The sequence below is a fragment of the Peromyscus leucopus genome, chromosome 3, assembly GCF_004664715.2.
Source record: "Peromyscus leucopus breed LL Stock chromosome 3, UCI_PerLeu_2.1, whole genome shotgun sequence".
Classification (NCBI taxonomy): Eukaryota; Metazoa; Chordata; class Mammalia; order Rodentia; family Cricetidae; genus Peromyscus; species Peromyscus leucopus.
This window is the reverse complement of record NC_051065.1, coordinates 51,362,042-51,506,220: the sequence shown is the minus strand read 5'-3', so window position 1 is coordinate 51,506,220 and position 144,179 is coordinate 51,362,042. Positions and strand designations below refer to the sequence as shown.

Sequence of the window (144,179 nt, the reverse complement as noted above, 5' to 3'; positions counted from 1 at the left end):
GAGGAGGAGGAGGAAAACAAAAAAGGAGGAGAAGATGTAGTTGGAAGGTTTCTCCAATCCTGCCTGGCCCCTGCAGAACTGAGAACAGGTACTAAGCAACATGGCTAAACATAAATAAGAATTATGGGTTAATTTAAATGTAAGAGTTAGTCAGTAATAAGCCTGAGCTAATGGCCAAGCAGTTATAATTAATATTAAGCCTCTGAATGATTATTTTATAAACGGGCCATGGGACTGTGGGGACCTGGCAGGACAGAGGAACCTTCCAACTACAAGAAGGAGGGGGGGAGGAGGAGGAAGAAGAGGAGGAGAAGGAGGAGGAGGAGGAGGAGGAGGAGGAGAACAAGAACAAGAACAAGAAGAACAAGAAGAATCATTCTGGGTATATCACCTTAAAAGGCAAAGAGAAACATGCTTCATAAATGAAATACATTTCTAGCATCCTAACAGTACAAATCAGCAACCTTTGCAAATTAAAAGGAATATGATCCAGTGAAATCAGAGCAAAAAATTGAAAATTAATAAACACAAAAAAACCATCAGCTCGGTTAAGAAGAGCAATGCTGTTCACACATTAACCAGTTCACTTCCAAAGCTCAATGTGAAGCAGGTGAAGACACTGTAGTTTGGATCGCCAATGTACCATAAGGGCTGGCTTGGTTCCCAGTCTGGAAAAGGGAAAGAGATGTTATTGAAATTATAATTGAAAAAAAATGGAAAACAGAATAAGGAAAATGAAATGGGAAGGAAAACATTACGAAGAAGGAAGTGTGGCTACTGAAAAAGGGGACAACAGAGATTGTGGTTTTATTGATAGGTACAGAGCTAGCAAAAAAGGGAAAACAGCGTAATAAGTGGAGAGGTCCTTAAAATAAAAGAAATCCTACCCTATCGATGAAAGGACCCTTGAAGCACTGGGAAAATGCCAACTGAGACCCTTGGAAGAGTCTCTGAAGCAATGCTGGTTTCCTAAAAGGAAGAAACTAGCAGGTCTCCTGGGAAACTGATAACTCACTGTGAGGAAGGGAGACGATTGGAGCAGCGCCCTCTGGGGGTCCACACAGACAGTACAAGCGTCCCATCCCTAGCCAAGCAAGCATGACAGGATGGGAGCAGCAGAGAGACAACTTTGAAAATTCACATACTCAGGTAATGTAACATCTATAAGTAGTTAGAAAACATAGTGGAAAATATTTAAAATTAAATTCCTGCTTACTACAAGATAAATCCATAAATTGGGTGGAAATCAGAGAGGAATGCTGAGCATATTTAAACATAAAACCAAGTATGACAATGTAGGAACATTTGTTACAGGAACAAAATGTCAACATAGATGATGACAATACATAAAAATGAAGAGAAGATTATTGTTAGCATGATTAGGAATTGTTAGATTTGTAATTAAAATTTTAATATATGTTTCCTCTCATCTTTGAGATTGCAATAGAATTGCATCATTTTCCCCTTTTATTTCCATATACCCTCAACCTCTTCACATGCCCTGCCCCTCTTTTCTTCTCTCTTTTGAATTCATGGCCTCTTTTCTGGCTGTTATACACACATATGGGTATATATAATAGACATATATATTCTTAAATACAACTGGTAAAGTCTGTATAATGTCACTCATAAGCATGTTTTCAGGACTGACCATCTGGTGTTGGGTAATCAATTGATGTGCTCTTCTCAAGGGAAGACTGTTTCTCTCTCTTAGTATTCCTCAGTTGCCTGTGTTTCTTTGTGTAATTTGAAGCCTCAGGGGCTTTTCCCCATCCACTTTACTATGTCCATTGGTGTCTTCCTTGTTCAGTTCATGTTTAGGCAATTGTGTTGCTGATATTTTACGGGTGTTGCTTCTGACATTATTAGGAGACACAATCTCACTGCAAACTCCCTGGTTCTCTGGCTCTTACCATCTTTCCAGACCCTCTCCCTCAATAATGCCTGAGCCTTAGATGTGAATTACCCAGTGCTAGTTAAGCCATGCATCTAGGAGGAGAACTTGTAATCACCATTTTACTAAACCAGCATAAGCCCTAACAACGTTCTAAACATTTGTCCTTATATCACAGATAAGTACAATCCTCAAGGAAACTTCTATTTGTAACAGAACAAAGACCATTGCAAAAAAAAACACAACCAATCAAAAGGCAGAATTATGAAGCCCAGTCTCAAAAGAGACAGGTACAGAACATAGTTCACTTTTTAAATTGTTTTTAATTTTTATTTTTTGGTTTTTCAAGACAGGATTTCTCTGTGTAGTTTTAGTGCCTCTCCTGGATCTCACTCTGTAGACTAGGCTGGACTGGAACTCACAGAGCCTGACTCTGCCTCCTCCCTCCCCCAGTGCTGGGATTAAAGGCATAAAGGCATGCACCACCATGCCCTGCTGCAGATCACTTTTAAGAGCATAGCTGAACTGTTTTAAGAAATGCATTGTACCACCATTTCTGGCCTGATTTAGGATGGTTTAGGTACACACCCGCAGGGGAATCTCTCGAGTTTGAGGCCACAGCTCCAGAAAAGCCAGGGCTATATAGAGAAACCCTTTCTCATAAGTAAATGAATGAATGAATGAATGAATGAATGAATGAATGAATAAACAGTCTTAAATCTTACAAAAATGAAGCGTACAGTTTAGTTTGGGTGCAGAAGTGAGTAAACGTTGTATAGTTTTAAGCACTGTGTCTTTGAGAAGTGGTTTACACTATGCTGTGAAAACCTGATGTTCCTGGTGGTCTTGAAACAGTCTGATTGTCTGTAAGTCTGTCTGGGAAAGGTAAACGATATGCTGAGTCATGGAAGCTGCAAAAGCTGGTACACAAACGCTGGTGAAATTACTTCCTTAAGGATATAATGTCCAATGAAAAGACCTGGGCTTTAGAATAAATAAATTTGTAACCTTAAAAAAAAAGAAATGCATTGTACATACTTTTGCTGTTCTTCATCTCTCTATCTTTTGTCTTTTGTTTATAATGACAAATATTCCCGGGTGACTATACTTGGTGTTATGAATTCAGGAACTGTCAGACTACCATTTTTTACTAATGGTGTGTCCTCCAGCCTGTGTTTATAATACGAGTGCCTTCCCAAGTACTTGGTCCATGATTAATTTTTAATTTGATGGTTCTCTTGGATATCCAGACTCTAATTTTGATATATATTCTCAACCCTATTTCTCTCTCTCTCTCTCTCTCTTCCCCTCACTATTAACATTTTGCACACCATCTTTTACTAAATCTAAGGCCAAACCCAGTAGTTTCTAACCTACTCTGAAATCTTATAGCAAAACTTTCACTTCAGATATTGAAATTACAATTTTAAGATCTACAGCCTTTGTTTTTGTTTTTATGGGGTATCAATTTTATTGTTGACATTTGTAATTTTATTCACTAATAACTTTTTCAGTTTTAAGTCTTCAGATGTTTATATTGTACTAAGATCTTCGTTTTCTCATCTAACATGTATGTGTGTTTTTACTTTTGCCTACTATCAACAGTGATTTCTTTGTTTTTCTTCTATTTAGTCATTTAGTATCTTTCTTGACTAGTGAATACAACATACAGATACTGAAATTTTGCTGAGTGTTGGGTGTTTGAGTTCTGGCAGCTGTTTTTTGATTGTTGTTGAAGAGTGTTGACTTTGGTTCTATGCACAGTATAATAATTATTGTTAGCACTTTATATGTGATGCAGTTTTATGTATGTTGGAATGAGCATTAGGAACTTCTTTATATTATTCATCTTTAAATAAGCAGTTGTTAGGATGATAAGGTGGGCTCAAAGGAATATGGTAAATAGGAAATACATATACACATATATCTACATATATAATAGGTAGGTGCATATACACATTTATAATTTATATACTTACTGAAAGAAAATTTTTCATGTTTTAGGGATGAGATTTCTAAGCTAAGTTCTAGCTGGCTCATTTATGAGAAGACTACCTTTATCTCTGTGCTTTTCTTCTTTGTGAAAAAAATGATTTTCATTTAATTAGTTTCCTGAAAATTAACATCTAATTTTAAAGAGCTGTGAAATGGCTGCTGTTGATCTATGGTAAATAAAGCAAAAGCTTGTGTCCCTAGAGTGAATGAGTTCTTAATTGAGCTGATTAGCATAGCATGGCAATCAAGGTCATACTTTCTTCCCTTTAACTTATTTCTAAGTTTATGGTAATTTTTCTTAAAAGCCTGTGGTCTTTGTAATAAAAGTAATCTCTAAATAGTATTTGATTTACATAAACGGTACTAAAATATGAATCGCTGAATCCATTTATTCTCATCCCATATTGTCTTTCTGCATTAGAAAGTTAAACAGATATATAGATAGATCTCACTGGTATTGTTGTATTGTATTTTACCGGATGCTCTCACCAGGTGCAGAGTCATAATCAGGGAACAGTAGAGCTCAGGAAAGGGTCAGAAGATCATGGAGATGAGGGTAATGAGGTCAACAAGGGATATATTGTAAGGGCTACCTATATAAGATGACACAATACCTCTTTGTGGTTGATGTGCTTCTGAGTTAATGGACAATGGATAGGAAATGAAAGAACATGAAATGTTGAAAACTATTCCTAGAGAAATCATTACATAGAAATGTTCACTCTCCTGTTACACACAACAGGGAAAATTTGCAAAACTAAGCTAATGTTAAATATTAGCTGATGATCAGGCAAATAACAGTACACCAAGCATTGGCTCATTATTCATTACAAACTACATTACAAAGAGCTGTAACAATGTATCAGTTACACATAGAACACACTCATCATTGGAAAATAGTCTAAAAGGTTATTTTTTTAAGAATGCTAATAAAATGGAAATATACAAAACTGCCTAGAGCATACATAATGGTCAAATCAAGTGTTGAAAAGATAAAAAATAAATGGCTTCTTTTCCTGTTTATGATAATATAATTATATATAGAAATATAACTAAATTAATCTGTAGTTCCATGGTGAACAGAATGAGCTAACTTAAAATTTTAAGTGCAAATGTTATTGGAAATTCATCATGATTGAACTGGATAGTATGTATGTATATATGTATGTATGTATGTATGTATGTATGTATGTATTTGTTAGTTTTTTGAGACAGCATTTCTCTGTGTAGAACAACCTGGCCTCAAACTCAGAAATCCCCCTACCTCTGCCTCCCAAGTGCTTGGATTAAAAGCATGTGCCACTGATAGCCACATTTAATTAGATATTTAAACATGAGTTTTTGCTTTACAAAAAATTGGAGTTAGATACATTATCCTCCCTGATACATTTTACCCATAATCTTTAGAGGTGATCCCAGAGTAGTTTTTGTGTCCAAAGAGAATGAATATGATTAATTAGACCCCTGGGTAGTAGTAGTAGTAGCAGAGAATGGCAACCCCACCAGAGTATTCCTATAGTAAGAATTCTTCATGTTCAGCTCCTCTTCTACGCATTATTCTACACTATTCATTAAAACCAATATGTGAAGAGAAGTCTCTTATTCTGATCACACAATAGTTCTATTTTAACTCTGCTGATTAGACCATTGAGGTTCAAATGAAACTGTTTCAGTCATTACCACATGTAACTGACCAGTGCAGCTCTATCAGCTCATGACAGTTTTCTTGCATTTTTGTAATAATATTATTAATAAAAATCAAGTTGACTAACCATAGTACTATTAGATTAATATCATCTTAGAGTTATAGAACTCTGAAAAACCACAAGTTGGACAATTATCATGATCATCCATTTTCACTTACTCTAGATTTTATTTTTGAAGAAACTAACTTTCCTGCTCAAGGAAGTGATATCCAAAGTCACCATATCAGTACTCAAGTGCATAGATTTCCAATTTTGTGATATTTCCACCCCAGAAATATCTCAATGACTTTTTTATAAGGTAAGCCAAAATTACTTTCCACATACAAATTATGTCATTTTGCAATTTCCTTTTGTAAAAAAAAAAATGTCATGAAATACTAAATTAAAAATAAGAACACATGATAAAAATCACCTCTTGAGTTTGGGTTGTGACATCATCATACCACTTGCAATACATGCTGTTTCTTCTCCCTTCCATTCCTTTTCAGGATCTAAATTTGTATTCTAGCTAATGTAGAAGTTCTTACTAACTTGAACCAGAATGACTATTCAGTAAAGAGAGTGCAACAAATTCAGCATATCTGTTTTGTAAAATGTTTGATTTCCAATACTCACAGGAATTAAGCAAAAAAATAAGCAAAAGACATAGAACATTCTTTTGTGAGAAAAGGGAGATCTGGCAACAAGAGTCAGTCACATACTGCTGTCTTCAGAATTCCCAGGCTTCGGCACAGGCAAAACCAAAAAAAAAAAAAAAAAATCCTAGCTGGCTTGTGATTTCAACAGGAAGAATAAAGAAGAAAAGCTGCAAAGAGAGAACACTGTTTCTAACAGCCCTCTGAATTTTTCACCAAGTATCAGCCAGCACATGCATGAAGGGAAGCAGTAAGCATCATAAAACACTGAAGAGGCTAAGAGGTGAGAGTGTTCATGCTCACACAATGCAGAGAACAATACCTGCCCCCACTATCCAGACTGTAAATTCTGTTGACTCAAGAGCTATCATGTAGAATTCAGCAAGTTCCTTGCTAGGTCATAAAGAAAAATAAAAATTGAGCATCATGTTGATCTCACCTGAAAAATCTCAAAAACTATTCTTTTTTCCCCTTTTATTTTATTTTACAATACCATTCAGTTCTACATATCAGCCACGGATTCCCTTGTTCTCCCCCCTATTCTAATATAATTGTATCCCAGAAAAAAAAACTTAAATATTCATTAAAAAAAGCCAATGCATGGGATGAATGGGTGGGGAAATAAACTAAATTGTTGTACCCAGCTAAACTATCTTTCCAAATTTGAGATTAAATAAGGACATTTTAATACCTAACATATACAAAAAGCATAACATTAAAAAAAAATCATACTTTCTGGGTTCACTCTGGTTTGGAGGGCAGAACTGCATGCAGGGCTGGGCTCTGAACCCTCTGGTGGTAACACCCTGTGGGGCTGTGCAGGCTGTGGGACTTATACTCCTGCAGCTCTGCAGAACTGTGTTCTCTACGGCTGCTGGATGGAATTGATATCCTCACTGCTTTTCATGTGACATGCCTCCTGAGCTTGTACAGGAAAAGGAGATTGGGGTTTGGTGAAGTGCCTGGGGTGGGGATTTCTGTGATACTAAAGCCCTTCCAGGATTAACGCTCACAGAAAAATCCCTGCTGTGGAATAATCCTCTTGTATACTGTAGAGATTTGTCACTTGGGCAGGCCAGCAGGCAAGACTTCTAAGGGCAAGCCTATCCACTAGCCCCCGCATTAGACCCTGTAACTGCAAGTCCTACACCATCCCCCAAGCCCACATATCCCCCAGACCTCAGTGGCTCCCTGAGACACAGACTGTGCCAGATCCAATTGGACCAAGGGGTGAGAGACTGTTCTCCCAGATGGCCAGCCCAGTCTCTAGGCCACAGGCCCAGGCATAACCCAAGCCTCCCCACCCCACCCATTGCGGCCCCAGTTGCAGGCCAGTAGGCAAGACTCCTGCAGGCAGGCCTTCCCACAATCAACCCCATCAGACCTTGTAATTTATAAGTTCTACTCTGTCCTCCCAACCCACTCACCCCCCAAGACTCCAGCAGCTCCCTGAGACACAGACATTGCTTGCACTGATTGGAGAAAGAGATAGGTAGATGCCAGTGCAAGAATACATTTAACAGCATAAAGAACAACATGGCACCACCAGAACCTAGCAGTTCTACAATAGCAAGGCATAAACATACCAATTTAGAAGAAGCAGAGGAAATGACCTTCAAAATAACTTTATGAAGACGATACAGGCCTTTAAAAAGGAAATGAAAAACTCACTTAAAGAAATTGAGAAAAAAAAATTAGAAGAAATCAATAAATCCCCTAAAGAAAGCCAAGAAAAAGCAATCAAACAGGTGAAGTTCAAGACTTGAAAAATTGAATAAAGGCAAAACAAAACAAAAAACCCACAAACCTAGGGAACGCTGGAAATGGAAAATCTGAGTAAATGAACAGGAACTACAGGTGCAAGCATAACCAACAGAATACAAGAAATGGAAGACAGAATCTCTGGAGTTGAAGATATAATAGAGCAAACAGATTCATCAGTCAAAGAAAACATTAAAGCTAACAAAGTCAAAACACAAAATGTCCAGGAAATCTAGGATACCATGATCAAACCTAAGAATAATGGGGATAGAAGAAGGAGAATACCAGATCAAATGCATAGAAAATGTACTCAACAAAACCATAGAAGGAAACTTTCCCAACCTAAAGCAGGAAATGCCTATGAAGATACAAGAAGCTTACAGAACAACAAATAGACTGGACCCCTAAAAAAAGTCCCCTTGCCACATAATAAGCAAACTACTGAACATACAGAATAAATAAAGAATATTAAGAGCTGCAAAGGGAAAATGCCAAGTAACTTATAAAGGCAGACCCCTCAGAATAACAACAGACTTCTGAAAGCCAACGTCTTGGACAGATGTAATGCAGACACTAAGAGAACACAGATGCCAGCCCAGACTACTATACCCAGCAAAATTTTCAACCACCATATAATAGACAGAGTAAATAAGACATTCCATGACAGAACAAAATTTAAACAATACATACCCACAAATCCAGTCCTACAGAAAGCACTAGAAGGAAAAATCCAACCTAAGGAAGTTAGATGCACCCACAAAAACACAGGCAATAGATAACCCCACAGCAGCAAATCCCAAAAAAGGGAAACACACACACTACTGTTGTAGAATATTAAGGTGTGTTACTTTATGTTGTATTTCTTAAACTCTGTGAACCAGTGTTACTTTGTCTGTCTAAAATACTTGACTAGTCTAATAAAAAACTGAATGGCCAATAGCAGGGCAGGAGAGCAAGAGAAATAGACAGGGCTGGCAGGCAGAGAATTTATAGAGGCAGAAATCTGGAAGAGGAGAGATGGAGGAGTGGAAGGATCTAGGAGCCAGAGAAGGAGGAGGACTCCATGGGCCAGTCACCCAGCTACACAAAAAGCCACAGAGTAAGAGTAAGATTTACAGAAGTAAGAGAACAGAAAAAGCCCAGAGGCAAAAGGTAGACAGAATAAGTTAAGGAAAGCTGGCTAGAAACTAAGCCATGCTAAGACTGGCCATTCATAAGTAAGAATATGCCTCTGTGTGTGATTTGGGAACTGGGTGGCAGGCTCCTACAAAAGGGTGAAAATAACCAACAACTACTACCACCAAAAATAAGATGAATTAACAGTCACTGGTCATTAATATCCATGAATAACAATGGAAATTATTAGCCTATAAAAAGACACAGGCTAACAGAATAGATGCAAAAACAGTATCCATCCTACTGCTTCATACAAGAAACACACCTCAGCTTCAAAGACAGACACTACCTCAGAGTAAAGAGTTGGGAAAAGATTTTCCAATTAAATGGATTAAAGAAGCAAGATGGTGTAGCTACCCTAATATCTAACGAAATAGACTTCAAACTAAAATTAATCAAAAGAGATCAAGATGGATATGACATATTCATCACATGGAAAATCCATCAAGATGAAGTCTCAATTCTGAACATTTATGCCCCAGATAAAAGGGTACCCACATATGTAAATGAAACATTATTAAAGCTTAAATCACACATCAAACCCCATACACTAATGGTGGGAGATTTCAAAACCCCACTCTCAGCAATGAACAGGTCTGCCAGATAGAAACTTAACAGTTATATAAAGGAACTAACAGATGTTATGATTCAAATCTACAAAAACATTCCACCTGAACACAAAATAATATACCTTCCTTTCAGCACCCCATGAAACCTTCTCTAAAATTGACTACATACTCGGTCACAAAGCAAATCTCAACAGATATAAAAAAATTGTAATAACCCCCCTGTATTTTATTAGATCACCATGGCTTAAAGTTAGAATTCAACAACAACACAAACTGCAGAAAGCCTATAAACTATGAAAACTGAATAATGTTCAACTGAATCACCACTGGGTCAAAGAAGAGATAAAGAAAGAAACTGATGACTTCATAGAATTCAATGAAAATGAATATACAACATACCCAAACTTAAGGGACACTACGAAAGCACTGCTAAATGCTTTAAAAGGACTAAATGCCTATATAAAAAAATTGGAGAAATCTCACACTAGTGACTTAATAGCATACCCGAAAGCTCTAAAACAGAAAGCAAACTCACCCAGGAGGAACATATGCCAGGAAATAATAAAATTGAGGGCTGAAATCAATAAAATAGAAACAAAAAGAACAATACGAAGAATCAATGAAACAAAGAGTTTCTGTACTCTGTACTCTGCAAAATTGGAAAATATAAAAGAAATGAACAATTATCTAGATAGGTACCATATACCAAAATTAAATCAAGACCATAAAAACAATTTAAATAGACCCTAAGGAAATAGGAACAGACATTAAAATCTCCCAATTTAAAAAAAAAAAAAAAAACACCAAGGACCAAGGTTTCAGCACAGAATTCTATTAGATTTTCAAAGAAGATCTCATACTAATACTCTTCAAATTGTTCAACACAATAGAAGCAGAAGGAACATTGCCAAACTCTTTTTATGAGGCTACAGTTACCCAAACCACACAAAGATGCAACAAAGAAAGAGAATTACAGACCAATCTCTCTCATGAATATTGATGCAAAAATACTCAATAAAATACTGGCAAACCAAATCAAAGAACACATAAAAGAAATCATCCACTGTCAATGTAATCCACCACATAAACAAACTGAAAGAAAAAAACCACATGATCATGTCATTACATGCTGAAAATGCCTTCAACAAAATCTAATACCCTTCATAATAAAGATCTTGGAGAGATCAGGAATACAAGGATCATATCTAAACATGATAAGGGCAATTTCCAGTAAGCCAACAGCCAACATCAAATAAAATGGAGAGAAACTCAAAGCAATTTCACTAAAATCAGGAACAAGACAAGGCTGTCCACTCTTCCCATATTTATTCAATATAGTACTTGAAGTTCTAGCTAGAGCAATAAGACAACAAAAGGAAATCAAAGGGATACAAGTTGGAAAGGAAGAAGTCAAACTTTCATTTGCAGATGATATGATAATATACATAAGTGATCCAAAAAATTCTACCAGGGAACTCCTGAAACTGATAAACACTTTCAGTAATGGGGGAGGATACAAGATGAACTCAAAAAATTAGTAGCCATCCTATATACAAATAATAAATGGACCAAGAAAGAAATTAGAGAAACATCACCCTTTACAATTACCACAAATAATGTAAAATACCTTGGGGTAACTCTAACCAAGTAAGTGAAAGACCTGTATAACAAGAACTTTAAGTCTTGGAAGAAAGAAATTGAAAAAGATATCAGAAAATGGAAAGATCTCCCATGCTCATGGATAGGTAGAACCAACATAATAAAAATAGCAATCTTACTAAGAGCAATCTACAGATACAACAAAATCCTTATCAAAATTTCAATATAGTTCTTCACAGACCTCTAAAGAACAATACTCAACTCCATATGGAAAAACAAAAACCAAGGATAGCTAAAACAATCCTGTACAATAAAACAACTTCTGGAGTCATCACCATTCCTGACTTCAAGCTCTACTATAGAGTTATAGTAATGAAAAACAGCTTAGTATTAACATAAGAAACTGACATGTGGACCAATGGAATTGATTTGAAGACCCTGACATTAATCCACACACCTATAAACACCTGATTTTTGACAAAGAAGCCAAAACTGTACAATGGGAAAAAAGGAAGTATCTTCAACAAATGGTGTTGGCATAACTGGATGTCAACATGTAGAAGATGGTAATAGATCCATATCTATCACGATGCACAAAACGCAAGTCCAAGTGGATCAAAGACCTCAACATAAATCTAGTTACAGTGAATCTGATAGAAGAGAAAGTAGGAAATAACCTTGAATACATTGGCAAAGGAAACTACCTCCTAAATATAACACCAGTAGCACAGACACTGAGAACAACAATTAATAAATGGGACCTCCTGAAACTGAAAGGCTCCTGTAAGGCAAAGGACACAGTAAACAAGACAAAACAACAGAATGGGAAAAGATCTTCACCAACCAACCCCACATCTGACAGAGGGCTGATCTCCAAAATATATGAGGAACTCAAAAAAACTAGACATCAATATACCAATTAAAAATGGGCTAAAGATCTAAACAGAGAATTCTCAACAGAAGAATCTCAAATGGCTGAAAGACATTTAAGGAATTGCTCAACATTTTTAGTCATCAGGGAAATGCAAATCAAAATGACTCTGATACCATCTTATACCTGTCAGAGTGGCTAAGATCAAAAACACTGGACAGCGTTTTGTTGGAGAGGATGTGGAACAAGGGGAACACTTCTTCACTGTTGGTGGGAATGAAAACTTGTACAGCCACTTTGGAAATTAGTATGGTGACTTTTCAGAAAATTGGATATCAATCTACCTCAAGACACAGTGATACCATTCTTGGACATATACCCAAGGCATGCTCAAGCATACCACAAGGAACTTGCTCAGCTATGTTTGTAGGAGCATTATTCATAATAACCAGAACCTGGAAACAACCTAGATGTTCCTCAACTGAAGAACAAATAAAGAAAATGTGGTACATATACACAATGAGTACTTACTACTCAGTTGTTTAAAAACAATGACATCATGAAATTTGCAGGCAAATGGATGGAACTAGAAGACATCATCCTGAGTCAGGTAACCCAGACTCAGAAGGACAAACATGGTATGTACTTACTCATGAGTGGATACTAGATGTAAAGCAAAGGATAACCAGACTACAACCCAGAGCTCCAGAGAAGCTAGCTAACAAGGGGGCCTTTAAGAGGGACACATGGATCACCCTGGGAAGGGAAATAGATGAGATCTCCATGAGTAAACTGAGGGCATGGGGGGCAATAGAGGGTAGGGAATGGGGATTAGGTCATAAGGGAATAGGATGGTTGAGCTGGGGAAGGGACAAATTGGGAGAGCAATGAAAGAGATATCTTGATAGATGGAGACATTGTGGGTTTAGGGAGAAACCTGGTGCTAGGGAGATTCCAGGGAATCCACAAGGATGGCCCCAGCTTAGACTACTAGCAACAGTGGAGAGGGTGCCTGAACTGGCTTACCCCATTAATCAGATTGGGGAATACTTTAACTGTCATCATAGAGCCTTCATCCAGTTATAGATGGAAGCAAATGCAGAGAATCACAACCAGGCACCAGGCCAAACTCTGGGAGTCCAATCAGAGAAGGAAGAGGGATTGTAAGAGCAAGGGAAGTCAAGATCATGGTGTGGAAATCTACAGAGACAAATGAACCAAGCTCCTGGGAACTCATGAACTTTAGACCTACAGCTATGGAGCTTGCATGGGACCAGACTAGGCACTCTGCATATGGGAAACAGTTGTGTAGCTTGGTCTGTTTGAAGGGTTCCTGGCAGTGGGATCAGGACCTATCCCTGGTGCATGAGAGGACTTTTTGGAGCCCATTACCTATATGTGCTCAGTCTTGATGCAGTAGGAAGGGGCTTGATCCTGCCTCAACTGAATGTACCAGGCTTTGCTGACTCCCCGTGGAAGGCCTCACCTTTTTGGAGGAGGGGATAGGAGGTGGGTTGGAGGATGGGGGAAAGGCTGTGGGGGAACAAGAGGAAGGAAGAGAGGGAAATCTGTGGTTGGTATATAAAATGAATAAAAAAATTAAATTAAAAAATTCAAACTTTAGACAAGAATTTTAAAAGATTATTTTTCGGGCAAAATTATAAACACAATAGTAGAAGTATACATAAACTTGCATAAAATAATGAAGATTTAAGAAAAGACAGTTATCTGGTAAAAATATAAGATGATTTCTAAAAGCATTTTAAAATGTTACCTTTAAGACATAGCAGTATTTAAAGAGAAATGATGACAAGGTAGAGCTGGATTAATAGAATAGATGGCTATAAGAGCATAAAGAATAGTAGGTAGAAAGAGGAGTATTATGGCAACATCTTAACACAACATCAGTATCATTTGAAGGTATATTTGAGGAAATAACAGTTATAAACAATGAACACTTTAATAGCAATGAAAATTATAGCTAAGAAGCCAATTCAAGAAAGAAAATGCAGTAATAAAAATATTACTATAATCAAATCAAAGTCTGAAATATAGAAGAAAATGAGAATCAGATGGCATAAGTAAAACAAATAGTAATAATGCTGAAATCTGACTTTATAATCACTATAAGTTACATGTTTTGCTGCTGTGGGATGTTCTGTATGGCATATGTGTAGCTCTGATTGGTTTTATTTAAAACACTGATTGGCCCATGGCTAGGCAGGAAGTATAGGCAGGACTAACAGAGAGGAGAAAAGAGAGAACAGGAAGGCAGAAGGAGTCACTGCCAGCCGCCGCCAGGACAAGCACAATGTGAAGATGCCAGTAAGCCACGAGTCACATGGCAAGGTATAGATTTATGAAAATGGATTAATTTAAACTATAAGAACAGTTAGCAGGAAGCCTGCCACAGCCATACAATTTGTAAGCAATATAAGTATCTGTGTTTACTTGGTTGGGTCTGAGAGGCTGTGGGACTGGCAGGTGACAAAGATTTGTCCTGACTGTGGGCAAGGCAGGAAAACTCTAGCTACATTTTGCCATGTCAATTTTCTGTTAATCTTAGTTTAACAAGATACTGGCTATGTACTTTACAAGGAAGAGACTTTTATTTCAGAGTGGAGATTATCAGGGGCATGACATTAGCATTGTCTCAGCCCTGGTGAGGTTCATGTGGTAGATGGCATTATGGGTAAGAAAAAGAGATCACATGATGAGATGTGAATCCAGAGAAAAAATCACAAATCAGCCTCATTCTTTTTTTAGCAACCCCCTAAATAGAACCCTCCAGAGTCCAAGGAGGAGCATGTCAACACTGAGAGCAGTGCCTTCAATAATTTCCCACTAGTCCACATTTCTTAGGCCTCCCACATTTTAATATTATCTCATTGAGGACCTTTCAATAGGTGAAACCTTAAGGGACCAACATCACACCCTGAGCAAACCACAGTGAACACATTCCCTGCAGCATCAGAGTATACCTCTCCTTATAAGATCACATACAGAGTTTACAACCATGGATAGTCTTATGGATTGGATTCATGCTATGTTCTCTGATAACAAGGGAATGAAAAATCAATATCAAAGCAGGGCGGTGATGGTGCACGCCTTTAATCCCAGCACTCGGGAGGCAGAGGCAGGCAGATCTCTGTGAGTTCAAGGCCAGCCTGGTCTCCAAAGCGAGTTCCAGGAAAAGCACAAAGCAACACAGAGAAACCCTGTCTCAAAAAACCAATAAAATAAAAATTAAAAAAAAAGAAAAATCAATATCAGAAAGATATCTGGGAAATTCCAAAATTTTAGAAGCTGCATAATTCATTGTTAAAGGGAGAAATCAAATGAAAAAAATAGAAAATATTATAAATGAAATTAAAATTACTTACTTGAGTAGGACACACCAACATTTCTGAGGTAACCACTGAAACAGTACCTACTGGCAAAGGGAAGAGTGTGTGGCTGCACATCTGGACTATATTTTTAGAAAATATCAAGTCAGTGACCTCAGTTGCATGCTAAGACTCTTTTAAAAAGAGAGCAAATTAGACCCATGTAAGAGGCAGACAGGAAAAAAAAACAGGAGTAGCAATCAATAAAGCAGAAAGCACATAAATAAGAAAAATCAATAAATCCAAAGCTAGTTTTCAGAGTAATAAATTCAATAAACCACTATTCATACATACTTTTTAGGGAAAAAAATGTATCTAGGATGAGTTGGGGAAAGAGTGGGCAATGGATGTGATTAAAATAAACAAAATGCATGTATGAAATTCACAAATAATTAATAAATATAGTTTTAAGTGTGAGGAAACAGATAAATCATGAATGAAAGAAGTGACATCTCTGAAGAGTCTGTGAATATCATATGAGTGATAATACTTTTTAGAATTTTACCAACAAAACTCAATCCATTTTGATTAAGAGGATAAAATCCTTTAAAGACAAATTTTAAATGCTAATGTGCAAAGAAATAACATCTCAAAAATCTACTGTAGAAATTTAGTTTCTGCTAACAAAACAAAGGAACAAAACCTTTCTTTCAACCCAGATCTAGAAAATTTTAATGGAGAAGTCAACCAACACTTTGGGAAGACAAGGCACCCAGTCTGTACAAAGGCTTTGAGAAATCAAAATAGAATGAAACCTTGTGCATAGCTTGCTTTGGCTATGCTGCTAAATATAGCTTGGGTAGGGTGAACAGTGAATATTTATTTCCCACAGTTCTGAAGGGTGGGAATTTTGAATTCAGTGTCAGAAGGCACGTTTCATTCTGAAGTATCTCCTCTTGACTCACACACCACCACCACCACCACCACCACCACCACCACCACCACCACCACCACCACCACCCCCGTTTCCCTCTTCACATATTTAGAGAAAAGATCTATAAAATATCAACTTCTGGATACTGCATGGCTGCTGTAGTTACTAGTTAAAATTCCATCACCCCAACTTGGTGGAAGAGTTATTGGCAGCTGATGGCTATTGATGGAGGGAGAGTCACTCTCTGTGGGGGATGTGGCCACTGGTAGATTGCTCCTGTGCCTATGGATATCTACTTATCCATGTACAATAGGCAACACTAATCAGGCTCGGGAAGGTATTAATATAAACAAACAAGTAAATAAATAAATAAATAATAAACACACAAAGTTGAGAGTAAGAAATAGTGAGAGCATTAGGCAGATATAAATGTATGAATTTTTCAAAACATAATACTTCAAAAACTTTAATCTTAAAAGCCTACAACTATTTTATGGTGATGTTTTAAATTGTAACTTTTAAATTATAACAGAACTACCTTCTGTTGCGAAAATTTATGTAAATGCACCCTTAACATTTTGTTTTATATAAATTATGTCTAAATGAACACATGGAAACTTCAGGACAAATCTCCTAGTGGAGTGCTCTTTTACATTAAATTACATCATTTGGCTGTCTCTGAGTACATTTCATTGACAGAGATCATACACATACACATGAACAATTCATGAAATTAAATTAAATTAATCAATGAAATTAAAACACAAACACATATACATGAACAATTTCATTTTTAAACAACAGAGATCATAACAAATAATTCCTCCCATACAAAAGGCAGGTACCCATCTAAAACATCCAAATGCTTTTATCTTATTATTTTCAGTGAGATGTCTGGTCAAAAATCATCATGTTTGATTATTTCATAATTTTCTCGATTTCATAAGTTTCCATACATCAAAAGTATTATGATAACATAGATCTATACTTATTCCACATCTTTCTTCCTAATGGTTTCATCTCTTCCACGCAATAAATATCCCTGGTTGCTTACATTGATGATCGCCTGGATAGTTTCACACTCTCTGTTTTACTCTGCCTCACCACATTGACCAGCAAAAGTGTTCGTCACTATTACATGATTCTATTGCCAGGTAAACTAAAAGTCTTACTGCAATCTTCATCCAATTTGAGTGACACAATGGAGAGATATTAGCATAGAGAGTAGATTTGCTGTGCCTTTTAATGCAACACAAACTAAAAGAGCCAAAAATATCATCACAAAATATGTAAACAAGATTATAGAATGTGGTACAAAAGCCAGAAGAACACTAAAGTGACAGTTGAAGAGGATTAGGAACACAAACCAAGAACCAGGGGCTGAGAACAAGATCAACAAGATTAAGATTTTAGGATTAAAACATCAATTACTGAAATCCTCAGAATCATGCACAGAAATGGAGAAGATCCATTTATAGGGATGAATTTTGATAAAGTAGCCTATATTAAAGCAGTTTGTGGATAATTGCCCCCAAAGTACTGTGCCTGTCTGATTGAATACTTGTTCTTGCTTGCCTGAACCCACACAAGTCCTGCTATTCAGAACCTGGAAGTCCTCATGTGAACAGAGAACTGGGATGAAGGAGAAGGTGTCAAGACATTTGAATTATAAGTTTGAATATTTGAGTTAGCCAATCATCAATGTTGAAGTCAGATTTTTTTCCACTTGAGTCTTGATTTTCACCCTACACCATAGTTTTTCTCACATCCTTGAATTATTCTCAGTAGTTCTTTGTAAGCCCTGCTCTTCATTCTTATTTGCCTGTTTTTCTGATTCAGTTCTGTGCATATTTAAGAAGGTACTTGTAATGTTGCCTGTCTCTGGCCTCATACTCTGCCAAGATCCTATTTTACATCAGCAACAGAGGCAATCACATACTAGTGAGATGCCTTATTTGGAAGACTTTGAGAGAGAGTTTGATAAGTTTGTCTTATAAGTTTGTTGCTAATATTATTATACATGAAGCAGTGATGTTTACAACCTTTTCCAGGATCCACATGTGCACATTTTAGGGAACATGGTTGAGAGCCATTGTTGAACCTAGCTTAGACAGTCTCAGAATCAAGAGCTGCTCATGACCACTTCTCTTACTTTTAACAGACTTCTCACTTGAGTAAAATGAAATCTTGAGCAAAGTGGGATAACCTGAATTAAGACAGGGAGAGAAACTATGATTTGTGAGACTGCATAGAATCTACAAAAGACAAGGAAACATCTTTTTTCTGAGTTCATTGCACAAAGCCCAACCCACTCCACAACATAACTAAAAACAGCTTAAAATTCCCTCTCCTACCTTTCTGATAGCATTACAAGTTTAGTTATTTTGCCATCCTATGAACTATGTTTAGACCTCAACCTATTATAGAATCCATCAGCTATTAGGCTGGATCCCAGAAGGACACTCCTTTATGGGTGAGTTCTTGGTTGATGCCACCATTCTTAACTGAGTTTAAGCTGTCCTGCCCTATCATGAACTGTCCCTTGATCTTTGCACAAAAACAGACACACTTGACCTACTTACTTGATTGTAGTTCCCTCAGTAATTGCAGCCACTACATCTGAGAAATGTACCTTTTAATCACAGGAGAGATATTTGTATTAGGTAGAGTTACTATTGCTGTGATGAAACACCATGAACAAAGCAATTTGGAGAGGAAAGGTTTTACTCAGTTTATGCTTCCACATCACAGTTCATAATCAAAGGAAGTCAAGACAGGAACTCAAGCAGGCAGGAGTCTAGAGATGGGAGCTGATTCAGAGGCCACGGAGGGGTGCTGCTTATTGGCTTGCTCAGCCTGTTTTCTTATAGAACCCAGGGACACCAGCCCAGGGAGGACACCACCCACAATGGGCTGGGCCCTCCTCTATCAATGATTAGTTTAAAAAATGCTCTACAGCTGGATCCTATGGAAGCATTTTCTTAATTTAGGACCCCTCCTCTCAAATGACACTAACCTGTCTCAAGTTGGCATAAAACTACCTAGCATAGTACTGTTTCTTGTTCTTCTCCATACCCTTGAGCATGCTCAGTATTCCCAATGATTCTGTAGTATAAGATTTGGTATCACAGAGAGCACAGATACATCAAGACGTGGAGGTCATGGTCAATATCCAGTGTGATTTATGGAGTGTTAGTCACAAGAGGTCCTGCCTCCATTATAGTGGATTTGTATATAGTTTTATTGGATTATATAGATTTGTTTAATTGAGTGTATGTGTGTATGCTTGATGGGTATGGCACACTTGTGCCACTGCTGGTGTGGATGTCAGAGGGCAGCTTTGTGGAGTCATTTCTCCACTTCCACTTTTACCTGGGTTCTGGAGAATTGAACTCAGAGTTTTGTGTGGGGAGGACTAAGTTGTCTCAACAGTCTTTGTTTTATTCTTTAAAATAATAAGTATATGCAATGATATACTGAACTAGAAAATACACTTGAAAGAGTAAGTTTTTCTACATTTCATAGGGGGGAAAATGAAAGAAAAAGAAAATCCACCCAGGAAGCCATAAAATTGTTCCTACTTATTTTTTTTTTTTTTTAAGACCAGGCTGGCCTCGAACTCACAGCCTCCCAAGTGCTGGGATTAAAAGTGTGTGCCACCACTGCCTGGCTTGTTCCTACCTCTTAATCTTTCATATGAAATGATGCTGTCATGGAGTAACTCTGTTTTAAAGGAAGAGAATTGGGGAGACTCACGCAGAGAGAGGTATTTTACCTTCAAGAAGGTAAAGGAAAACACTGTTGAATCTAACATGATTTTTCTCATTTGTATCTACATTAAACATCTGCAGTCTGGTGTGGACAGACAAACAGAACAGAGACGGCTGTTGCAAAGCTCTCTGCTGCCATCTCCATTCCCCTGCTCTTTTTCTAGGAGCTATGGTGTTCTGATGTCACAGCACTCACAGATGGCCCCAGATGGAGCCTTGTGGAAGATAGCTGAGTCTAAGTCTTGCCTGCCTCCCCGCCCCGCCCCTCCCTGAGGATAACTGCAAAATGGAGCTTATGATTAGAGGATAGAATTCAAGATGATTATTCCAGCTTATGTTATTAATTAGGAGCACTTTACACACAAACAAGATGTGCAGAGGAGCCTGTTATTAACATAACAAAGACATCTTTTCAGTATCTGCCATTTTCACACACATTGGTTCCCAGTCATTCCCGGAAACAGTTAGCAAAATCCAATTGTTGAGTGCACATGGTCAGAGCTTTCTCATTTCCCGTCTTTGGTGTAGAGCATCCTGGAATGAGTTACTGAAGGGGAGTTTAAGAACAGGAGTATTGCTGGTTTGTACACTCGGGTGGAGTGCTTAACAGCTTGCAAAACACATGCATCCGTTGCCTCATTAATCTTCACAGCCATATGAGACATATTACTAATATTATTGCCACTTTGCAAACATGAGAAAAGAAACGTAGCAAGCTTAAGCAACTTGCCAAGACTTCATGCTTATTAAACAGTAGGGCAGGGAGTACACATGGCATTTTCGATTGTTTGAGGGATTGTCTACAGCAAACAAAAACACAGCCAGCAAATTCCAAAATAAAAAAAATACCAACCTATGATTAAGCACAGCCCTTTCAGAATATAGTGGTCTATCTTTGTTAAGTGCCATACATCCTTTGCAGGCCTGCAAGCAGTGAGTGTTGTTTATTAGATCACTGCTGCTCAGGTCTCATTCATCTACAGCTGTCATGTCATGTGTGTGACCAGTCTCCAGTAAGAAAAGAGACCAAATGGAGACTAAGAGTTTGGCAGAGTGACTTAGTTTCTGTTGAATATTTGTTTTAATGGGGACTTTTTTTTTTTTAAATGTCATTCTTAAAAGTTAATTGCCTTCTCATTTGGGTCTGTTGACTTTATAGTGAAACACACCACAACACATCAGGGCAGGGGATGGCCCTGTTCTTGGTTTGCATGGGAAGCCCTACTTGATGAGAAGCTTTCTCTGCCCCTTTCTCCAGGACATTCTCAGCAGCTTCTCCAGAACCCTCTCATGTTGTTTTAGCATAGCATATCTCTTGACGGCCTCTTTTGCATAGTTTTCTGAAGGAAATCTGGTTTGGATTAACATGCCCTTCAGAGTCTATAATGCCAACTTCTAAAGGGAGGTTCCCATTGCTACACACTCACAGAAAAGGGGCACCATTTTTCCCTCTTTTTCTCCTCCCCCCCCCCGTAGGATTTTCATGGCACAGAAGGCAGGCAATCTGTCATTCACTCACTCCCTGTTTACAATCTTCAGAGCTAAAGCTGTGTTTGAGATGCTTGTCCATGTTCTTCTTGGTTATTGGAAGAATTCAGCTTCTTGCATTATAGTACCAAAGCCCCTGGATTCTGTCCTGCAATGGATGCACTCAGTTTCTAGAGGCTGCTCTCAGGTGGGAGACATGCAGCCACCTCCCAGTGTGGTTGGCTGCATAGCCTGCTTTCTCCAAAACCAAAATAAGAGAGGAATTCTACAGTTTAATCTTCCTTTAAAGGCATAGTCTGATTAGATCGTTCCTCCTCCAGAGGGAACTCTTCTTTCAGATGGACTCAAAGTTGACTGATTCATAGCCTTGTCTCTGCCTTAATTTCTTGGCGTTTCCATCACTTCCAACTATATAAAAAAGATAGGGTGTACACTGGGGTCAGTATTTAGGCCATGTTTTAGAATTATGAGTAGCATCATGGTCAACACATGACCCAAGAATACAGAGAAAAAATGCATTGGTCTTGCTGTCCTCTTCGAAGAATTCCCTGGGAATATTATTAACTAAATCTATAAAGTGCTCTTATAAAGAACTGTACTGGCTCTGGGCACTTTGCTCTCAGTTCCACAGAAGGAAGAAACATTTGTCTTCAGAGGCATTCAGACATCTCTAAAGCCTTTCTGTAACAAATGCAGAACCCTGGATGTAGCCTAATGTGGCTCTGGTACACTGCTGGGATTGTATACATTGCAGACAGAGATTCTGAGTGTGAACCTGTGACTGGGACATGGGGACTGAGGTCCAAATCAGGACAATCAGGCTCTGCAGCTTACAGTGCAGACAGAGTACAGCGCATGGAAGCAACTGCTGCTGTCTCTTCAGGACAATTTCTCAGATATTTTCTTCTGAAATTAAGAAACAACAACCAGAATCCATACAAAAAATCTAAAATAAGGTGCCACTAGCTGGAATTTATCACAGTTTTGTCACCAGGTAATAAAAGCGACATAAACTTTTGAAATCTGAAAATGATGCTGAAGAAATTGAAAATCACAGTTAAACATTCTACTTGCTTTGTTAAAGAACAGGAAGCTTTAAACTGTTGCCTTAAAAACAAAACAACAAACAATAACAACAACAATAAAAACAATACTCATAGTGGGTGGTGATTATATCCACAATAGAAAAATAGATCATTGGAAGTTAATGACTTTTGTCTTAAGACCATTCAGTTCTGTTGAATAAAAGGCACTAATATTTACAAAGTGCTTTAAAAAATGTTTCATTATTTTATTGACATTCTTTTACTTTTCAAAACCTAATCTTAAAAGTCTCAACTTTCTCACTGTGGTTTGTTTCGTCAATTAGGTTGTCCTAATGGGGAAAAAGAGAGAATAGTGTTCATTGCAAGTGACGGAAACTCCAATGAAGAAAGAAGAGGCCATCTTCACAAATGTGGCAGAGGAAAGTGTATAAACCCCACTGAGATTTAAAATATATCAACAATTTGTTCAGTTCATTAACAAATAAGGCAAACAGTGAATGTTAGAACAGCTTCAAAGAGGATCTCAATGCATCACACATTTGTAGTCCTGTGGAGAGCGTTGAGATAAAATTACAAATGAACACAAAACCAATTAAATGGTTTTAAAAACTAGTGTTCCCAGACTCACCCTCAATTGTAAACATCAGAACGGTTTGTATTTTGTTGTTGCCATTGTTGTTGTTACTGTGTTGGGGATGGAATGCCACACAGCACTCTACCACTGACCCACATCCCATCCCCACAGTTTGCATGCATGTGGGCAGGAACAATTGGTATCACTCTTAATTTTCTACAAAACCCACTAGTGTAGAATTGTGAAATGGCAAAGTTTAAAACAAAGTTATGCATCCTTTCAGGAGCAAGCAATCCTTGGGGACATTATTATTTTGTTGACATAATCTCTAGCAATCCATGTGACCCATTTAAGATTCCTGCTTGAGTATTCAGAAAGCCTTCCTAAACACCAAGAAAGGAGTGCAAAAAGACTGCCCATTCCACAAGCCTGGAACATACAGCATGCATTATTAACCTCAGGAGAGCTTTTGTCTGCTCACTGGTTTACATGCTTGCTGAGAAAGAGTTGAATGGATACTGACTTTCTCTATCTCGAGTCTAAACAGTAGGCATTGGTGATGAGTCACTGACTACTTTGAAATCTAAATCTTTTATTTCAAAAGGACAGCAAGATTAAAGACATATCTCAGTTTCAAGTTAGAATAATGTAATCTACTTCCTAGGGTACAATAACTTTTAAACCTATTGAATAAATTCAATTTTTGAGCTGAATGACAAAACCTGAACTTCTCTGTGCTCTACTAACAAAAGTGTTACTAATTACTGAGAGGAATCCCTTAGCACTAATGTATATGATCACATGATCAAATTAGTCACAGCAATAGGCTAGGAGTATAAAGATGGGTTTATTTTTCCTAGGTTAGTGGTTTTACGTACAATGGATTGAAACTGTCTGCCTGCTTTTAGAATGGCAGTATTAGTCCAATTTAACTATTAGTCCAATTTAACCTGATTTTAGTATATCCTGCCCCAGATCACTGAATCTTGTAACTCAACCTTTCTTTTGCAAAGACAGCCTGCCTATTCCAGATTTGCTAACAGAAGGGACACTGTGGGAACATCTTGATAATTGAGACATCGTTAGTCTAATTACTTATATCACACCCCTGCTTCACCTTCGCCCTCCCCGATTTCTTGCAGAAGCATCTGCTAAATGTCAGTTGTTAAGATGTGTCAGACAGAATCCAGAGCTGCAAAGCTGAATTTACTGGGAGGCAGCCAGGAAAGAGAAGAGGAAGAAAAATATTTCCTATGAATTCCCTTTTCTGTTGTCCTGTTGGTTGCCCTACAAAGTGAGAAAAGAGCCCAACCAAAATATAAAGTCAGGATATTTATGAGAGAGAGAGAGAGAGAGAGAGAGAGAGAGAGAGAGAGAGAGAGAGAGAGAATAGGGGAGTGGGTGTGGGTGAGATTTACCAGCCAAGCTGGGTAAAAGTGTACACATGCGGGAAAAAGCATGACATCATTGACAAGATTCATGTGCCTGTTGATAAATTAATGACTCCCTGAATAGGGCAGAGAAGGAAGCACATAAAACTCAGCCCAGTACTTATGCCCTGATGGATCAGACCTTAAAACGTGGCTATTGAATGAAGCAGATGCCTGTTCTCTGTATGCCTGTTTGGGGATAATATTGATCACTGCCTGGTCACTGAAAAATTATAAATAGTGTGTAAATTCGGGGGAGAGAAAAGCAACTGTAGATCTTCCTTCCAATAAGTCTCTTATGGACCCCCATTATGTGTGGAATAGAGTTCTCACCAACAGTAACACAACAACCCTGTCCTCATTTCATCCTTCAAGGGGCTACTTAACAGGAGCAATTGCTGTATCAGGGTCCATGAAGGCTTAAATAATTCAGGGAATAAAGATGTATCTGCTCCAACACTGACACCTCACTTTGCAAAGAACTTTGCCATTTGCAATCTTTCATATGTATGTTCAGTGTCCTGGGTTACTCCTTCTCAAGGCAGACTTCCTGAGGCTGACTCAGATCTACTATGTTAGAACAGCCAAAGAAGACAGTTGAGTTTTTTGTTTGTTTGTTGTTTTTTGTTTTGTTTTGTTTAGGGGAATAGCTGACTCTCAAACCTACTTTAGGGAAGATTCATCCATCTCTGCAGCTGCCAAAACTATATGATCAGTCTTTCCTAGGGAATAGGAATTACACCTAGGAATGAGCACATAAAATAGGTAGGAAATCAGTAACAATTAAAATAAAAACAGCTTAATGACACTTCCTCATTATCATATAGAAAGACCAAGGAAGAACATAAACAACTAAGTCCTCCATTACCATCTACTGAAAGAATGCATTTAGCTTACCATGTGTCTTTCCTCCAGGATAGGCAGTGAGGGCAGACATTGCTGTGGTCTTCCAGTATTCTTTGAGCCTATGACAATCTGAGGCACTCAGTGTGGGCCTCAGTATTTGCTGCATGAGGAACTTAGAGTTTGTAACCTCTCTGACTTTGACATAATCCTTTGGGGTCTTCATATCACAGATTTCCCTCCGAATGCTGCACTGTTCTAATTAATGACTGCAGTACAAATGCCTTTGGGTTTCCTCCTTCCATCCCCGTCACAAAGGCCTCATAGGAGTTTGCTCTACTCCACAAAGCCCATTTCACTGTTTGAAAGTCCATTTTGCTTCTGTATTCTTTCAAGGGAGAAGCATTCCACAAATTAATAATTCTGTACTCCAAAATATGAATTTTGCTTTCAGGAGTCAATAATAAAATGAAATGGGGTAAAACTAAAATGGAAAAGTAAACTTGCTCTCTATTTCTCTCCCTTTGATATATCTTTTTATAAAACAAAACAAAAAACCTCTGAATATATATTAAGGTCATGGAATCATTCACTCTGCTTTTTCCACTGTAGCAGACATTAACCAAAACAGGAGTTTTTCTCACTGCTCTGGTTCCTGTAATTTACCATTTGGCTCAGGCTTTGGATGAACTGCTCTGAATTATTAAAGTGAACACCATGTTTTCCCTTCTCTGAAAACTTTACCACGTTTAATAAAAGAAGCGTACTTGTTCTCTTAATGATATTTATTGGACAACTGTCCCCAGGGACTGGGGTATCTAAGTTATACAAGACATGGTGTCTGGACACTTTGCCAAGGAGTGGATACAGATGTTGCACAAAAGCTACCAGTGGAAATATTGATACATTTCTGAGGGTGCAAAGAAAGGACCTCAACATTTGTTATTTGACTCGTGAAAGATTACTGTAAACTAAGTTCCAAGCGGAAATTTGCAAGGACGTGTGTGCTGGAGGTGACTGAGAAATGATAAAGCCAATCAGGTGAGAGCATCAAACACGAAAGTAAAACACAGGGAGACTGTGTGGAAACTCAAGTCTGACACAGCTAGAAAGCAAGTATAGAAAGGGGTTGAATGAGATGGGAAGGTTGAGTGGGAGGAGCATGAACGACAGGTAAAGACAGATGAACTGATAGCAACTGATGGGCCCAGGTATTATTAAGCAAGTGGTAAAAGTGGGATAATCCAGGATGAGAAAAGCCACTGCTGTTTCCTTTGTGGATTAAAGACAAATGGCTAGTCATCTGGGATTAGAAACAGACTTCAGCTATAGCTTTAAATGATGCATAATGCATGTGTGTTTTCAAAAGCATACAAACTGGTACTAAAAAATTGTGACTCAATCAATCAACTTTGCATAACTAAGTCCAAAGTTAAAGAAAATGTATACTAGAACGCAAACTTTACTTCTCATTTATCATTTTGGCAAGGTTAGAGTGCTTGGTCAAAACTATTTTGGAAACAATATAAGAGAAGTACAATGCGTGAACTTCCAATAAAAGTGCAAATACACACAAACTTATAGAGATGTTAAAAACATTTATGAAAATACTGTTATGTAACTGTTATATCCTTTGGAATATATCCAAAGTTAGTGACCCTATATGCATGCTAATATATGAATAATGCACAGAAAATTCATTTTAGTGCTATCTATATTATTATGAAGACTAGAAACAATTCGAATGTTCATTATTACAAGACATACTCAATATAGTGTAGACACTTACTATGGTATTCATAAACAATAATAGTTCATGGCTTTGTCTTATCATAATGACAAGTAGTCCATCCCCCTGTCATCTCACTATTGAATTATCTCATCTTGAAAATTAAATTATAAGGTCAGTCTAAGCAATATATTTTAGCCAATACATTTTTGTATTTGCCGTAATGATAACAGAAACCTATTTTACCTGACATTAGATGTCATATATGACATCCTATGAATAAACAGGAAGTATAAAACAGGTTATAATATGATATAACCACTACATTTATCAAAATATATATGCAAATGTATACTCAGATCTATGGCAATATTTACTAAATATATTAATTTAATAACTTTGCTTGGCAGAAGGCAGGGAAATTTTAGTTCATTTTTTATATTTCTATGACTTAAACTTTCACCATTAGCATGTATTATGAAAACAATGAAGTTGTTTTGATTTGGAAAGAAAATCAGGTCATGAGCATGAAGGTTTCACGAAAATTAGATACTATGTTTTAAAAGGCTGACACAACCTTATGTCCATTAAACATATTGGGTAAAACATATTGGGTTTCAATGTCAAAAATCATATTTATTGAAAGATCCTGAGGCTTATAGAATACAATAAAATTTAACTTTACTACTAGTATTGAATTAGAAGATACATGATGGATGGATGGATGGATGGATGGATGGATGGATGGATGGATGGATGGACATGTAGAGAAAGAAATGTTCAAGAATGAAAGTGAACCAATCATTTCATCAAGAAACAATGTGACCATTATCTTAGAGTTTTTATTGTGCTATTTCGTAGCTCAGTACTAGACCAATCATGAAGTAGCAAGTGCTACTAGATTAGCAGTGGATTAAACTACACTTCAGTTTCTGCAGTTTAGTACAGACTAGGAGAGAAAGTCGGTAATCGTGAGGCGACTAGAGGGACATAAGCAATGTCTTAGCTGTGTCTGAACTGCCTGCTTCTCTGCCCTGCACTGTCAGCATTTTTTTAAAAAATGCCAACAAGAAGAAATTCCTTTGACTGGGTTTATGTCACACATAGCTTCTCCTTTCTCTATTTTTCTCTGGCTCCATCTACCAGATTGTAGTGGGTAGTCGTTCCAACCTTGATCTGGAAGTTCCAATCCCCTTTTGGTAACTGTCACGCCTACAAGGTGGGGCCAAGAGGGGACCCTGAAGACCCAAGATCTGGATACGCAGGCTCTCTTGGTTCCTGGACCCTGGACGCTGGAGGTAGACCGAGCCGAGTTCTCCAGAGAACACCTCCGGACTGAGCTTTGTCTTTCCCAGACCCTACAACCTACCTATCCCTTCATTTGTAAGTTACCCCACAAAATAAACCTCCCTTTTAACTACGTGGAGTGGCCTTAATTATTTAACCAATACCAGATTTTAAATTTTATTTTTTTATTTATTTTATTTTATTTTATTGGTTTTTTGAGACAGGGTTTCTCTGTGTAGCTTTACGCCTTTCCTAGAACTCGCTTTAGAGACCAGGCTGGCCTCGAACTCACAGAGATCCTCCTGCCTTTGCCTCCCCAGTGCTGGGATTAAAGGCGTGTGCCACTACCGCCCTTTATTTTATAGAAAGCAAATGTTAAAATAGAAGAATAGATGGAGAATCAAAGCCAAAGCAATGCCCTGGCTTAGCTTGGCTTCGACTGTAATTTTTAAAATTTTATTTGTTGCTGTCCAGCTTTATTTGGAAGAAGTGTCAGTGCTCAGGGACAATTGCAAAGTCACTGGGTGGTCTGCAGAATCAGGAAGTCTCAGGTGCCTTATTAAGCAGCTATATGCAACTTACAAGTTTCTGCTTGAAAATTGAAAATTCAATTGTATAAATTATATTGTGAAGCAATTGTGTTCAGGTAGCTTGATGGTCACTAGTATATTTTAAAATTTAAATAAGGAAGGTCATAGTTTAAGAAAAATTAAAATTATCATGTTAGTATAAAATACATATTAAAATTACACATTAAACATAAACAGTGAAATAGTTTTGTCTTTTTCTAACTTAGCTCATTTGTGATACTAAATGATATTTTTGCTATGCCAATTTTTAATGTTCTGCTTTTCTCTAATTTTAGTGAAAGAAGAAACATTAGTAAGCCAATCTTATCTGCTCTGCTACATCCATTCCTACCTTAAAATTTTCTGATTTTATAGCTCTGTTTCAAAGTAGTTTTATTTCTGCATATAGTTATTACTTGATGCAAAAGAAAAGAAAACTTGCATCATAATTTTCTAGATTTTTCATTATATATATATATATATATATATATATATATATATATATATATGCATCACATGTGTACCTGGTGCCCAGAGAGGTCAGAAGAGGAATCAGATTCCCTGGAACTGGAGTTATGGATGGTTGTGAGCCATCATATTGAATGGAGCTATGTCTCCAGCCTCTTGCATCTTAAGTTCACCCCCTTGAACACCAGGCTGATACAGAGTGGATGTCCATGTAGTTCTACTTCCAGGATGAATGGAGAGGAAACATGACTTTCTTAACTAGAGGCATCCAAGTTGACCAGTGGGAGATAATATCAGCCTCCTTAATAAAAGACTATGATCAATTAATGGGTATCTGTGAGCTTTTTAATGTTCCATCTGTGCTGGTTTATTTTCTAACTAAATAACTCACATTTGTACTAAACTGGTGCTCAGAATTTAGTGATTGAGATAAGAAACAAAAGTCTTAAAATGATCCTTTTGACTGCAGAACTCAGAATCCATAGACTTGACCCTTCCCTGAAAGCGTGGATTGCTTCTGTTTCTACTATGCACAGGAAATCACGAGGAACAGCATAGGAGTGCACATCGCAGAGAATCCAAGAGGACAGATGCCACCCACAATTCCTATATACAGTGAAAAATATAATCTGTGACTACCGGCCACTAAACCGCTGAGGGGAACAAAGCATTATCTGGGTACCCTACAGAGTCCTTAGCACTCTGCCACTGTGTTCATTTCATTGAGCCAGTAATCTGCAGAAAGCCAGCCAGCCATACATGCCCTGATCTCAGGAGAGCTTGGTGCTTCTGGTATTTGAATGCTCTTCTCGACCTTATCCCACCAAAATCTTGTCATCAGCTCATGAAATTCAGTTCCTGAAAAGGAATCGGTCAGCATGTACAGGGAAGGTGGATAGCATTATTTAGGAATATCTTCTGTACTATCAAAGACAGCCCCAGCACTGAAATGGTTTTGACCAAAAGCTTGATCTGTTAGAGCAATGAACCAGGACCTGGAGTTTCAGAGATGACCCATTTGGAAAATGAGTGTGTGAAGTTGTGTGCAAAGGATTAGCTACATATTATTTACTGAGAGGCATTATTGCTTCTCTTTTTTATTTTATTTTATTGAAATGATTGGGATCCTAAAAAGAAAAGCAATAAAAGAGCAAGTGAAGGAGGAGGTAGATTCCACGGCATAAGCACCCCAGTTAGGTCTGGCTGCTCCACTGTTGGTCTCAGAAGGGTTTTCCACCTCCTTGCTCTCAGACTTTCTGATAAGGAAGGCAATGAAAGTATATGATTCAAAGGGTTTTGCAGACTAGCTAAATGAAAATACAGGAAGCACTTGGAAAAATGCCTGGCATATAGTAAATGCTGTTTGAAGGCAGATAGTATTACTGTGAGATTAGGTGAGGTACTTGGAACAGAGTCTTTATAAGCTCTTTGCCTCCAGCTATGACCAGAAATGGGGATTTCATTTTTTTCAGATATAATAGAAATGAGGCAAAACAATATTTTTTTAGAAAATAATTCTATCTCTGTATAAAGGAATGGCAGATTTGGAAGAAAACATAAACAAAACAGCTACTACTACATTCTATAAGAACATTTATTTTTTTAAGTGAATTTTAACCAAGAAATGTAGAACAATTTCCAACAATGTGTGCAATCAAGGAGGGGGAAGACAGAGCTGGTTTTAATTATCTTAAATTCAAAAGAAAATTTCTGCTGTCAGATCAGAAAGGAAAGCCCACAGAAAGCACAGACTAGCTTAGAGACATAACAAGGTGCAAGGAGGGAAGGATGAGAGAAGGGAAACTTCTTAGAGACACCGTCAAAACAACTGGAATGAAAAATACTAATGTTCTTCGGCCACAATAAGGAAAATGGAATCCACAGCATTCCAGATAAACCTGAGAAAGTCTTCATAAGACACAGAGAACAGAAGGACTGTAACAGAAAATGAGAAGAAATAAATAGGACACAGGGTAAAAATACCAGTCGTACCTAATTAAGCAAAGGACAATGTAATCCCAAAGTAACATTAAACTAGTAAATGATGTTTATTAGCTAAGAATCAAGTAAGAAAATTTTGGTGAAAATGGAGCTGTACTAACATAGGCTGATGCTAGTTTTATGAAAATAAACGAACACTTAAATTTTTCTAATAGTTAGGAGCAAAAAAGGGAAGAACTTATATATACTCAAAAGAAGCATACTAACCCACCAAAAGTAAATGGTAAAAATAGGAAATCTGGCTGTATTCACTCTAGCCTCCTGAAGCAAAAATGTGAGAACATAAAGAAAGCAAATTCAGTGGGTAGAAAGGTGCAACTAAATATGAAAATAATTGAAAGAATATTAAAAATCCAGCAAGGAGGTGAGCACTTTAGTACAGCTGCCCTAGCTACTTTAGGTTTCTGTTGATAAATCAAAACTACTCAAGACTACATTGTTTATCAGGGAAAGAAGTTTATTTTTGGTCTACAGCTGTACATGCTGAGAAACCCAAGAACACAGGGCTATTTGGTCAACCTGATAACCGGGCTCCTTGGTGACTTTCAGTGCATCCAGAAGCCCCAGATGGAATGAGGCAGCTGAGATTGCCTTCTTAAACAAAACAGTTTCCTTACAACAAACCCATTCATAGAAGAAAGACACTAATTCCGTTTACCGGCCAAATCACCTCTATTTAAATTTAAGGTTTGTTTAAAAATTAGTGGGCAAGGTATTAGATGCTGTTATGGAATGTTTTAACAAAGAATATTTTAGTAGATTCCCTAACCCGCCCCCAGGCACTTCCACTCCAGCTCCCAAGTCCCCTTACAACATCTCCTCCAAGTCCTATGTTCATGCTCCTTGTGTCCTTTTGCTCTCTCCCTGCCCTTCCTAAACACCTATTCTCGCCCTCTCTTGGTCTCTTTTTTAGTTTTAGGCTCTATTCACATTTACATGTGTGTGTGTGTGTGTGTGTGTGTGTGTGTGTGTGTGTGTGTGTGTGTGTGTGTGTGTATTGCAGCTTAGAAGACACATATAAGAAAGAATACGTAGTATTTGATTTACTAAGCCTGCGCTACCTTGCTCAATTATTCTGCCTCCATCAATAATTCATTATTTTATTTTATTTTCAATAGAATTTAATTCCACTGTGAATAGTATGACATTTATGTTGTCCAGTCATATGTTGGTGGATGTTTATAGTGATTTAATTTCCTAGTTACTGTGAATAGAGCAGCCATGAGCATGGATGTACAAGTATGTCTGTAGTAGGATGCAAAATGCTATACCCAGGAGTGGTATAGCTGGATCATCTGTAGTTCTATTTCTGTGTTTGTGAGAAAGTTTCAGACTCCTTTTCAAAGTGACTGTACTACTTTACACTCCGGCCAGCAGTGTGGAAAGTCCCCTTCTCCACATCCTCTTCAGCATGTACCGTCACTGGTGTTCTTGAGCATGGCCACTCTGACAGGGGTGAGATGGAATTGTAAAGCAGTTTTAATATGCATTTCATAGCTGGTAAGGATGCTGAGCACTTTTTTAAAATATCCGTTGGCCATTTGTGTTTCTTCTTTTGAGAATTATCTGTCCAGTTCATTAGCCCATTTGATGACTGGTAGTTTGTCTTCCAATGCCAACACAATGGCAGTCAAATTTCAACCTGAGTTTCAAAGGAGAAAAACCACAGTACCAAGAGGATGCTATTTTAAGCACATCAATTTGTATGCTAGCAAATGCATCTATATAACTCAGGATAATTGATTTAACCATGGTACTACCTCTTCTTACCAGTAACTCTGCTTTACAGAGAAAGACCAAAAAGTCTCAGCCCAGCACAAAGAACTAAGGGCAGCTAAGGAAAGCTGAGAGCAGGAGAAATAGTCTTCCTCAGGGAAGAGCACACTAATTGGTTATTCAAAGCAAATGCCTTGAAAGTATACATACAATAACATTGTAGAGACGGAGCAAGTTACATAGGGATATATAAATGTGTGTGTGTGTGTAAATTATATGGATTATATATATGGATATACATAAAATAAATATTGTAAATATTTCTTTACAAACAAAGCTTGTTGAACAAAGTAATGATTATCGTGAATGAGAGTGAATAACTTGGAAAATAATTCTAGATTACATCAAGCCTTAAAAAAAATAAAAAATACTCTAGAATAATAAAGTAACTCCTAAATAACTCTTATCATTTTTCCATTTATTCAAAATAGATTTTTTTTTCACATATTATACCTTGATTATGGTTTCCTCTTCCTCTACTCCCAGTCTCTCCCCCCAACCCCTGCCACTTCACCTCCCATCCAGATCTACCTTTTCTCATTAGAAAACAAACAGGCTTCTAAGGGATAATAATAAAATAAGCCGGGTAGTGGTGGCACACACCTCTAATCTCTGCACTTGGGAGGCAGAGCCAGGCAGATCTCTGTGAGTCTGAGGCCAGCCTGGTCTACAGAGCAAGATCCAGGACAGGCACCAAAACTGCACAGAGAAACTCTGTCTCGAAAATCATAAAATAATAATAACAATAATAATACTATATAAAACAAAAACTAACACCTTGAAATAGGAAAAAAACAGAAGGAAAGAAGTCCCCAAAAGGCATAAGACACAGATACAGAAACAGGGACACTCATTTGCACACTCCGGAATCCATAAAAACAATGAGTTGGAAGATATTATATTGGAAGAACTTGTAGAGTTAGAAGAGAGAAAAATATGTAAATAAGAGAAAATTAAAATAAAAGTGAGATAATTTATTTTAAAACCTTGGCATGACGTTATGAAACAAAGAACCACCAAATATGCTGGGTTTGTTTTCTTTTGGCTATCTACTGCTGGGCATACAGCCCACCCTTAAGATTAGTTTATTTCCCCAGTGAGACTCCCCTGGAGAAAACTAAATTTTCACTTGTCAGTAGTTATCAGTTGGAAGTAACTTCTGGGTTAGGGATGAGGGCATGTGTCCACTTCTCCTTTCAGCTCTAAGACTCCATCTGGTGTAAACTCATGCAGTGCCTGTGCATGCTGCCTCAGTCTCTGTGAATTCATATGTACCCCAGACCTGTTCTGTTTAGAAGGTCTTGTTTCTTTGCTGTCTTCCGTCCCCTCTGGCTCTTACCCTCTTTCTGGTTCTTCCACAGGGTTCCCTTAACCCCGAGGGGAGGGATTTGATTTGATCCCATTCAGGGGTGAGTTTTCCAAGGTCTCTCATTCTCTGTATGATGTCTGGCTGTCTGGCCCTCTTCCATTGCAGGAGGAGGTTTCTCTGATAATGGCTAAGCAAAGCACTTATCTATGACAGTAACAGAATGTCATTAGGAATCATTTATTGCTACACTCTTTTAGTAGAATAGTAGTATTTGGTTTTAGCCTAGGTCCCTGGGCTATCTAGTTTCCGGTTCTTGGTCACCTAACTCTGGAAATAATACCATCAAGATCCAAATTATAACTGACGGTATGCCTGGATGAGGGGGGGAAATGTGTCCTTCTGTCTTATGCTCAGGAGAGAGCATCTCTCAGACCAGCTCCCAGGCTTCTTGCAGCCTTGCCTTGGGAATTAGCCAGCTCTTCCTTCAGTGTCTCCTCATCTCCTTCCAGCCCAGTGATTGATTTTACATCTTCATTATCTAGGCAGTTTCTGCACAGAATGTGGAATGGACTCGGCAGCCAAAGTGGGAAGTAGGAAAACAAAATTGTGATTTGGGACACGATGTGATTTAGGGTAGGAGCTGTGTTTTAAACAGCAACATGCTAAATCCTATGGTAACCCTACTTGACTGTCAGATGGTGTGTGTGTGTGTGTGTGTGTGTGTGTGTGTGTGTGTGTTCTTTTCACACTGAAATGAGAATGCCCTTGAACTCCAGAAATATTCTTTGCAGAGAGAAATAAGCAACCAAGACACCCTTTCCTCACTGTCATCTCCCTCCAAAAAATAAAGTGTCATTAACATATAAAGATTTACTTTCTGTGTCTTCAAATATTGAAACTCTGGTGGTGGGGGGCAACACTCAGGTCACTCAGGTCTAGTCAACATGGACACTAAGAACTCATCATGAAACAGATTGTTTTATTATCATAGAACTATAAGAAACTGTTGTTATATAAAATGATTTACCACCCTAGTCATAGATTTGTAGCGACCATTCACCCACTCAAGGCAATCCTTGATCTGCTAAGAAAAATGGCTGTAGCAATGGGAGAATAGGCTGTGAATGGGAAGAAGGCTGGGGCTCCACTACTCTTCCCTAGAAATATTAACTGCAAAAGTGGAAGAGAATTAGTTCAGGATGTGTTAGTGGAAGAGAAAAATGTATAGAAAGCAAGAATAAAATTTGAGAGATGAGAGTTACTGCAGGTTGATAACTACCCTTGTTATTCTGTTGCTTTAATTTCTAAGGAATGTCATTTCAAAAAAAAGTAGGAAAATGAGCAATGAGTTGAAGAAATCTCATCAGGTTGGTAAACTCTGGCTCTCTGGGGCCTTCTCCTCTGCTCTATTTTGTGTTCCCTTGTCTTTCCCTTAGAGATAATCTGCCACCAAATTCACTGGCAGCCCAAAACTTCCATTTAAGTAAAGTACATGACTATGTGCAAGCATTTGTTTCACAGTAAACCAAAGTTCCAGAGTACTTTTATGCAAATTGTTTCAAAGTCTTTCCAATCGAGCTGTAAATGTCATTAGTTTAGCTAAACTGCAAGATAGTTTAGCTTTGTTAAATGTTTCAAAATATTCATTTACACTGTGAAGATGTGTTTTTGCCAAGGAGTCTTCTGATTGGTTTAATAAAGAGCTGAATGGCCAATAGTTAGACAGGAAGAGGTAAAATGCAGGACTTCTGGGCACAGAGAGGACTCTGGGAAGAAGAGAGGTGGAGATGCCAGGAAATGCAGAGCAAGCAGGATGCGCAAGAGAAGAGGTAACAGCCACAAGGCATGTGGCAGAACATATTTAAGTTACAAGAACTAGTTAGAGACAAGTCTTAACTATAGGCCGAGTTTTCATAATTAATAAGAAGTCTCTGTGTCATTATTTAGGAGCTGGCTGGAGGAACAGAGAAAGACTCGTTACAGTTAAATGTCATTATTTTGGATTAGGTTCATCACAATCATTTAAAAATTTAATTCTAAAGTTTTTCATTTAAGCTACTCTCAAAATTCTGGCATGTATAAATTCGGTAACCATGTTTTGTAAGCATTTAATCATGCCAATGATAAAATATGAAAAGGACAAGAAAAATAGAAATCAACAATGTTGTGTTACAAATGCCCCAGTATAAAGGAAGGAGAAAGTGATAAATATCTCTGGAGTGGCTGTTTGATAATCTGCTGAACTATCCAGATTATTTTTCAGTGTATCATTGACCACAAAGTAAGAGAAACTTTTGTCTCAATAACATAAGAAGCCATTACACCCAACATGCCATCCCTATCTTTTAAAGGCAGTATATTTTAATGTATTATTAATCAATAAGTCCAAAGCCCCTCCTCTAGTAGCTTTTCTATAGGCTCAAAAAAAAGTAGTTAATAATGCATCCTTGGGTATTCCAGGGAATCCATGTCAGTGTACTTGGGGTATTTTCTCCATTTTCTACAATGAAAAGCCATGAAGATGTTCCCCAGGGTGCTTGGTTTTTTTAAAAATATTGTACATTTTTCTTGATAGATGTACCATGACCATTTCATAAGCTTCATAATTCCATGTACTTACTTTGTGCATATTTGATATTTTGGAACTCTGTCATTATGTTGAATAACATTACAGTGTTGGGAACCAGACAATAGACTAAGTGTGGGCTTTGCATAGAAACAGCTTGAGTTTCTCAATATTGCCAAAACAATTTGGTATTTGAAAGGCAATTTGTCACTTCCAACTGCCCTTATGCTAACTGGTCTTACTGGCTTGACTATTCAAAAACATTAATTCAGCATCTTACACCAATTAGCTCATTTAAAAATCTATGTGTCCTCTTACATATAAAAGTTTAAAAATGCTTCCTGCTCAAAATTGTGGGTTTGAATATTGTACTTGAAACCTTAACCTTAGTTTTAGCAAATCTAGATTTGGACAAGTCCTCATTTTACATTTTATGGTTTCATTGATTTTTAATCACACATATTTTAGCAACTTCAGTCTGCCTTTTACTAGGTATTAACCTTCTCTCACCCTTCCCTGGATCTTTCCCAGGTTTGCTGCACATTTCTCCAGTAGGTTGACAAGGTGTTCCTAAAGCCTTCTCACAGCAAGGACACACTGATGACTCTGTCCTCTGTAGCTCAGCAATACCAGGGGAATGCTTTCACTGCAGTTCCTTCAGATTCCACAGGATGGTGGCCTTGTCTCCACAAACCAGATTTCAAGTCCTATGCTTTATTGACCTCAATTTCTAGCTTGGCTCTCAGAGCAGCTGCCAGCCTGTCAAAGTCCCTTGAAACAGAGGAGCTTCTAGGCTTGGGCCCTTCTACCACCGGTGGCTGTGATGAGTCATTGTGAGTTGCCAGGTGCTCACAGTGAGCAACAGAATATTCAAAGACTTTCTTTTTTTTTTTAATTTATACAAGTGTGTTTTTAATTTTAATTTTCTTTTGGTTTATTTTAGCCCAATTGGAATTTTGAGGACAGTAGATAAAGATTCACAGTGAGAACTTAAGTAATAAATCATATTCTATTCTGTTTATCGTCCTCTACTCTTAATTATTTATGTCATTAAGAGCATTGTTTTCCAACATAGACCTGCCTACGTGTGGATTCTGATTACCCAAGGCCAATTCAAAATTGATACCTGTGTCAAGTGTCAAAGACATGAGAGATTTCAAAAATCCAATACCAAAAGGGTAGTGTAAAAAGTTAAGTATGCTTTGATGTACACAAAGATTCTTTAGTATATTAAGTTGAAATGTGTTGTTAAATTTTATTTCATTTGTTATTTCTTAATAGTATTTACCAGAAATTTTGAAATTGCATGTAATTTGTTTTTCTGGTTCACATAATAGTTCCATTGTACTGTGCTTTTGTTGAAGAAAGCTAAATGGTGCTTATTAAGCACCAAGAGAGAGATCTAGTATTTCAGTACAACATTTTTTTCAGAAACTCCACTTAGCAGGCTGCTTTTCAAACTTTCCTTAGAATCTGGATCCTAGGGAAGCAGTTGAGACTTTGATGTGACTATGGCATGGGTGGATCTTACAGGGCCCTACAGAAGAGCTGAGAAATTGTGGTTGGCTATCAGAATACTAGGTGGTTAAGTGATGTATAATCCATTTCTACAGATGTGTTGCTTTTAAAAATACTACAGATTGTTATTTTGTACTTATTCTTTGTTTCTTTCTCTTTTCCTGTTCAATTCCATTATACAAGACAGGTGTAGTCAATAGAGAGAGTCTTAACAAAATTGGACTGAGGAGCACCACCCTGAATCATAGTCTAGAACTGTCCTGAGGTACCAGGGTGCAGCACACTCAATGTTATAATCAGCACATGAAAGCCAGCTAACCGAATGCAAGGTATACGGCACAGATATACATTTATCTAAATGATGTAAAAATTCTAAGGATTCTTTGACTCTTCTGGAGGTATTTGTTGTGCAAGCAACTATAAAATCACACACAGATGAGGCACTTTAGATTGGAGAGCCAGCAGGTTCTTCCCTCCTCAACTTAAATGCATCATTTTTACTTTTTTTAAATTTTTTTTTTTTTTGAGACAGGGTTTCTCTGTGTAACTTTGTGCCTTTCCTGGATCTCACTCTGTAGACCAGGCTGGCCTTGAACTCACAAAGATCCGCCTGCCTCTACCTCCCGAGTGCTGGGATTAAAGGCCTGCGCCGCCAACCGCCCAGCTACTTTTTTTTTTTTAATGCCAAATCATTGTCTGAACTAGACATGCTGTTTTAGGTGAGAAAACGGGCCATTAGAATGCATTAAAGTAACCAGCAGGCTTTGGTGGGCCAATCAGGGCACATATGGTGAATACCTAGAGAAGATGATGCTGCAATTCATGAAAGAATTAAAATTTAAGAAAGTTGATTGAGTTACCACCTCACCTAAACATTTGCATATGGCTGTTCTCCCCTGTTTCATGTGTACTTACCCTATGTTGTATGTTAGAAATAAAACAACAGAGAAAAGAGAGTCATCAGCTCTCCCACTGCAGAACATTCTTTATGATTTCCACTTGACTATTGCAAATAAGAAATTAATTTCCATATAAAAGGCCATGTGCTAATTTCATCTTTAACTTCTTCTAAAAACAGATTTACTTTTACACATGAAGGACTTGTACATGTGGGTGCTTGTAGGGGCCAGAAGACTGTTTTGGATCCCCTGGAGCCGGAGATCCAAGAGGCTGTGAGCCACCCATGTGAGTGCTGGGAAGAGCAGGAAGTTCTCTCTTCACTTGGGAGCCATCTCTCCAGCCCCTCCTGCAAAACTTCCGTTCACCTTGCTTTGTGATCAGGCTCCCTGCCCTGTTTTGTGAAGCTGGCACCACTGTGACTGGGTATCTGATCAACTGCTGGAAACTTCCCAAAGATTATTTAACATGGCATGTAAACTTGGCATGTAAGCTCTTCAAGGACATTTTGTCTAGTTTGTTGAATGCTCTACCCCAAGACTTAGAAGAGTGCCTGGCATATACTGTATAAGCCAAAACAAACAAACAAATAAATAAATTATAATATTAGATTAAATTGATCTTTAAGCCTAGACTCTAAGAATTGTGCTTCATCGCTACTGCACACATTTGGACTAGGTCAATGCTCAGACCTTTCAGGATTTGTGAAATGTAGTCATAGGGAAGCCTTGGGCTCACATCCATTTTCTCTGTAGACAGGTTGGATGTCTGGAATTGCTCCCATCAAAGTGGATAGCCTGGTTTCTGTGAGAATAATGGTGCTGAGGTTTATGCAGTAGCATTAAATTACCCAAGACAAGAAAAGCATGAATACCACAGTGAGAGTCACAGCACAATCAGTAGTGTGGCAGGCACGGTCTCACTGACAGAAGCTTGGGGTATGGAGTGTTTGCTTCCTAGAACTCCAATAAGGGGACAGCCTAACAAAGTCCCACTTAATTTGCATATGGAATAAGACCTGGGTTTGGTGAACACAGGAATGGGATAAATGGCTCCATTACCAAATGGAGTGATTAGTTACCTGAACTAGGAATGAAGAGGCACAGTGCCCAGCTGTGTCAGGTAAGGGGCACATCCCATAAAAACAGGGTCATGGAGTTCAAAACAGTAAGCAATGGAAATTAAGAAGCAGTTGCAGGAGAAGATTAACAACAAAGCAGAACTCCCTGAAACTTTGATCTTAGACTGCTCAACTCTCCAAACTGTCAGAAATGAATGCATGTTGTTTAAACCACCAAGACTACAGTAATTTATTACAGCAGCCTGCTCACAGCCAGCTGAGAACATAGGCCACCCTTTGTTCTTTGAGACAGCCAAAGTAGGAGGGTGGGTGACACAATCACTTGACAATATGTCAGAATGCTATTCAAAGAGAAAGTAAATAAATTTTAAGCAATACAGCTCAATTTTATTTCTTGCATAGGAAAAATGTCAGTTTTGTCTAGAAAATCCAGAGGATAAATTCAGTTTATGTGAATTCTATCCAACTAGTCAAAATACTGATAGAAGCATCATGTCTCTCGTGTATGTTCTTCATTGCCCAGGTATTTTATTTCTTAGACATACTAACCGCAGCTAATTAAGTATCAGAGGATCATATAAAATGCTTCTGCTATAGAATAAGATGAAAGAAAAAATATTTCTTTCTACATGTTCTCCATCTCTGGCCTCTTAAATTTATCCTCTCAAGTGTGACATTGTAGTTGGCAAGAGCATAGTCAGGTATTTCAATATGAAGCTTGCTTCATGTTCATGTTCTCTATGGACTGCAAGTTGTAGCAATATTGTAAGACCTGCCATTCCAATCCTGAAGGTTGTTCTTGATGAATAGAGATTCTCCTCCCTTCTTACCACCTTGATGTTATTCTGTTCCCACTGATCTCATAAAATGTGAAAAGAAGCTTCTTTCAAGAGGTTATTATAGTATCTTTTGCAATCCATTGGCTGGGATTGAGCTTTCCCAGTGATTCAACTTTGCTGTACTTCCAAATTTTGGTTTAATTCTATCCATCTCAATGGGTGTCAGAATAAAAAAACAACATATTACTATGAAAATGAGCAGTGTTACTATAAAGTAGATGATACCTTAAATAATTTGATTCAGAACACTTCCTGCTTTGGGAGTTTTAATGACCCAATATCAACTGTAGGAATTTTGAAAACAGTTACAAAATACAGAAGTATCACTTGGGAAGGCCAGGCTGTACACTAGAAATTCTCTCATTGGGCAGCATGACACTGGCTAGTGTTCTTTGGCTCACACAGCCCTAGTTGGCCCAAAAAAATGAATTAGCCTAATAATTTCAGCCAACTATGATGGAGTGGAATCACATTAAGCATGCTGTAGAGCTGAAATTTAAAATCGCAGTCTCCATGAATTAATTTGTAGAGAGGAAAGTATTTTGGGCTCGGTTGGTGCTCACAATGACATGGCACTGTTTTCTTCCTATATGGAGACCTAAACATGACACCAGTAACCTTGAGGTCAGTAATGTCAATCCAGACAGTAAGAATAACCGTCTCCAAGCATGCTCACATTTGGATTGCTGTGTGGGTAGCTGCAGTCCATACTTTCTCATCTCTTAGCTCCTAGCTCTGGCTCAGTTACCTTTCTTGTTGCTGTGACCAAATGCCAGAGAAATGCAACTTTAGAAATAAAGGGATTATTTTGGTTTGCAATTTAATAGGGAGTAGAGTGTCACTACAGCAGGAGGCCAAGGCAGTTAGTTACATTAAGTCTGTGGTGGGGAGCAGGTGGGGAGGAATGTAGGTTCTCAGTTCTCAGGTCTTTGATTTTCTTCCCTAGTCTGGTACCTCAGCCCATCAGGTGGTATTGATCATTTTCAGGGTCGGTCTTCCCTCTTCAGTTAAACTTTTCTAGAAGCCTGAAAAGATACACACTGACATATGTATCTTTACTTCTAGTCAAGACACTGGCTCATCCGTGTTTGAAAACTATGAAAGGAGTCTTACTCCTCTTAATTGTTTTAATCTAAGAGCGATTTTTCTTTTTAAATGGCCTCTACATGTGTTCCCTGGGGCACTGGTTTCATGGTCACTTTTAGAAAGCAATCTCTTCTTAAAATATATTTATTAGTATATGTATACATTTTATAGTTTAATATGATGTGTTAATTAAATATAAAAATACATGCATTATATACAATATGTGTTATATATGGTTCTGTATTATATATGTAATGTGTTATACCTAAATAAGTAGCATATGATATATAAGTATATAGTATGTGATGTAATATATGATGTGTTTGTGTGTATATATATGTATATATATGTACATATATGTGTGATGCATGTGTATAATGAGGTAAAATATAAAGAAATAAACTGCAATTCTTTTTTCTAATTGAATGAAAAAATACATTTGCCAAATCAATAGCTGTTTACAGTGTAGCAGAAGCATCAATGACCTGCCTTACTAATGGCGGCAGGTCTGACACAGCATCTTCATCTGGAGACCCGAGCCTTGTACATTAGGTTGACAATGGTGTTGATGATCTCCATTGTCATCTCAACTCTGAGGAGTGCTTCTCTCTTTTAATTAAACGTATTGATTTCCCTGGGATGGCAGTCACAAGGGTTCCTTCTGATAGCCTTTACTTTCCACCAATGGCCCAGCCTGGCAGATAGTCAAATTACTAAGCATATCCATTTCAATTAAACATTCTGGCACTGAGACTATTTGGGGATGGCAGGGTCTGCAGATTGTCCATCTGTGACCTGGTTGTTATCTAGGGCACATTTCTTACTTGTTCCTTCAGATCTCCACTTACGCAGACAGCCAGGATGGTGTCTGGAATTGCTTCCACACTGTAGGTATTCTCCTTTCTGTAGCGCTCAGTAACCAGCAAATGTCCAGGAATCCTCTTGGGGGAGGGACTAAAGGGACCACTATCATATTTCATTGCCATGTTGTGTCATAGACTTTCCTTTTATTGACTTCAACATCTTAAATATAAAAATACAAAATAATAGCTTGTAATTAAAACCTGAGTGGTGAATTATAACTATTTTAGGGAACAAACACCAGGCTCTTCTGTTTCCACTTTTCCCTGGTTGCAAATATCCTGTGTCATCATTACCAGCTGCCTTGTTCACTACTCTGTTTTTGTCTCTACCTAGGACAACCAATCTAAGGGCTCCAATATCCATTTCCTAAATTCTCTGACAGTCCAGTCTATTTGGCCATTCCTCAAACCTTATGTTTGTTAAGGCAATTGAAATTCCTGGGTGTTGACTTTTAAGCATCAACACCCACTGAATTCCTTATCAAGGCTGGTATTCCTTCAAGAAGTGGTTTCCTGATGACCTGGTGGCCTTAGTCAATAGTTTGTCCCTGGGTTCATAGGACAGAAAGATCCTCTAAGGAGTTTTGCGTCTCCAGATTGACTACTCCCTTAAGATTGATGCTGTTTTCCTTTAACCTTTGATTTGAACCCTCCAGGCTTTTTACCTCACTCTCTGAACCCCTGCTTTCTCTGATCTCATAACTCCTCCAACAGGGAGTTTAGTTCACAGATTCTTGCCAAGATGTTAAATCATGTGTCCTAATCAAAAAATGTATCCTTGCTTATAAAGTGTTAAATTTATGTTATCTCTAGTAGAAAATCTTATCAGTGAATTCTTTTGACCACCACTGCAGCATATAAATACCATTGTGTCTATCCATAGAATATACCCTAAGATTGGCACACAGAATGCAAAATGCACACAGTTTAAATTTCAGTTTCTGTACAAATAATGTGTTTGTATAGGAATGTTCCATACATCATTTGGGACATGTTTATACTAAAAATGTTTACTTATTACTTGAAATTGAAATTTACTTGCTTTTTAATTGATAATTCTAGTTCCTTACATGTTCTAGAATGCAGTGCTGACACTACACAAATGTATATCCCAAGCTCTGATATTTTAGCTTTGCTCTTTAAAAAGCTTTTGCCATCTTGGGCTGGACTAACCAGCTCCAGCCAAAGCTGCCTGTGTTGGGTCCAGTGGATCCTGTGCTCACTTAAATGTCTATTAAAAATGAAGTGGGTTTTCATTGTTGTTGTTGTTGTTTGTTTGTTTTGCTGTGAGATGTGTCCTAAATTTGAGAGACTAGTCTGAATGTCATCCATAAATCTAACATTCTGAGCCCTCTCATAAAAGGACAGATTAGAAGGTAAATGAGTGTCTAAAATGTGAAACTATTTACATAATAATAACTTGGCTATGTTCTCTAGAATATTTTATTCAGATTCAATCTGAGTGTATACTTCAGCATTTCTATCTGTGTATTCATAGAGAAGAATATATGGAAGAAAACATAAAAATGTATTATGAATTATCTCAAGCAATTTTACTGAGTTATTAAACATGCTTTTATATTATTAAATTCATACAAAACAAATGAAAAGAGACATCTCACTGTAACTCTAATTCATGTTTGTAGCTCTTGCTATAGTTTATTTTGTTCTCCTAGGCTACAGTTATTACATTAACCTAATGAAACACTAATAATTGCTATTTATTGTAATAAAAATTCCAAAGCTCTTGCTTCATCATTGATACAATAATCTATTACTTAGCTAGGGGAAAGTGTGCTTATTTTTATGCAGCACAATGGAACTAAAAGTCAACTGTTTTCTCCCTTGTAAGTAAGACTGGTAAACCGCAATAGCATGCACTATATTTGTGGACTTGGCATTGATTGAAAGTACAGTCTCTAGCCACATTACAGTTGCTGCAGATATACACAAGTGCTGTTATGATACATGGCCACTCTCAGTAGCTCCTACTCCTCACTATAAAGTCTTAATTTGTTAATAAAGAGCCAGAGTATTTCTATTAAAAATTTTGTTTTCTTCATATAATGACAGTAGTATTTAAATATAACTGCAGTCATTTATAATCAAATATATTTTGAGTTTCATAGATACTATTCTGTTAAAAACACAGGTTTTTCCAGATAGTCACAAAGGTTTATGAAGCAAAATGTTAAGAATATTTTTCAGCGGTAAATTTTGTCTTTAGTATCCTCCATTTTTTGTATATTCCTACAGCCTCTAAGTTGGTCCATCTATTAGCTTTCTCTAGGAGGCTTGAGAACTTGGTACTTAAGGCAAATGCTAATACTGTATGAGTAAGCAAGATTTCACACTTTACATCCTGTTCCCTGTTTTTCCACTCTCTTTTATTCATTTTGATTCTATGAAAATGAACTCCCCTTTCTCAGTGCCCACTTGAAAATAAAGGGGCTGGTTTTAGAAGGTTGCATCTAGAAACAAAGATTATGTATGCATGGGCGAGGGATGTTTAAAGAAAGGAAGAAGATATTTGAAGATGAAACAGCTGCAGAAGGTAAGACAAGCGTAGTAGGAAGAACCAATTACAGCATGGAGAAAACATGAACAGGGCTCAGATGACCTGACAAGGGGAGGCCGAGCAAGAAATGAAAATGTGTGTTGAAATATAACACAGAGAACAAGGAAACCACAGTTGTAAAGCCAAGCAGAATGTGGAGTCCTGGCCTGGAGAATGGGATTGTACTCCACCAGTCTATGCTGCTCTAGTAAGCTGTCCAGAGCAAGGCTGGACTTAGGGTGGTAATGGTCTGCTAATGAAGAAGGTCAGGAAGAGGAAAACGGACCCTAGTCTTAAAGAGGCCGCTGCAATTCTGGGATGACTACAAACAAATTATTTGGGGTCAGGGGAAATGTTGAAGTAAACTCAAGACTTTATCTCTGGTATCAAAGCCCAGATCTGGTTCTGAGTTTGATGTGTATGTAAGAGAAACAAAGTAAATGTGATCCTAACTTTTGTTATTTTACCAGACCATATTAAATAACTGAGTAGAGAATGATTTATAAAGTCTACGATGAGACTTAGTATGTTAAGGGAAATGTGGGGACATGAAGGCAGAGGACCTAAAAGTTGATAACCGGTTAGGTGGGAACATCCATTTCCCTATTTGGGAAGTAGTCACTCTATATGATACCAGGCCCCTGGTGCATGAAGTACTAGGTTATTGTGAAGTCAGACCTCTTGAGATCACAAGAAAACAGAAAACAGTATTGCAGAAATAATAGAAGAGGAAAAAAATCAAGAGAGAAAGTAGTGGGCAGCCAGAAGCAAATATGAGGCAGTTCCAAATGACCTTCATTATTTCTCAGTTCGAAAAGTTTGATGATTTGCCAAATTAATTTCCCACCTTAACTATTTCACTGATCAAGCTGATGGTATAAACCACTTACAGGTGACAAATTAAAATTCTGTGGAAATGCTGTCAGTTGCTTTGGATTCTACTGAAACTACAAATGGCTCTTCGTTGCCCACCAAACCTCTTTCTTGGCATTCAATTTGTATAAAGTTGGAACTCAGGAAAATGCAAAATTTCTAGAATTTATTTTTTTAAATCTTAATATTCAATCAATTAATTAAAGTGCACATCATTTTAGTGCTTTCTAATATCCCCTTTGTGTTTCTGAGAAGTGAAACATTCTTTGAAGAATTCTTCCCCTTCACTTCCATGTGATTCTGGTAGGCTATCTATGAGACCACAAACTCTCACAAGAAAGGAATCATTTGACCCTTATGAGGCCATCCAAAGTCCCTTACTCAGAAGGAACATTGAGACTTCAATTGATTGGAACTAATCGTGTGAAAAACTATTAAGATGTTCTGAGTAGCAAGGTGGTGGTGGTGCACGCCTTTAATCCCAGCACTCAGGAGCAAGAGGCTGGTGGATCTGTGTGAGTTTGAGGCCAGCCTGGGCTACAGGGTGAATTCCAGGAAAGGCACAAAGCTACACAGAGAAACCCTGTCTTGGAAAACCAAAACCAAAAAAAAAAAAAAAAAAGTTCTGAGTACTGCATCTTTCAACATTCTCATTCTTCTATCCTTCTCAATCCCCAGAGCTGCTGAATGTACTTATGAGAGAAATTCTCTCTCTCTCTCTCTCTCTCTCTCTCTCTCTCTCTCTCTCTCTCTCTCTCTCTCTCTCACACACACACACACACACACACACACACACACACACACACTGCTTTAAAATAATAGTTTTTACTACCTGTGACTAATGAATACTAACTTTTGCAGAAACTGATGCTTACAGATCTCCAGGGACCGTGGAGTATGGGGAATTTATTATTGTGCTAAGGTCATAAAAATGAGATCAACATTACTTTCAGGCTAATAATATATATTGGAGAAGTGGGAGGTAAAATTATTGACTGGGATACTGAGAATGAAATTCATAAGTATATGGGACAATGATATGTTTAGTACTAGTGTTTTTACCTCCAGAACCTTCCTGTGACCGTACACTAAGGATCTCTTTTGACAGGTTGCCATACGACATTGATTAATGAATTAAATTGAGAAGTGTATCATGCACCTTACTAAACTAGAATAGGTCAGCTGAGGGTGTTTTCCACTTATATGAATTTTGAGGAAAATAATAGGGGATGAGATACTTACCAGTTTTGTAATTGAACATTTGAAATCCTCGAACAAATTCCAACCTCAAAGTCTCTTGCTTGTTTCCCTTGCTTGGGGAAGTGGGGTCCCTCACAAGAGAAACCAAATGATTCTTTCAGCTCCTGGACCTCATTGCTACACAGCTCATTATCATTATTTCCTAACCTCTTGGACCTTCTCCTTTTGCTTGCATTGCTTAATCCACTGATTCCTCAGTACTCCTGGAATTTTCTAGAAACTCCCATCTAAGAGCTTTTGCACTGACTGTCCTCTATATTTGTTCAGTTCTTTTCCAAGGTCGTGGTAGATTTGCTCACCTATCCAAGCTGTATACTTGACTACCATGTCTTATCTCTAGAAGGCTTTCCTTGGTCATCGTATGTGACTACCCTGCTCCAACACTATGGATTGCTTTGACTGCCTTCTTTTTCTCTATTGTACTTGTGATATATATATATATATATATATATATATATATATATATATATATATATATTTCCACTTCATCTCTTAATTTGCCTCCAATAGCCTATGACACCGGTTTAACTTTGTTATTTAATTCTGTCCGTAAAATACGGCCTTTCCTTCTGGGTCCTTCTTTCATTTAACCATTAGGTTTTGGCTAAAGAGGTGGCCAGATCCTGGGTTGAGCCCTATGAAGGCTTGGTGGTTTTCAGTTCTGAACTTTGGAGTGCCCTGTGAGGCCTTGTGAAAAGACTGGTTATCTTGATGGATACACTTTCTGGGGAAAATGATGTATGGAAAATATGAAGTACCGAGACCACCTACACATCCAATCTGACTTAATTAGTCTTTGTCTATTTCTGTAAGAAGTCACTTGTGTGAGCCATAATGGACATTAAGTTCCTCAAATTAGCATCATATGGGACAAAAGACTCATGGAACAATGGGGACAAACATGACATGATATGAGATGACATGACCACACTTTAACACATCAATTTTATGTTGTGAGGCAATAAACTGCAACATCATTCAGTGTGTCTTTTCTCCATAGGAACATCAATTTCCTGAATACCAAGATGTTTGTCATTTTGTTCTTTGCTGAACTTCCAACATCTGTAACAGTGTTGAACATGTAAAAAAGATGCAAAACAAGTGAATGCATGAATTGTTAATGAATTTAAGTTAGGATAGCCTATGGAAAGAAATGTATGATCCATGCTTAGAAGCAGAAACACACCCAAGCAGATTTTCAGGCATTAATCTGTATAATTAACCAAGATTCTTATTTGTTCAAAAAAGTCTTTGGAAGTACACTTCTTAAAATAAAATAATCTCGTTTTGGTTATGGTTAGAATTCTTGATTGGGGTGTAGTACTTAATCAGAAGTGTGAATTTAATTTCCCACCTTGGGCTAACTTTCTTTATTAAATGGTTGGAAACTCTGGTCAAATGCTACTCAAAGCAATATATTTAGCTTATTAGACATCTTAATGTACAGGGAAAGTCTCAAAAAGTTTAGACGTTAGAGGACATAGTAGGGTAACAGCCTGAATCCAGCCCTCTTTCCTACCAATACCTCAAAATAGATATTTATTATTTCTCCTTTGATCCTGGCTATAAGATTGGTAAACTTCCAATATAAACTAGTAAGAAATTCAGTTGTAGGATTTACTTTCTTCATCTAGAATACTTGGAATCTAGAATGCTGGAACTGCAACTGAGGCTTTGATTGAAGCAAGCCTCTTCACCTTGGCAGGAAAAGAACATCCGTTTCTCAGGCTGAGGACAGGCAAGCTGTTCACTGAGCTAGCTCACCTGTTAACCCAAAAAAGAGACCACACAATGAAAGTTTCTTTTTACTTGTTAAAAAATAGCATTTCACTTCACAGGGCATAGGGAAGGTCAACACTGTGATTGTGCCACAGTGTAATTCACGAGGTTATCAATGCCCTCAACCACTACATACTGTAATTGTCTAAAACATTTATAAAATCAAGCTGATATGAGTTCACAGTTTGGAAAGAACAGGTATTCCTGGAATGTGGTACACCATGGGAGATAAATGTGCAAATCTAAAGACGTTTGTGAGAAATGAAGGCAGCCTGACAGCACTCAATAGACCTTAACTATGGTATGTGCTATAGTTAGGAGATCTAAAGAGTTTTCCTTTGTAAGACAAATTAGATAATTTTTTTTGTAAATCTTTACTGCTTACTATATGAACTCTCAATGTTTCACTGATATGTCCTCCTCATACGCAAACTGCCTGTATTCTTTCCAAAGAGTGTTTTTGAATAATACTAATTCATTGTCATTAGATAGATCTTATTTGACTTGGTGAGCACCATGATAGATGATAGATAGATAGATAGATAGATAGATAGATAGATAGATTAAATAGGTGATTGATAGATGACAAACAGATAGAGGGAGAGTGAGCACATCTATCTGTCTCCTTTATTGATTGTTGTGAGGTTTTTCCTTCCCTCTGGAATGATGTCCAGTACTACGCATTTAGATATAATATTCAATTTGTGATGCTGGCAATTTTAAAGATAGGGCCAATAATTCTGAGCCCCTGAAAATAAGAATAATGTCTACATCTACATATCTTCTGATAATACAGTTCTTATGAGTGAAATTGACAATATGAGCAATTGTTCTTATATTCAAGTTTGTGTTCATTTTTCACAGTTAATTTTCCTGATCCCTCAAGACCTGGGATTTGTGACAACATTCCCCCTATAGTAAATAATAAATTAGGTATTTTATAAACCTGACACTAGAAATGTAACCTGACATATTACAAGCTCATTTGTGGGTTTTTGTTGTTGTTGTTGTTGTTTTGTTTTGTTTTTTTGTTTTTTGTTTTTTGTTTTTCCCAGACAGGGTTTCTCTGTAGCTTTGGAGCCTGTCCTGGACTAGCTCTGTAGACCAGGCTGGCCTCGAACTCACAGAGATCCACCTGCCTCTGCCTCCCAAGTGCTAGGATTACAGGCATGTGCCACCACCGCCCAACTGTCATTTGTGTTTTAATGTCAACATATACAGCATTTGGAGATCCATATCTTCCCTATATATCTGTATCTTCAATGAAGGTTCAAATAATTTTCTCATGAAAAAGTAGAACCTTGCACACTATAACTAGATTTCATATTTGTCACAAGTAGGTAAATCCAGTGATGCTTGGAGATTCAAGTGCCAGAAAGATTATTGTGGAAAGTTAAGGAAGCCCCAACAGAAGATTCATAGTAATGTGTTTGAGTCTCTGTTTCAGCTACAGGTTTACCACACAACAGCTGACATACTTAGAGGAGCAGTGTATCAAGAGGATATTTCACAAGGGGTCATACTGTAACCAAAGACAATCTTTGTTTCTCCTATGCATGAAGAAAGAGGGAGGAAGGGAAGGGGGCATTGATAAAGCACAGAGAGAGACACACAAATACAAACTACACACATACACAGAGACAGAGAAAACCTAATAGACGCCAAGAATTAAACTCTATGGATACAGCTGAGACCTAAGCCTCTCCATCTACCTATTTTACCAATCTTTCCTTGGGAAATACTCAGAGATAAATTCTCTGTTATGTTCCTCTCCAACAGAGCTAACAAGATGTGAAGTCATTCTGGGACGATGTAGTCCCACTGTTCTTACAACAACTCTCTTCATACCTGAGGATAACAGTATCAAACCTTCAGGATCTCTTGGAAAGTTGGAGGATCTGCACAATATACTGAGCAAAGAACCTTTCTCTTCCATGGGAAGTTGTATTTTTATCAGGGTACAAGCAAGGCGGCTTAGCATCTTCCCAAATATAGGATGGAAATCACTTCTTTAAGAGTTTGAGGAAATGAAGTTGGCTTCCTTACATTTCTCTTCCAATCTTTCAGTAACAATAAACTTTGAAATATCATTGATAAAAAGTGGGGACACTTAAGGAGAGGGCACTTTCTTGGCACTATATACAGTGAGTGGCAGTCTGTTGTTTTCCTGTTTGTGAGCACCATTGATTTGGTGATTAGTTTCTTACACCAGTTCAGTGCTTCTGTGCACTTAACATCTTAACAAGATGTTCGAAGTTCTCAGAATGTAAGGAGAGTTGAATATGTGCGTGGTGAGGGAATGAGGATGATTAGGACTGCCATTCCTTTTTTTTTTCTTTACAGTGAATCGGGGAGTTGTTATAGAGTATCCTGAGAGTCCTGGTTGACATGGCAGAGAACCCTGCCTGCTTGGATTCCTGCCTTGTCCTGTGACTAAAGGAGCACGTCATGGTTATTTTCAGGGCTGCCTTTCCCTTGGGAGACTCTGTTCTAGTTCACTTTAATTCATTATTGATTCATGGTCTATTGCTTTTCTTACATGATGATGACTGACAGAGTTAATCTGGAGTCTAAAAAAACTTACTGCAGACTCTTTCATCATCCCGCCCTTTTGTAATATGCTGTCAAAACCCCACTTGAGACACTGCCTTTCTATCCTCTTTTCCATCCATCCCCATGAATACCTTTTCCTATTAAGGCCAGCACATAAAAGGACTACATTTACTATTCACGTTTCTGTCAGTTGCGCTTTACAGGGTACTCTGATTTTATTAAGCACCAATACCTAAGATGCCTGCAAGTTTATCTTTTTTAAGTTCCCCACTGGCAGCTGGCTTTGACTTGGTGCTGAAATAGACTTTTCAGCATTCCTATGCTGTGGATGTCTCCCTATATGCTGTGAATATGTATTGCTCTGATTGGTTGATAAATAAAGCCGTTTGGCCTGTGGCAAGGCAGCTTTGAAGCAGGTGGAAAATCCAAACAGACAGACAGGAAGGGAAAGGAGAAGCAGAGAGACACCATCTTATCATCCAGGGAGCAGCATGTAATGGGATGCAGGTAAAGCCACGGACATGTGGCAATACATAGATTAATAGTTATGGGTTAATTTAAGATATAAGAGCTAGCTAGCAAAAGGCATACCATAGACTATACAGTTTGTAAATAATATAAACCTCTGTGTGTTTATTTGGGACCAAGCAGCTGTGGGACATGGGTGCAAGAGATTCATCCCAACCACCGGGCTGGGGCAGGACCGGAGAAATCTTCCAACTACATTCCCAGCTCAGGTGGAGTCTTAGACAAGATGATCTGCATAGTTTACCTGCTGATATCGTTGGCTGCACATCACAGCCACATGTAATTAGATGTTTTGTGGCTATCCCATGATATGCAGAACTACCGTCTCTGAAAAAGGGTTTGTAATCATCTTGTTAGACAGGTATCTGCTTATCAAATCTGATTATGTCAAGACTTTGTGCCACACTCAACAACTTTTCGTAGACTTTGTTTCCTGAAAGGCAGAAGTGTTGGCTTGTTTACTCAAGACTGCACTTTGATGTCAGCAAAGGAGGGAGCCCTCAAACTCTTCTGGATTTGTGGTATATAACAGAGTGCAAATTCTTGGTTTCTGGAAACTCTCGGTTTGCATTTTGTCCCTATGGTCTTGATCTGTTTTGTATCAAGCTAGCCCAAACTCATTCAATGGATAAACCTTCTTCTCTTGCCTTAAACACTAGACTAATTGAAGCCTTATTGGAATTTGTTGACTTCCTTAATACTGATACAAATCAAAAGTCTCTTATCTAAAGTGTTTGGAATGAGGTGTACCAGATTTAATCTTTTTTTTTTTTTAACTTCATAATTTGGCTGCACAAGATGAGATGTCTCAGGAATGAGATTTGTCACTAAACATTGATTTGTTTCTTATACATCTTGTACACATAATCCCAGGTAAGTGTATGCAATACTTCTATGTGCCTGCATTTCTGCTCTGAGTCTTCCCCAGAACCATGGGTGCAAGTTTCCATGTGTGAGGTCAGGTCTGTGCAAAAAAGTGTTGAGGCTTTGGTGCACATCAGATTTGGTGTTTAGGGGTGCTCGGCCTGTACAATTTACCAAAACACAAAAGAAAAGAAAAAACACTTGAGTAATGTTTGTGCCCATGAAGAATTTAACTAGCTTGCATGATGGACTTTTACAGCATGGCTGACAAAAGGAGAATTACAATATGAAATTACTGCACACAAAGCACCTTTTATTCAGCATCAATTTGATTTATTTCCCTAGATTTTTTTTTCCCTCGGATGGAAAAATGATTTCATCAAGAAACCAAAGTTTCTGCCAAAGTGAAAGAGTTTCATATTTTAATGCTTTTCTTATAAAACAAAAATCAACATTTTACTACATCATTGTTTTGCCTTTCTCCTTCTCTTGATTTGCTAATTTTTAAAGAAAACATCCACCAGCAGAAAACAATGTATTTCTCTCCAATAGAATGATTATATTTTATTGCTGCTTTGTTTAGTATATATTTTTCTCAATTGGAAAAAAAAAAAGTTTAGGTGAAAATCTATCTAGCAAGAGAAGTAGTTTACATGGTTGTAACATTTAAATTGTTGCTCGAGGAGGGAAAAATGTAAAAAAAAAATTAAAGAAAAAAAGATTTAACTGTGAAATATCACATAACTTCAAAAAACTTACCTCAATTGCCTACCACCTATCACATACTACAGCTCAACTTCCTAAACAGTATTACAGTCCTTTATTATAAGCCCCTATTGGGTCTATGGTATACATTTAAAAAAAAACAAACAAAAAAAAAACGCTACTACAAAAAATTTTCTTTTCTTATCACATACTTAAGCTACAGATAACAGTTGAATAAAAAGCCTACAGTAGGTATAAATGTAATAGTTAACTATCCTGTTTGCTGATGTTCTTTTCCTGGTCCACGGAAGGTGGCACCTTTTAATCCAGCATCTTCTCCTGCTTCTTGCCTTCCTTTTTCTTCTTCTTTGATTCTGCTGCAATTTAAAAGAAAAAGAAAATAGCATCAAGGTACTAATCTATGAAAGGAATGCCAATTTTCTTATAACTGGCCAAGATCAACACACAAGATGTTTGCTCCTGTGAAGTTGCCAGTATGTGTATGTGTACAAACAAGAGTTGAGGGAGTACATATAAGAATAGGCAAGAAGAACACAGCCTATCTATGTGAATAGTTAAACATGCTTGTTACTATGTTGGTTGCCTCCATTTGGAATGTCAAACATGTTTGAGGGTCCTGCTTAGAAAACTTACGTAGCAGGCTGGCCTCTCTTAGGAATAAACCAGGCCTCTTCTTGATGGAAGGCTTTAGTAGCCTTGCTTAGTTCCAATGCTTTCACAGTCCCTTCAACTGGAAATGTTCATTAGCATTCACTTTTTTTCTTTCTAAGCAAACAGCTCCAATGTGCATCTAGTTTGGATCTTGACAGCTACTAACATATTCAGGCAGCTCTTTATAGTAAAACTATGGACCATATAGTATGTAGTCAAAGGGAGCTTTGTCTAAAGGATCATACAGAGTTGAGTAAATCAAACAGAGGGTATCAACCCCCTTTATACTAGATCCACTCATAAACCCATTAGGAATTGCATCAAATGGCTCCATCCTTTTCTTTTCTTTTTTTTTCTATTTTTTTCATCCTTTTCTTTTCAATCTTACTATCTCTCTTTTACTGATATGAGAACATAATGGGTCACATTTGGAAGGTTAACATTGCTTTCTTATTTTTAAGAATGAGACCTGAATTAACTCTGTGGATAAAGTCAGTTTCATTTCAGTAGTCTTTCAATGTGACCATAAGACAAAGCTTTGGTGTGATCATGAGGGTCCCCACTTGATCTAGGGCAGAACTTCACTTGGTAAAGTCAAGTGCTTTATAATGATCATGTAGTGGCCACTGTGCAAAGCATTAAGAGCCAGGAGGATCTAGACAATAATGTGTAACAGTAGGGAACCTTAGTTCACATTGAACAGAACCAAGTGGTATGACATACCAAATGTTAACGCAATCCCCAGGCTCATCATCACTTTCTCCATCCTGCACTGAGACTGTGAAGCAGACATGCTTGCCAGGAAATGAGCAACTGTGAGACATGCAAGAGGAAGGGCTACCTCCTGGAAGAATGTCTGCTTTGTCCCTTCAGTGATACCTAAGGGACATCCTTGTTCCAGACATTTTAAATGTATTATGGGCGCATGTAGACAATATAGAGACATGCATACATCATGGCTACACACTGATGTTTTAGCTCCCTGGGTTTGTAAACTCTCATCCTTTCCTTAGCCAATGACTAAGTTCATACAGGATAATGCTCATAGTTGGGATGCAGACACAAGATGGTTGTAGCTCTGTAGCAGTTAGCACTATTACATTAGAGATGCTATTGTATTTGCAATGTGTTGAGAAGTATTTCTAAAATCCTGAGGCTTTCTAACAAAACAGTAAAATTCCAAATGCCTCCTATTGCTATGAATCATGAATATAAGCTTCATCATTATTATGGTCTCCAAGAACCAAGAGACTTATTGCAAAGAATAGCAACTACCTGATGTTGTCTACTGTGTGAAGATGTATTGCTGTGATTGGTGTAATGAAGTGCTGAATGGCCATTAGCTAGACAGGAGAGGATAGGTGGGATTACATGGGAAAGAAAGGAAGAGGAGGAGGAATCTAGGCATGAGCAATTCACCAAGGAGATGCAGAGGAAAGCAGGATGTGCAGTACGGAGATGAGGCAAGAAGTCACGTGGCCAAACATGGATTGAAAAATATGGGTTAATTAAGTTATAAGACCTAGTTAAAACCAAGTTTAGCTAAATGCCAAGCTTTCATAATTAATAATAAATTTCCTTGTCACTATTTGTAAATTGGCAATCTGAAAAAAAAAAGGCCAAACTACAACTATCAGTAGGAAAGACAAAGGAAATAATAAGAATGGGGAGGAATGATATGAGCCATATAGCAATTCATCCTGGGCCCATTTTCTTCATGCAGAAGCACTGAGACGTTTGTTAAGAGAATACCAAAAAGCAAGCGCCAACTTGCAGCATTGCTTCCTGTCACTGCCTGACATAGATCAGCCCTGTGCTGGGGAAATCAGTCACTCTGCATTTGTTTTCTGCCAGTTGGTAAGAATAAAGCCTGCATCCTCATGGAGGAATATGGGGAGTACTGTGTGAGATGATGGCCTCTGAGATCCCACTTCACTACAACTGCCTCCCAAACATCCATTTATTCAGTGAGAAATAAATATGCATGCCATCTCCACTATAGATCAGATGCAGCTTGAGATTCTCCTATGTGAAAGTGAAAGGTGAAAGGAACAAGCTGCATCTTCAAAGAGTTGACATCACAAAAAATCCAAAGAGAAATGTTTTCAAGATTGTTCTATATGTATATTTCAAATGTTTAAAGTATTTTAAAGGCCACACTTATGTTAAAGATCATGCCAGGGTTTTAATGGCTTTGAGGCCAATTTTTCTTGCTAATTTACTGCAAATGCATTGCAGATTCCTGTGACATAAAATAGAGAGCATCCACGAGGAAGATGAATTACTAAGAAAAATGTTTATGAATACTATGCAGTATGAAAAAAAGATTATTTATCTCCTCTGAGTTATTTCATCATTCTTAGAAATATTAATAACTTTCCTGTTTTTAAATGTAGCATGAGCTCATGTAGACAATATAGGAACATTTACATGTTAACAAGAGTTGTTTATCATTTCCCAATATGGAAACAAAATGGCTATTGGTAAATTCGACTTGTATTTCTTCCTATTGTTTTTTATTAGGAATGCTCTGAAAACTGTGAGTACTAGAGAGATGGCGCAGTGGTTAAAAGTATTTGCTGCTCTAGCCTTGGACCTGGGTTATGTTCCCAGCATCTACATAGAACTCCAGTCCCAGGGAATCTGATGCCCTCTTCTGACCTCTGTGGGCACCAGGCACATACTTGGTTCACAGACATATGTGTAGACAAAACACTCATACACATAAAATGAAAATAAATAAATATTTAAAAATCTGTTGAATCGACTTTCTGCAATACTTGTATAAACCTTGACACATGACCAGTTAGAATTCCCTGACATATAAAATAAAGCATCCCATTTGTTTTTAACAGTTCTTCTTTTGTAGTTCATTTGGATTGCTGTCATCCCTTTTTGTTGTTTTTGCTCACAAACCAAGAACCTTTACAATTTTTGTCTGAGTATAGATAATAAGGAGATGATTTCCTGGATAGAAGAACAGAGCATTTTGAAGCTCCAGATCTGTATCACAACTTCATTTCTTGTGAGTTCTAACCTAAATTTTTATCAGCAGTTTCTACGGAATCTTATCACAGTCAATTTGCTCCACAAAACTGAATAATCAAAGAACATGAGTCATCTCTCCTTCCTCTCTCCCCAGTCCTTTAGGAACAACTGCTATGCAGTTGACAGAGTAACTTCTAAACTATTCTCTATATTAGGAAGATGAGAGAAATGGTGTCAGAAGGCAGCCCTGAGAGAGTGTTAGCCATTCAAACACTTTAAGGACCAGGACTTCCACATTAAATTGAAGAGGTGAGTGTTCTGGGGCAGATTTATCTCAGTTCCATAGTAAAAATGACAGGGAAGAAGAGAGGTCATGTGGTGGTTTGAATAGGAATGGCCCCATAGGCTCTTACATTTGAATGGAATGCTTGGTCATTAGGGAGTCACACTGCTAGACAAGGATTAGGAGGTGTGGCCTTGCTGGAGGAAGTGTGGTACTGGGGGTGGGCTTTGAGGTTTCAAATGCTCAAATAAAACCCTGTTGCCTGTGGATCCGGGTGTATAACTTGCAGCTCCTCCAGAGCAATGTCTGCCTGCATGTAGCTATGTTCCCTCCATGATAATAATGGACTAAACCTCTGAAATTGTAAGCCAGGCCCAATTAAATGCTTTTCTTTATAAGAGTTGCCATGGTCATGGTATCTCTTCACAGCAATAGAACACTGGCTAAGACAGTATAAGAAGAATGAAGAGGAATTAATATGAGCCACACTATGTGGTTCTTGTATCTCATATGGCTATTAAATGTACAGAAAACTAAAAAGGAAATTATGAGGGAAATGATGTCAAATATCAGCCCTTGTTTCCTGTTGGCTTGAGCTAAGTAGCTTTGGTTCAGTAAAGCAATGGGAGAAATCAATAACAACAACAGAAATAAGTCACTCTATCCTAGTGGGTAAAATAAAAGACTCAAAAGTGCATGCTGTGCTTTCAGAGCTCAGGAGTCTACTATGAGTTTGTTTGGGTCAATAAATTACAGTAACCTACCAAATGAATAGGAACCTATCACTACCATATAGAAAAATCATAGTGTAAATACATACTGAAGCCTGTATATCATCAAAATAGTTTCTATATTTGGTAGACCTAATTAAAGTGACTCACTAGCACTTAAGAATGAGCTACCTCATTCACAATAAATGTATGATTTCTCACACTGCACCTCAAAACTGACAATGAGCTTTGTGGACTCATAAATGCATGACTCTTTTCTTTACCTCGATCCAGGTTCTAGTTGCCTGAGCTCTCCAAAAATGCTGACTTTTATTAAATTCTCACCGAGTTCCACTTGAATTATATACATATATACATATATATATATTTGTATTATATATATATATTTATATTACAAACATAAATATTTTCTGTGGAATAATCCTTTATACACTGTGTGAATATATGTCACTGGGATTGGTTTAATAAATAAGCTGACTGGCCAGTACCTGAACAAGATAAAATTAGGCAGGAGAGCCAAACTGAGAATGATAAGATGAGAAAGGACAGGGTGAGAGAATCACCAGCCTGATGGAGAATGAGTCAGACATACAAAATGGGACAGAGGCAAAAGCCATGAGCCTCAGTGTAGCACATAGGTTAATAGAGCTAGTAAGAGCTAGTTAGTAACAAGCCTGAGCTATTGGCATTTGTAATTTATATTAAGCCTCTGAGTGATTATTTGGGAGTAGGCAGTTGGGACAGGAAAAATCACCTACAAATATTGTTAAATATTAAAATATATTGATATTAAATCATTATAAAGTCATTTAGTAATATATACTGTTAATAGGATTAATAATATATAATATATTAAATATTATACACAGTTGTACATTACAGGAAGATTATTTATTTCAACTAAATAGAACCAAGTTAATAAAAGTCCCTAAAGAAGTTAAGTATTTTCCAGAGGAACTCACACACCTATCATAAACTGTTATAAATAAATAAACAAATATCAATAAATAATGTGAAAGGTAATAATGACAAATAAAATAATGTAAGCCAAGTTTATTTTCCTTTCTACAAGTATCCAAGACTCCTTTTCCTGCCAACTTACCACATTTTTTTGTGTGTGAGGTGAGGGGAAGGGCATATAATGTCTTCATTGCTTTCTCAGTAATTTCATAATGTACTTTCTATGTACAGTTGACACAAGAGAAAAGCCAGCCATGTGTTCATGTGTCAGAGTCACTGACTGGCTTGACACTTGAATATATCAGATAGAAAATGGACAATTTTTTATTATTATTTCACTAATGTAATTGCATAATCCTCATATTTTAACCACCTATTCACACACAGAGATTTTTCTGCAAAAATCTCTCCTCTTTCCTGAGTTGGTGAACCACTGCCATGACCTTGCACTCAGCAATGGCTTCCCTACTGACTTCTTCCACCCTGAGGCAACAGGGAAGATATCTAAATATTTAATATATTATTTCTCAAACAAGGACTCAGGTAGAACATTTGCCATATTATAAATGATAAGCAATTATATTGATGGGATCTGTTAGAAATGTCACATTTCCACTTAGCTCACTATTGTTTTCCACCACCATACCTGATAAATACTCTAATATAAGATCAGCACCAATAAAAATTTATGATTCACAAAATGAGGAGAAGCTTGAACTTCAGGATGTGAAGATTTTTGCATCCTAAAGTATAACCCTCTGAATTGTTCCTTGTTTGCTTCCATATGAATTTTTCTCGGGGGATCAAAAAATCATTGGCATGGATTAAATGAGGGTTTTATGGGTTAAATGTGTTCTCCAAAGTCCATGTTAAAATTTCAATCCATGTGTCTCATAGAGCCAATATATCTGGAGATAGAGCCTTTGCAGGAGTAATTCAGTCAAAATGAAGTCTTAATCTGGTGACTGATGTCCTCAGAAGAGACAATTCACACACAGTGAGGACACTGGAAGAAATCAGTCATTTCCAAGCCAAATGGAGAGATGTCAGAAGATAACAACCTACACAGATCTTGTTCTCTTACTTGTAGCTTCTAGAATCATGAAGAAATATAAATGTGTTGTTTAGGGTACTGAGTCTGGGATGCTTTGTTATAGCAGGTCTAGTAAACTAATACATCACTTAATTATTACCAAAGCAGCTCATGTATGTATATCCCACTATAGAAGGTCAAAATATATGTCTCTTGCTTTTTTTCATTTGGCCTATGGAAGAAGAGACTATGCTGCAATTGTAACGTATTGGTGTTGAGGACAAAAGAGGCTGGGGTTGGGAAGGTGGACCAGCAGGCAAGGTGCTTGTTGCAAGAGTATGAGGACTTGAGCTCAGAGCCCTAGAACTCACGTACAAGGACAAGCTTTGCCAGGATGGTCTCTGCAGTGCGTGTCTGTAACCCAGCATAGGTAATGAGAGAGAGAGGTAAATCATAGAGGGTCATTGCCCAGGCAGCCTAACCAAATTGGTGATCCTGGTTCAGTGAGAGATCTTGTCTCAACAGACAGGGTGGAGAAGCTAATGAAGAAGACAGCTAACTTCAATCCCCACCTAGCACATGCACATGTACACACCTTAAAATATAAAGAGGCTTATAGAGGAGGGAAAGCGAGAACCACTGTGTGTTTTCTGTCATATTTAGAATCCAAATCTATATATGTAGGTGTGTGACATATGACATAAAAGCAAAAGGGAGAGACTATCTGAGGGAGGGAGGTGACCAGAAAGAGGTGGAAAGGAGACATGGGAAGTAATGGGAGGTGAAGTGAGCAAAGCATGTTGTCATACGTGTACAAAAATGTCAGAGCCCAATCCATTATTTAATTATAAATATGAACACTAGAAAATTTACGTCAGATTTTATGTTCAATAATGGTCACACAAACACACACGACATTAGTCCTGTTCTCACATCTCCACACAGGCACTCCTGGTTCCAAGTGGATGAGACCCCAGGACCCATCTTTAACACAGTCAGGACTAGATCTTTATCACTCTCTCTGAATCTTTCACATTCTCGACAGTAGCTTTTGTAGCAGCTGAATTTATTATTCTTGTGTGTCTAGATGAAAGTCAGAAAATAAGGAGTTTCAATTTATTTCTAGAACAAAAATAGGTTTTGAAAGTCTCCTAAGAGTGAATACTATCAACACTTTAATCAATGAAAAATATCTCCAGACTTACCCTGTAAGGAGCCCAGGAACACTTTTACCTGCTCCCAGCCTTTGGATTTCTGATGAATTTTCCTATGAATATTGCTTACTCTACTAGAAAAAGCCTTTGTTTGTTTTCTTTCCTTTCACTGCCTCTACGTCCTGAGCACCAGCCAGTCTGCTTTGATTTCCCTGTGGGCTCCCGCCAGCTCTGCATCAGTGCAGAGCTGAGCAGGACTGCTGGGAGCGTGGATGAGTCAGTCCCTCCTGATAGCCCTTGTTACAGGACAGATATGCCGCAGATAGAGAGAGAGACCAGAGCCTCCACGAAGCTCACAGTAGAATCGAGACTATCTGGTTCTGTCTGGGAGATCACTAGTATGGCAGGGTGGCTTGATCTACTATTCCTCACTTTAAAAAACTACATCCTTCTTGTAGGGCCTCAGTTGGATGAATACAGTACTAAAAGTTGCCCTTTGGTTTCAATGCAATTACTATACAAAAAGAAACTTAAGCCAGGAATTGTCTGATTGGATTCAATCATAAATGGCCCCAAATGGGCCCCCAACTGGATCAGGCCCTCTGAATAGGTGAGACAGTTGATTGGCTTGATCTGTTTGGGAGGCATCTAGGCAGTGGTACCAGGTCCTGGGCTCGTTGCATGAGTTAGCTGTTTGAAACCCGGGACTTATGCAGGGACGCTTGGCTCAATCTGGGAGGAGGGGACTGGACCTGCCTGGACTGAGTCTATCAGGTCAATCCCAGTCCTCGGGGGAGACCTTGATCTGGAGGCGGTGGGAATGGGGGCTGGGCTGGGGGGAAAGGGAGGGGGGCAGGAAGGGAGAGAACAAGGGAATCTGTGGATATTATGTAGAACTGAATAGTATTGTAAAATAAATAAATAAATAGATAGATAAATAAATAAATAGGATAAAAAAATAATAAATGGCCCCAAATGTATTTATATGGCTGGCTGTTTTAAATCATCACAAAAAAAAAAGAACAAATTATCAATTTCATTTTTATAAATTCTTCTGGGTGTCCTTGGTATAGAAATCTCAACTTCAGTTTCAAGATTGGTCACTTACTGGGAGGGTCAACTTATACAAATTACAATTCCTAGACTATAAAATGTGGTAAAACTCCTATAAGTTGTTATGAGTATTAAGGGAGACAAGCCATGCCAATAAATTAGCATAAGGCTTGCCATATAACAAATATCCAATAAATAAACTACTTGTATGATGCTCAAGAAAAGAAACGACAAACTACAGAAAGCACAAGAAATAATTCTTGATTCAGAAATTAGAAGGCAGAAATACAAAAGCTTCTAGAAAGAGAAAACCCAATATCCTCAGCCCCAAAAGTAATTAGTGTGAACGTTGTTCGATTATGCTGCCTTCTTTAGTACTAATTATTATAGAGCTGCATTCTGTGTGCACAACTAATGAGCCTCCAAAGTGTGGAATTTACCCAGGGAGATGAAAGCAGACATAGAGTGAAGTAAACCCTACAAATATTTATAGTTCTTCGTTCCTATGTCTGCCTTGGCAAGCAGGACCAAAAGTTCTTGACTTAAGGACAAGATCTAAACACCCAGGAGAGTCTTCTTCCTGGTGAACTTTTAGCAGTGATTCCTCAGCAGATGCAGGAAACCAGTGGGTGAACAGTGTGCCCCAGTGAGCCAGGTAAGACAGTACAGGTGGATATACCATCCATTCTTTCATCCATCCACTCCAGTCATGTCCCATCCATCTATCTCCTGAAGTTTGGACCTTTGGCTTGACTGGCACAAAGCACATAGACAATGTGTGGAGCAAAGATCAGGGAAAGTCCAAGCAGGATGATTCTCAGGAAAGCTGGTAAAGATTTAGGATGCGTCTGGAATTCATGACCTCTTTTACATAGGAGTCATGACATCTATACTGAATTACACAGGGAGAAGCTGTATGTGGCACAGGAGATCCCTACTCAAACTACCATGTGTCTAAGTCCACAACTCTGCTTGTTAGGATGGAATCCTGCTCTAACTGCCTGGCTTCCCTACAGCTTCAGTTTCCTCGTCTGTGAAACCAGAAGTTGCAGGTTGTACTTGAGCATTTTGTGCCTATTCAGTAGTAGCAGATACACAATACGCTAAGCTGTGAACTACACGAGAAACTCATGGCTAGTTACTACTGCAATCACCACAGGTCTTCTTACACCAGAGGGGTAAATACCCACTTCAACATTGGCCATGGTGGTGCACTACCACGCAATACCTCCACTAAGGAAGGTGAGACAGGAGAACTGTGAATTCAGGATCAGCCTGAGCTATACAGTGACTTCTAGACCAGCCTGACCTCGTTGTGAGACCAGGCTTAAGAGAGAGGAGAGACAGGCAGACAGACAGACAGAGAGAGACAGAGAGAGGAGAGAAACAGAGACAGAGACAGAGAGACAGAGACAGAGACAGAGACAGAGACAGAGACAGAGAGGAAAACAAAGAAAAACCACTGAAAATGCCTACATCAACAGGATGTAGAAAACAGGAAAATAGTGTCAAAATTATTGCACATTTATCAAGCACATTACTTATGGTCCTCATTTTCATTTTTCTTTAATAATATTCTTCGTTTATTTTGGGGGAATTTCATATATATGTATAATATATCTTCATTTCATCTTAACAGCAATGCTATGTTGTATTTACTGTCTGCCGTTTGGAATACAAAACACATCACTTTGACATGAAAGAAACAGAATCAGATCTTGCTTTGGATATAATATTATAAACAGGAAATAAAGATGTAGGTGCTGTCGAACATTTCCATAAGCAGAATAGCCACAAAATGAAAGTCTGAGCCCAAACTGAAAAAGAGGGTTTCTCTCTGACCAAGAAGCATGGAAGTCCTACAATGTACCCCATGCTGCCTCTCCTGCTGTCCAAATGGAAGGACAAAAGTCCTCAGCACCCCTTTTTCCAGCCAAAGAATCTCAGCGGTGCAGGCAGGTCCTGAGCCATCCTGCATGGAGATTCTACACCATAGACTCTCTCCACGAAGTCCCAGAGCTTCGAAAAGTCTGTATGCACAGTACAGCTATGCCTCTTTTGGCTGGATGACAGAGCCTCCCAAAATGGGAAAAAAATGTTGAGGAACTTCTTTTATCTTCAAAAGAACAAACAACAGAAATCTATTTGGTGGAGAGAGAATGGAGAATGCTGGGAATATCACTTTACTGACCCATTTTCCCATTCAATAGTCAGCTGCCAAAAGCTGTGTGCTGCACACAGCGGAGCCTGGCTCTGAGACAGTGGCCTTTCTTTTGATCTGTAAAGATGAATCATCAAACCTAAGAGAAAGCTAGGCAGCTGTGCCAGACAGAGCAATGAGATGGAAAACTTTTAGAAATAGCTGGAGAAAAAAAAAAAAGAATGGGCATTATCATGAGTGGAGAAATTCAACAAGCACCTGGTGGCAGATTGTGGATTGTAACAGAGCTGGCTGACCAACTTCCATTCATTTCCTCAGTCACCTGCAGGACAGACATCTCACTTTGAGCTTGCACCATGGACCATCCCAGGAACATTTTGGACAAGCCCCGGGTGCCAGACAACTTAAAAGCCAATGACCATCCTCCCAACTAAGCAAGCCCTAAATGAACTTCAAGATATCACTAATGCTTCTAATGTAAAAAGCAACTGCCATATGTTTGTGCTTGCTAGAGGATGGTGTCTGTTCCATGGGCTACAGCACTCACAAGGATGACGCTGGTCGTAGGACCCTGTTTCCCCACAGAGGGGTCCCTCCCAGGACCCTTGCTTGTCCCAGTCATTTTCTAATTTCTAAGTGATCCAATCATTTAAGGGGACCCTTGAAACACAAGATTCAGGAAATCTTCTGAGTTCTTTTTTGTGGTTCTATCTGAATAGAATAATTTTCTTCACTGTTAATACAGCTCAATTAGTTCCATGAGAGGAAAATAATGTTTTTTTCAAGAAGAAGAGACCTAACTGTTTTAAATATGTTCATTGTCTTGAATAAAACCTCTGTAGGCAATGCTGTAGCCATGGAATGGCAGCAATACTTCCTCTACTCCAAGAAGAGAAGGGTGCTAGTTAATGATATAGACTCCAACACATTGCAACACTCCTGCCCACTCTGAAAGATCAGTCCACTAAGTACTAATTCAAGACTCTTGTAGCAGGCCATCCTGTGCTTATAGGTAGAATCTAAAAAGCCAATTATATTTCCCAAACTCCCTTGCAGCAAGATTCTGAGTTATATCTAATATTTATCAAGCAAATGTATTTAAATGAGATATGAAGGTATACATGATATGTGAGTAACACACAACAGGGACCAAATTTGGAGATATTGGATACCCTCCCCCACGCATATATACACACAAGAGGGTGGGGGAGGTAGAAGGGTCTGATTTGGTGAGCAAGCTATGAAGCTTTTCAGGCTTTGAGTCATTGCATTGTATGCGCTGAGTAGGGGGTAATTCCAGCAGAAGGGTTTTTGCAAGAATAATCCCACATTGGGTAGTTAGATATTTTCCCCATATCTGTTGCCTTTGGCTGTATTGTTACTGACCTTGCACTATCCAGGCCAGATCCACTGGGCTCCTGGAGAGTCTTTGAACTATGTAATACCCTTGAATAAACTCCCTTCTGCTTAGCCAACTGGTGTGGATCTTGATGCATCTAAAATCACTGGCCAATACAGTTTTCCTGATTAAAGTCAACTTGATTAATTAAAACTCTTTTGTTTCCTAAGCAAATACAAGCTGTAGTCTCCAATACATTTATTCTCTCAGTCATCACTGCTAGGCTGGCAATAATTAAGTAAGTTCTGATTATATCTGCCAGTGCTCAGAGCAACACTGCCTGGCTGGAACCCTAGGAAAGCTATACCCATTTAATGTACCAAATATATCCCTCTCTTCTTGTTACCCCTCTTTTCTTGTGGGTAGACAATGCTGAAGTTGTCTTTGGGTTGAGTGTTTCCCACATGCAAATTTAAGGAGATTTAAGAAGATACTCTATGCCCTTGAGATTGTGGGCTGAGCCTGAAAGGCAGATTTTGCACAATATTGACAAAGCAGCAGCGAGTACCCATTCTACATTTTAGAGGCTGTGTTGCCTGAATGTGCTGGAATGAATTTCAATGCAATTTTTGCCCGAGTGAAATGTTAGCAGTTTTCCAATTGTTTAGATGGGAACTCTAGACATTATAGGTCCCTTTACTTTCCAATCATCTATTCTAATTTTTTTTACCTTACTAGCAACAGTCAAGTCTCAAAGATATTTTCCAGTTTTCTTTCAACTTAGTAGTGAGTATTGAAAGTTCTACCAACAACTATGCTGTATTCTGATATCTAATTACACAGTCTTCATATTAACCCAAGAGAATTTTCTGAACTAAACTGCAAGAAAGGAAGAAGAAATAAAGAGAGAGAGAGAGAGAGAGAGAGAGAGAGAGAGAGAGAGAGAGAGAGAGAGAGAGAAAGAAAGAAAGAAAGAAAGAAAGAAAGAAAGAAAGAAAGAAAGAAAGAAAGAAAGAAAGAAAGAAAGAAAGAAAGAAAAGGGGAAGGAAGGGAGGGAGGGAGGGAGGAAGGAAGGAAGGGGAGCATTAAACAAGCAAATAAAAACAATGTAAAACTAAGCCTGGCTGTGTGATTGATGGCAAAGCTAATGACTGAGAGAATGGAGAATCGAGCCATAACCTCAGAGACTCGAGTATTTGAAATAAGTAAACGTGTTTTAATGATTATTGGTTTTCCTCAAGACCACAGTATCACATGTTATTTACTTTGGAAAGTCTGAAAGTTATTAGAGAGTCCCTTTCAGGTAGGTCTCATGTATGAAAGAAGAAAATAAAAAATGTACCAAGAAGACAAACAAGAACAAAACTTAGAACTCTGGCTGATAGCCACCAGACAAGATGGCTGTGGCTGAGCCATCAGATTTTTGCTGTATTCATTTGTTACATGAAGGCTAGATCAGATAATAGACAACTTCCCAGAAGCTCTGCCACTTAATGCGTCTAGACAGAAAAACAAAATACCTCACATGATAAAAGTTTCATGAGTTGACAAGTGCAACTGAAAAGGCAAGGCATCGCTGTGTCCATCTGATTTCCTCCTCTGTGGTTTACAAGCTAGAGAGCCTCTGGCATTATCACTGAGCCTCTCGGAGCCCGTTCTTCCAACTCTTAGAAACAATGTCTGTGTGTGGAGGGGCAGGTACTGTCTCCCATTCAGCCCACCAGCACGGGGCTTTACAAAGATCACTTTCTCTTAGATCAAAGGAAAATAAACCATCAGAGCTTAGTTCATATTAATGTGATTCCAGTAATGTATAAACAGGTAGAAAAGGGGGTATGAATGCAGAGCTTGCCAAACCCTGACTCTGTCATTCCTAAGAGATACGGCATTGGCCACGTGCATTAGGCAGGTTTTTGTCTCCTCTCTAATAATGTTGCATGGGACCTTATGATGTAGTGTCTGTACAGTACATAGAGAAATGTGTGGAGGGAAAACAATTATGATAATCACCATGGAGGTTCTGACTTAGTATCACCTGCCTTTCCACCGATCTGAAGAAAATGAGCTACGATGCCAGAAGGAAGCTGCAGTCTCTATGCACCATTATTTGAGAAACAGTATGGAATCCCAAGTGTCACTAGTTGCGTTTTATTTAAACAAAGAAAGACACATCACAGAATGTGTTTGTGTATCCCATTTAATAAAAAAAAAAAACTCCAGTCTGACACATCTTCCTGACTCATCTTCTACAGTAACATTGATTTTTTTTGTACAGAAAAATGTGTAGTGCCAAAAATGATATTTATAAAATCTTTTACTGTTTTAGATGGGAAAGACTGGTTACTTTTAATGAAGGCCTATTAGGTGTAAGGGGAAGATTAGATTTGCATAACTTATGGTCTACAAAATGCCTAAAAAGTATTCTGAAGCATGAGGCTAGTCCATTTTAAATAAATTACATACCTGCATTATTTAATATGAATAAACATGATAGAATGTCTATCCACTTGAACTATTTTTAACCACCATATTGAAAACTGAATGTGGAAAATCCATCTAGTCATCAACTATCACTAAGTAACAAAAGGAAACTAGCTGAAATATTCAACAGCCCAACTAAAAGGAAGGCTTCTTGTATTGTGTTTACTGAATAACCTTAAGGATCTTTTTTAGTTGTGGACTACTAAGTTTTTTGACAGTTTTTATATTCACCAACTCCACCATCACCCTAGACTCCTTATTTTTACCCCCTTTTAATCAAACTTCCTCTGCCCTCTTCTTCCACCTCCTCGGGGATGATGTGTGTGTGCACATCTTTCCTGGTCACTGGATTTCATACTGAAACAGGACTACCTTTCAGTTTGGGGAGTGTAACACAATCCTCTAAGGATCATTCATCCTGTTAGAACCACTAGTGGTGATCTGGTGAGTCTGATAAAGTTGGGGCAGTGGGAATTTTCTAGGTTCCTGTGGACAACTCTTGCATGCAGCTCAGGCAGAGAATCTCAATGCTGGAGCACGGGGGACACCTTGAGTTCTCTGCACTTTGGTTCAATTGCTGCTTTGAAATTAGTCCGTCTGAACACTGAATCTCTGAACTTCATTTCTGAAAACACCTCCTGCTTTTTAGCTGGTCTTGTCTAGCTAAGCAACACGTTGAAAGTTGGTACAAACTGCCCTGGAGGCCAGCCAAAATCTCAGACCCAACATCTGAGGTCCCACACTAACCAGCTGCTCTGAAGATGGAGGTAGCCCTTTCCATTGCCAACTACACCAGAAGATGGAAACTTGGCATGTGGAAAGAACCCTCTCTGTCGTCAGTATAAAACACCAGCCGTCCTCAGTGTCTGGGTGATTTCTTTCTCTTATTTTGGCTAATCATCAGCATTTATCTGAATTTCTCCTTACAATAAATCTGACAGTATAAATTTTCAATTTTATTTTGAGAATCACATACAAGGAGAGGTCAAGGGGGTATTTTACTTTGGATTTCATTGAAGCTTACAGTGTGAATCGTCTGTGGGAGCCACATGAAGCCCCACAGCACAGGCAGCTTAGAGAATAGACATGCACTCTCTCACCATTCTGGGGACTGTAAGTCTGAGATCAAAGTGTTGGACTGACCTGATTTCCAGTGAGACTTCGCTCTGTGGCTGGCACTTCTCCCCCCGTGTCCTCACATGGCTCTCCCTCTGTGTGTGTCTGTTTTCTAATCTCCTCTTATAAGAGCATCAACCATATCGAATTGGGCCCATTCCTATGACCTCATTTGAACTTAGTTAGCTCTTGAAAGTCCATGCTTCTAGATATATTCACATTCTGAGATACTGGGGGTGGGTGTGGTGGTATTGTGTTCCCCAAAATATCGTGTACCTTAATAAACTTATCTGGGGTCAGAGAACAGAAAAGCCACTAGTTAGGCAGTGATAGCACACACCTTTAATCCTAGCATTCCAGAGACAGAAATCCCTCTGGATCTCTGTGAGTTCAAGGTCACATTGGAAACAGCCAAGCTTGGTGACACACGCCTTTAATCCCAAAAAGCCAGCCTTTAATCCCAGAGAGTGGTGGTAGAAAGCAGAAAGATACATAAGGCGTGAGGCCCAGAAACTAGCAGCATTTGGCTGGTTAAGCTTCAGGCTTTCGAGCAGCACAGTTCAGCTGAGAGCCATTGGGATGAGGACACAGAAGCTTCCAGTCTGAGGAAACAGGACCAGCTGAGGAATTGGCAAGGTGAGATAGCTGTGGCTTGTTCTGTCTCTCTGATCTACCAGCATTGACCCCAATAACTGGCCTCGGGTTTGATTTTATTAATAAGAACTTTTAAGATTCCTGCTACAGGTGGGCAAGACTTGAAATTATAGATTTGGAGTAGACAGAATTCAATCTATCTACCCATGAAATGAAAGGATTTACCACCTCTTTGGCCTTCTCCAGCTGGCATCCCACCTGCATGAAACCATGGCTACCTGCTTTACCATCTTCAGCATGAATGCCAAGCCTGGCATTCTGGGAACAAGTACTCTGCGTAGTTTTAAAATTCCGTGGTGAATGGGCTTCGAAAACTGAAACACTTCAAGCAAGTAAAGGCTCAAAAATAAGTGCAAAACATATAAAGCCTACCATCTCATGTAGTAGAGGAAAGGAATAAATAGCATATCTTTCTTGATCCTGTGAAAATTATATTGTAGATAATCTGAGAGAGGTTTGATTTAAATTTTCTGCATTATGAGTTCTATAAGTTTATTTATCTTGTCCAATTTGAATTTTGAGACAGATGTTATCCATGCAACAGCCATCTCAACTAGCATGTTTTGCTGAGGCTGAATTCCTGTTTCGTTCCTAACCCCCAAAGTACAGAGAACTTCAACTTGAAGTCAGAGACCGCCTACAGAAAGTACGCTGTGGCACTTGCAAGTGGGCATTTTTTAGTCACTGTCCTACAGTAACTCATTTAACATTCTCTCCTGGAATAATTGGGTTTCGCCTGAGTCTCCCAGTTGCCCGAGTGACAGCTTTTTACCTTGAGGCTTGGGCTTGGTGAGTTTGCCACAGGGCTTGGAGATGGTGACAGTCTTCTGGCAGTCAGCATTGTGAAGAGCTCGCTTCAGACTTCCAGTCCTGGTCTTCAAGGCAGTATTCAGGTCACATTCTCCCCAAGCCTGGAACTGGTATTTGCATTCAGCTAAAAAGCATAATAGGATGAAATAAATTTTTTTAGAGAGCTTATTATGGTGATAATAAGGGCACAATTTTGATATTAACTTTTTTTATTTAAGCCATTGTACATTCTTATGCAGTTATAAGAAATAACAAGGGACATTCCATAACTCTTCACCCAATTTCTCCCAGGTTTGGCATCTTGAATGATGGTGGGCCTGTGTAAAAATTGATGCATTCCAAGAGTGTAGTCATATTTCATCAGTCTTATGTGCATGAACACGTATAATTCCATCAAGGTAAATGCATGTGATCAGCACCATCAATGTACATACAATCCCAGTGCAAGGGATCCACTGTCACCTTCTGTGGAGTCACAGCCTCTTAAATTCCTTACAACCATAAATCTCTTCTCCAGCTCATTTCATACTATAAATGAGATTTTAAACTATGTAAACTTTTGTGAATGGCTACTCTGGTGCCCACAGGATTTAGAAGATGGTGTATTATCCTCTTGAACTGGAATAACTAATGTTATTGTGAGTTACTATATGGGGGTGGTGGGAACCGAACCCAAGTCCACTGCAAACACATGTGCTCTTAACAACTGAGCCATCTCTCTGGCTCTGGGACTGGCTATTTCTTTACTTAGCATAAATTTCTGGCAATCAGCTCAACTTGTGCCTATCAATAGTGTATGCTTTTATACAACTAAGTAACCTTCCATGATATAGTTATATCAAAGTTTATTTACCCATTTACCAGCTTAAAGATGCCTGGATTGCTTCTATATTTTGGTTAAAATATATACATATGCAAATACTATATATTCATATAAGGGGTTTTGTGAATAAAATTCTATTTTCTCTGAGGAAAAATAAAGTCCTAGAAACTGCTGAGTTACATGGTAAGCTCAACTCATGTTTAATTTCATACAAACATAAAATAAGCAACCCCTCCGAAAAGTGATATTCTTTTTTAGTATGGCTGTACCATTTTATATTTCCATTGACAGTAAATACATGACATAGCATCTCTGCATCTTCACTGGCATTCAGTATCATAATGTTTTTATTCCAGTCATTCTGATGGGCACATAGTAATATGTCACCAGGGTTTCAATCTCTCTCCCCTTAATGGGACAGAGAAATTGAATATCTTTCCAGGTGTTTATTCATTACTATATATTCTCCTCAGAAAACAAGTCTGTTGATATTTACTAACTCTCTTCCTGGATAGTTAGGATTGTTTTGTTTGTTTGTTTTAATTCTGTATTGATTTTTTGAGATTTATATAGATATTCAAGACATGAGTCCTTTAAGATACATCCTACAAACTTTTTACAAGTGAGTCTTAACAGTGCTCCATACTATTTAAAGTCTAATTTATATGAACTCTATTGCTATTATGGCAGTTACTGCCATTCATAAAAATGTACTCCAAAGTTACAGAGGAAGTCAAGACTACACGTGCACATATTCATTCTCTATCTTTACTCATATTTAGGCCATGGTGTGTTTCTGTATGGCACAAGTAGGACACTGGTCATTATGCCCCATGATGGTCAGGAAAAACACAAAGTGTGTGATGTAGAAGAAAAAGGCACTTGGGATTTTTAAATTGGGATAGGAGCACTCTGGAGATGCTGTGGATAAAGGGCTTGTCTCAAATACACATGAAGATCAGAGTCTCGGTGACCAGAACCCACATAAAAAGCTGGGCAGATGTGGTAACCCACCTGTAATTCTAGTGTTCTGGAATCAGAGAGAGGGATCCCTGTAGCAAGTTGGCTACCTTGACTAGTAGAATCACTGGGTTCCAGATTCAACAAGAGACCCAGCCTCAGAAAATGAAGAGGAGAGCAATGGAGAGAGATATCAACACCAACCTTTGGTATCCACACACATGTAACCTGAACATATATGCACTCACAATCCCACAAATGCACATTAACAACATTACACAACAAAAAAGCTGCACACATGCATGTAGATGAATGTATATGGTTAAAGATGGAAATGTTGATTAATGGGTGAAAGATGAAATGCTGAATATTGAATTAAAGTTGGAAGTGTTGAGAAAACTTGTTTCAAGTAGATCTATCAGAACAGCATGGAACTGACTAGAGTTATTCAGACAAAAGTCTACGAACATGGGCTATGATCATGCCTGGTAGAGTCAGTGAGCGAATCTATAAACATATGCGGAGGATGGGAAGGAGTCAAAAGAAAGAGTAATAACAAGGGACATGAAGAAGGAGAATAAGTACGAAAGGGGAAACTAGAAAGTGAAGTGGAGTAGAAGATGGAACAGAACAATTATTGGGAGGGCACCAGTGCACATTCTATGCCTGTATAAGCAATGATGCTTAACTACAAACCGTTTTGACTACCAAATGACATTTGGCCAGTTTTCCTGGCTGGTAGAGCAGGTTGTATTATGGTTTTAAAAAATTAGATAATAAGGATGTTGCTAAATATCTTATAATGTACAAGAAAGAAAAAAAAAAAAGACAATAAAAATCCAGCCCCTGATATCACTAGTGCTGAATCTGAGAGACAAGCTCTCTGGTCACCTTGTGTCTAAGAAAATACACTTATTTAATTGAATATAAACATGAGTTGGCCTTGAAAATGAATGATAAAAATATTCCAAAAGTATTTCATATAGTGGATGAAAGCTATAGGACACAGGATGAGACTGACCTCCAAACTGCTTCTTCCAGTTGCAAGGGATCTTACATCTCTGGGTCTTCATGGTTTGCTTGCACTCGGCGCCAGTGCGTGTGCCCTCCCGGGTGCCCAGTCCACAGTCACCACTGGTAGGCACGCACACACTCCACTGCCATTCTCCACAGTCAGATTTTTTCACCTTTTTTTCTGCAAGGAAGGAAGCAAAAGCAATCATCATCCAGGACTGTCCTGAACTTCTAGATATGGCTAAGTTCACTCCTCAGCATCTCAGTTGTGGAGTCTATGACTTTCATCTCTATCTGCATTTTCCAGGAAGACAATTGGAATATGCCAGATGTCTTCTCAATGTTCAAATCAATGCATGGTTAAGAGGAGAGAGAAAGAAAACATGGGGGTGGGGAACAGAACGAATACTACTAAATCATGTGTGTGATGGAGACTGTTTTAAGTGAATCACTAACGTTTCCTCTTAGAAACAAATATTTCTGAGTGAAGGCATTGCCTCTCTGCCTGCTTCCTGACCACCATGATGTGAGCTGTTCTGCCATACAAGCTGTGATGGACTTATCCCTCTAGAACGCTAAGTGAAATAAAGCTGTCTTCTTCTTAAGTTCACTCCTCAGGTGTTTGAATGCAGCGACAAACAGCTAAATAACACACATGTACCAGAAGGAATCTGGAGATTTGTATATTAAATTTTATAAAAAGAAGGAAATATTTTTATAAAAATAAACAAGTCTACGTAGCTTATAAAAAGCTTGAAAAAATGAGGAGGAAATGTCTATTAGAAATAATAGTGGCCAGATTAACAATTTCATTGAAAATTGATGGTCTGTTTTTTTGTTTTTGTTTTTTTTTCTGTAGATAAAAACCATAACAGAAATGTGGTATAGGTCACGGACTAAAAGAGACCTCCAAAACCACAGTCCACTCATGACTATTCAAGGGCATATTCATTCAGGAGTAAAATGGGGCAACATGAGACAAGTCTCACTTAGGGTTTCCCTAAGTCATTAAAAGAAAGCTAGAAATGGTGGGAGGGACTAGAAGCAGGTAGCTAGGCTGCTTGGGTACCATCCAAGGAAGCATCTCTCTGTGACTCAACTGCTTACCCAGCTTCTCTTTCTTCCCAGCCTCAGCAATGTCCACGGCTGCCAAGATGAAAATGAATGCCAAGAAGGCAGCTGCAAATTTTCGACGTTGCTGCTGGTACTGTTGGGATGACATGTCTGGGAGGGAAGAGAGAAAGAAGAAGGTGATTTCAACCTAAGTTGAAACAAAGATTCAACCCTCTGATAAAGCACCCTGTAAGAAGCTTCTGGAACACTGGGTTTTATGAAAATTGTATCGATTATTGCAAGTAGAATTTTATCATTTCTGCCCAGCAGCTGCAAAAAGCAATAAGTTACATGGTCATTGACAATATTCAACCATTCTTCATATCAGACTCCATAGCCATTTGTCATGTATGTATGCCTCTGGGGTTGTGAAGGCAATGGAATCTCAAGCAAATTCCCACAATCAATCTTCTTGCTTGTATCACTTGGTAATGGCAACTACACTCATCTTTAGGGTGCCTGGAAGTTCCTGGAAACATTCACAGCATTGCAGCCACAGGACTCTCTGGTGTGGCCATGGCAAGTGATGGTGTACAGTAACATGTACTGACTGTGTTTTATGTTTAGGTACATTTGCCGGTGAGCAGCGTCTCTGATTCTTATCTATCCATGTTCACTCAAACATAGTATCATCCCATTATTTATTACTGTGAAACACAGAAATAGAGCTGGCGTGCTATGATACTAACTATTTATAAACCGACTTTACTCTAGAACCATTAAATCTTCAGATCTGGGGAATGGTGATTATACTTGCTCAGAAATCAAAATGCTTCTCATCAGACATAAATAAAAATCCCTAGATAACACTAGAAAGATCCCTGCTTTATTTAAAGATACTTGTGATAACTCTCTGCCAAGATGTTTGCCTTGCCTAAACACCCCCAAGGAAGCCATTGACTACAAACTTACTTGATAGTCATTTACCTCCATTGGCTGTGTTAATGGTGTTGTGTAGATCACATGAAAGTGTACAAGTAATCTTTGGTTATTATTAGTGTGGCTGTTTTCTTTTTTCCAAAACTGGCAATAGACTAGTTTTTAATGATTTTACAATCACCTTAGTGAATAATAAGACTACTCTTGTGTGTGCACACTCATGTGTGTGTATGTGTATAATGTGTGTGTGTGTGTGTGTGTGTGTGCAATGTATGTGTGTGTGCATGCACATGTGTGTGTTGGTGATCACTCTATTCTGTAGCTTGGTTTTCTAATCCATAAATATCTAAAAAAACAATACCATGGTTACTAAGCATGTAGCAATTTCCATGACATTAGAATTGTCACTTATTAGAGTAGTATTTTGTTTTGCTATCAATGACTAGATTCGATAGTATGAATAAGCATATTTTGACTATAAACTAAAATTCACTTTTTGATCACTTAGCCCTTTAAAACATGAACCCTGCTTTGCTACTCACGTACCATTTCCATCCCCATCTACAATCCAGGATTGGCAGCTTTGCCTTTCCAAATGCTGCATTCTTATGATGCTCTCACTAAAATGTCCCTAGAAAATAAGAGGTGAATTCTAATCTCGTGAGGAGATGTAGAAAGCCAACTAGACTCACTGACTTGCAAGCTTGTCAGAGTTCTCAGAGATGAGGTCTCTGTGCACCTATATGATGTACTTTTTCCTAGGACATTCAAGCACCATTTAAAATGGTTAGGCATAAAGTGAGCCAGAGTCCTTGCTTTCTCCAAAGGCTGCCTAAGCACCTTCTTTCAGTGCCTAAGAACTATGGTGAAATTTTGAGAATTCATAAAAGGCAAATTAACTCTTTCATCCAGGACTTTTCAACATAGATTTCAACTTATATTTTGCTTTCATATGTAAAAATTACCTGTAAATTACTTTAACTATATTGTTATGATATAGATTATTGTGAGAATCTGAACATTCCCACTGAGAAAGCACAACCCTGAAGAAAACTTCCTGACCAAGCAATGGGGTGATGATCCCCTGGTCTTAATAAATGTAGTCAAGGAAGAGGTCAGAAGTCATTGTGATTAAACCAATATCTTAATATCTCAGTTTTATGGGAGTATAAAAAGAATAAAGGTATAAAAGAAGAGACAAAGAAACGGAATGAATAAAATTACCCAAGTGCACCAAACAGTATTTAATCCTATTTGAGTGCTAAAAAAAGAAAAAAAAAAAAAAGAAACACTCAGTTAACTTCTTGGCAATAAATATGTGGTAATTAGTATATGTGCAGATAGCAGCTTGCATGTTGTATCTGAATAGTTGACTATTTATTCTCAGCATCAAATAAAAGCAAAACCTTTCCCTGCACATAGCTTCACTTTGCTTGTTCTCCAACATGCTGGGTACCAGATGAACATAGAAATAAGAACAAGCCCCCCTCAGACACACACAGCAATTAGGTAAGCAGCTAATTATTTTTCACACTGAGAAAAAGAAACAATGAAAGGATAAAACTTACTAAATTGGCTGAGTTCTTTTGAGAAACTTCTTTATGTCTTCCCACCTTCTGCCATTGTTATTATATTTGACCTGACAGCCGTAATTCACTGGGTTTAACAAATTGGAGACTACCATAAATGGATGCTGGGACATAGTATATACTGTTGAGTTATCTCAATGAAGCCTGAAACTCGATGACAAATAAAGGCGCTCACTGGAGAAAAGCATCCACTTGTTACACTTCAGGCTCCTCTGAGACGGGGCTGATTAGAATGCAGGGAACTCCTCCTCTCTTAAGCATTGTAATGGGGTCTAAGATTTTGAAAATTGCAACACCTGATGTAAATATAGACAAGGATACTGGAAACTGTCCCTACTTGCCCTGTTTAGAAAGACTAATACACTATCTGGAGGCAGAACTTATTATTCAAACTTTAATTCCACAACTGATTTTACTTTTGTCTTCGAACAAACTCAGAATGTCACAACTAATCGAATAGGTTTTGATATCAAAAGAGTGGGAGTAAGTTGTAGGGCCGATAATAAATTAACTGCTGGAGACGCTTCTCATAAAAGCTACCGGATACAGACAGAGAGATAATATGGAATATTAGGAATTACATTATCAGCTTGGCTCACCTCTACAGCTCTGTAGTTTGCATATAAAGTGTCCTTTGCAAATTAGAAGCTTGGTCCCCAAATCTAGCAATTAGGGCTTTGAGGAAATGAGTGAACTGTTAGAAGGAGTCTGTTTCTCTCCATGATTCAATCCATGGATGTGTTAAAATATATATATATATATATATATATATATATATATATATATATATATATATATATATATGTAGAGCACTAAGCGACAGTAGAACTGTAGAAGGTGGAGCGTATTGAGATGGTCCGTCATGGGACATGTCTTTGAAGGCCATATCTCACCCCACCCCCTTTCTGTTACTTCTCTCTGTTTCCCCGTCTCCATGAAATGAACAGACAGACATGCTTCTCCAATATTCCGTATTACCTTGGCCCCCCAAAATGAAGTCAGCCAACACACATTAAAATATTCAAAGCTGTGAGTAACAGAAATACTTCCTTCTTTAAACTATTTTGACTGTTTTTCACAGTGTTCAAAACTCTGACTAATACAAAAATGCTCTTTTTTTACTGAAAAAAAATGTAACAGACATCAAACTTGGCATTTTTGTATTATATAAAAAGCAAAAATGTCACAAGATGGAGAAATGATTTAATTAAAATCAGCTAAAGTCTCCTTCAGCCTTCACAGGCCACAAATTCATTCTGCCTTTATTTTTTGGAAGCATAATACAAATTCAAGAAACAACTCATGATGTGTCCTTTGAATCCTGAGCCCAGAGTTGAAAATTAGTGACTATGTCAGTACAATTCCATGGGTGTGAAGTAAGGAAAACCCCCTCAGTTTACAATTATATTCTATGCCCTTCCACATAGAAAAACATTCCTTTTCCATCTTTTTATTTGGCTAAGACAAAGAGAGCCCCAGTGCTTAGAAGTTGCTCCTAAAACTTTGATCTTGAAAAAGTCACAGAAATATAACTTAAAACAGAAGAGTGAACTTCTAAGCTAAAATAATATCTTAGCCATCTGGACCACAGGATGTACAACACATTGACTCTGGGCTGGAAACAACCATTGGTCTCTCCAGAAGTGTATTGTAAGTAAAAACGATCAGCAAGCAACTGGAGATGCATCTGTATCCATTCACAACTAGAATATACTAGATATTTTGTGCTCTACTTGCTTTAACTTTTCTGAAGTAGTATTTTTTTAACCTTGTAAATTGTAAAAATGAAACATAAGACATTGAAAATCATGCAAAGACACAGACTGAGTGAATTTTTATAACAAAGCACTTTTCATGCTATCAAGAGACTTAGCACATTCCTTGTCCCAACTACAGCTCATCCCTCAACAAGTAATTCACAAAGAAATTCTTTCCTTGTATTGTTTGAGGGCTTTATTTAAATGTTTTAGATTTACCTAATTAAAAAATCTGAATGCCTTTTAACTTGCTTTTAACATACATGATAGCCATCCTCTGACTTCCAGTTCTTGCTTTTTACATTCTGACAAAATATAAATCATTTAGTCAATATATCTCAGTCTGGATTTTGGTAATTATACATTTAGTTAAATTCAGTATTCCTGTGTTCAGCTTAAAATTAGCAACAGATAAAGAAACCTCCCAGAATGACTTCTAGAATTCAATAATTATCCATTTATGTCTCCTGTTTGACCTTGTTCTGACTCTACTGAAATCTCTAAATCAGTTTCCCTAAGTTTAACATCATCTACTTGTTAGTTCACTAAGACAACTAATCAAACATAAAAGACTTAACAGTTCAAAATTAAAACAAACCAAATATATTATATATTTAAGTAATTTTTACCTTTCTAAAGAAAAAAATGAGCACAACCATTTATTTATTTAGACAAAATACCCCAGGGATTTCTCTCATGTGTTCTGGCTTGGTAATATACTAAGAAATTCCATTTTGACTAAAAATGTAGCCTTTCAGCTCTGGCCCCTATCAATCTCTACAAAGAGTGTAAGTTTCTTGAAAATTGCTGTCTCAGTCAAATTTAGCTCTAAGTACACAGAAGCATGCAATAATAAGGAAGGGAAAACAAGTCGACTACAACAAGAACTCTAGAGAAATGAGTATATTTGATATTTTCTTTATAATATAACTGGTACCTAGATGTGTTTGTTAATTATGTGGTGGATCAAACTAGTCAAATGGCTCAAATTATCTGCATTATTTCTTTACTGCTTTGATTTATATAATCAAAGCAAATTAGAGATTTAATTTTAAGTTTTTATAATTTTCTGATTTCTTTATGAGCATTTTAATGTTTATCTACTGCAATTAGGTAGAGGAACAATTAAGATCATCTTATGTTCTTTCTCTTTGGAGCACATGGGTCCATGCCCAGTCTAGAAACTCTGACCACAAACAACCCCTGAATGCCATAGTCAAGTGTTATAAATTCTGTGAAATGAAACAGGAAAACCTGGAAAGAAATTGCTGCAAGCTCTCATGACCATTCAATTTAGAAAGAAACACATTTAGGCAAACAAAATATAGCTTAGAAGTAAAATAAGTAATGTGAAAAAACAACCTGCTATCCACTGTGGCAACTGATAGTGCATCTAAAGCAACACACACACACACACACACACACACACACATGTTTCCTCACCTGGATTTGTTTTCCTACAGTACAGAAATGAACTTTTTGGCTGTACTAAAGCTTTATTCTTGTTTACTAATTGTATGTCTATGTCCAGAGGCCATGCTTTGTAGAATTATAACACATGCTGGCCATAGAAGTCACACTGAAGTCTGGAGGTGGGAGTATGCAGACACATAAGAACACATCCCAAGGCATGTGTAGAGGACAGCACTTTTCTGACAGCAGAGCTAAAATATATCTTATTTTAGATATATTTTTGCCTTTTTTAAAGGCCAAAGAACCTGGACTTTTAAAAAACAAGATTAAACCCATTTCCCCCACTGTGCTTGGGAATCTTGTTGGAACTGGATTATTGTAAGTTGAAGATCTGTTTAACAAATACAACACCCTTCTTTTATCTTTATACCTTACAAATTTACTGAATGATAGTTATTTTTTATTTTATAATTTGATTTAATTTTATATATCAGTCACAGATTCCCCTGTCCTCCATCCTCCTGCCACGCCCCTCTGCCTGCCCCCTAGCCCTCCCCCCATTCCCATCTCCTCCAGGGCAAGAACTCCCCTGGGGATTCAGCTCAACCTGGTAGATTCAGTCCAGACAGGTCCAGTCCCCTCCTCCCAGGCTGAGCAAAGTGTCCCTGCATAAGCCCCAGGTTCCAAACTGCCAGCTCATGCACTAAGGACAGGTCCCAGTCCCACTGCCTGGGTGCCTCCCAAACAGTTCAAGCTAATCAACTGTTTCACTTATCCAGAGGGCCTGATCCAGTTGGGGGCTCCTCAGCTATTGGTTCATAGTTCATGTGTTTCCACTAGTTTGTCTATTTGTCCCTGTGCTTTTTCCAACCTTGGTCTCAACAATTCTTGCTCATACAATCCCTCCTCTTTCTCTCTGATTGGACTCCTGGAGCTCCACCTGGGGCCTGGCCGTGGATCTCTTCCATCAGTCATTGAATGAGATTCCTAGCACGACAGTTAGAGTGTTTGACCATCCTATCACCAGAGTAGGTCAGTCCGGGTTGTCTCTTGACCATTGCCAGTAGTCTATTGTGGAGGTATCTTTGTGGATTTCTGTGGGCCTCTCTAGCACTTTGCTTCTTCTTATTCCCATGGGGTCTTCATTTATCATGGTCTCTTTTTCCTTGTTCTCCCTCTCTGTCCTTGATCCAGCTGGGATCACCTGCTCCCCTAAGCTCTCTTTCCCTCGACCTTGCCCTTCATTACACCCCCTCACTTCCAGTTGATAGTGATTTTGTTGCTTCCTATTTTACATATGAGAATTGTAAAATCTCATATGTAAAATCCTAAAGTAGATTTTTATAGTTTGGGTTGTGTTTTTCCTTATTCTTTGGTCACTTTTCTTCCTACATTTGTATTAACTTCACACTGGTCTATTGTAAAAAGATCTGACCATTTCCTTGGAATCATACCATCTCTTAAAGCCACGTATCTGACTTATGATATTGCTAAGTCTTCACTTACTCTAACCTTCTTGGACTTACATAGTCAAACACTAAGTCTTAAAAGAAAGTGTCCCAAGTCTGAGTCCAAAACCCATACATAGAGAGGAGCCCAATAGTCCATGCCTACTGCAATTATGTACATATCAATTAGACTGATAAAAACAGTGCGTTCATTTAATTTTATATGACACATATCCTAAAAACAGGAAACTCTCAGATGAACCATTTCAATGGTAGAATTGCACCTGCTAGAGAGTGTGACAGTTTAGGACACATTCATGAGTGATTGGTTCCCAGTTCTCATGGCCTCTATAGGAAGTGGGTGTGTGCTATGTGAGATATGAACAGTGAATGTGAGACACATTTCTCCAAAGTAGCCCTGCAATGTGGGGATAAAGGAGAATTGAACAAATATGACACTCCCTGTGGTAAATGTACAAACAGTCCTCTATGAGTACACAAACCCAAGGAGTCACACTGCTCGATAGGATGGAGGGTGCTAGAGAGTTGGGACATGTTTTAGTTATCGATGTACACGTTTACTTACATATTTATTTTGGAAGAAGAAGGGAAATGAGGGAACCTGAGGCAGAAGGGCCACGAAACCAGTGTTTAGAGGTAGCATTTGCAAGGTATTCAGTCATGTAAAGTAGACAGCAGCACACAGCAGAAAATAAACCACCCAAAGGAGACTGCAGCAACGACTAAAACTCATATCCTTTGTGAGATATAAAAGTGCTTTAAAAAATCAAGTGATTATGACTTTAAAAATGTAGTTTGATATTTTTGGCAATGTCTCATTGTGGGGAATTGGAATGACCTTTCTTATTTGGGGTGTTAAACAGCAAAGGAAAGTATTGACAAGCTGAATCATTATCTGGATGAAAGAACCCCTATTAGTAACAAGTCATGAATAAATGTCTTAGGTTGGTTGAAAACCAGGCTCTGTACTCATGCAGCCCAGCTCAGTAAAACAGCGTGTCCCAAACTATGTAACCTCGGCTACACAAGGAAAGGATTACTGTCAGGAGTGTTACTCTGCTTTCATGTTATTCTAAAACAATCAGTGTGGCTTTACGAACTACTGTGTTCAGGCAACACTTCTAATAGCTGGTGACTTTGCTCATTCAGGCGAAGTGACTCAATTAAAAACATAATTAACAAAACAGCATGCAGATTTTCAAGTTCACTGGCATGCCACTAAGCAAAGAAACAGCACCAGACACCATCCTGCATTTGGAAAAAGATTAAGAACATAAATTGTGAATCTGATCTCAGTGATGTGTGTGAGGCAGGGAGTTCTCAAGGCAGAATCAATCTCCAATGCCAAGAGAAAGCTCCTATCATCTGCTACCAGATCAATAACTACTAAAAATCATCCATGTGAGAAGAATTTTACAAAGGAATTTAAGTGTGCTGATTGAATGATATGAAGTATTTCATTAATCAGAAAGGTAAAAAAAGTATAACAAGGTAAGACCCTGGATGGCTTTGGAAGCCATTTATTCTTTCTTGTTCATCATTCTAGAGTAGGTGTTGAATGTGCTAGTAATATTACTTCCTGAGACAAGGAAGAACTGATCAAAAGGAGACAGACTCTGGTCCTATCCCTCCTAGAACATAAGGCCCTGCAGTGCATTAGCCTAGACAGTCCAGTTGTCTATGAGACCGGGGTAGAGTGAGCTTTAGGGGACCCCCAGATGCACATAGACAGACTGTGTCTATCCTAGACAAGTGACACAAGCTTTGTGGGACTGGCTCGTCATGGATTCTAAGCCTCTGCTATCCTTTGGTGCCTATCTGTGAGTAAGAAAGTTGCTCTTTGTAACTCATGCAGATGTTCTACCTGGAGCATGCTGGTTGATACTGAAGTATACAGGTGATATATTTAGAGTCTTCTAGAATGTAGACAGATGCATGATAAACTTGATTCACAGTTATTATTCAAGCTAGCAAAGAAAGTTTTCCTTAAATATAAAAACACATCTACAATATAATTAATAAATCACCCTAATAACTTGGTTTTTCCTTATAAAAAATACAAACAAATCTACACTAAGACTTGGACAGAAACGTTACTAGTAGTTTGTTTTATTTGACTGAAAACTTTGAACAAAACTTCCTTTAAGTACTTATTTATTGTATTTGTGTATGTTTGTATCTGTTTGCATGTACAGTCACATGAAAGCAAGTGTATGAATGCCAAGGTGAGCATGTAGAGGTCAGAGGGCAATTCTTGAGAACTGGTTCTCTCCAGCCATTTTGTAGGATTCATGATTCAAATTGAGGTTATTGGGATTGCATGCAAGCACCTCTATCTACTGAGCCATCTTGATGGACCTATAAAACATCTGTAGACCTCTAAACAGATATAGATAGACAGACAGATAGATGAGAGAGAGAGAGAGAGAGAGAGAGAGAGAGAGAGAGAGAGAGAGATCTCCAATGCCTAGACCTCTTTGAATCATTGGCAGACAGTGAGACACTTTCTTCTCATTTATTATAGTAAAAGCCTTATGTCTTTGCTCAATGCATCCTAGAAGACCAGCTTGAAGTTTTCTTTTACTTCTAGTGACAGAAGCTCACTTAGTTGGCACTTGGTCCCCTTGACTCCTAGGCAGACTTTTCACTTCTCAAAGACCTCCCAGATGCCACTTTGACTATGTTCTAGGTTCTTCTACTACTGTAACTCAGCTGTGTCACATACAGTACCCAGAAATCAAGAAACACTGTCTAAACAGATACTATCTTAAATTAATGGTTGTTCATTAAGCAGATATTAACTCTTCAAGCTTCATAACTTGACTAAACCTTTTCTACATTAGGCCAATGATGCCTTGAAAATTGCAAATAATTTTATAACCCCCAAGTATGCATTTGTGTGTGTGAAGAACAGAGAGAGACAGAGAGAGAGAGAAAGAGAGAGACAGAGACAGAGAGACAGAGAGAGAGCGATGAATTTTTATTTGCACTATCTGTGAAGGCTTTTTAGCATAGGTACCAAAGTGGATGCTTGCTGTCCATACTGCCTAAAATCACATCTAGTAGTTGACCTATGCTTAGTTAAGTAAAGCAGAAAATATCAGCGTCTCTACCCTGCTCCCTCCCCATACACACAAGTGTTGTAAACTCCTTCCCACACAGTTCCCACAGCACTCAGAAAGTTTCAGATGGACACTAAGGCACCACAAGGTAAAGATAAGATAGATGTGTATTTCCTTGCTTTAGCTGGCAAATACTGGATTATGAATGCCTGGTTCCATACCAGGAAACAAATCTTAGAACAAATGAACAGTTGCCCAGGGAGCCACTGGGCCTGAAGCGAGCCTCTGCTCCAAGAACGGAAGAGCTGGACCTTGCCATTCTTGATTTGCATGCCTTTCAGCTGCTATTTCCAGTTGATTCAGTTCATCCAACTCTAGCTTTCATTTAAGACCGAGCTCATTGACTACAAAAAATAAAGACCTAGAGAGGAAGGCCAGAGCGCAAGGAAAGGCTTCATTGATTATGCAGTGTTGCTTTGGGAAAAGGGAAAATCTTGTTAGAAACCTGGCAAACTTACTTCATTAGGGACCTACTGACATCTGTAGTCAGAGTGTGCAATGGGCAGTTTAGAACTTGGATTGTCCCAGTTGTTTGGTAGGGGTGCTGGATCCCCATCCACTGTCTCAACCACATTCTCTGAATTCCTCCTCATGCTTTTAACAATGGCAGAGAAAAGTGGCTATTTTAAAAGGTATGCTGAATAGAAATGATATGCATTAGATGTTAGACACATGCAATTAAGGATGATAAGTTGAATTACAGATCCCATTCTCTAAAAACCAGATTACTACTTTCTGCACACATCGTCACATGGGCCTCATTTCCACCACCCTCCTCTCTCCCATACACAGCCACACTCAGTCTCCTTTCACCAAAGGATCTGCTGTGTGCAGAGCTGGTGAACCAATTTGAGTATTAACATCAGATCTCATGTAGTTTGGGAGAGTCAGCTGCTTCCTGACCCTTCCAGACTCTGAAGAAGGGTAGTTTCCACATTTAAAAAAGTGGGGGGTGAGTGTTTTTCATTCTTACTTTGGAAGCATCAAATGTTCCCATTCACTGACCTCCCATCCTCCTCAGAAATAACCAAGCTTAGGGCTAAAATGACCATTGAAAAGTAATGAAGAATGATCAAAATAGTTCCTTCATACCAAACAAACCTTAGTTTTGTGAGAAAATGTCTAAATAACAATGACATCATTGCTTCTGGGTATCTTGGTTTTGGAAAATTACTGGAAAAGAGCTATCAACATATACATCTGAGGATAACAGTTAAGTCTATATTTTATAATTGTAATATAAAATGATTGAGCCTAGATGATTACAGTCTAGAGAAATAAACTTGAGGAGATTAATAGAGATTAATCTGTTCTGTAAAAAATGCTATTAATAATTGGAATGACAACATGAGAAGAGTTCTGGTTCAATGTGCAGGTAATCGATATTGGGATAAATCTGGAATCACATTGGCAATAGAGTCAAGAGTAATAATATTCCAAACGGCATACAACATTGACCTGAAATAAATCAATCAGAAGCTAACAAGGTAACTATAAAATGCTGAAACTGAACACATTTAAATTGATAAATCTAATCAACTTATTTATAGCAACTCACAAGGAGCAGGGATGGGTTTTCTTGAGCACATGCTTAATGTGTACAAATGGAAATGTGAGTGGAAAGCAAAACAAATGGACAATCCAGTCTCTGGTTCTAACATTGTCTGATGTGACTGGGACAGCAGGGAGCCACCTGCTAATAGATTAGAGATTATCACCCTGCAGGTGCTAATTCTAACTCATTTCAAAGGTGTAACAGTTGCTATCCTGGATCTTACAAACGTAAGATAATAATGCTTTTAAATGGGATCTAATAACCTAGCAAAGACATGAAGGTAAGAAGCAACATTTTAAATAATCTTTCTAATCCTATTGCCAGGAAAGCACCTAAGCAATTGATAAACATTGAAGGATTGACTGGCCAAACTCAATACAATAATAGCACATGGCTGATACTCTTAGTTTTATTCATTGTCTTTTGAATACATATGTAAATTCTGTAATTTGGCTATCCAGTTTCCAAGTATGTATAAATTTAAATAAAAATAGATATCATACCCAAGTATGTTTGTATCTGCATAAAATTAAAGGGAAATTATTTTTGAGACTGATAGACACATAACTCCCAATAATCCCATTTGTCCTGAAGGGAGCATCTACTGCCTTCACAGTACTGGCATTCCTTATGTCAGCTGAGATCATCAAGAAACACACTTCACAAGCCATTGTATAATTAGCAAGACAAGAAAGTATGCACACTCGAAATTTATAAAATCAAACCTACAGCAAAATTGATGGAAGACTTAATACTCAACAACATAATCTCTCTGCTCACTACACCAACCCCAGTTGATTCCTGAAGCCTCAGTTCCATGGCAGTTCTGGGTTATCTGACAGGAGCCTACATGGAGATCTTCTTTAGGAAGATTCTCATTCTCATCTCAGTGATCATGACAACTCAGAGTGATAGCATGATAACATGCTCAATTTATAAATAAGTAAATGAAAATAACACAAAAGAAGCAAAAGGGGGTCATCTACCCTTCAAACACAAGTCTTGTTTTTTTCACAAAGCCATTTATAATGAGCAAATCCCTAATGTAAATATAAATTAGTGCATTGGATAATAAAAATATAGATCTATTGTGACCCTTTTGAGAAAAAATATAGACATAAGAATTTGAAGGAATGGTTTCCTAATGTGTTAAAAATTGGAAGATTTGATGTGTCTTAAATAATATACATATGATTTGATTTTCTTTTTAAAATTGTGTTTCCATATTTTATAGAACAAAATGATCAATAGCTATTTCTATTCATAAAATAGCCTTATTTTACCCTTGCTCAATTCCCAATACTGAGATAAACATGGCAGGCATTGCTAATATTCAGTCAGCTAACTATGTAATTAAAGACATAATAGATTGAAAGATTCAAACAATACACAGCTAGTGAATAGTGAAGATAGACAGGGGTTAGCTTTACTAGAGTCCTAATTAACAATTATTATTTATCCTAATCTGGTAATGTGTTTACAAAACAATATATTGAATAAGTTGGATTTTGCCCCTGAATGGTGAGCAAAATTTGTTGCTTTGCTAGTAAAATTTTTCTGCCTGCCATCTTGGAATTACACATACAGAATTCCCTCCACTAACAGTGCTCCTTTGAACTGGCTTTTTCTAGAGGACTTGTACATAGTGATCTATAAATAGCCCCATAGGCCATATATCCCAAAGCCTAAGTTTAATTACTAATATAACCCTTACAATTATTATTGGGATGACATGGATATGAACCTTCTTTCCTAGGGTCATTTGAGATTTGATCTAAGAACAAGCAGAATGTATACTTCCCCCCCTCCACAAAGATTTTAGAAAGAAAAGTGACCATAACTTGATCCTTAAGCTTCTAACCCATTAATTAGAGTTGTTTCATGATATAGTGCCAAATGGCACTACAGACATATTAAGGTTTTATGTAACACACAAATATTTTATACTAACTTGTAAAGGCAACTGTGGTATGTGGGATAGCATATTACACTGAATTAAAAACTTTACATGATACATATTCACAAAATGTTTACAATGCAGTTCATTTTAAAGACAAGGTCTATCAGATTGCTTTAAATATTTTCCATATTATTAAAGGCACATATGACAATTAGTCAACTGTTGATCTTTTTTAGATGGTTAGGTTGATTATGTGAAGCCATTAAGAGTCTGATCTCCCTGGCTGTTATGTCAGGAATACATTAGAAGACATTTACAAAGTTGGAGACTCTCACCTCAATAGTGTAAATTGAGTCTTTTCAGGTAGGACAGAGATTAGAGCTTGGTGAAATTCAGAACATAATGGTAGATTGAGGAGAAGGCTTTGAAATGTGTCTTGATAACTGGGTGGTCATTTAATAACTAAGGAATTGGTTGTTATAATGTTAGATGTATTGGCATTCAGCAATTTTGTGAAAAAATAAAAAAATAAAAAATCTTAATGCCCTATCTTTCCAGCTGACTATTTCCTAGAAGAAACTGAGGATCTCTGTTGGGCCTCAAATTCATTTTTGTTCTATGTGTTGCAGGTGACATGAAACATGGTGGTACTACCAAGTTCTTTTGTGCTGTTAAAACGTGATCTGTAATTACTGTTACTGCCTTAAAAGATATTTGACCATGTTCTAGGAGCTTGCGATTTCCAAAAGCATACACCTTCCTTGTCAAATATATTCTTTCAATTTTATCTAAAGCCAGAAGCTTTTTAAATTTTAGTGCTGAGACATAACAATCAAAAATATGTATCTGAACTAGGATGGAAGTGTTGCTTATTTTGGGGAAGCAAAGTCTTCCTGTAGAGTTTGGGAACTTTAGACCCATCAATGATGAAGAAAAATAAAACAATGTATAATATATTCTTAAGTGTCATTTAAGGTACTAAAAGCAAAGTTAGCCTGTCACCTAGGTTGTGAGTTATTTAAAAGGTCAATGGAAGAAAATAAGGTTAATCTGATAATAACATAAGCCTCCCCATGGCACATAAAAGTATGCATCCCCATGACAATAATAGAAAGATTACTATTTACTTTTGCAATATAACTAGGTGTTATATCCACTCTAGGACTGGGTGTATATAAAGTTTTTAACAACTACAAAAAGTTTACAAGGCAGGTAATATCGTCACCTTTTTGTAGAAAGAAAAGATCAAGCAAGTTACACTTATTGCTGAGCTCATACATACATGAGGTGGTAAAATCGAGGTCTGAAGCCTGTTTAGCTCTTTCCTAAGCCTGACTCTGAAGACTAGTAAGGGAAGGGGACAGAGTGATTATGACAGAATTAGAATTTTGGAGTTGAAATGTTGTATCTATGCTTCTTAAACCTTGAACATCTGGATGACTTTTATACAAGATCTCTTTTCTTCCAGGAGAAAAAAAGTAGGACTATGAATCATGGAAAGTGAAGCATTCTGACTTCCTTCCAGGCACATAGTACACAGAATTCTGTCTTTCAAAACACTTAAACTTCTCCTCATTATTTAGTAAATCACTAACATAAGAGCTGCTATAGGTTATTCACAGTTGCATTCAAGGTCACAAATCTTTCAATTTAAAAATAGATAAGATCTGAGTGGACCTGACTCAAACTCAAGAAGCCATTAAATCTGAGTCTTGTGACCAACCACAGGGTAACTCAAAATTTGAAATGTGAGAGTCATTTGGCCACAAACTTTGATATAGAGGGGGGTCAAGAAACGTCCTTTTTCTATCTACTTACCTATCTATCTATCTATCTATCTATCTATCTATCTATCTATCTACCTACCTACCTACCTACCTACCTACCTATCTCTGTTGAGGTCCTCCAGATAAGAGTCAGTGAGAAAGAAAGGACCTGAACCAACAACTTCAAGAAACTCAATGCCAGCTGATCTGAGGCATTGGCATTGTTATTTCAATGTGACAAGTCTCCATAGGCTCATGCTTCAGGCCTGGGCCCAGCAGTGGGCACTAGTGATCAGTGACTGGGGCCTGATGGTGCTAACTTTATCAAAAGACTAATTCATTTCCTCCATAGCAGAATGGACTATTGGGAGGTGGAGCCTAGTTTAAGGAAGTAAGTCATGAGGTCAGTCTTTGAAAGGTGTATCTTGGCCTGTTTCCTTCATCTCTTCCTTACTTTTTCTTTGTCCCTAAGATGACCACCCTCCTCTGTCATGTGATCCTACTGCAGTGATGTTCAACCTCATCACACACACAGCATAAGACCTAGCTCACTGCGGACTAAAAACTCTGAAAGACTGCATCAAAATCTACCATTTTCCCCTTAAGTTGTCTTTCTCAGATGTTTTATTATGGTGGCAAGAACTAATCCATGTAGGAAAAGATTATTCTGTATAATCTTGAGAAACCACAGCAACCAAACCCCAGCCAAGAACCTAATCAACCCTTGACCAAACTTCTAATCTACAGAAATGTAAGCTAATAAAGGTGTATTGCTTAAAGCAACCAACTCTTATAGTAATTGATTACACAGTAATAGCAGAAAGGGAGAATTTCAAAATATATTCACAGAGCAGCACTGTCAAACCAAGATTAGAATTTAATGAAGTTTCTGCAAGTAGACTGCTAGAAGATGTTAATGAGGTATGAACCCATGGCAGGTCCATTAAATTGCTCTGGTCATCTGATCAGGTGAACTTCTAGGAAAACAATGATAATCTGGTTAATAATGATAAACTGCCTTAGTGTGTTCAATGTACTTCTACATTTATTTATCACTTGAGACTTGTTATGACTCAATTCAGTAGAAAAAGCAACTATTATTATCTCTCCTGACAGTGGAAGACAGTGGTTCTTAACCTTCCTAATGCTGCAACCTTTCAATGCAGCTCCTCATGTTGTGATCACCTCCAACCATAAAATTATTTTCATTGCTACTTCATAACTATGATTTTGCTACTGTTATGAATCATAGTGTAAATATCTGATATGCAGGATATCTGATATGCAACCCCTTAAAGAGGCCGCTACCCACAAGTTGAGAAAGAACCACTAGTATAAGACCTGACTGAGTAGGGAGAGCCCATGAATGGCTCAGAACAGCCACAAGGATTTGCAGTGAGATGGGGTGATCAGTAGATGACAATTAAGATCTTCTAATTTCTCTTAAAAATCTCATTTTACTTTCAAAGCTGATAATACTTTGATAATACATAGAATTATGTTCCTCTTTCTTTCTCTCTTCCTATTTCAAAAAATAAAAGAATATTTATTAGAAAGTGATATATATGCTATAACAGATCTTGTAATTAAAATACTTGAAATAATTATTTTCTTCCCAAGTCAAACATTACTACCGCTTGCAAAATATAGAACACTTTAAAGATTCCTTTAAAAAAAAAATTTGAACGGGTGTTGTAAAAGTTTGAAACAAGCTCTGAAATGACTGAAGGAATATCATGAAAAATTTCTTACTGCCAATGAGGAATTGGTTAAAACATCTGTAAAGTGGAATTCCATTAAATTTTATGCATATGAGTGATTTTTGTCTGTATACCATATGGTGCGTGCCTGTTGTCCACAGAGACCAGAAAAGGGTGTAGGATCTCCTGGAAATAGAGTTACAAATAGTTGTGAGCTGCCATGTGGATACTGGGATTCAAACCCAGGTCCTCTGGAAGAGCAGCAAGTGCACTTAGCCACTGATTCGTCTCTCTAGTCTACATTTTACTTTTTAATATAAAGCATTGATTACCAAGAACACTGAATTTGATTTCATTTTGTACAATAGCCTGGCTGAAGTGTCCTTAGGTCCTATATCAGAGAAACAGGGCTGCTATTGAATATCTAAGAGTCTCTGTGAAGGTTAAGGATTAACTACACTGTAAGGATCTCATTTTCAAATCACTCTTTGTCCTCACTAACACAGCTGGGCACCTCTGCATTCTCCATTCATTCTACACATCTTCAGTTCATCAGCCAAAGCCACAGCTCTCTCAGTGTTCCTGACCACCTGTTTTGGCTTCAGTAGCCAGTGCTAATTCATGTCCCTAACAGCACCCAGACTTAATCAGGTATTTTGTGGGCTGAAGAAAAACCCAAGAAGCCCTTGTCTTCTCTCTGTTAAAACTCCAACTGAAGAAAGCTGAGACAGATTGCTCTTCATTTTCTCTTGAGGGCTGTGAAAACACCAGACTTTTCAATCAGTCCTTGACACCTTTAAATTTCTAGCCAAAGGTAGTGAAATAAAAACGCTTAGATTCCTTTGACATACTTACAGATTTGGCCACTTTACTTGGGTCATGTGTTGAAGTACCTACCTCTATGTCATTCACTTCTTCATTCCTTCAGGTCTAAAGACCAAAACTAAGGTTTCCAACAAGCCAGAGCAACCTTGGTCTGCCCTGAACAGTTACAGTGAATATGAATGTTATTACTTCTGTCTGTTGTCGTGGATGGAAACTGTTCTATTTAGAGCCTGTGGGTGGTGATTTTGATGCAGTGTAATGATCTTCCAAAACAACAAAAACTATTCATCAAAATGTAAAGTAACACAGTTCGTTTAAAATTTAAAAAAGAAAAGAAGGAGTCTTTTGGTCTAATCCTGTCAAAATAATTGAATTATTTCAGTCTTTAACTTACATGCACACTTACTCATTTTGACAAAGCTGCCATTTATAATTCCATTTTGCATTCTTCTTCTCAAAATGTAACAAACCGTGAAATATCTTCCCACACTTCCTTTTAGTGTCTTAATTTGTTTCTTTTTTTATAACCAAGTGAGGTTGTTTTCAATAGTGCAAAGATTAAGAAACATTTATTTTACTGCACTGATAGAAAATGGAAAAACTAAAATCATGTGAAAATTTTTAATAGCCCTTAATGACTAGTATCTACTGTAATACTAAGCTTTACACAGGATTAGTGTCTAATAAAGTATATGGGAGAAGGTCTATCTATAGATGGATAAGCTGAAGGATTTTGGAGTTTTACTTAACCAACATATCTATAAAATAAAATAACTTTTTTCCAAGTCCTAGAAAGGAAAAAAATGAATGTTCAGTTACATAGATTTAATTTGAAACGCTAATTTACACTGAATTCAATAATATTAAAAAATGACAAACAACAATAAGAGAAGAAATAAAGTAGCAGGTTTTTTTTGGAGACTAAAGACATTCTAAGAAAAAATATCAAGATCTTGCCAAAATCCTGTTAGAACCAGTAACAGCATCTGAAGTGTGCTGAATAAGATATTAACATATAAAGTAGTTTAATATTCCATTTTCAAATAATGAAAAATAAATTAATACCTGAAACCATTTATTAGAAAATTCAATACATTAGTATAAAATTAATGGATATCATTCAAACATTCTATAGAGAAATAAATGGAATATTATTGAAAAAAATCAAGGGAAGTACAAATGTCATCATTACTCCTATTCATGTCTGTAGGTCAACATGCTCAATACTGTGGATGACAGTCCTCTCAAAACTGCTTAGTAATTGTTTGTCATTCTCAGTTTTTTGGGAATATGATAAGATGATTCTAACATGTACATGAAATTTCAAGAAACCAAAAAAGCAAGAAGGTGAAGCATCAGTAATTGAAGCAAAGTGATAATAGTATTCAACAAAAAATACACAGGCAAATATCCTTGAGACAGAAAATACATATGCAAAAATGCATATGCAAATGCCCTTGAGAAAGAAAAATGAGGAGCAAGGAAGAAATTCGCACAAAACACACCAGCACAAATGTCTACAATTCAGCAGATTAGCAAACAGTAAGTTAAGAGGACATTATGAATTGCAATACTACTTGGGCTGAATGGTCAGGCTGATATTCTAGAACATTCCTACCAAGTAGATACATCCAATTTCCATAGGTCAGTTATATCTTCCCCCATTGCACCAACTGCTGAAAAGAGATATTTTAGCCTGTCAGTGGCAATTCCATATAAGCAACCTTGCTGTCTTTATCAGTATGTCCAGAGCTGTTTCCACCTCGTGTAAGGCTGCTTTCCTTTCTGTGAGCTCTGTCTGGGCTTGTAAATATTAAACACATACAGGTGCTTTGATGGACCCAGCAGAGGAATAGAGTTGAGGGGCAAGTGAGAAGAAAAGTACCTATGAATAGATGGAGTAGAAAGAGGGCATTTGTATGAGTTTGGGCTGGTGTGAGCATCTTCCCCTTACCACTAGAGTGACTACTGAAGAGGAGTCAGAGAGTAACCAACCCTAAGTACATTTACACACCAGCATCATACAACTAATAAAGTTTCCCAAGAGGCATGTTTAAAATGCTAGTATATTTGGATGGAAATTGTTGTGGAGGGGTGCTAAGAAAGAAACGTGTTATCTTGGGAGGTAAGGGTTTGGTTAATTCTCCCAAATACAGGATCAGGCATATATCCTTGCTTGTCCTTTTAATGGACTTTCTTAGGACAAATTCAGGTTCACTGAGAAGAAAGCAGAGGAATTCCACATATATCTCCCTCCCCATACATAGCCTCCTCCATTTTCCATATCCCTCACTGCAGAGGTTCATTTGTTGCAAACCATGAGCCTACATCCACACAGGACTATCACCCAGAACCCATAGTTTACATTGAGATTCACTCTTAGTGTTGTACCATATAAAGAGATGGACAAATTCATGGTAACATGTATCCACCATTATATTATCACATGGCATGGTTTCACTACCCTAAAGATCTTTTGTGTTCTGTCTAGTCTGACTTGTTACTATTAAGAACAATTTGTTACAGATATGAGACAACGATGAGAAAGGGTGAAACACTAAATCTTATTGAATTAATTCTAACAATGTTACTTATGACTATACTTTTGAACACAAAAGCTTATAGCATTGCCAAGTGATATAATAAAATGCCTAGAACTTGCTCTAAAATACTAAAGGAAAAGCTTTGGCATACCGTGTAAGGTATATCGACCAACTTCCACATACTCCATGATCCTGTTCTGCATACACAGTTTCACACTTACAGGTACTATTAACTTCCATTTTTGTTTGTTTGGCTTTTTTTTTTTTTAACTTCCTAGGAAGAAGCCAAATGCAGGCAGAGATTAATGGAGGCATATGAAGGCTTCCTGAATTAGCTGCACATCTTTCTTTTCATTGTTGATGGTTTGGATTCCATAGCTAAGTGAAGAGAGTTTCTGTTCACTTTAGCTGAGGAATTTAGCTCAATCTGCTTAGGTTCTAAGGAGAACTGTTGAGTCCATAAAGATGTCCTGTACAAAATTTAAGGTGGTAGCTCTTCCTCCAAGCCAGCATTTCTCAACCTGTGGGTCATGACCCCTTTTGGGGTCAAATGACCCTTTCACAGGGGCCACCTAAGAACATTAAAAAACATAGATATTTACATTACAATTCGTAACAGTAGCAAAATCACAGTGGTGAAGCAACAATGGAAATAATTTTTGCTTGGGGGTCACCACAACATGAAGAACAACTGTATTAAAGAAACTGTATTAAAGGATTGCATTACGAAGATTAAGAACCACTGCTCCAAGTGAATCCAAGCCTATTTTCAGGTCCACTGGCTGTGCCATTTTCTTTGCCCTCTCCCATTGGCTTGGGTATGGTGCCTTTGGGATCACAGTGTCCGCCAGGCTTGTTCCTGAGGATGACTTCCCTTTGTAAAGTTAATAGCTGGCTACTTTGCTTGGCAGTCAAGTATTTCATCAAATGCCAACTTAGGATCCCTTGTTTCCCACTGGGACATTTCATGCCCCACCAAGAGAGTTTGGCCTATTTGTGAGTTTCCCTGTCACCTACCCCAGTCATCAGAAAGCTGGCCAAGTTGTAATTACTAAAAAGTCCAATATTGATTGTGTTTGACTTTCTCTTCTTAGTGCTTCTAGGTATAAGACTGTTCATTTGCATATGTGACAAATAAAAATACATATTTACAACATCTTCTAGAGAATTTGGTAAGCAATTAAAAAATTAGTTCCCCGGGACATTACCTGTTGGATGTTGCTGTTTATGTTAGCCATGTAGCGTAACAGTCTAGATAACTCTTGTCTCACATGGTAGCTACTGGCCACTTGTAGCTATTAAGTACACAAAAGTGAGTAGTGAAAACTACAGTGAAGAACACATCAGCTCTAAAGACAGTGAGAGCAAAAGCGAATGTAGAAAATATCCCAAATATAGTTACTTATTCAATTAATAATGGACTCACTCATTCAAGGGCCAGCTGTAGTGAAGAGTTGAATGCATTCAGTTTTTGCTTCAATGGAGCTTAAATACAAATATATAATATTCAAATTTATCTTCCTCCATAAAACTTGGCCTTTCACACAAGTACTATGAATATATAATATAGTATATATTATATACAATATATATGTATATGTATTTTTTCTCAAAGCACACAGTCACAACAATACCCCAGGCAGGGTGACATGAACTAGGAACCTGGTTCATTACTTAGAGACTCACTGTGTAATAAAATAGCCACTGGTCCTGTGAGACTGTCAATATTTGAAATATGCCAAGTCTGAACCAGGACATGTGGTAATCAACCCGAATTCCAAAGACACTGTAATACAAATGATTGCTTATTATCTCATTTGTATTCATTTATGTTTTAAGAAGTTTAAGCTTGAAAGAGATCATGAAATGAGCCAATCAGTACAATTCTGAATGCCTGAATTAGAATCAAAGATGAAACAGTTACATGATATCACTGGATTATAAGTATTGGTGTTGTCTGCAGTAATAATTTCTAACTCTAAAGTGGTATCTTAAATACCTTTATTTTATATGTTGAACTCATGGTGAAAAACATCATTACAACATATTATTAAAATTAATTTTACCTGTTCTTTTTTAGTATGGTTACAAGAAAAAACATGATCACGCTTGGGAATTATGTTGTATGTGTAACTGTCTTCTATTCAACTGGTGTTTAACCACACTGAGGGGGATTTTTCTGCTCAGGAAAAAAAAAAAAAAAAAACCTTGGAGAAAATGGATGAAAGGACTTGGAAAGTATGAGATACCTCAGCCCCTCTCATATCTTTTTGTTCTAGAGGAGTCACTTGTATCTTGAGCTACAAGCATAGGTAACATGATGCTATGGAGTGGTGGCAGAGGTTAACCAGAAAGCCAGATCCCTCTAGTCACAGCGTCCTCACTTACTGAAACATCTGTGGGGCGGTGACATCCTGCAGAACTGCCGTCTCCTTAGAAGTGAATGTCAAAGTGATCCGTCGACCTGTGCCCTCTGTTTCAGATAGTACTGTAGCATGGAGGCCAATATGGGCCACGCTGGCATACTGTGAACCTTGTTGTCATTATCATTCACACAATCATCATGATAACTACTTCTCTAAGCAAACGAAAAGGGTGAAAATTATCAAAATTCCATAATTTGGGGGAGATTCGAAAACCAACAATAGCTCAAAGAGAAATTTAATACTAATGAAAACAGCCGGAAGGCTGACAAAGAAAGAAGAAAGTTAACAAAGAAAGGTCTAGACAGGTTCACATGCAGTAGAAATATATAAAAGAATGAGGACAGTTTGGTTTGGCACTTCACATCTCAGTTGTCTGACACTGAGGGATTATTTTGATATCACCTGTTTTTCCAAGGAACAATCTGTTCCAAGAGTCATTAAAACACCAGTGATTAAAAACCAAGTCCTCACCTGGCTTGTGCTGCAACTGATTGTTTCGGTGTTTCTATGGTGGCAGTGAGTGGGAGGGGACATTGTAGATTTTGAACAGAGGGACTCTGTGTAGCCTCTGGCTGGGCAATACCAGGCACCACACCACTTATCCCATAATGACACACCATGGAAATATAGAGACATGATTATTCTCCCAAGTATCTGAGCTGGTTCCCAACATTCCTGCCTCCATCCCACACTGAACATTGAGGCAGATCAGAGACCCTTGGACATACCACTTTTGTTCTTCCTATCATCCTGTAGGATGGTTGCTCGAGCCTGGAAAGCTGAGCAGTGTCTTTGCTGTCTAAAATGTGCAAACCGAAAGTGTCCCAAAGCAGCACTTGTTTTTTATCAACTCAGACATTTTCCAATGTAAAAAGAGGTTCATACCTCAGGAAAGTACACAGAGTGGCAAGAAGTTGATCAGCTTCAAGAAGCTTCCATAAGATACAGTCATAAGAAAAGTGTTCAACAGCAAAATCATTTGTTGAAATGAAATATGTTACAAAACAGTGACGTTCCAGTGCCCCACACCCCAAGAATGCACAGTCACCTCCCTGAGTGAACATAGTTAGGCCTGACTTTGATGAGGCTTGTGGGATGAAATGTCATGAGTGTTTCACAGGCAGAGGTAACCAAAGCACAAGAGATTCTAAGAACAGTGAATGAACACTGGTCTGAATTGGCTGAAAGTGTCCTGGATAATAGTAGTTTAGGGAGAAGGGTCTTGGCAGAGAGCAGGCGTGCATGTCAGGGGATTCATTGATGAGCATTTAGTTGATGTATTGTTCAAAACTGTGTGGAAAGAATGAAGCGCCACTGGGAAGAGATGTGTGAGCAGACTGAGCAGAGCAAGAGGGGAAGGTCTGATGGCCTTTAAGTCTAAGGTGGAAGCAGAAGGGTGCATTGTTAGAAGCTAGGCAGAGGAGGCATAAGGAGAAACAGCCTGCAGAACAACCTTGGAAACTTATAAATGTTGACTGAAGCAAATCACTCAGAGTTACCTATTTCCAACTTCTGTTATCCCCTGGCAGTCCCTCCCCTGGCCAAGGCCAAACAGAAGCCAGATGGCAAAGGAACCTGTTCACATTTTTAGTAATTATCAACCTCCTGGTACTCAGAGCAGAACAGAGAAGGTGAGGTTGGTATGCATCAGCATTCACCTAGTAAAGCTAAGCTCTATGGAAAGGCAACCTACAGACTAGAAGGGGAAGGAGAGGATAAATACTGCCCGTGCCTGTCACCAGCTTTCTCTCAGACTCTGTTTCCCATTGCCTCCATATGAAAAGTTCACACTGTAGAGGACAAAACAGTTTCAAGCATCCGCACCAAGTCCTTTGCAGCAAAAAAATGCCCAAAGCAAGGACTAACAACAGAGATAAGAAAGACACAAGTCCACGGGCAGCTTTAAGAGTACATAAGAATTCAGCAACAAAAACACCGTTGTTTGTAACTGTTCATTTCCAAAATCCTGGGATTTGGGCTAATGTAATTTTTTATTAAATTTTGGTTGAACTAATCCTCAACTATAAATTCATTAGATGAGCAAAATATGCTTCAAATTTTCTTTTTCTGACTTAGACACGTACTAACCTGAACTATTCGAAAGCTTACCGAGTCTCTGATTAGCCATTAATCAGAAGAATATGTCCCAGCCACTTACTATAAGTTTCTTAAATGTGAGAATTTTTCCCCAAAATTTTCTGATTCTTCCAGAGGTTTGAATATGAAAAAATATTGGTAATTAAAGAATAATACACTTTCTGCTGTAACTTAAGTTTTAAAACCCCCTTGAGTTCCCCACACCCCAAGGAATTCAAAACAGCCTGTGGGTGGCTCAGCACATAATAATGAGCACAGATTGTTACCACAGTTTCCCTGCATCTTTCCTGGCCCAGTGGCTTTCAGCAGAGAAAGAAGACTATTTCCCACTATTTCCTGCGGTCCTGCCTAGCTTAGTAGGAAGTACCCAGCTCCTCCAAATCCGTTCCAACTCCTTCAGCTTCCTTCAGGCACTTGCGTTCTCTGGAAGAAATTTGAAAAAGCACAAAACAAAACAACACTTGTTTTAGTGTTTGTTATCTAGAACTCAGCTGGTGAGCAAAGAAAGGAGGCAGGATTAGTGCTATATCCGGGGAATGAGGGAAATGACAAGGCTCCAAGCCCAGTTAGGAGCACCAGGCTGGGGCAAGATAGCAGCTCTACCTCTTCTGCACAGTCTCCTAGGCTCAAACTCTAGAAACGGCTTGAGCTTCAGACTGCTTAGAAGAAATGAGGGAAGTCTAAAGGGTGTTTTACTAAACTCTAACGACAAAAAGGGGACCTCCCTGGCCCTGGGGTTAATGAAAAGTTCTTTGGCACTAACTTAATTTCACATATCAGCCACGGATTCCACTGTCCACCCTCCTCCCACCCTCCAGCCCTACCCCCCAACCCACCTTCCATTCCCTCCTCCTCCAAGGCAAGGTCTCCCCTGGGGAGTCAGCCCAGCCTGGTAGACTGAGCCTAGGCAGATCCAGTCCCCTCCTCCCTACACCAAGGCTGAGCAAAGTGTTCCAGCATAGGCCCCAGGCTCCAAAAAGCCAGCCCATGCACCAAGGACAGGTCCTGGCTCCACTGCCTGGGGGGGGGGGGGGGGGGCAGCTTCCAAACAGTTCAAGCTAGTCAACTGTCTCACTTATCCAGAGGGCCTGATCCAGCTCCATGGGGGCTCCTCAGCCCTTGGTTCATAGTTCATGTGTTTCCACTAGTTTGGCTATTTGTCCCTGTGCTTTTTCCAATCATGGTCTCAATATCTCTCACTCATACAATCTCTCTCTCTCTCTCTCTCTCTCTCTCTCTCTCTCTCTCTCTCTCTGCGATTGGACTCCCGGAGCTCCACCTGGGGCTCGGCCATGGGCCTCTGCATCTGCTTCTATTAGACACTGGATGAGAGTTCTATCATGACAGCCAGGGTGTTTGGCCATCCAATCACCAGAGCAGGTCAGCTCAGGCACTCTCTTGACCAATGCCAGTAGTCTACAGTGGAGGTATCTTTGTGGATTTCTGGGGACCTCTTACATGCCTCCTCAAGGGGTCTGTGCTGCCTTCTTGAAAGGGCTCCCAGCCACAATACTGTTCATCAGCTGTAGATACAGCTGTCTCCATTCTTTAGTAGCCCCCAGACAATTTGGTGTATGCATTCAGTACCCACCCTACATGTCTTTAAACTGTAACAAAACCTTTAACTACATTCTTAATATTAGCTTCCATTTGATGAATTTTGGTTGTTATTTTTGGTTTTCTTTTTCTCTTGGGTACTGTCATAATACTAAATGTTTTGTTTGTATGTCTGTGCTTTATCTAATCTTTATCAGAAGCCCATTAGGAGGTAAATGTTAAAGCTCAGTCACAAACAGAGGAGCTGAGTTTTTAAGAGATCGTCTTATCACAGGAGGGTTGTAAGTAACAGCACCAGAATTGTCCATGAACGTTACACTGTGGGCCATCACACATAGGTCGTCAAAGGGCAGTGTGCTGGATAAAGGGGAGTACTCCTGAACTAGGGAGATGCCCAGACAGTAAAGTGCCTGCTGTGCAAGCCTGGAGACCTGAGTTCAGACCCCCAGCACTCACATAAAGGCTGGTGCCCTGTCACACATCTATAACTCTGTAGCAGGGCTGAGAGTGGGCAGATGCAAACTGATCCCTGGAGCTTCGTGGCTAGCCAGGCTGGTGGTCTCCAGATGAATGGGGAGGTTCTATCAGGAATAAAAGGGGAGCACAGCAAAGGTTGTCAGTTAGTCAACCTGTGTTCTCCATATGCATGCAAAGAAGGGTTTAAAGATAAAATGTAAAGCATAGCACAGCTAACAAACTATTAGAATACACACACACACACACACACACACACACACACACACACAATCCCTGAAAAGATCACCAAACATGGTAAGCAATTACCTCCAAAGTGGAAGCAGAAATTTGTCAGTATGACCACAGCTATACCCTGGTGTGTAGACATAACCCATCACATCTGCAGCCTTTATCATCAGTAGAGAATCTGCTCTGACTCCTGGTTTCCATGGCTACTCCTCAGGAGGGAAGACGAATCACAGGAGCACACTTCTGGGATATACTTTCTGCTTGAGAATCAGCCCTCAGAAATGATCAGCTGACATTTCCTAGAGATGATGAAAGGCTGTAGAACCACAGCAGCCCTTGAGTAAAGAGTACTGCCTCTTAAGCAAACCATGAACGCCCCAAGTTGGTGCCCCATAAACAAAACCCCATACCCAAATGTTCACCACCCCTCTCCAGTGAATCTAGTTTGAAGATCCTGTCATGGAGTACCCATGGCTTTTTGTCACAAGGCTTCTAGGTTACATGCCCGAAAACAAATGTTAGAGATGAGGTGACTGCCCACTCCATGTGAGCAATGGGGCCCTCTCTTCTCAGTAGATCAAAGATAGGTAAATAAATAGGCAGATGTAGAGACAGATAATTCCATTAAAACTCAGAATTTAAAGGTTTTTTTAGAATTTGCTGTGTTAGGTCCAGAATTTTACATTCATTAAACTAGACTTAAGGCCTAAAGCACAGGTGATTGACCCACAAACAGAATAATTTTAAAATCCTAAGAATCTTCAGCTCTCTCAGAAGAATACAATAATGGATCCGTTATTTCTTCATGCAGTTATTTTTGTGAATATTTACTTCCTACTTTAGACAGCAGAAACAGAAAAGACAGTGTGGTACCAATCTTCAAGAAGGCCTCCCTGAGAGATGAAACTGAGAAATGAGTTAACCATACACCAGAAGACACCAGGGCACATACAAAAAGGGCCTAGCTCTTCTTGGGAATCAAGGTGAGGTAAGGAAGGCTTTTCAAAGCCTGGTGGGACCTGAAAAGGGGGAGCAAGCAGTGGCTGATGTGCTGGCACAGAAGGACCAGTAGTTTATGGCCAGACTCACCTATGTAGTGAAGGCAAGGCCAGTTTGGCTTGTATGACACCTTGTCTCGAAACCCAAAACAGAAAAAGAAAACAACAAAAACAATATAACTCATTTCTTTAAAAGAATGGTTTAAAGAGTAATTAAAAATGTAAACCACAACACAACTAGCAAACTACTAGAACACACACACACACACACACACACACACACACACACACACATTATAATTACTTTCCTGAATTACCTCCAATTTGTACATATAGGAGTAAAGAGGTTTGAGGCTAGCTCCACCTTGTTAGACCTTAGTTCTCAACTATCAGCATATATTTGTTCATTATGACATGAAGTTTACTACACTTAGCTTAAAAAGAGTTACCATGTTGTTTGTAAAATAAAAACATCTCAGAGACATAGGAGAACTCAGTATAAGAAATTATACTTTGTGGTTTACATAGACAACCAGAAATCATGCATATTTTCATATTTGACCCCCGCCATTCTATGACACAAGCAGGCTGATTTTTATTATTCCCATTTTCTAGAGGTAAAATCTAATCCTCAAAGAAGTTGAATGTCATCATGAAGTTGACATAGATAATGAGAAACCATGAGAGTAACAAACCATGTCTTCTGATTCTTAGTTGCCAGACTGCTATGCAGAAACATGGTATTTAACTGCTAAAAAGAGGAAAACATCTGCTGCTTTTCAAGTCAAAATGAACAGGTTTAACAGTCAGGTGCAATTCAATGGGAGAAAGAGTCAGGAAGGTCGAGTGGATGAATGGAAGCAGGACAATCAGAAGTGGAGGCCAAGGAACCGAACTTGACACTAACTCACTCAGAGCACCTGCCGATGCCTGCCTGGACCATCAGCAACCGCCTGCCTAGACTAGGTTAACATTGCTTAAAGATGTGTCCAACAATGTTGTTGCTGACATTATCAGGACTCTGGGAAAGCAGAATATAATATTGGTCTCCAATTTGTACTTAACCTAGTTGGTGCCTCTATAATTCTAAGGGACTCCAGTTATAATGATCTCATTGTATTGTTTGGAGGGCCTTAGGATAGATAGGTTGTTATTTAATGGTGGCCTACACTTGCAGAAATAGCCCAGAACAGCTCAAATTGTATCCACTCTGCTCTGCTTTGCCTACTTTTTAAATAAACTATGCAGTTTAGGTCCTTCATGAAACAATAGCTATTGCTTGTATGGCATCAGTGAAGAAGTGCTTGATGTCTGGGCTATTCATTGCATTGTATTTATTGTAATAATGTCAATAAGGCAGTGTTTCTATGGGCCAGCTGCATGGGGCATGGAAATGGCTTTGTTTCATAACACCCACACTGTATGTTGTTGTTTTGCTATGGTGGCATTTTGTACGTGGCTCTGATTCCACCAAAAGCTTTTGACTTGAAGAGTTTATTTACAAGATTTATTTATTTATTTCCTCCTTACTTTGCCTGTCCTGTAGCTATAGTTTTTTTTTTTTTTTAAATAACTCATATTGAGGTTCGCTACTGCAGAGTCCATGAAGGGAAAATTCTGTTTCCGGGCTAATTCTAATGAGCTACTTGACTTTAAAAATGGCTGCTTGTGTATTGTCCTTCTATTTCATTATAAACTCAGGTTGGACCTTGAATTTTAAGGAAGGAATCAGATTGTTATCTCCCCAAATAAAATAAGAAGTCCCATGAAAATGTTACAGTGTGATTCTGGAGTATACAAAAGTTACCTGGGTTATCTTTAACTGTAGCTACAGTAACAAATAATTTGAGATGGGATTATTTGTAAGAAATCAAATAACTCCCTAAAATAGAGATAGAACAGAAACAAAATGTTTTACATGTATCTCATTCATCATTCATTCTTTCTACATGTACTTGTGAGACACTGCAGACCATTGTGCTGTGGATAGAAAGAAAAATAAAATGGAGGCCAAGTATTTAAAAATTCTCTAAAAAAAACTATATTTGATCTTGATGTTAATTCGTTCCTTTCCAAAATTATATTAAAACAGCACGTACGAGTCCAAAGCAAGTATATTCTGTTCTCTGATTATTTTGATAGAATTTCTTGCATTTTAACCAGGAGACACAAAACCAGTAAGCTGAAATGCAAATACGTTTTGCCCAGGGGACACATCCCGCTGAGTCTTATAAAATAACTAAGAAGCGATGAAGACTCTCATACAGCATAAGCCTGCCTCATCAGACAGCTTTAATACTGAACAACAGTTTACCCCATACACTGCTTTACATAAAGTTGTCTCTAGAGGGACGGCTTTACTTGAGTGCATCGACTGCACAATACATGCCAAACCCTTGAGAAGATACAGGGAGCACAACGCCTCCCATATAAAGTCACCAGAGACCATCTGAAACCACAACAAAGAATGGGACCTGACCCTGGCGTTTGCATCCCTCCCCTTTTCTCTGATCATCTCCTCCTTTTTCCCCTCCCTCCCTTTGTAGTTTGCCTTCGAAGGGACAAGTATTTGCCCAGTTTCTTTGGGTTACAATATGTTATCCCTAGTGGAAATCAGAGGCTTGAATTCAAAAGGTGATCACTCTTGACCTTTGACCCCGGTGCCTCCCACTTAGCAGCTCTGTCTCCATGGAAGTGAATAGCAAAGTGGAAAAATGGGAGCAGGCAGAGTCTACAGCTATTCACGCACCACCTCACCCCACCCCACCCCCAAAGAGAGTGAGAGAAAGATGAATGAATCTCATTCATCAATAAGCAGGCGTCGAAGAAGAATGGCCTATTGGCTGAAAAGCAAGCTCAAGAAGGGCAAAAAGAGAAGGAATGTCAGGGGAAGAGAGGCAGGGGAGTAAAGAGGTTAGTGAGGAGTGCAAGTTACAAATTCTCAAAAGCAAAAACTCTGGATAAAAAGCTGTATCACAGATTTCCCCAAGAGGAGTATCTGCAAGGAGATGGCAGTTTCAGACGTGGAGGTTTGTGACTCAGTGCACCCCTTCTTTAAAAAATAAATTTTCAAGGAGCCACTGAAGGAAAAAGCAGGGATACGATGGGAGCTGGCTGATACTGGACAGAGGTACCTGCTGAGAGAGCCAAGGCTGGAAGCTGAGAAAGTCCAACACCGCTACAAAGAAACACTTCTACATACCCCAAAGCCAGTTAGAGTAGCTAGAGCAATCTGACTGCCACCAGCCTGGCTGGACGTTTCCATATGCCTTGAACCGGAAGATAAGAGAAGAAAGTCACCCAAGTCTGGTTGTCCAGATAAACGACTTGCTGACAGCCGAGTGTCTGACAGACAAACAAAGCATCACATTTCAGTGGAAGAGTGTCAGAAATGCGGTGAAGACTCCAGCGTTCAATCAGATGTCACTCAGATCTAGGGAGAGTCCAGTAACTGTTCGGTTATGACAAAAATTCCTCTGCCTCATGAATATAGACATTCCCTAACGCATTGATTATGCATCTTAAAGCCTGTTTCTGTTTTATTTTACTTTGTTTTGTTTATCATATGAACGCTACCTCTAAAACCTTAAATACTCTCAAGAGTTTTTTCTTTTTTGTAAGTCAATGCAATTGCCACAGGCTCCAGATAAAATATGTTACAGCAAGAAGGTATTTTTACCACTTCTCAGTCTATTTCTCCTACACCAAAAAGACACACTTACATCATGATGGGTGGGTACGGATTATGCTTGCAAGAAACATGTCCTCCCGCTTCCTCACTGACATATTCCAGTCACATTCATATAGAACTCTAAAATTATTTAGCAAGAAATTTGGCACTGGTCCTAAATGTCTGTTTGCACTCCCCCCGGACCCCCCACCCCGCCGCCGCCGCCACCCCTTCATCTCTCTTGACACTTTTCTGACTGCATTTTCTAGAACTGTCAGATTTCAAGCATAGGAATACAGATGAAGGAGGTGATGGATTCTGATGGAAGGGAAAAAAAATAAAGAGGCTGACAATCGATGCTGCAAATTCACAAAAACTGAACTCAAGTAGAGACCTCACTGAATTCTAGGGTACACATATGCTTATCTCTGTCAGGGGCAGGGAAATTGGACACCCCAAACATTCCAAAATGGAACAGAGCCATAAGTGTGGGAGAATCCACCATAGAAGGAGCTGTCAGAGGCTCTGCCCTTTGTCCCACACTAAGAAGGAGACTGAGATGAACATATAGCCAAGACTTGTGAGTACCCCTTCCTGTGAGTACCCCTTCCTGTACTGCCTCCTCGGCTCCTTCCTTCTGCTCTAAAGATTCCCATGAAGAAACATCAAAATGGGGACTCAAATGCACAGCCAAGTAAACTCAATTCCTTTTGGACCTCCGCCAGATTCTCATTAGGTCCTGGACGTGTGAGCCAGTGCTGATTTCCATAGCTGATCTAGCCTAAATCTGCCCTTCCTGAAACACTAGGCTTTGTCCCTCCCTTGCAGTATTTAAATGGGGATTCGGGTGAGAGCTCTACCAAAGGCACCCTCACTGTTCGTTATTATGAAATGGATGGGTTCTAAGTCTTCCTCCCTGAAAGCTCTGACAGGGTGAGGGCACTCTGGGGTTTCAGAATCATTGCCTTCCATGGCAATTCTGCTTCGGAAGGAGAGCTGGAGTTGGGGGGTGGGGTAGATTGCAAAATAAAGGAAGAGTGTTTTTCCTCAAATTCACCTCACTTCATGTGGGAGTGAGAGGCCATCCGTACTCAGGAAAGGCTAATTACATAAATCAGATGCCCTGGCTGAGTTCCCCATCCCCTGGGAGCAGGGGGAGCTAGGAATAAATGAGGTCTTCTAGGAAATGAAAGAGGTCCTTTGAAAACAATGCCAAAGCCAATACAGCTTAGCTTGCCTTTTTTTTTTTTTTTTTTTTTTTAATAGAAGCAGGAAAATCTGGACCAAGGATAACAAAAGTAGCTGACTTTTTGTCTTCCAGAAGATTTGGATATCCATGCACAATTTATTTACCTCTTTCTTGGTGTATACTTAGCTTTTCTTGGCTCCACAATTCCTGGACTGTTCAGATACCTCAATACCTCCTCAAAATGAAATCTGGTTTGTGGTTTCACAAGACCATATTCGTGAGCAGGATGTCCTAATAATAAGCAATTTTTGGGTAGCCAGGAACATGATGGGAAACTGAGAAGTGGGAAGACCCGCCGTTAGTTCAGCCCTGGCAGTCACTAGCACGAAGTCTTGGATAGGTGTCTTGCTTTCTGGAGCCTTAAATTCCTCCTATGAAAACACAGATTTGACAAACACTAGTAACAAACCCCCACAAGGACTGGTTCTAGTTTTCCATACAGGTCACAAGCAGTCAGCCCTCAGATGACAACCTGAAATTCAGTCTAAGTATTAACGGCACATGAGCCAGCAATTTTGAATGTCAAATTTAAATGTTGAGCTTTGATGGAGTTTCATGTTTTCAATATCTTCCTTGTGGAGGGTCTCAGTCCCATGAAGAGTTCATTCCTGATCTTATCCCTCCTTGTTGACACTGTCTCATACGGAGCCCCTAGGGTACAGCTTCAGAGAGCCTCTTAATCCCTCAAATGTAAGTTTCTCTGGGGGAACAGGAAGGGTATTTATTCATAATGTAGCAATAAATGTATCATTGGTTAGATTCTCAAACTAGGTACTTGGCTCATTGAGTACTTTTGTGTTCCAGTAAATCACCAAAGGTTTTCACATAGGGAAAACCTTTCCAGGAATGCCTGGATGGCAAGCTGACTTAATTAGACTGGTCATAATTTTCTTTCAAAAGTTTTTCCTTTTCCTTTCATTTCTGACTAGAAGCAACAAATTAAAATGCATTCATGCCTGATTAAGAACCCAGACTAAATACACTTAATATAGGTGTCTCAGTTTGGTGTTTTCTGTGTGTGACATGGCTTGTCACTCTGCCGTTAGTCCTCAGAGTATACACTGATATGTCCCAGGCCTGGCAATATTTCCCAATAAGAAGAGCCCAAAACTACAGACTGACAGCAGAACAAGGAACAGAACATGCCCCTAAACCTCTCTCCCCATCCCCTACATAATTCCCCCTACCCTGGCTGCTCTACAAGGATGGCTGTGTGCTGGAGTGGGAGGTTGATCTGTGCCCTTGGTAGTAGAAAACAGCTTCACCTGACCACTGAAACTAAAGTCACTAGTATTATACAGTCTCTTCCCTCTTACCCCAAGAGTGTTGCAGGGTCCTTGCTCTGGGACCCAGCAATGCCTTTGTAATTTTTTTCTCCTTTTGACCTGCATTTCTTACAGCCTATAAAATTTTATCTCATCCACCGGGAGGAAGAGCTACCTCTTACTGAGTCAATTCATTGTTTATTGTCATGAATTTTATGCCCTGAGTCCTCATAGCTTTGGAAGCTCCAAAATTTATTGCTATTTAAAAGTCATGAATTTCATTCTCATTTGGCAATAACCACTCTCTTTTCAAGGTCATATTATCTTTTCTCCTAGCTGCTCAAAAGAAGAAAAGTGAAAGAAACTATTGACAAAGAAGAAAAAGAAAACACAGCCCAGAACAAATCTTTTTATGTCACATAGTCATATCACAGACTTGTGAATACATAAACCAAAACACATAGACATGCATCCATCCTACCAGGAGTGAGAACTTTCTCAAATCACCTGACCTAGACACACCAGAACATCTCAAAGGACTGATCATCTGTTTCATTCCTTCTTCATGACAGCTTATACAGGCGGCCTTGGGTGCTGGGATTTGAAGATCAGTAAGGTAAAAAAAATAATAATTATTTATAGACAGAGCATAGTATGCACCACATTGGGTTGATCTAGGCACAATTGGAGTCTCCCACACTAAGATAAGGTGACCACGAGGCCTTGTGTGGAAGGCAGATGATGACCAAGTATAGGATGGCTCATGTTCATCTCTTATCTCTCTCCAACACAATGACTGTCAGGACTTGAAGCACAAGAAGATGTAATGTCTTAACCCATTGAAAGGCTCTAAATGCAATGCCTCATCCTGACATCAGTATTTTGACACCTGATTGGCTTAAAAGAAGATCATGTTAATGCTAGACCAAGAAGTTTCCTTATTATGTCCATTAAAAAGCCACATGTAGCTGGGACTGAAGGAGAATAAAAGGATGAGTCAAAAATAGACACTGAAATGGAGCCAGGAGCAGAGAACAAAATGAAGATGCTATACAGTTTTGTGCATCCTGGAGGGCTAGGATGCCGGGGGATTGTGTTTTATGTCATTATCACACAAGAAAAAGAGGCCTTGGTTTAAAATAGCACTGCTGATGAGGAAGAAAAACTTCAATGGTCTTATCCAGTGCAAGATCCTGCATGCAAGACCAGGCAAGATATGCCCACTGGTGGAATAGTGTCACGATGGTTATGAGGGTAACCAACTGTTTTCTGATTGGAAAGGAGGCCTACTCCAAGGAAGGGATTTATGCCTGGTACTGTAAACTGGTCAAAATTCCATGACTAAGGAGACTATGGGCCCCAGGGGGAAATCCACTATTGCTGTTTACTAAATGGCCATACAGTCAAACTGACTCCTAAATATTTAAGTTTATAACTATGCCCCTCATTAAAAAAATAATAATAAAAGGAACAAGTAACAGTGATAAAGAGCTACGGGATCTATAAACCCTGCCAGACATCAAACATGGGAAGTGTTCGCTTCCTAGAGTAAGACGTTGTCTCTTTGATGGTCAACAATTTGAATCATTCTCCAACGAAAATATCTGCAAATTAAGGTGTGTAGCTAAATAACTCTGTCCTCCTTTATTAGGGAGTCTCTACAGCACATGTGGCTTCTAGTTTTGTTTGAAGGTGCCTCACTTGCTTTTCTATCTAGGACAAAGAGCAAGGTTAAAAGATAGGGATAAACAAATGGGAAGTTTACCACCACGAGAATGCTGTGCTGATGTTTTCCTGGGTGACTTACGCCTCTCTTTGCCTCCTTTGCCTGAGGCTCAGTGGTGGTCAAGTTGCTGAGCCAAGCTTCCTTATCTCAAGTCCAGTTTAAATACCAAACTTTTGGAAATTTGTTACTGTTTATTTTTTATCTTTTCTCCAACCACTCCCACCCACATATTTAATAAAAAAAATAGAAGCTATGAATCACTGGATACATTTTTAACATCTAGTCTAACTGAAAACCAAATAATTCAAGCAGAAGGCTAGAAATTTCCATTTTATTTAATAAAAAAAAATCAATCTTGACTTTGGAATAGTTATTTTCTAGTTTAAAACAACTTAAGACAAATGTATAAAATGCATGAAATGGATAGAAAAAGAATTAGTTGATATTACCACTAAAAGGAATGAATGACCTTTTAACTTCTTTTTTTTTTTTTTTTTTTTTTTTTTTTGGTTTTTCGAGACAGGGTTTCTCTGTGTAGCTTTGCGCCTTTCCTGGAGCTCACTTGGTAGCCCAGGCTGGCCTCGAACTCACAGAGATCCGCCTGGCTCTGCCTCCCGAGTGCTGTGATTAAAGGCGTGCGCCACCACCGCCCGGCTAACCTTTTAACTTCTTACATGGGTTGCTATGGGAAATCATTTTACAATGATATTTCATATGCTGTGTACCATAGAAATTCACTTTGGAAAACCTCTCTTTTTTATTTCATTTGACTCCCATCTCCTCACCCATCTTGCAGACACCAAACCATCTTGGCAAGCACAGTCCCGACATGTCTACAAAAATGTATTTTTCCCTGATAACCTTCAGACTTCTGCCTCCTGAAGTCAACATGGTGTGATGGTTAATACTGTCTGCAAATTTGGCTGGATCCAAACTCACCTAGGAACTGAGCCCCTGGATAAATTATCTAGTTAACTGAGGTGGAGAGATGCAAAATAAATGTGGGCACGGGATTCTGTCAAAAGGAGCAAGTGAGCTAAAGAAGAGCATCCACTGCTCTCTGCTTCCTGAACACTGTGGATGGAATGTGACCAGCCACCTCAAGCTCTCGCTGCCATGACTTCCTCATCATGGTGAACTGTACCCTTTAACTGTGAGCTAGTTTCTAAGGTTGCTTCTGGAAGGTAGTGTCCCAGCAGTAAGGAACTCATGCCTGGCAGTGGTCTCCAACTCTCTTCCAGAAAGCAGCCAGTGGAAAGTAAAGTGCATCAGGGAAAAAAAAATGTAATGATCATATGACCGTATTTCCACATATGACCGTATTTCAGCATATAACCATATTTCCGAATATGACCATATTTCTGCATATGACCATATTTCAGCATATAACCATATTTCCGCATATGACCGTATTTCAACATATGACCATCTTTCAGTAAATGACCATATTTCAGTATATGACTATACTTCAGCATATGACCCTATTTCCCAGACTACCTGGGAGGAGACTGTGGTAACAACATCCAGTCAGAAGTACCTGTAAGACTTGGAGAACTCAGTGCTGAGGGGACAAAGATAGTTAATGGGAGCTGTGTCAGGGTCACCTAGTCTGTAGGTAGCATTTCTGTCCACAGCCTTGTAATTCACCCAGAGATCCTTCCTTCCTGTGCTTGACAAAACGTCACCTCACTTGAGCCAGCAGCCTTGTGTCTGTCTTCCTGAATGGAGACTTTCTGACTATGGCACAGGCAACCATTCCTGGGTGAGGACCCAGCTCCTCAATGCATTCCCTTTGAACTGCTCCAGACATTCAGGCTAGAATACATTTCTTCAACTTTCCCAAGAATTCTAGAAACCATTCCATCCCCTGCTCAGTTCCTCAAGGATGGGACTGTCTACATGGGACTTTTCTGTGTGCAGGTTTTAAAAGTTGGTCTGTACTCATTCTTCCCCTTATAAAATTCTGCTCTCAGCCAAATTTCTCTTAACTGTCAAAGGGTGAAATAAATTGCAGCTCCTATCTGCATTAACAATTTTGATCATTAGTGAGACAAGATTTGCTCTATGTCCAGAAAAATTATAAGATCTGATGGCCTGTTTGCTGGGGTGAAGGCTTTGCTCAGCCCACTGGGAACCCAGGAGGAACCTACACCCTCTTGGAGTAGAACCTTTCCTCCATACAGTCACCTGGGGCTGAGCCTGAGCCTCTGCCTATTACTCAGCCCCTCTCAATTGGCTGCTGGATTATGAGCAGAAGCTGAGGAATCACATTTGGAAAGCAGGGGGTGGGGAATTATCGCTTATTTTAGCTGTTACTTTATTTTTATCTGGTGTCGTGTTATTCCACAGTCTGAGCAGGATGGAGAAATCTCATTAGAGAAGAAGAAAGGAACTATCTATGGAAGCTCAGCTTTAAGCTGTGAATCATAACCAAACCGTTCAGGAGGCCACATAATGCCCTAAATGATACAATCCCAAGACCAGCTTTCCTGGAACAGACTGTGCATAAGTATTCTGTTAACTAAAGCACATTCAGCAATATATCATGGCTCATTACTGTGTTCTGTGTGTATTATGGTACTGGGGCACCTGGCAGAGGCGGACAGAAGTCTCCAGTGCCATGCCTATATTCAATAGAATGTAGCACAATTGGAAGTGTACATTGTAAATTAAAATTACTTTAAGAATGGTCTCTGTCTTAGGATACTAAATAGCCTTAAAAGCCAAAGCAAACTCTCAGGTCCAAACCCATGCTACTCTATGTTACTTTGTGATTCTTCCTCAGTGGTGGTGGTAATGTTTATCCTATATGTAACTGAAAACTTTGCACATTGCTAACTATAATGTATGTTCATCCTCTGTTAGAATGATAGCACTTATTTCTTGGCTGGCACTGATAGAAACCTTGGTAGCACAAATCAGGAATCAGACCCCCAGCGAGGAGAGCTGGAGAGGTTCTGCTGTCCTTTTGACTTGAAAACCTCGTGAAGGACCATCTGCCAATGGAAAAGAGGATGCTGACAACTATGTAACAACTGTGCAAGGAAATGACATCACTGTCAGAGAGATGCACACCTGTGAGGAGCTGTGCTAAGCAGCCCAAGGAAGGACATGCTTTGAGAATAGATGGCAGCTGTCCTTGGCCATCATGGAGGGAGTGTCGGGCAGTAGAACAATGGAACCCTTACAGAAGAGAGTGAGAAGCCCAAGCTAAATGCCTCTCAAGCCACAGAAGAAAACTGAGATAGTCACCATAGAGAACTCTCCACAGCTTGTAACTTCAGGCTAAGAAAGCCGAAAATGGAGTGCAATGTTTAGGAGTGAGTGTGTGTGTGTGTGTGTGCAGACATACTTGCCCATGCATGTGTAGAGGCCAGAGACAGACAGCAGATGTCTTCTTCTACCGTATTCTTTGTTGAGACAGGGTCTTTCATTAGATCTGTCACTTGTCATTTCAGCAGGACTGGCAGGCCAGCACACTCCAGGGATCCTCTTGTATCCACATCGTAGTGCTGGGATCACAGCAGTGGCCTTTTTACTTAGGAGCTGGTATTTCAAACTCAGGGGTCTTCATGCTTGCACAGCAAGCGCTTAACCCGCAGAGCCAACTCCACAGCCTCAGACAGCACTTCCATTGTGGCCAAACTGTCCAAGCTTTGAATGGAACTAAGGAGAGGACCAGAGCCCTCCTGGGGAGCCCTGCCTTGCCCACTGGGCCCCTTAAAGAATTACCTTTCCTGCAGATTAGCCAGCTGCCAAATCTGGTAAATGTCATAAATCTCCAAGAACAGGGCTGCACTCATGAGAAACCCCAGGTGTTTGACCATCTAGGGTGCTGAAATATGCAGGGCCAGCCCTGCTAGTGCCAAATGGGTCACAGCCACCCCTCTGTGCTTGAGTTTCCCAGGCCCCTTAGTGGAACTGCTCACAATTAGCTGCTTTGTCTGTCCCCAAGCCCAGCCTCTCTGTTGGATGTGGGACTGTTCTCAGGTTGACGGTCTCTCTCTTTCCCTCCACCCCCATTTCTACACATGTACAGCAATCTTAATCAGAAGCACATTCGTCACCTACAGCTGTTCTAAGCATGTCGGTGAATCCACTAGGGCTGAGAGGCATGTTGAGCAGAGACCTGGGAAAGCAGGAGAGAGCAGGAGCTGGGTGTACAAGCTCTGGTTCTGCTTCCCCTCCGCTTATAGCCTCCAGATAGACATCATTCTGTCCCTTGATCTCCTCAGTAAGTACTGGAATCAGAAGATGACTCTTTGTTTCTCCCTGTGTGCTCTGTGAGTTAAATTTGAACAAGAATTTTTATATGTCCAGGTACTTCTATGTCCAAATTTCTTTTTTAAACTGTCCTAGCTGGGCAGTGGGTGTGATTATGTGGGTAGTATGGGAATCTCAGAGGCCTCAGTGTAATAATCCCTATACCTCAGATCATCTACACACATACCTAGGGACCCCAATCGGGGAATCCTGGAAACTTAGAAACTTTACTCACTTCCTTTTAATTTTAGAAATCACAAAATATTCCAGTTCCACATGAATACAGGCATGATCAGGTTTTTTTCTTCTCTCTTTGTCTGTGGATTTCACAGATTCTTCATGAAAGAAAACCTTAATTAAATACAGTAAAGATAATTACATGTAGGGCATTCAATATGTCAACAAGGCAGTTGTGAAGGGTGCTATGGGGGAAAGTAACAAACTCCTGAGAGTATAAAATCCACTGGGAAGCTCCACAGTTTCAGAATGGCTAGCCTAACTATACAGAAAGCCATTAAGATGTGTGTGTATGTGTGTGTGTGTGTGTGTGTGTGTGTGTGTGTGTGTGTGTGTGTGTGTAATTTAGCTCTGGTTAATTTTGGTGTATGATGTTTATTTTATTTGCAAGGTTTTTAAAGTACAATTTCTAAATTTTTTTTTTAAGAAATAAAGTCCTTGTATCAAATAAATTACAACCCTTGCTGAAAGAAAATGAATGAAGCGAGACCCTGGTTAGCACAGAATATGTGCACAAGGTGAGCATGAATCAGTGCCCTGGGAACTCAAGCAGTGATGATGAAGGGAACTGTAGTACGTACGTAAAGGTATTCCTGATGAGAAGGACCCCTCCCTACAGGACACCAGTGGGCGGCTGAAGGCTCATGGCAGAGGAAGTGAGAAAAGGGCCAAGTGTTTGAGGAACAGATCCTTCTTTTACTCCTGATGGTAAGTCAGTGGTTCCAGATAGTTCCAAAAACAGGAAAATCAGATAGAATACTCCAGGGTCATCTTCCATGCAGTATTTTATCTCTGTGGCTACAAATATGGACATGTGTCAGTAGTTCAAGCTCGTGCTCTCTCTCTCTCTCTCTCTCTCTCTCTCTCTCTCTCTCTCTCTCTCTCTCTCTCTCTCTCTCTCTCTCTAAGAAACAAATGATGGACTCTAGATCACCTTTTGACTTTGTATCCCTAGGCTTTTCAGAGATGGATCATGTAAATGCGTATGTAGTGAGTTAACAAGTAATTGGACAAATGACAGGCTTTTCTGGGTGGAACTTGTCCCTGCCCAGGGGTGTTGACTTTCTTTTGTCATGAAGTTATTAGTATCATGGATTTTAGAGACAGACAACTTGAATTCAACTTTAGCCATTGCTAGTTACTGGCTGAAGATTTTGAGAAATGAATTTAACTTAACTAAAACAAAGAGAAACAAAACCCTTGAATTCCTTGTAAAACAGAGGAGTCATGTTTCAAGCAAAATAAAGTACAACATCATAAATCAATCAGTATGATAACAAAGAAAATTATCCTCCACCTCAAGAGCACCCAGGTTTCCTTGTTTGCTATCTGGCATTTTAACCACAGATGTCATGTCTCCCCTTTTGATATTCCTATAGAATTGCTCTTACACACCCTGGCCACTAATTTTTTCACTCGCCAGTTTAACCCAATAACAGCTAAGCTCTCTTTCCCTTCTGACTTCATGTAATGGGCTACTACATGAGATCTGAAGCAGCATAAATATTTTCTGAGTATAGGCTGTGTATTTTAAGACCTACAGTTTCTTTAATGCCCTTAAGTGTCAATGTCCTCATCGCTGACATGGGGTTCATTATCCATGCTTTCCTAAGTTCCTGTAGGGAATAACTGCATCATGTATATGAAACATTTATCAGAGTTTCTGCCCCAGATGTTCACTATTACAAAAAGAGGCCTTGATTCCCTTCCATTGGTTGTCAAGAATCTTAAGACTCCAGAGACAGCATTGCTTAGATCTTTGGAGGAAGTGCTTAAAATTTGACATTGAATCAGGGTAGTTTGAAAAGCTGGAAGCAGATGTCTGTCATTTTCCCAAGGCCTCTGTGCTTCCCCCCTGTTCAGCTCGCCATATGTGTGTGTGTGTGTGTGTGTGTGTATGTACATACATACATACATACACATATATGATATATGTACATATATACACATATGTGTGTATATATACATATATGGGCTATATATTTGTCTTTTCTATCTTCTGGTTGTAGCAACTGAATTAGGAAACCCAGGACTTCTCCCCTGAGGGGTTTTGCTTTGTCTTTTCATCAGAATCTGACTGATTCTCACACTGTTTCTTGGTGTCCACAAAGGGTATGCAAACCTGTACGTATGAGAACACGGACACATTGCCAAGAGCTGGTGATCGGGACATGGGAGGGGGAGGCTGCAGACAAGACCTGTGCTTGCTTGCTGAAACAGGCCAGGCATGTAGCCTGCTTCCCAGCTGTAAGGACTACATGTGCAGACATGCACAGCAGCATTTAAATAGTGGATTTTGTGCCATCTAAGGGTCACATGGAATGTTAAGTGGTCTAGGTCCTGTCTAGTCCACCTTCTGAACTACTGACTTCCCTGGTCTACACCATCTAAACACATTCTACTACCTAAGAGTCCTCATGTCTGTGTTCTGTGACACTTTAAAAGCAAAAACCAATGGTCTCCAACTTTACTAGCTGTAAGAGCCCTCTCCACATGTGCATGTGTTCATTATGTTCTGGCTACTTTGGAAAACATAAATGTAATACAGCCATATTTAACCAATCTCTCAACAGCTTCTATTTTACTGCTGGGATTTATACCACAAAAGAATCACACGATATGAAACAGTCTTACCTTTTCTTTTTCTCCTCATCTTTCACTGAAATTCGCCCACACATGACAATGAACTCCTTCCCCTAAGAAACATGCTTCTCACTTACCATTTAGAAACAATAAAAGGTTCAGGGAGGCGGAGGGGGCTCGGACATCTTAGGATGAAACAGCACAGTTGGGTGTCATGTCATGAATGAGCACTACAGTACGTTCTCTACCCAATCTGCCACATTGCAGCTGTAACTGCATCCTCTCACACTCCTCCGGAATGGAGCACTGATGGCTTTCTCCTAAAGTTCCATACCGGCCTTTACACACCTAATGCCTAACACATTGTATTTTTTTAATTTCATTTATTTGTAGTTTACATATGTGTATTCTGCATGTATACCTGCACGCTAGAAGAGGACATCTGATCCCACTATCAATGGTTGTGAGCTACCATGTGGTTGCTGGAAATTGAACTCAGAACCTCTGGAAGAGCAGCCAGTGCTCTTAACCCCTGAGCCATCTCTCCAGCCTCCATGCATTGTATTTTTACAGAGATTAGGAATGTGTATTCGGTATCAAACTTAAATCAATTGCTGAGAGAGGCTTAAAAGGTAGGGGGCATCTTCAAAGGTGTTTAGATAGAAGAGGGCTAGCATTGTTGAGAAATACGACTCTGGACACTGCATAGAGAAAGTAAGCAAACTTCTCTCTAGGCTTCCTTTTATTTTCAACTTCGCATTATACACTTTCTATTTGTTTTCTGACCGTCACTTGTCAATTGAATTGCAATCCTAACAGTAGTTGCCTTTCACAAACCAGCCCTCTGCTTTCTCTGGTCATGCAGCTCACTGTGCATCCAGCCCACCGGGTACCTTGTTATCCTTCCCACACACCCTGATGTGGTCCTTCTTCTTGCAGAGCAAGCCGGGTTTGGGGGAATGCTCTCTGCTGTGAGTTCTGGCTGTGTTTTTCACAGACTCAAAGTGAGCTTTGAGGTGGAGGACTGCATGTGCTGGGGTTGTAATGAGTATCCCCACAGTACATTTTGTGCCCACAGGTGTCCCGTTCAGAGCACCCAGGCTAATGGACAGTTAAGGCAATGACGACAGCTTGCTATGCTGTTGGTGACACTCTCCTGCTCTCAGTGGTAGTGAATTATATAACCCAGGCACAGCTAAGCACAGCTAAACAAGCAAAGAAGCTTGGAGGTCACCTCCTGCTCTCAGCCCCAGACTTGGAGGCTAATACCATTTATCAAACCCTCTTAAGGCCAGGCTTTCTACCTGCCCACAGCTTGGCTAGGAGTCAAGGAGATGTTTGCTTTAAGAGAATAACATCTTCTCAATCAAATATGGATTGGATTCCTCTGTGGCTTTAAAACTGTTTTTGTTGGGTTTCTTTCTTTCTGCAAAATGCATATATTTTACTTCCCCGGAGGTCCTACTCCATATATAATCTCCCAGAGTGGTAAATCATTGTCTTCGCTCATATCCAGCTGCTAATTATAAAAGGAACTAGTGACTCACAGGGTGAAATTTCTACAGACACTGCTAGTGTTCATCATGGATGCCAACTTCTCAGGTGGTTGGAGATAAGGGATATTCTGTAGGTGAATTTATAACTTATCTGCACCGATACTGTTTTCTTGCACACCGACTACTGTATGAGTGGCCTTTGTTGATTTTCAGTTCTCTTCTCATATCAATTGTGTCTAATATCCACATCTTAGTGGAACTATAACCATAGCTTTTGGTACAAAAACATGGGAATCCAGATTTAAATATGTGAAAACAGCAATAATAAAAGACTGCTTTAATGTTTAAATTATAAAAATGTTACCATAGTCTTAAAGGTATATTTATAATTTAGTTGTTTTTTAAATTTTTATTCAGAAGAAGCCATAGGTGAGCAGAATAAATCAAATGATACATTAAATATTAACAGATATTTATTGATTATAAAAACATTTTAATAAAAATCCAAAATAAGAAGTTTAAGCTCACGTGTTGAAATAATATGAGATTAACACTTGTAGGTTAGTTTTTTTTTGTTGTTGTTGTTTTGTTTTGTTTTTTACTTCATCCCAGAAATGGAAACATGTTGGACTGGGACTGAGAAGCCTCTCCACACGCCCATGCCTCACCCTCTCCTTTCCCTCACATTCACGGGCCCTCTGTCTCTTTTCTCTCTTTATTCTCTCTATAGTCCTTCCTGCTGACCAGTTATGTGTGTGGTTGTCTTTCATCTACAAAGAATGAAGGAAGGCAGGTACCTTCCATCTTTCTACATCTGTGTCCCTGAGGCTTGGAAGAGCATTCCATAAACAGTTTATGGGTAGATAAATGGATGGACATGTTCTGCCGGTGGTCTCTGACCTCTAATTGGAAGCTATAAAAACCTAACTTATTCTGTTTCTTTTCAGGAGTGACATATGGACAAATTCACCACAGGAAGTTGTTGATGTGCACGGTTATATGGGACAGCAGAAATGATCATTCAATCAGACACCATGGAACACAACTCTAATAATCAACGTGGGAAATTACAATTGATCTGTGACCTATTAAAAATTGTGTCCAATCACTATCACTAAAATCCCTCTTACTTCTATTTGTAAAGTAATAGAGAGACTATGATATATAAAAAACTAGTATCTATTTACTCTGCTGTCATAAGACAAAAACCGTGAGATTTGAAGGTTTGGGAAAACCTAACAATATTGATCTGAGTAGATTACTTTCTTGCTCTTGTGGAAAAAAATCTTAGCACTTAAGCGTTGCTGTTTTCTTCCTTGGAAAACTTTCTAGGTTTGAATTAGCTTCCAACATTTCACTCTTCACTCTCTCAATATTGCAAAATAGAACCTAAAATCCCATTAAAGTGATTTTTTGTTGCTGGCTTCGGTTCCATTGGGAACAGCTCCTCTTTTTGTCAGACCTGTGTCCCCCTTTACATGGATTCATTTGTCTTTTGTCTTTGTGAAGTGTGTTTGCTGCACACAGAGGATCTCTCCGATGGACACAGTGCCTATGTTCTGACACTTAATCTTACTCCATTTCCTATTTGAGTTCTGCCTCTTGTTGAATTCCTTCCCCTTTCTTGTCTGCACTTGTATTTCTGTTGGCCGATTTCTTTGGATTACCTGTTTCTAAAAAGATGTCTTACAAGTTATCGCTTATAACTTATCACTGAAAGGTAAAAAGACAAGCATACCACATGATTTGTGTTCTGTGCCTTAGGTGAATGCACAGTGGCCAATTCTGAATGAATACTGAAAGGATGTGATTGGCCAGAGACTGCAGAGAGTGTTTGTCTTAGGGAAATGTGCATGTTACTAAAGTGTGAACGATGTTGTGAGACAGCTAGTGTCAATTAGTCCAAGCAAAGTGAAGACTTCCAGTAACTAGAAAGTTTACTTCTGCCAAAGTTTCTAAGTGATTTCTATCCCTTTATATGTGGAATAAGCTACTTTAGAAACAAGGGAAATTGGTTCTGAGGCTTGGAAGTGACTTTTAGGAAAGGTAAATTTTCTTAATGTCTTCCCCTAAGATACACAGCGACAGACCTTCACTCACAGCTGTAGCTTACACTCAGACAGCTAGCTGGACAGTTATGGATAGCATGCTGGCATTGATCGAATAGCCTCCAATGTTTCAATCACTAGTTCTCCAACTTTCTTACAAATAACACCATGAGGACTAACCAAAACATGGCTTTCTGGCCCCACCTTCACAGATTGGGATGTTATCGAAAGTCTAAATTTCTAATGAGCTCCTAGGTGACCTAACAATCACACCAGGGGCCACAGTTGAGACCCTCTGTTTTTAGACATAGAGAGTAATTCTAGAGGGGGCAGAAAGAAGAGAAAATCAGAGTGCCTGAAGCAGCAGCTTGGTCTGGAAATTAAAGGGCCTCAAGGGACCTGGTGGTCTTTTCACCTGGCTCCATAATTTCATGAGAGAAGACAGGGAGGCTTGAAAAGTTCATACCTGATGAAGTGTAATCTAGACCTGCGGCCTACTTCCCATTGTCCTGGAACACTGCTTATATTGTAATAAGCCCTATTTTAGATACAAATATATGCTGAATATACAATGTATGTACCTACAAGAGGCTCTCAGACCTTATTGTTGAGGATTCATCTTTTAGCACTAAAAACAAGTATCCACATGTAACAGCAATTAATAAAGAAAAGAAGCCAGGAATTTGAAAGAGAGCAAAGAGGGATTATATGAGAAGGTTTAGAGGGAGGAAAGGAAAAAGAAAGGATGTAATTATATTATGATCTCAAAAATAAGAAATCATTTTTAAATGAGTATTTCTAAGCCCTCACCTTTAGAAAAATTGATATCATAGTGATATATCCTCAGGGATCTTAATGTAGGCAAAATGTTCTTTTTTGTTTGTTTATTTATTTATTTTGGTGTTTGTGGTGGTTTTGTTGTTGTTGTTATTGTAGCTGTTTTGTTTTTGTTTATTTTGTTTTGGAGACAGGGTCTCTCTACATAGCCCTGGCTATCCTGGGCCTCATTATGTAGCCCAGGCTAGCCTCCAGCTCACAGTGATCTGCCTGCCTTTTCCTCTGTCTCCTGAGGCCTGAGACCAAAGGTTAATGCCACCATGCCCAGCTAAACTGTTCTTTAAAAGGCAGTGCTTTGGGGACAAGTAAGGTGGCTCCGTGGTTAAAGGTGCTTGCTACCCGGGAATGTAAACTTGATGATCCAAGTTCAGTCCTTGGAATCCAAGTAAAGGTAGAAAGAGAAAACTAACTCCACAGAGTTTTCTTCTGTCCTAACCACATACACACACACACACACACACACACACACACACACACACACACACACGTATAAATAATACATTTTAAAAAGTAAGAATGGTAATGAACTATGTCAGCCACATTTTTAAGCCACACCCTCTATAGACCATCACACTTATGCCCAGGAGAGCCTATGAAGTAGGCGAGATAACTGCCACACTCCCTTTTTTACAGTAGCTCGGCTTGGGCTTCTTGCACTCTCAGAGCCTCACTATTCTAATGTGTAGAGAAGATAACCATAACCCAACTAGTCGAATAGAAACTGTTAAGGATGGATGATAATGAGATAAGATATAGGAAGACAATTTTCCCAACAGCAGCATCCTGTATTGTTATTAGTTATGAAGGTCATCAAAGACAAGTCTAAATAGAGTGTAAGTTTCTTTTTAAAATATCAAGGGGGTCACTACAGATAGAAGCTTGATAATTAGCTTCTAGTGGACTCTCCCTGGCGGAAGTTGCCTATTCAAAGGAACCAAGAGGCAAACCTTCAATGAAATCTATTATTTTACCCTCCTCAACCAGAAATTGTTGACTGAAGGCTTTCATCTGTAATCACACTAAATATAACAGATTCCAAGCTAACTGGCTTTCTTACAAAATGCCTTGCCTAATCTGGTTCCCCAGGACACTTCCTGCCCCTCCTGAATCACGATTAAACTGAGGCTTGGAACCCAGACAATTTTTACTTCCTGGGCTTTCTTTTCATTTAACCAAGCTGGACAAATACACATCTGAAGGAAGAAAAATAAAATTGATCCGTGCCCCTGTCTTCCTGCTCTCACGGGGAGGGAGAGGGAGGAACTGGGAGGAAGAAAGTGGGAGAAAGGAAGGGACATCTTTGGTTCCCCACAGGGCATGTGGAGGAGCCAAAGTCCACCACAGAACAAGGACAGTGCTGCTGGAAACCCTCCCAGGACAGGAGCCCTTCAACCAAGAGCATCAGGGCTGCTTCTGCCTTTCACTAGAGCCCCAGACTTTGCTTTCCCCACACACTGTAGTCAGTGCTCACTGATCCTAATAGTCTGGCTTTCACCGTCATTTCAGGGCAGGATTTCCTGAGCCATCCTCTTTCCCACACTGACTGCTGAAGTGATGACTCTACACACGACCAGCAGAAGAACATTCATCTGACACAGGAGAATGAAGTGTCGGAGGAGATGGACACCTCCGTGAGTGAATCAGTGAGCACACGAAGTGCAGTCACGGGGATGATAGATGACTCTCCTCTGTCACCTGGTCTCTTCTAGAAGATTTCATATTCGTCTGGCATCTAGACCTGACTTTAGAGTTTTCTTAAAAAGTCTAAGGATCCAGGGCACCCCTACAAGAGGAGTAACATTGTACAATACATCTTCCAGAGTAAAAATCATTAGCATGCTCTCATCACATTTCTGAGAGAATTGGTTACAAGAGCTTCTAAGGAAGAAGATGCAGCTATGACCCCAGGAAGTTAGAGTGTAGTTGGCAACCAGGTTACCACCAACCAGGGTCACAAGTCTGAGGCTAGTTCCTCCCAAAACTTCCAGGCATCAAGGATGCCAAGGACGCTCAGAAACACTTGGAAAGCCTGTGTCCAGCTCCCACTCAGTTCTAACGACAATCCTGCCTTTCATAACTGCCTTAGGCCAGGAATACTCATATCTTCTCCAAATGAACTCTCCCTACAGATTCCCCCTTCTTAATGATGGCACTAGAATTCCCAAGTTGATTGATTTCAGCATCTCATTTTGATTCACCTTTCACTCACTAACATTCCATCAGAGTACTTACAGTCCAGATTTTTTCTTTTGTTTTACAGTGCCCGGTGAAAGGATCCTTCCAAACTCCCCACCTACACCCAGGCCCTGGCAATGCATTCCGTTGCCCATTCACTCATTCATCCAATTGTGGTCTTGAAAAACACTAGCTTTACAAGACAAGTTAAGTAGGGAGGATCAATTAAAGTAATTGTTTCCATAAAAGAATGAATTAAGGGCTGGAGAGATGGCTCAGTGAGTGGTTAAGAGCACCGACTGCTCTTCCAGAGGTCCAGAGTTCAATTCCCAGCAACCACATGGTGGCTCAACCATCTGTAATGAAATCTGATGCCCTCTTCTGTATACATAATAAATAAATAAATAAAAAAGAATGAATTAAGCATTCACAGCATCATTTCTACCTTAAGCATGCTCACCTCAATATTCTCTAATCACAAGTCAAAAGGCACTCTCTTCTGGAAGCCTTCTTTGATCCATACTGCTAACTTAAATGTCTTTCTTATAGGCCTTCAGTATGCATATCTTGACCACAGCACTGATGAGTTATTGATATGCTGATCTGCTGCCCTGTGACTAGATTGTATAATCTGGGGACCAGAAATAAGCATTTTATGTCAGTATTTCTGACATTAACATAGAGCCTGGTTATATATATATATATATATATATATATATATATATATATATATATTCTATATATTCCATATATAGAAAAGAAGGAGGGAGGGGGAGGGAGGGAGGGAGGGAGAAAGAAGAGAGGGGCAGAAAAAGGGTCATGGAGGGATGGAGGGAGGTAATATTAAATAGAAAACATAAAACCAAAGTAAGTTTTAGAAAAAAATAGTAATAATCCTTTTCACCAGGTCAATAAAGACAGTTTTCATGGAAAAGATGGCAATTAGGCAAGGGCCTGAAGCATAAGCAGTATTTCCAAAATTTGCAAAGATCAAAGGTTTGGAGGGAGGGAGATGGACAAAGAATTCCCTTTCATAACCCACCTGACCTTTTCTAGCTCAGCTATACCTTCTCCAGGAACAATCTTCCCTATGTAATACTTTTACCAAGTTCTTCTCCCTTTTAAAGGACATTCAGTGGTTCCTTGATATCTAACCAAAGGCAGCTTAGCCAGCACTTAAAAGGCCATACTATAATTTTCAACATTTTCCTCCCACTCCCCTCTAACTCTCAAGAGCCCACTTCTAGTGGCCTGTGTCCTCAAGTCTAGGCCTTATGCCAAAGGTCCCACAACCTCTCCAAACAGTACTGCCAGCCGAGGACCAAGTGTTCAAACATACTAGCCTGCAGGGGACATTTCACATCCAAATCGTAACACTTGGTGTGATTTCCATCTTCTGCCCTGCCTTCCTGTCGTGTGCGATTCAGTTCTGGTCTTCCTTTGAAATATTACCCCTGCTTCAGCTTCTCTTTTCTCCCAGAGAAGGGAGGTCTTTCTCTTCTGAAAACCTTGGTTGAATGGCTCTATGATTTTATTTTCTATTTACAAATGTTCTTTTTCTCTTATGAGGTCTCCGTGAGGAATCCACAGTGTACAACAACAGGTGAGGTCTTGTTGTAACAGGGACAACAGATTGGACAAATATTCTGTATGCTGAAAATCCTCTTTACTGGAGCATTCCTCTCAGGATAACCTCGGAGTTCTGTTCTCCAAGAAGATACTCTGTTATACAGCTTCAAGGAGAAAGGGGTGGCGTGTGGTAGATTTAAGATTTAATTCCATGACAGGAGCAAAAATGCAATTGTCATTTGGATCTAGAAACCACTGACTTTATCTATGATGTGAAATTAAACCTCCCACTCTCCATGCTGATGTGCTCCTGCCCAATGACGTGAGGACTGAATACAACAAAGTGCTATACATTTCAAAAATTGAAGATAAAGGAACTTGAATGTTTCCACCATAAAGAAGGAATATTTGAAGAGTTAAGTGTGTTTAGCCTGATTTCAATATTATACAATGCATCTGTATACCAAAATACCACATGGAGCCACATATATATACATATACATACATATATATACACATATACACACACATATATATATATATAATGTGTGTATGTGCAACTTTTATGTTTCAGTCAAAAAGTAAATTTCAATATACAGATACTTCCTACTTCCTTGTTCTATTGATTGAAATAAGTCTCTAGCTATTTCTAGCTCTTGCATGCAGCCAGATTAACGATGCCATTAACTGTGTAGTCTTGCCCTTTGTGGTGGGTATATCATTTTCAATGCCTTTGCCCTCTTTCCTGTCATCCTGGGGTTTCCTCACAGTCGCCAGCCCTCCATGCTTTGCCCCTCTTTAAACCTCATTAATAATAGTCTCCAACCCAAACCATAAAAGACATTTTGAAGGATAGAGGCCCAAAGCTTCCTGTAATAGAGTGACTTTGTTGCACACCACAGGCTGTAGGGCGTGGAGAATCCATCACCTAACCTTTCCCAGCCTCTGTTCCTCTGTGCCCCACTGTTGGATGTCCAAGCTTGACAGTGAACGCTTTCCAATGGGAAACTGTAGCAGGATTTTTTTCCCATCCTTTGGTCCCTATTGTATGTTCAGCTGCACTGTAGCTTGCTGCTAATCAAAGCCAGGGATTCTCATACACAAACAAACACAGCATTGTAGCCTCCCCCAGGGCTAGAATACAGCAGTCCAACAATGGAGTCAGGTGATAGCAGGCCAGAGGATCAAACAGCAGCTCCTAGACATGCTCCTGCAGCCAGCCCCAGATGAGCCCTCTCTTCAACACAGTCATGTTGAAACCACCATGCCAGGCAAATGGATGCTTGTGAAAACAACTAGAAATGAAACCGTATGCAATAATATGCAATTAGGGAGGTCTCAGCTAACAGCAACATTCATTATCCAGAACTGTGTTCTACAAATCTTAATGAGTTAGAAATAAATTAACAGTGTGAGAGCCTGTTATTGGAGCTGGCTATGAAGGAGAAGGGAATATTGAACTAAAAAAAAAAAAATACTTCAAATATCTGTCATTGAACGGGGTGGGGGGTGGGGGGGTGAAAGCAGAAAGAGTGTGGTATTGAATGTCTTTGTGTTAGATTAACCTAGACAACCAATGTCAATTCCCTGTCCTGCCACCTTCTATTGAATGGCCAACCTGAGATTCAGCTCCTTTATTTAAGGGGGAGGGTGTATTTATCCCACAGAGTTATTGGAAGAATTTAGCCCAGAACTTAATGCGAAGATCTAATAACATGCCAAACACTATAAAGAAATCTATCAGTAAATACTACCTCTTATTTCTGCTGCTAAACGGGGCTCTAAAAAGAACAAAGACAGAAAGCAATAAGAAAAAAAGAAGGTGAAGGTGGTAAGGGACAAAATCCACTCCTGCCCTAGCAATGTCGAGGAGCAAGGCCTCAAAGGTAGTTGTGGACCCTACACCTCTACTTATTACCACATGTCTTTGAGAACAGCAAGGAAAGTAGATGTGGCAATGGCCAGAGTGAAGGCCAGATACAATTGTCTTTATTCAGTAGGAGGAGGCTGGGCTCTGGGTAGTGCAGCATAGATACTAGACTGGTCCTTTAAGCACAAAGGATAAATCAGGAGAGGAAAAAAATCTAGAGGCTAAGAAAATAAGTACTCTCAACATGATTTTCAGCTTGAGCAGCCAGGGGTGAGTGAATGGAGGAGACAGAAACTACATTAAAGGGTTGATGCCATTCCTTCCACTAGCAAGCATGGGCTGAGTGTCCATATTCTAGTTCAGGCAGTGATATACTGAAAGTAGTCCACACATGTTGCTAACTATGTGGTAGACATGATGAAATGTAGCTTTAAAATACGTAGCCACTGGGACTCGTGCTTAGTAGAGCGACTCCCTTAAATACAAATATTATATTTCAAGATCTGTGAGTTTGCTTTAGCACACGCCGAGTCATATTTGTATGCTCTGTCTTTCTAGTGCACACCTTGATCGACTTCCAGTTGCACGTGCCTCTCCTCCCTAGGTTTTCTGTCATCTCCATTTCAGTAAGAGTCAGATGTACCTGATAGACCAGTCTCATCCTTTCTCCACGTACACCTTGAGAAAACTTTACTACTGGCCTTTAAAACCTCCCAGATGTATATGCTTCTCTAAGTCTCCGATCCCATGGATTCTGGCCTCATTTCAGGCCTAAAAGATTCTCCAATACAACTGCTATGTTATGATGCAGACTACGTACAAATGTTCTAATATTCTCAATAATGTGTGATTTTGTTTAAATGGTACCAAGGGTCAAGATAAGCCATCCCACATCAAGTTTCAAGAGCAACAAAATCCATTCCTGTTTGAGATAAACAGCCTCTAATTCTTAGGCTGACATTTCTTGCTAAATAAGAAAACTCACACCTTTCCTGAACCCCTCTCCAGTTACTGGTGCCCAAGGTCCAGTGGACGATGATCAAGAAAGTCATTATGCCTTGGTATAGATTTTGGATATTAAATGAGGAAGGAGACAATTTGAAATATGAAGGTAAAAGAGCCGTATTTGCTTTTCATACTTATATTTGAATTTTTGATAAACTTCCCAAGCATAAACTTCTGAGTAGAAAGAAAATAGCATTATGCACTACATTTGGCGCATACAAGTCAAGGCATAAAACAAAGCCAGAAAGATAATAGATCAATTTACATCTGAGCCCTGGTAGCTAGAGGTACCTGGAGCCAGGAGATTGGAAAAGTGAGCAAAACAAGTCAGCCCCAGAGAAATTTCCCAACAAACACCACCACAGCAGACAGACCCAGAGGACACAGTGGCATGCTCCAGGTCACTTGTCTGATGTGGAAGAACCTTCAACACTGTTGAGATGGAATTTTTCTGAGTTCTGAAGTTCCTTTCTACCGGCTTACAGCTGCGCTCTCTTCCATTCTTGTATGTTCCCCTTAGACCTCTGCTCAAATTCACTTTTTTTTTCCTTTTCTTTTTTGTCTTCTTTTGTGCAGCCTTTGAAGTCAATGGCTCCCATTTAGCCTCTTGCAAGAGGATGAATCATTAGAAACCCACAGAGCCAGCCTACACTTGGGAAATGTCTGCTTAAGAAGAAATTGGTAGAAATCCACATCTACCCGTTTATTCTGCTAAACTGTTTTTGATCTACATCTCCAAACCAAATTCATTCATGACAGCCTTGAAGTGCATCTTCAAATCCCCAGATATCACATATCAGAAGAGAAACCATCATTTCCTCGCCCTCAGAACAACACTCTACGTAAAAAAGAGCGAAAAGCACTTGGGGCTAAAGTTGGTGGGAATCCTAGTACTGGCAGAGACAAGAAAGGCGTTTGACTTTCAGCCCTCGTCTGTGATCAACAATGTGGTTGTCAAATCCCAATTTGATCCAACTCACTTTCAACTAGAGCCAATTGTACATTAGTCACTCCAAATAATAACAGAGCAAATAAATAACTCCCCTGAAGGCTGCCAAGCCCTGGAGCGACAAGCATCAAAGAGAGCTGCTGGCCTTGGAGCTTACCCACCTGCAGTGAGCTAGACCCACCCTGGAACCCTGGAGCAGCTCAGAAGTTTCCCAGGCTCCAGGGACCAGCTGAGGAATTAGAGTCCTGGGAGGGACCATGCAGCTTTGTCCTCCCTAGGGAGACTTTCTCTCTTGACTACATGGAAAGGGTCCTTCCGGCAAAAATGGAACACACTGCTTAGACAGCTTGACCTTGAACTGGTACATGCTAATTCTTCAGGATCATTTGTTCCCATCTAAACAAGCTATCCTTTGCTGAGACAGAGACTCTTCTTGTTTACTGCATGGGATGTTGGCTTGCATTTTTCTATTTCCATCATTTTAATAAAAATCCATAGCTTCCTAAGCATTTTTTCGATTCCAATTTACCCATATCAAGCTAAACAAATTGAATTTCCATCTTAATTAGCTCATTTGGTGGAAACAAATGCACATGTTAATGTGTATATATCCCTATTAAAATATTGCATGAATCAATTACAGTGTTGAAAGAAATGAAGGGCATATAATTATAAATATAACTAATTTTTAAGTTATACCAGAAAAACTGTAAAAGTTTATCAGAGTGGTAGTATATGTTATGTAGTCAAAGAACATAAGTTTTTCTCATAAAATTTGATTAACCTGTAGCATGAACAAGATTTTCTAGAATAGGACAAACATGTTTCTTCAGGTATATCTGTTTCCCTAATAAGAAATATAGTGAAAAATTCTTTTCTAAGATTTAAATGAATCAGCTTACAAGTTTGACCTACATTGAGCCCTACTTGGTGTCTCACATATTCTCAGACACCATTCAATAATTAAATATCTAGGGCAAACTGGGAAAGAAAAGAGGAAAGGAAGACAGCATTTATGGTATCCTTCCAAGATTTAAACACGCATTTTGATTTGAAATTAGTGAATTGCCTACCCTCTTTCCTATAGAACCATCAGGCTTCCTCATACAAAGTGCTTCTAAAGAAATACATTGCGCATAGAAAGCAGAGTTTGCGTTGTCTGGTTTATGGTAGGGTTTCTTTTCTTTTCTTTTCTTTTTCTTTTAGACAGAATGTGAATATTTAAATAAGGTTCCCCAGAGCTTTAGGGTTTTTTTTTTTTATTTTTAAGCCAAAAATTCTAATAATGGTGTATAAGGCACACTTGGTCAGCTGTCCACTATCCTCACATACAGACACTGTATGTTAAACTATATGTTAAAAGAACATTTTTGCAATCAGAAGCAAAGCACTGTGACTAGGACATAGCAATGTCCAAATTCTCAGCATCTGAGGTAGGCTATTATGAAAACATTGTTCTAAATCTTTGGATAATTTCCATTTGTTTTATCCTAAAATATTTTATTGGTTTCCTGGGATTATTACAAAATTATATTCACTGTTGATTTAAATCTGGGCTGCCTTTTCTCTGGGCATCCTAAGGTCTCTTAGGATGTCACATAGAAAGATGATTTTTGCCCTTCTTCTGTTATGACACAGAAGAGAACAGGAGATGATAGGTGTCCAAGCCCAGACGAGAATAGGACCAAGAAAGTCTGCTCTTTTATATACTTTCAATAGTTAAGGCAAAGTCTACCAAACACTTGTAGCAAGTTTTGAAGGATAATCTGGGAGACAACACTTGGATTTTTTTTCTTTCTCTACAGAGGAAGACTCCAACAGAAGCAACGGCCAGGAGAACCCCTGTGCCTGGGAACATACTTGGAACATACAGTAGCTTCAGCCGAGTCAATAGTAGACCAATAGCTTTTGAGAAGCAATTGAACACTGGAAATATTTGGACATGAAGAGACAGGCACAAGCACATTTTGCATCTAGCAAGAAGGTTTTCACCAAGGATCCTCATGATTTTTATTAAGCTATCGATATCATGTGTAGAAAGTTACAACAGAAGAACAGTTTGTTTCACATGAGATGAGATGTCTTGTTACTCAAAGTGAGTTCCCCAGGCCAAAGAATTGCCTTCGCCCAGAAGTTGCTGGACATGTACAGTCCCTAAGGAGATTTAGGACATCTGAACCTTCATGCTGGAGAAATCCTTGGGCAACTGGCCTGAACATGGAAGTCAGAGTGCATGTACTGTGCCAAGAACTCTAAAGACCTAAACGTGATGAAAATAACCAATTGAAAATGTAGTACATATCCTTCCAGACTTGTAAGAAGGAGCTAGAACCCTGGCATTCAATAAAAGACACCATGCTGTTTCAGTTGAGTCTTTTGGGGATTGTCTTCTCCCTTTTTTAAAAAACTATGACTCAGATTTCCTTTTCCTGTTTTTGTCACACTCCTATCCTCCTCCTCCTCCTCCTAGCTTCACTGGGTCAAACTTACCTTCTGGCATCTTTAGCAATCTCTAGGTATCCTACAAAAATGACAGTGAGGGCGTCAAAATGGGACATGGGAAAGACAGGATTTGCTTATGTGAGCTTTAGTAACAGGAGCTTGTGTTTAGTAGGATGGTTTACAGCTTGTGAGTGTTACACTCACTGAGAAAGCCTGAGAAAGTGGAGTGTGTCATCAGCATTCTCACCCCTGAGCTTAAAAAAAAAATCCCCAAATCTCAAAAAACCTGGTAACACATCCATCAGCACACACTGGGCAATGTACAGGCCAGTGGTGAACTAGTGGCCTCTGAATCCACTCCTTTATTCTGTCATCTGTACTGGATCCTTCCACAGCAGGGCCCCAGAAAGGACCTGGATTGGGTTATGCCTATGGCTAATGCCAACCATTGGAGACTCTACTTGCAACTAGGAGTCCCTTGTAGGAAAAACGTTCTCCAAAACTTGATGGAAAAGCCAGTATCTTTGGAGATCTCTGTTGCCAAATCTCCCAAGGATTGAGCATGCTGAAATTTTGAACAGCATTTAGTGAGAAAAGACAATGATCTAGGAAAATAAAAGGGATTATTCTTTGAAGAAGCAGGAAGTGTCATGTAGGGAGTGTTGGAAAACAGAACATGAAAAATGAGAAGAGGGAAGGAGTCAACAGAAGGGGGACCTGCATCTGACGCTGTTCTTTTCCAGACTCCCTATCATATACCCTGATGGTATGAATCTACTTCTTAAGACAGAAACTCTGGAGGTGTGCCCCAGGCATCAGGATGCTCGCACATCAAGTTAATCCAATGAAAACTGAAAACAAGGACTGTTCTGGGTTATTTGACTCCATACACACACACACACACACACACACACACACACACACACACACATACACAGAGTGTGTGTGTGTGTGTGTGTGTGTGTGTGTGTCCTATACATCATATAATGTCACATATATAGGACATATAGGTTATATATTCACATATATGATACACATTGGATATATATATATACATATATTGGACTTTGGGTTTGAGAGGCTAATGGGAAATAAATTCAATTAATTAAACAAAAAGAGAGATGGTCTCATGTGATACAGAAAAAAATCTAAACTAGGGAGTTGGAGATATTTGTTCTATTGCAGGTACATTCTTGAAAGGAGCCACATTGCTTTCTCTAAGCATACCCTATTCAGCCTACATGAATAAATTGTTATAGAAATATAGTGGGAAAGTAAAATTTTGAAACTCTGAGAAGCAAAGACCTCACAGTTAGAATAGAATTGTGATGAAAATAATACATTGAGTTTGTTATAGAAGATCAGGAATTCTCTCTCTGTGCTAGAAGTAGTCAAGAGTCAGAAACCATGGCAATGTAAAGGAAGGAGGGTGGAGTGTGATGAGGACTGGACCAGCAGGGCTACAGAACCCCTGAAATAAAAGCAGTATATGAGACTTGGGGATGGTTCCTCTGGAAGCCTGAGGGCATCAGGAGCAATATGTGATGTTTGTTGTGAGGCAGGGGGAATGGATAAAGAACATTGTGGGACTGGATCAGCATCGGGACATTTAGAAGCAGGAGTGAAAGGAAGAACAGAGGAGAGAAGAGAGAAATTTTTAAAGTCCATGTCCGTATTTGGAAACTGAGGGGGAGAAATCAAAGGAAAGCCAAGTATCCAAAGAGGTTGGGGGAGAAGTTGGATGCGGACACATCATGGGGATTGCAAGGGAGGATGAGCAGAAGAGGGCAGGGCTAGCTTTTAACGCTGGTGCGTGCTTAGCAAAGGAAGAAAGGCCAGTGGCCCCTGGGTGAAATCACCTATGGCTTTGAAAGCACTGTTTGCTCCAGAGTCAGGTGGGAGGACACTGGACTGTGGTTGCTTGGAGTCTGTTTTACATGAATTTCTAATAAAGCGTCTCACCAGTGAACACTGCTTAGCAAACGGGGGAGTGAACAGAAGGCTAGAGCAGGCGAATTTGTGATTTGAAGTTTACTACCAGAAAGTCTCAAAACTAGAGACTGATGGTCAGTGACCAGGACTCGTGTTGTTCAAAATTAATACAAAGTAGTCAATTTTTGTTGTTATTGCTGTATTTGTGGAGTTTAAGAGTCTAAGAATTCTACTCTTAGGAAACCTGTATTTTTTTTTTTCTATTTGAGATGGGACTTTATTTAAGGTCACTATAATAAAATGACTCTAAGCACAAAGAACACTAAGAAAAATTAAATTTTATTACTCAAAATGTCTCAGGCATGAACTATTGACTACATTACATTATTCCTACCTATCCTTAATCCTTGGGGAATTATGGTGAGTGTGAGTTGCACGATCGAATCCACAAGTACTACCATAGTCACAATCTCCTCGAATAGTGTTTGTTCACAGCTACCCTTTTAACCAAAAGTACTTACATTGTCATAAAAGGCGTTGGTTATAGTTATTGGTCTAGAAAGATTGTAACAACAGCATGCAGACTACTATCTACAAGTCTGGCTTGCAGCACCTAGAAAAAAAAAAAAAGGCCCAGCAAATGGTAACTTGGACAGGCCATAAACGCCAAGAATGGAAAGACTTGCCACGAAAAGCCAAGGCCCAAATTCTCCTTAATTTTCCCTGGATGGAAAAAGCAGGCGTGGCTCCCAAAGAAGAGGCCCATATCGACGACGCGTTCCTTCACCCTCATTCCCAGGAAGAAAGGGTGGCCTGTGCCAGAGGACACAAAAGCTCTTCCGTTTGTTCATTAGACAGACCTCAGAGGAGAAACCATTTCTCATCCAGCTCAGCTTTACCTACAAGGCCTGGGTCAGAAGCAGCACAGGGTTCTGCCATGTTGGATGATCCAGTGTAAAGCAGGCTTCAAGGTAAGTCAGGGGAACTCGGGCGTGGAGCACACTCGCCTTCCCGCTGTTCTGAGTAGTCTCAAGGGGGCCTTATCATCAGTATAAGGGTCAAGGACAAGTCCCTTGTTAGCATGCTGCAGTATTAAGAACATAAGTGTTTGTCAACTGCCATTTATAACCATAATTCTGGCTTCAACGACCGTTAACATCACACCATTTCATACAAATCAGGCAAACTCAGTGTCCCAGGGAACACACCGAGGAATGAGCAGGAATGCCCCTAAAATGAGGAACCAAGAGTATTTCCAAGAAAAAAAATAGAAACTTTAAACCTAAAATATTTCATCTCTAAGAGATTAACTTTGCAAATTATTCAGGGGTCTTGTGTTATTTTCAGTGACCAGGTTTTGTGAAAATGCAAACCAGATCACTGCATTGAAAAAAAAAAAAAAAAACTTTTAAGGAAAAAAAAAATCAGATATTATTACATATTGCTGTTTGTAAGGACCAAATAAGAAACATGAAAACTGCCAGGCAGTAGTGGTGCACGCCTTTAATCCTAGCCCTCTGAGGCAGAGGCAGGCGGATAGACCTCTGTAAGTTTGAGGCCAGCCTGGTATACAGAGCAAGTTCCAGGATAGTGAAGGCTATACAGAGAAACCTTGTCTCAAAAGAAGAAGAAGAAGAAGAAGAAGAAGAAGAAGAAGAAGAAGAAGAAGAAGAAGAAGAAGAAGAAGAAGAAGAAGAAGAAGAAGGAGAAGAAGAAAAAGAAGAAGAAGAAGAAGAAGAAGAAGAAGAAGAAGAAGAAGAAGAAGAAGAAGAAGTAAAAAGAGAAACATGAAAATAAAACTTTCACTAAATGAGTTTGTTTTTGGTTCCCAGTGTTATAGAAAGCAGTCCAGGAAGACAGACAATTTTATATTATATAGTATACACAACACAATGTAATATGCAGTCAAATATATTCTATTCTCATCCCTGTGGGATATCACCTAGGAGTCAGAGGGTTAAAACATCATGTAAACAGTAAGTCTGTCTCTCTCACAACTCTGCCTTTGAGGGCATAAAGTGTTTGAGCCACAAACAGCTAGAATCCAGGACCTAGAGGGGCTACAGTTTGTATATAGGAGGGGTGGGGGCAAGAAAGGTGTGTGTGTGTGTGTGTGTGCATGTGTGCATGTGTGCGTGTGTGCATGTGTGCGTGTATGCATGTACAGGCAGTTCACCAAATGAGAAAGCTGTTTTGACCTGGGTGTGTGAGCAGCTGGAGAAAGATTGCCTTCTTTTAAAGACTTCAATTCTAGTCAGAGAATTTAAATTTTAAAGTTTCTTATAGTTCAAAAGAATGGTGTTGTGGTTTTAAAATAAAATGATTTGAAAATCTCATCCTCTAATTTCCCTGGCAAACAACCACTGCTGCCAGTCTGAAATAACTCGGGTCTCAAAGAGGAGCGGGGACAACACTCACCCTAACTTCCCTAAGTTTAACTGGACTGTAAGTGTTTCTAATGACTTGGCCTGGCCGGCACATAATTTACTTTAAAGGGGACGTAATGAATCCGGAAAGCACCAGCCTTCTGTTCTGTGTCGGCCGACTTCTCTTCTGTTTCATTCTCATTACCTTTTAATATTCCCACAAAACAATTCATTCCCAGACGATGAAAGGGCTGGAGCAGCTCCGCTGTCTCATCAGTTCCACATTTGCCTGGGATCATGAAATTGCTCCATTACGGTGTTAGTTCAAAAGCTTTTCTTGGGTAGTTCCTGAAGTGCCTCCCCAGGCCCTTTCCTCCAACGCGTGCACATGCTTGTACACACACACACACACACACACACACACACACACACACACACACACACACTCATACACTTTCTTAAACTACTGGAGGAAAAAAAAAAAAAAAAAAAAAAACTTCTGGCAGTCCCAGGAGAAAAGATGCTGAACAAAGCGAGAACTTTCTTACTTCCTTCTCCCCCAAAGTGTGCATCGCCTGCTTTCAGGAACCACCCACTCTGTTTCCATGGCCTCACTCTGCCCAGACACCTCTAAAGTCCCTGTAAAAGGGGAGACAGGAATGAGTTAGCTCTCCATGTAAACCAAAAGTGTGCTCTTACATTTGCGTGCCACATCATAGTCCATAGAAGTGTGTGCGCGCACACGCGTGTGTAAGAGAGGAAAGGCCGTGTTTTATGCACAAAGGAGGTGAATACGTTCTTCTCAAAACATAGTATGATAACTTAATTGAAATATCACCTCAGAAATTCTGGGTATTTGCCAAACGAGTCTTTACCACATTCCTGGTTAATTTGGATGAAATTGAAAATGTAAGTGCTTATGTGCCAGTCTGTTAGAATAGTTGGCTCCCCAAGAAAAGGTAGAATTCAAAGCATGTCTTTGAAACTTTGGCCGGAACTGTGACTAGAACCATTCCTGAGCTGGCAGGCAGGATAGGGAGTACATCCTGGAGAGAAGCTTTTCTGCGGGCAGGCAGGAGGGGCAGGCCGCCAAGCCTGTACCACACCTAGAGCGGCAGCAGCTGGCAGTTGGCAAGCTCTGAGGCCACCTGAGAAGTGGAGGTAGGAAAATGAGACCTGCCTGCTGCAGCATCTCTCTCTCTCTCTCTCTCTCTCTCTCTCTCTCTCTCTCTCTCTCTCTCTCTCTCTCTCTCTCTCTCTCTCTCTCTCTCTCTGCCAGACACACCCACCAGAGCTCCAGGTTTTACAAAGAGCACAAATGTGTCCTCTCCCGCGCTTTGCATGCTCCAGCAGGTAGCAGGAATCCCGTCCCCATGCACTCTCCACAAAACAAAAGCTGCCTCCCTTCTTCTCATCCGAGCACACCCTAACTGACCGAATTCATCCCCCCAATTTTCCCTGGCTTGGTTTGCCTTCGGGAGCAAGTCCGTTTTGAAAATCAGCCCTACTAGCCGACTCCAGGCAGCTTCTCTCCTGCTCCAACCCCCATAGACTGCGGACTGCCAGGAAAGTGGCCTAGGGGTAGGCACACTTCACCAGAGACCCTTTGGAGAAATCCACGGGGTGCTTTGCACTTACTTTGGCTTGCAGAGGTCCTCGCTGACTAGCAGGCTGCCTTTGTTGCACCGTGCGGCGAGGTTTCTGCAGAGGACTCCAGGTACTGCTGGATGCTGCTTCTGCCTGGGCGGCTGCGCTCTCCCCCCCTTCTGGATGGATGACTCGGTGCTTTCTTTCTTCCCCTCTCTCTACTTTGGATTTTCTAATGCTCTGGGGCTTCCTTGGCGGGATTTTTGGACGGGAAGGCGGGGAACCTGATCCTGCCCTGACTCAATTACACCCTGCCAGGGAGGGAAATGGAAAATGGGAGGGTTGAGAGGAGCAGGCAGGGAGAAGCAGGCTGTGCGAGGGAGGGGGAGTGCTTTGCCCCCGAAATCTGATTGGGAAGCTTATGAAAAGCAGGCTACTCTGGGGGCAGTCTTTCCCCAAACGGATTTGCACGGAAAGACGAGGGGATATAAAACTGTTTGTTCTTAGCATCCACCCAGCACAGTATTTCTTTCACAAACTCCCAAGCACCATCATTTTTTTCCTCGCATGAGTCCATACCTCGGCTTATCAAGTCGGATATCTTAATTGGAAAACTGATGGCATTTTAGACTACAGTTTTGGGCCGGCGCTTTTTTTTTTTTTTTTTTTTTCCTTTTTAATGTGATATTCGGAGGGTAGGGGGAGCTGTGTGCAAATGCAGCTGCCCCTTGCTCTCCATCCCCAAAGGCCTTCTCTGCAGGGAGCCCAGCTAACTTCAGATGCTAGTAGCAGCCCACCTGCAGTCACAAACCTGCAAAGTATTTTTCCTGGGTTGTCACTGGGAGTGACAGATCTCTGAAAATTCCCAATTAAATGTCATTTTCCTTTAGGAGATTTTTCCCTTTTTGGCTTCTTTGGTGCCTCTAGAGACCTCTTCTGCGACACGCTTTTGGCAAGAACATGGGGGAATAACCGGTGTGGCTCAAACTCTGGGACTGTAATACTCTGAGGGTGGACATCCCAGCTTTCTGAGATCTCCGTCTTCTTTAACCAAGAAGAGGATAAAGCGACAGACCAATGTTGAGTCTCACATAGAAGCTTACTGCAAAACGATGAAGGAGTAGAACTCTAATTTATCCAAACATGTTCAAATTGTAAAATGGACTCCTATTTCTCACCATTCTGACGTCACACCTCTTCAGCCCAACTTAATTAGTGAGTCTTATGGATTCCCATGACCTTTGAACCCTCATGTCTTAGGACCACTCCTGTCCTAAAATTAGAGCCATTCATTTACGGCTGTTTTAAGAACTGGGGCTCTTCTGTTGACTGTCACCGTACCAATGCCCAAGAGTGACCTGGGGACAGAAGAGGTGACCCTGCAGGCGCAGAGCTTTTAGTACATCCGCCTCAGTTTTTTTCAGAGGAGGAAGTAACAGAAGTTCATTTGCACACCTAAGCCTATCTCCCTAACAGACTATTCTCCAACTACCTTTCCATGTGCAAACCACCCACGTCTTCCTCAAGTCAGACTCCAGGTGACTCAGATTCCTTTTCTATCCTTCCTTTTCACCATGGAGCTGTCGGTCTGCTTTCACTGGGCTTCATCTGTATCCATCAGGAGCTACTCACAAGGTTTGCTCTTGTCAGCCCCTTTACCGTAAGAAACACCTCAACACTTCCTGCTGTTCTAGAGTGATGGAGTTCTAAGAATATTCTGGAAAGATAGACCCTCTCCTTATTGCCTCTCAACTTTATTTTTATATTTAGCATATGCTGCTGTCCGTTCAGTGGACCATGCTGGGCTAATTACAGTGCTTGCTGATGGCGTTGGTCAAACAACCATGAGATTCCCATGATGTCAACTCTATTTCATTTACCACTTCAAAATATAACCTTGTATTAGAGAGGTCCATGAGGAAATTAGTTACATCTGTGGTTCTCAAGCCGGAGCAATTTTATCCTCTAGGAGACACTTGGTGATGTCTGGAGACATTTTCAGTTATCACAACTTGGGGGAAGATATGACATATTCCATCTGTCCCCCACTGAGTAGAGGTCAGGAATGCTGCTTAAACATCCTACAGGCCTGTCTCCATGGCCTAGTGAAAAGAGTGCTCTCTGTGAAAATACAGGACTGGAGTTTGAATCTCTAGTGCCCACATAAAAGTCGGTGGCCCATTTGTAGCCTATAATCCCAGCACTTGGGAAGCAGAAACAGGGGATTCTTGGAACAAAGGGATCAGCTAGGCTAGCCGAATCAGTAAGCTCTGAGTTCAGCAAGACACCCTGTCTTAGTAAATAAAGTGGGGAGTTGAGTGAAGCCTCCACAAGCATACACACACATATGCATGCATACTGGCATGTGTGTGGGTTTACACACACATAAGCATGTGTTAACATATGAACAACACACACACACACACACACACACACACACACACACACACACACACAAGTTAGTTGACCCAAAATATAAATAGGGTCAAAACTGAGAAATGCTAATAACATTATTTACCATGGTATTTTGAAAATGTAAAAGAGTAAAGACTATGCCTTTTTCTAAAGTAGCAATCTATAAAAAACGCAATAAGTTATATTTTAATTCAACCAATATTTTTACTACAGCCTAAGTGAAACACTATTAATGCATCTGAGATGCCCGACCTCAAATCCACACGTCATCGGCAGATTGACCCCAGATTTCTAGTCATTTTACTCAATGTACTCTCATTGGTGAGCCCTTAAGTATTTGACTGGATAGGATCCTAAAGAAAAATGTTAAAACTTTGGCATCCAGAAAGCTTATATATTTGTTCTTAATTAACAAATTAAAATTGGGGCACGGGCTGGGGGGTGCAGGGAAGAAAGAATGATTAGATTAGTGACATGAAGAACATATGCTGATTTGGGAAGAAAACTTCAGAGATTACAATTGGAGCGGTGATGAGCTAAACGACAATGAAGGAAACTGGCATGTGAGCACTGAAGAGAAGGGCCTGAAGCAAACGCAGAAAGGCCCCCTCCGGGCGGGCTGGAGTTTAAACAGTAAGGGAGGGGCTCAGTGGTGGGAACTCCCAGCAGGGGGCTTGGGTATCCGGATCAGCTCATGGCGGCCTGTGTCCACCGCAAGCAACCACGGTTCACTCCAAACGACACAAGGGCCACTGAGAATGACAAACCCTGACTGGTTTCACAAGGTCCCTCAGCTGAGGTGCAGCCACCACAGGAAAGCGGGGATAGACACAGAGTGCCCCAGCAAGAGGTTCCGCAATTACTCACTGACTGAATGTCTGCTCCCCCTCCTCCTGCCCTCATTGCTAGGAGAATAACTAACTCCAAATGCTTCTGCTCTCCAAAGCTCCCGTCAGCAGTTGCTATCACGGCTTTCTCTGCCCCTGTTCAGCCTCTCCCGGTGAAATTAACGACCCCTGACATGCATGTTATAAGGCTAATATGTAATTGATTCAAGATGATTTGAAATCAGAGAGACTATAACATGGCCTACAGCCATTTTGAAAACGAGGCCATGGATTCCTCGGTGACAAATCCAAAGAGGTGGATCACCAGCAGGATCTTTGATAATGTGAAGGAAGCAGATGAAAAATTGGGCAACCCATCTCCTACTGTCTACTTGGCAGGATGTCTGGATTCTTGGTCACCACTCTCCAGTTCTCCCATCTCCCAGGAATGCAAAGAACAATTCATTAAGCTATGACAGCTGGGAGGCAATCCCAGTAACATATCTAGAAAATTATTACTCGAGACAGTATGGTTAGTTCCTTCCCAAATTCTGCCTCTTGTTTTTGCTGGCATTGTCCATGTGGCTAGGTGACCATTTAGCAGATTGTATGGATCCAGAGTTTTGCCCTGTGACAAAATATCTGGGACTAACTACTTAAGAAAGATTTAGTAAAGAGAGAGAGAAAGAGAGGAAGAAGAGGAAGATAAGAAAAGAGAGAGAAAAAGAAAAAGAAAGATTAGATTTAGTCTATATTTCATATATTTAAAGCATACAAGTCTCTGCTAAATCTAAGTAGCTTGAGTTCATGCCCCTCTAGCCTGTCCTTCTTGACAAAAACTGTGAACACAAGGTACCAGATTGTCAAAGCAACATAGAAGGATAGGATGTTGTCAGGGGCAACACTCAGACGTATAGAAAAAAAAAATCAGGCCCAAAATACCCAGTGTGTGCATGAGCGTGCGTGCGTGCGTGTGTGCATGTGTGTGTGTGTGTGTGTGTGTGTGTGTGTGTGTGTGTGTATACATGCAAGTGCATGAGCATGCACACATGTGCGTGTATGTGTGAGTGGTATTCGTTCTTGTCAGTGGGGTATGTACATAGGAATGTGATGTGCTTTCCCGTAAGGGTCTGAGGTCACCGCTGGTGTCTATTCTTGCTTGTGTTCTACCTTTACTTTTAGAAACAAGGTCTCTCATCAGACCTGAGGTTCATCAGTTCAGCTAGGCTCTCTGGCCAGTGAGCACCACAGATTCAACTTTCTTCATCTTCTCATCCCGTGTGGGCTTTAGGAATGT

General features: G+C 39.3%; 1 protein-coding gene across 2 annotated transcripts; it reads right to left on the bottom strand.

Moving 5' to 3' along the window:
- Positions 1 to 54,312: 54,312 nt before the first annotated feature.
- On the bottom strand, positions 54,313 to 140,046 carry Ptn (pleiotrophin). 2 transcript variants are annotated; one of them, XM_028866091.2, is made up of 5 exons: positions 139,692 to 140,046; positions 76,065 to 76,181; positions 74,965 to 75,138; positions 72,123 to 72,284; positions 54,313 to 55,102 (listed from the first exon to the last, which is right to left on the bottom strand). In XM_028866091.2, the coding sequence occupies exons 2-5, from the start codon at positions 76,177 to 76,179 to the stop codon at positions 55,047 to 55,049; spliced, it is 507 nt and encodes a 168-aa protein (XP_028721924.1). In that variant the 5' UTR covers positions 76,180 to 76,181; positions 139,692 to 140,046; the 3' UTR covers positions 54,313 to 55,046. The 2 variants fall into 2 exon arrangements, with proteins under 2 accessions (XP_028721924.1, XP_028721922.1); XM_028866089.1 differs by lacking the exon at positions 139,692 to 140,046 and having other exon boundaries at positions 54,313 to 55,099.
- Between the last annotated feature and the right edge of the window lie 4,133 nt (positions 140,047 to 144,179).

Excerpts from the sequence above, each read along its gene's own strand:
- Ptn (XM_028866091.2), bottom strand. The coding sequence starts at position 76,179 with ATGTCATCCCAACAGTACCAGCAGCAACGTCGAAAATTTGCAGCTGCC. Across the intron at positions 75,139-76,064 it reads TGGGAAGAAAGAGAAGCTGG|AAAAAAAGGTGAAAAAATCT; the intron begins GTAAGCAGTTGA and ends CCTTCCTTGCAG. Across the intron at positions 55,103-72,122 it reads CACCAAGCCCAAGCCTCAAG|CAGAATCAAAGAAGAAGAAA; the intron begins GTAAAAAGCTGT and ends TTTAAATTGCAG.